Genomic DNA, 130,254 nt, shown 5'->3' on the forward strand with positions numbered 1-130,254 from the left:
GAACAGCGGAATTTCATTTCATTGCTAGATTGCGATGTTCCATGACAATTCCCAATCCATGACATTTAATGGCTGAAAAACGACACCCTCTAGCAATCATTATTCCACATATGACATTTTTTCGAGCAATTTCCTTTAAAAATATTCGTTTACACAAGAATTGATCGTCTAAACTTAATGAAACAAGAGCTAAGAGCTCATATGACACTTGTGAAGAGGCAAGAAGAGCTAAGAGCCAAGAGGTCATATGGTATGAGCTCTAACAAAATTCTAAGAATCAATAGATTGATTTAAAAAGAAAATCAGAGGATTAATGCCTGTCAGGATTTAAAATAACAGCTCTGAGTCACGATGTCCTTCTAAATATCAAAATTCATTAAGATCCGATCACCCACTCGTAACCCCCTAACACGCCTATCAATTTCCATCGTCCTAGCACGTCCAGAAGCACCAAACTCGCCAAATCACTGATCCCCTCCCCTCAACTCCCCCAAAGAGAGCAAATCTGGTACGGTTACGTAAATCACGGATCAAGGACATTTGCTTATTCTATCCACCAAGCTTCATCCCGATTCCTCCACTCCAAGTGTTTTCCAAGATTTCCCCCTCTAATTCCCCCAATGTCAAAAGATCTGGTCGGGATTTGAAATAAGAGCTCTGAGACGTATATTCCTTCTAAATATCAAATTTCATTAAGATCCGATCACCTATTCGTAAATAAAATACCCCAATTTTCACGTTTTCCAAGAACTCCGGTTCCCCCCTCCAACTCTCCCCAAAGTCAAAGGATCTGGTCTGAATTTAAATTTAGAGCTTTAAAGCACAAGATCCTTCTAAATATCAAATTTGATTAAGATCTGGTTACCCTTTCGGAAGTTAAAAATACCTCATTGTTCCAAATTACCCCTCCCAACTCAACCAAAGAGAGCAAATCCGGTCCTGTTATATCAGTCATGTATCTTAGACAGGTTTTTATTCTTCCCGTCCAGTTTCATCCTGATCTCTCCGCTTTTAGTATTTTCTAAGATTCCCCCCCCCCCCATTTTCCCCCCAAATGACACTGGATCAGGTTGAGATTTAAAATAAGAGATCTGTGTTACGAGGTCTTTCTAAATATGAAGTTTCATGAAGATCTGATCACTCCTTCGTAAGTTGAAAATACGTCATTTTTTCTAATTTTTCAGAATTACTCCCCCCCCCATAGAGCGGATCTGTTCCAGTTATCTAAATCACGTATCTAAGACTTCTGCTTATTTTTCCCACCAAGTTTCATCCCAATCCCTCCACTCTAAGTGTTTTCAAAGATTTTAGGTTTCCCCCTCCCAACTCCCTCCCAGTGTCACCAGATCCGGTCGGGATTTGAAATAACAGCTCTGAGACACGATATCCTTCCAAACATCAAATTTCATTAAGATCTGATCAACCGTTCGTAAGTTAAAAATACTTCATTTTTTCAATTTTTTCCGAATTAACGGGCCCCCCACTCCCTTTTAGATGGTCAAATTGGGAAAACGACTATTTCTAACTTAATCTTGTCTGGTCCCTGATATGCCTGCCAAATTTCATCGTCCTAGCTTACCTGGAAGTGCCTAAAGTAGCAAAACCGGGACCAACAGACAGACCGACAGAATTTGCAATTGCTATGTGTCACTTGGTTAATACCAAGTGCCATAAAAACCCACGTTAGCGTTCCTTTGACGGCTCCTAACATTTGAGGCCAGTGTGGCACAATGTACCACTCCTGATGACACCCTTCAAGCGCACATTATCACACATAAGGGCTTTTCTAGCATTTACCCTCAAAATAATCTATAAACTAAAGAAGATCATTGTATTTATTTGAACAAAATTTGCTATTTCATTGCTGGATTGCGATGTTCCATGACAATTCCCATCCTATTACGCTCAATGGCTGACACACAGCATCCTCTAGCAAGCATAATCACAAATGAGACATTTTCCGAGTATTTTCCTGCAAAAATATTCGTTTACATTAGAATCGATCATTTAAATCTAATGAAAAAGTGTTTCTTCTGATGACTCCTGTAAATTGAGGCTAGCATGGAAAAAACTAATTCGTCTTTTTTTGCTCCAAAGTTCGAGAATACTTTGCTTTTTTTTCAGCATTTTGACATTTGTTAACGACCTGTAAATAAAGAACCATGGGTGTCAATAGTAATGGAAAATCTAAAGAAACAAAAATTAAGCATGTATGGTGGCAACACATACATCCTAGAATATTTACTTTACGGTGATTCTAACACTGTCAAATTTATTAAGCTTAATGGTACCCGTTAAAAGTTAGCAGAATATGTAAACTTTTATTATTTTATAAGAAATGCCCCCTGCCCAACCGAAATCGACCTGATCTTAGTGGAAACTGCACTGTCTAATTCTGGACTCCTAATATTCTCTAAGCAGAATTTCCAAGTCCCTAACTAAGAAATGCAAAATTTCTGATGTTACATGGTTTTTTAATATTATTTTTTTTTTGCTAGTGTATCAAACAAGCAATCGTAAAAATTCTGGAGGAATCTCATTTCAACATGTGTTCTGAGCTCTCTTATAAGAGCGATATGATCTGGGAAATGGTGGGCGTGGGAGGAAGGTTAGCTGCTTTCCAACTACTTTGAACTATTAAAAAGGAAATTAGCCAATTCAATTTCCGATCGGATGAGGCCTTTTCGAAATGTATTCCACAAATCCTTCGATACGAAGTACCCGGGTCGAAAACCGAAAAAGAAAATTAAATAATACATTATGCCCACATCGCTCTTAACTTAGGCAGCGCTTTTTCGTTGTCTATAAAACCCTAAATGCCCCCAGGGCATAATTTAAAACCCTTGAAAATACGATCGGAATCGTTAAAATACGAGGATGTGGGGGTGGGTATCCCCCCTTCGATCACTTTTAACTTTAAAAGGACACTAGAACTTTTAATTACCTTGAAGTTTGTACGATCACCCTTTCCATATAAACCTTATATTCCCCAGGGCATAATTTACATCCCTTGCCCTGAGGGCTGAGGGAGGGGGGGGGGGGGTGATATCATCCTCAAATACATAATTTATAGACCTTTCAATTACGTTGAACAAATTAGCTATCTCAAAATTTTGGTTGGATGTTTTTGGGGAAATGTGGGCGTGGGAGGGGGGCTCATTGCCCTTCAAACACTTTCGACTATTAAAAAGGGCATTAGCCTTTTCAGTTTCTAGGTGAATGACCTCTTTTCGACGTTTCTTCTGCAACAAAAGACCATATCAAAATTTCTCTCAGATGCATTTCGAGGAACTAAGAAGTGTGGAGGGGTATCCATCCCCCGATCAGTTTGAATCTTAAACGGGGCACTAGAATGTCTGATTACTAATCCACTGTGCCCCCTCTAAAGTTTATACGATCACCCTATCTCTCTTTCTCTCTCTCTCTCTCTCTCTCTCTCTCTCTCTCTCTCTATATATATATATATATATATATATATATATATATATATATATATATATATATATATATATATATATATATATATATATATATATATATGTATATATATATATATATATATATATATATATATATATATATATATATATATATATATATATATATATATATATATATATAATATCCCCCCAGGGCATAGCTTACAACCCTTGCCCTGAAGGGTCTTGGGGGAGGGGCTGTCATACTCAAAGATATAATTTCCGGAGCTTTGAATTATGTTGAGTGAAATGGCTATCTCAAAATTTCAATTGGGAGTGTCTGGGGAAACGAAGGGCGGGGGAGAGGGGTTAGTTGTCCTTTAATCACCTTTAACTATTGAAAAGGGCACTAGCCCTTTCAATTTCCAATCGAATGAGCCTTTTTCAAAGTTTCCATCCGAAAATAATATCCAACTGTTCGTGGTAACGAACAGTTGGTAACAGTTGTAATAACAGTTGTAACGTGGTAACAGTTATTGTGGTATCAGATAAGTATGGAGCGACTCGGCTCAGTACTAACCAAAACTTTAAAACGGAATTTTGACATCAGTAGATGCACCAAAAGAATTGGTTTTTTATGCAGTTTCCAAATAAAGTTTGCCCGAGAAAATTTGCTTGAATTTCAAAAAAGGGGAAAAACATTCCCTAAATGTTAAGGACTGTTAATGAAAATCACACCATCAGTTTCAGCGTATTATTCGAATTATTCCTACAAGGTTCGAATTACCTTGTAGGAGCCTAACAGCGGAAACTGTAGAGATTCGACAGAATTCCTATACGAAATTATTTTTAATCGTATCCTTCTCTTTGCCAACTCAATTTTACAGGTGGAGATATTTCGAGGAATTATCCGAGGGCTATCCTGGAACAGTTTTCTATGAGGGGGAAATGGGATTTTTCATGTAAGGTGAGCCAGATTTTTGAAAAAGGGTCAAAATTAAATATAATTTTTTTTTAACTGAAAGTAAGAAGCAGCATTAAAACTCTAAACGAAGAAAAATTATTCCGTATGTGAAGGAGTTGCCTCCTTCTCAGTACCTTGTTCTTTACGCTAAAGTTTGAATGTTTGTCTCAATTCTGTAAGAGCCACTTTTGAAACACAAGGGCCGTTTAATTAGAATAGGAAGCTTTTTCAAAGTGACAAAAGCTTTAGCGTAAAGAGCAAGGTATTGAAGAGGGTGGCAATCTCGTTCATATACGGAGTAATGTCTTTTGGTTTTGGATTTCTAATGTTGCTCCTTACTTTCAGTTAAAAACGCTTGTTCTTTCATTTAATGAAATTTAAAATTTAGCTCGCCATCTTACTTTCAAGCTTGTCATCGAAAAATAAAGGCTTTTGACGGTCTAAAACAAATTTTAAATGTCCATATAATAAAATATTTTCTATCTTTGTTAAATATGTCTCTCTTATGAAAGATAATTTGAAACCGGCATGAAACTCCTTTGAGATTTGTCGCGGTGCCATTTTTGGTCACAACGTGCTTCAAGCCGAAAACGAAAAGAAAGAGGGTTCAGTTGGCTTTGGATCAATTTTAGCTCTTACAAAGATCACTAAAACTGATGATTTCTGTTCGAGTGAGACTCCCCAAATTCCGTACACAACTATCTTGTCTCTGCATCTTTTTTCAGATCCATCATACAGATGGTCCTGGCTGAGTGGTTGGCGCGCTGGCGTGGGAATTCTGTGTCCAAGGGCTTCGGGTTCAATCCCAGTTGTGACCAGTTATTTAGTTTGGGACGGGGGTCAGTGGCGTGACTTTGTAAGCTCAGCCAGAGTCGACCCAGCTCTAAATGGGTGCCTGGAGAAATCTGGGGAAGGTAAGCAGGAAGGGTGTGTGAAAGCACAGGATATTTGGCCCCCAGCCCCCGTTCGACTTCCTGGCTTAAGGGCCTTGAAACGGAGATCAGCACCGCCGGTTTGGACCTTAAGGGTCTAGTGCCGTCTAACTTAATTTTTTTTTACATCACACAGATGAGCCAACTGCAGCTCCAAGCTTTCAGTCTTTTTTTATTAAGAAAGCTGTGTCTTCAATCTTCACTCGGCTTGGTTAGTCATCAAAATTTTCTACATTTTGAAGATGAACAAAACCCAATCAAGCAATCTAGATGTGAGCAGCACAAAAGATACTATGATTACAGTGTTTCCACTATTGTAATGAATAATTTGCGGACCAGCGTATCCTAGTATTAAATAAAAATAAAAGTTTTTTTTAAATGAAAGTAAGGAGCGACATTAAAACTTAAAACGAACAGAAATTACTCCGTATATGAAAGGGGCTTTTCCTTCTCAACCCCCGCTCTTTACGCTACAGTTTGACTCTTTCTCTTAACTCTACATTTTAAAACAGTAAAAAACTTTTCTCAACCCCTGCCTCCAACCAAAAAATCCTCCTGAAAAACGCCTGTACACTTCCCAATAACCATTACTATATGTAAGCACTGGTCAAAGTTTTGAACTTGTAACCCCTCCCATAGGGACTGTGGGGGAGTAAGTCGTCCCCAAAGACAAAGTTATAAGGTTTTTCGACTATGCTGAATAAAATGGCTATCTCAGAATTTCGATCCGTTGACTTTGGGAAAATAATGAGTGTGGGAGGGGGCCTAGGTGCCCTCCATTTTTTTTGTCACTTAAAAAGGGCACTAGAACTTTTCATTTCCGTTAGAATGAGCCCTCAAGCAACATTCTAGGACAACTGGGTCGATACGATCACCCCTGGAAAAAAAAAACAACAAACAAATAAATAAACACGCATCCGTGATCTGCCTTCTGGCAAAAAATATAAAATTCCACATTTTTGTAGATAGGAGCTTGAAACTACTACATTAGGGTTCTCTGATACGCTGAATCTGATGGTGTGATTTTCGTTAAAATTCTATGACTTTTAGGGGGTGTTTCCCCCTAATTTTTAAATAACGCAATTTTTTTCAGGCTCGTAACTTTTGATAGGTAAGACTAAACTTGCTGAAACTTATATATTTAAACTCAGCATTAAAATGCGATTCTTTTGATGTAGCTATTGGTACCAAATTTTTATTTTTTAGAGTTTTGGTTACTATTGAGCCGGGTCGCTCCTTACTACAGTTCGTTACCGCGACCTGTTTGATACATCCTGCATAACTCTACAACGGCAAAATGTTTAAATAAAAACGCACAAGTCTAAACTATAAGCTGGACTTGATTAGACAAAATAACTGTTGAGTAATTGGCTGCCTCATAAAATTTTTAGTAAGGATTTATTCAATTAGCATAGTTATGTGAATGGAAGTATTATGTCAGTCATATCCATGCTGGAGGGTTGATTTTTCATGAACTTCGAAATTTTGCTTGGTAAAATAGCCATATGTGCTTTGTATAATCAAAAAGGTTAAAAAAAGGGGTAATTGCATCAGTTCAACTACCACAGAAAGGACATTTTGATAAAATTTTTTTTGGTAGAATCCAAGAATGAAGACTGTTGAGAAGGAAAATTTTTAAGAAAGCAATGGTAAAATTCTAGTTTAGCCACTTTTTGCAATCTTGGGAACAGGTTAGGAAAATGAAACTTTCAGGGATTGGTCTACTGACTAAAGTATGTCCTGGGAAGGTATTTTGAACCACCTACCTTTATTCTTTATCCCTCTAGAGGGCAGTGACCTTTGATGACCTTTAGAAACCTTTGTGTTATAAAAGTGAAACCTTGCAAAATAGATCTTCTGCTTAAATGAAGGGTAAAATTCTAGTTAATTGACTTCTTGCTATCTTGGAAAGGGTTTAGTTTAGGAAAGTGAAACTTTCAGGGATGGGTCTACAGGCTAAAGTATGTACTGGGAAGGTATTTTAAAGTACCTACCTCCACCCCTTCTCCCTCTAGAGGGCCCTGAAATTTGCCTACATGACAGGTCTATATCTATTGAAATTTTGACAAAAAAACATTTCACCTTAATTTTCAGTTACTAGTTGCTTCTGTCTGCCTTTACTTCTGAAAATGCAATTCCTGTTATTTGAGTAGAATTTTGAGCCATATTAATTTTTTTTTCAAAATTTAGGAAATGTATTTGCATATCTTTAAAACCATATAAAATGGGATTGAGCAAAGTTATGAAGCTGAAAACAATTTTGTTATACTTCAATTAAGCAGAAGATCTATCTTGCAAGGTTTCAGTTTTATAATACACATATTTTAAAGGTCATCAAAGGTCAGGGCCCTCTAAAGAGAGAAGGAGTGGAGGTAGGTACTTGAAAATACCATCCCAGGACATACTGTAGCCTGTAGACCCATCCCTGAAAGTTTCATTTTCCTAACTTAAACCCTTTCCAAGACAGCAAGAAGTCAATTAACTAGAATTTTACCAAATGAAGTACAACAAAACTGTATTCATCTTCACAACTTTGCTCAATCCCAATTTATGAGGTTTCAAAGATCTGCAGATACATTTCCTGATTTTAGAATACTTTTGGCCCTGGATGCATTACTGAAAGTTTCATTTTCCTAACCTATCCCTTTCCATGATACCAAAAAGTAGCTAAACCAGGATTTTACCAAAGCAATTCTTACTTTGTAATATGCAGAATAATTGGAGTTAACACATTTTGACTGCAATTCCTCTATACTTCACTCCTTCCTCTCAAATTTGCAAATATATAGCCTAAATTTTATATTTCCTATGCATTTTGTCATGCATCACTCTTGTTTCAACTCATCTAGGCCTGAATTAACACTAATGAAATCAAAAAATTGAAAATGCATAGGGAATATATAATTTAAGCTATATGTGTGCATGTTATATGGGGTTAACAATAGAGTATAGCAGAACTAAAGTCAAAACATGTGAACTACTATTATTCTGTATATTATGAAGTAAGAATTGTTTTTATAACAGGTGTCCTTCTCAACAACCCCAACTCTTGGCTTTGACCAAAATATGGAATATAAGAACAACCTTATGTGAAACATTTTAATATTAATTATATTACACTGTTGAAACACAAGCACAATTCACATTCATTTTGAGAATGAACACAACAGGTTTTTGTAGTCTATTGTTTTTAAATAGGACAAAAAAAAAAAAAAAAATCAATTCTGCCTATTAAGTGGTAGTAGTTCAGGGTGACAACCATTTTTTGTGGGTCCAACAACTTCCACTAAAAAAAAAAAAAAAAACAGCCATCTTTCACATATGACAGGAATAGTGCCTACTAAGAAAAAACAAGAGCTCATATGGCACTTGGACAAGCCTGGAGGAGCCAAAAGCTCATATGGCATAAGCTCTAGCAAAATTCTAAGAATCATTGGATTGATTTAAAAGGGAAATCAGAGGCTTAATGCTAGTCTAGATAGATTTAAAATAAGAGCTCTGAGAAATGAGGTCCCTCTAAATATCAAAACTCATTAAAATCTGATCACCCACTTGTAAGTTAAAATACCTCATTTTTTCTAATTTTACTCTCTGTTCAGCCCCCCAGATGGTTGAATTGAGAAAGCAACTTTATCAAGTCAATTTGTGGAGGTCCCTGACATGCCTACAAATTTTCATTGTCCTAGCACATCCAGAAGCACCAAACTTGCCAAAGCACTGAACCCCCCTAACTTCCCCAAAGAGAGTGGATCCAGTCTGGTTACGTCAATCACATATCTTTGACATTTGCTCATTCTACCCACCAAGTTTCATCCTGATCTCTCCACTCTAAGCATTTTCCAAGATTTCCAGTTCCCCCCCCAACTCCCCCCAAAGTCACCAGATCTGGTAGGGGTTTAAAATAAGAGCTGTGAGACATGAGTTCATTCTAAATATCAAATTTTAGTAAGATCTGGTCACCCATTTCTAAGTTAAAAATACCTCAATTTTTCTATTTTTTCTGAATTAATGACCCCCAACTCCCCCAATGTGAGCAGATTTGTTCCAATTATGTCAATCACATGTCTAGAGCTTGTGCTTATTCCAAGTTTCCAAGATTTCTGTTGCCCCACTCCAACCCCCTATGTCCACAGATCTGATCTGAATTGAAAATGGAGCATCTCAGACATAAAATCTTTCCATATATCAAGTTTCATTAAGATCCAATCACCCATTTGTAAGATAAAGATACCTCAATTTTCATGTTTTCCAAGACTTCTGGCTCCCCCTCCAACTCCTCCCAATATCACCAGATCTGGTTGGGATTTAGAATAAGAGCTCTGAAGCACAAGATCCTTCTAAATATCAAATTTCATTAAGACCTGATCACTTGTTTGTAAGTTACAAATGCCTCATTTTTTTTCTAATTTTTCCAAATAGATCCAGTCAGGATTTAAAATAAGGGATCTGAGTTATGAGATCCTTCTAAATATGAAATTTTACTAAGATTGGATCACTCCTTTGTAAGTTAAAATACCTCATTTTTTCTAATTTTTCAGAATTAACCCTCCCCCAACTCCCCCAAAGAAAGCAGATCTGTTCTGGTTATGTCAATCATGTATCTAGGACTTGTGCTTATTTTTCCCACCAAGTTTCATCCCAATCCCTCCACCCTAAGCTTTTTCCAAGATTTTATGTTTCCCCCTCCAACTCCCTCCAGTGTCACCGTATCCGGTCAGGATTTAAAATAACAGCTCTGAGACTTGATACTCTTCTAAATATCAAATTTCATTAAGATCCAATCACCCGTTTGTAAGTTAAAAATACCTAATTTTTTCTAATTTTTCCAAATTAACCATTCCCCATTCCCCCCCCCCCCAGATGGTCGAATTGGGGAATCAACTATTTCTAATTTAATCTGGTCTGGTCCCTGATTCGCCTGCCAAATCTCATTGTCCTTGCTTATGTTGAAGTGCCTAAACTAGCAAAACCAGGACAGACAGAATGACCGACAGACCAACAGAATTTGCAGTTGCTATATGTTACTTGGTTAATACCAAGTGCCATAATTAAACAAGTTCAAGAAGTAAATACCCATGTCTGTTGGATTGTATTGCAGTTATTTGAACTCCAACACTGGAAAATTAGAACAGACTCAAACATTGTTATGTGCTTTTGATGACAGCTTTTCAAGTATTTTCTGAAGACTTGCCTCATGTCTAGGAAAGATGATTATGATGCCAGAATAATCTAGTTTAGAAGCAATTTAGTAGGCATATTGAGGATTAGGGAATCCTGAAGTGGCATTCTTTATGTTTCTGACTTGAATATAAAATGGGTTGTCATCCCTGATTTTTTGATAGAATGTTTGCTCTTGGCTCTCACCCCCTTCATGATTCATGTGCTACACAACATATGGATATAGGCAAAGGCTTGAAACAGAAAAAGCTTAATAGAAGAATTGACAAAAGGAAAACATTTGGGATTTTACAATAACTTTTGTAAATCTATATGTTTATGGTAATAAATTAGATTGTATTTTTTTAATTGATTAAAGCCTTTGGAATATATTACTTTAGGTAAAATTCTAGTTGATTGACTTTTTGCTATCTCAGAAATGGGTTAGGTTAAGAAATGAAACTTTCAGGGATGGGTCTACAGGCTAAAGTGTGTCCCGGGAAGGTATTTTGAAGTACCTACCTCCACTCCTTCTCCCTCTAGAGGGCCCTGACCTTTGGTGACCTTCAAAAATATGCGTGTTATAAAAGTGAAACTTTGCAAAATATATCTTCTGCTTGAATGAAGTACAACAAAATTGTTTTCAGCTTCACAACTTTGTTCAATTCCAATTTATAAGGTTTTAAAGATATGCAAATACATTTCCTAAATTTTGAAAAAAAAACATTGATATGGCTCAGAATTCTACTCAAATAACAGGAATTGCATTTTCAGAACTAAAGGCAGAGAAAAAGCAACTGGTAACTGAAAATTAAGGTAAAATGTTGTTTTGTCAAAATTTCAATAGGTATAGACCTGTCATGTAGGCTAATTTCAGGGCCCTCTAGAGGGAGAAGGAGTGGATTTGGGTACTTTAAAATACCTTTCCGGGACATACTTTAGCCTGTAGACCCATCCTGAAAGTTTCATTTTCCTAACCTAACCCCTTTCTGAGATAGCAAGAAGTCACTCAACTAGAATTTTACCTTACTTTAAAATAATAGGTTTAATAATTGAATTGTGAGCTTTTAGCTAATTTTTCAGCCTGAAACCATAGTCTAAAAACTATGGACAAGGTAATAAGTTACCTTTTAGGGCCCCTTAAAGGGTTCGATATAGTATTTACCCTTGAACCAATTATTACATTTGAAAAGAACATAAAAAAGGCATTAAGTGGTGTGTTTGCTTGCTTCCTAGCTAAACTGAAGAAAAAAGAAAAATTGACTGAGACATGCTTTGCTAGTACCCAGCTGTACCATATCTCAAGACAGGGTCTTATCCTGGCTGGACATTTTTCTTTCAGATTCCATCTTGCTCTGTCAGCCACTGTCTTGCACCCAAAATTAGATATGTTATAATAAATAAATGTATTAAGTTCAAACTATGAGGGCATGTTGAGGAGACCTTTTTTGAAATAACAAACTATCCAAAGAAGAGATATAATAAATAAATACATAGAGTTAGTACCAATAAATTTCTTATTCTATATTATTTCTAGATATCAGGGTCACTATTCTGTCTGACAATATGACCAGCAGGTTTTAGCAGCTTCAACTGGGTGAAATGTAGTTTTGCCTGAGTGAGAGGTATAGAATTGTAAATCTAAGAATTATTTGAAATACATTTTAAAAAGTAGATAAAAATGTAAGGAAACATGATAATGTACCTGCTTTATATTATACCTGCTTTATAATAGAAACCTTCTTTATATTATGAAGTACAAATTGCATTGTTTCAGTGTCTTATTTTAGGCTAGTTTTGTTTAAGTTCTCAGGGCTATATCTGAGACCATCAGGAGGGATTGGGTGCATTGTCTCAAAAGCAACCATGATATTTGGAAATTGGGCCAACCACTAAGTGTGTACTGAAAGCCCTAGTCTAACCTATAATACCAAAAGACCAGTTTTGTACCTTTCCCCTGTTCAGCGCTCTTTTCAAATATAATCCCACAAACTGAAAATTCCCCCCTAAATGGGGCCAAATATAGCCTTTACACAGATCCTTCCAAGAAAATGCTGAAATAAAACATTTCTTATTTCATCATATGCATCATATACTGTTATGAGGGAGGAGGCAGATGCCTCAAAGGGTGTTCTTTTATGCAATAGCATCCTAACTCTCTCATTGAGCCTTCAGATAAAAACATAATTTTTTTTTTTAGAGTTTTTTCTCTTGTTTTGAGTCTCTTGAATGTGTGAATGCATTATGTTGATTTTTTTTATGTATTTGTTTCATTTTTGTTTCTTCTCTTTTTTTGTCTTGGCCATAGAGCCTTAAGGGAGAGACTATGTTGAAGTATTTTCTTTTTTTTTGCAAATTCATCAATTGAATAAATTGATGGATTGATTCATACACAAAAAACACAATTTCAGTAGTAATTGCTTATTCTCTTCTTTAGGTGGTTTGTTATTAAAAAAAGGTCTCTTCAACATGCCCTCATAGTTTGAACTTAATACACCATGCTGTTCTTAGATAGTATTTGTATACCCTTTTGATAACCTGCATTGCGCATAGTGTCCTTTAATTAGTCCAACATCCCTCTCAACATTATGTGAAAGTTTCACCTTAATATCATTAGCCTTACAAATAGTATTAGTACTACTAGTAGTAGTAGTATGCACTTATTGCCCTTTGGTTAGTTCCATATCCTCTGTAGAAGGCCTTGAAAGTTCCAACTTAACACCCTAAGCCATTCCTGGAATATTGCTGATAGGCCTTTTGCTCTTTTGATACACTCCATGCTCATAATGTGTTTTAATTTAGTTTGACATCTCCCTAAACATTCCCTAGGATTTTCGCCATAATACCCTTAGCCTCAGTAGAAGTACTTGGCATAGTAGTAGGAGAAGCAACAGTAGCAGTAGTAGTAGTGGCAACATGTATGTAAAGCCTGTTGGTCTGTTCAACATCCACCTGAACATTAATAATATTCTAATACTCTAAGCCATTTATGAGGATAAATAGGATAAATCTAAGCTATTTATCTACCTTAGAAGGAATAGAATCTGGCCCAGATAAGGACGAGTTTTTCAAGCAATTAACAATTTAGTAATTTCACTTACTGTTACTGGCTCTAGGAACATAGACTTAACACAAGGCAGCCCAAGGTAAGATCCAGAGTCCAATTTAGGCTGAGACAAAGTAACTGTGCAAGCAATATTTTTACCAATACTAGCAAAGAATGAAGTGAATGCCTTTTGTACATTAAGCCTACCCGTTTTAACTTAGTTTGACATCTCCCTAAATATAATACCCTTAGCCTCAGTAGTAGTGGTGGCAACACGTATATAAAGCCTGTTGGTTTGTTCAATATCCACCTGAAGATGCCCAGCATTAACAATGTTCTAATACTCTAACCTATTTATGAGATATTGTTAATATGCCCTTTAATAACCTGCTTGCATGTAGCGTGTTTTTATTTAGTCAAAACCAATGGAAATAGACAGGAATAGAAAAAGGAAAGTTTTCAAGTACCTTTCAAAAAGCGAAGGAACAAGTCTTAAAGCTCTCAATTTTTTTTTACCTGTAATGAAATCAATCAATCTTATAACTCGATTTTTACTCTTTAAAAGACTAATGAGAGCATAGTTTTCAGTAAAGCACAAGTAATTTCCAGAATTTACAAATAAAAGACAATACCAGGAGCTGGTTTTTAATAAAAAAGTTTTCCAAAAACATGTTGAGTAGACCATGAAACAGAAGGGAGCAACATCAAAACTTAAAACAATTATTTGTCAATGAGGGGAGGCGCTATCTCCCCAAATCCTCGCTCTTTATGCTAAAGTTTTGCAGTCCCTTAAAAACCTTCTTATTCCAATTAATCAATGCTTTAATTTCATTAGTTGATCTTAATGAATTGGGACATAAAATTAAATGGGATCTTTCTTCTGGCAAAACATCCAAAATTCCACATTTTTGTAGATAGGAGCTTGAAACTTCTACGATAGGGCTCTCTAATTTGCTGAATCTCATGGTGTGATTTCAGTAAGATCCCTTGATGTTTTAGGTTATTTCCCCCTTTTTCGAGGATCAGGCAAATTTTCTCAGGATCTTAGCTTTTGATGGGTATCACTAAATTTAATAAATTTTATTTATTCGGAGTCAGCATAAAAACCGATTCTTATGATGTAGTAATTGTAATCAAAATCTCATTTTATAAAGTCTCAGTTACAAATGCACCTAGTTGACCCTTACTTACTGTTTGTTAGCACGAACTGTTTGATTGGCAATTGACTGTCAATAAGAAATAGGTACTAAAGGGGCGGGGGGTTGGACTATTGGCATTGACTAGTGGTTTCCAGTATATGAGCTGGGCTTTAAGCAGGATATGAATTATGGCACAAAGTTAGAAATGATTTCCCTATAATCTTTGAAATGGATTCTGTTTTATAAGTCCAAATGATTACAGATATAAGGTAAAAAGAAACGCTTTTATGAAGCCTTATTTAATCTATAGGTCTGTTTTATTCTCAATCAGTTTTATTTGCCTGGCCCAAAATAACATTTGCTTACAAGAAGTCAGCTTGATAGGGTAGGGGATGTCCCCTTATTTCGATTTTTAATTGCCAGTGACAATCTTTTTATTATTGTTCTGACCAAATTCTACTATAGTAGCTTTTACATATCTTAGAAATTTGTTCTTTAAAAGCCTGATTTGGTCTATAAAGCTGTTATGAAAATTCTATTCCCCTTACCCAAAATTTTTTTTGCTCACAAAAAGCCGGCATTCTAGAAGGAAAGGGATATCCCCTTTGTTTTTTTTGTATATTATTTGGATTTTTAATTGCCAGTGATGAGCTTTTTATTTTATGTTTTTATTCTAGCAAAATTCTGGTATAGCAGCTTTTACAATCTTAGAAAGTTATTCTTCAAAAGCCTGAAAGTAGAATTTGATCTATAGGTCTGTTGTGAAAATTCAATTTCTCTTGCCCAGAATTTTATTTGCTCATGAAAAGTCAGGAAAGTTAGATTATGTTAAACTGATCTCATTCAATTTATATAAAAATCCGATTATCTAAAAAAATCCATAAATAAATCAGATTTAAGTTGATCAAAACTGTCTAATCCCTTTGTGCTTAGATTAAGTTTATTCTGAGGCTTTGACTCTACAAGAATCGTAATAGAATATTGATCATAAAGAAATATGTAAATATCCAAATTCAAACAGAGAGCAAATCACAGAGAGAGCCAAAAGAATTGATCAAACATTAGTAGATTGCTAGTTCATAGTTATGTCTTTTGGTATCTATTAGCAATGAAAAATAGGCTATATTTACAGTTAAAGAATAATTTCTATCTCTCCCCCCTATCTCCTATCCTTCTATCTACTCTCTCTCTCTCTTTTTAAAACAACTGCCTTTTACGTAAAGTTTCTTAAACGTTAAGTAACGGTCAAAATACTTTTTGACAACCACTTTCATGTTTATATGTGAAGACGAATTTTTTAAAGGAAGTTTAAGCTAACTGTTTTTTACAGATCGATTGTGTCACAAAGCTGAAGAAAAATGGCTGAGTTTGTGGAATTGCGTCTAGAGGAGATGCTTGGGGAATTGGAGCAAACGGAAAGGGTTGGTTTATTTTCAACTGAAGAAGTAAGGTCCATAATAAAAAGAAGAAGAGACTTTGAGTACAAAATACAAAGATTTAAGAAAAGAAAAGAAGACTACTTGAAGTATATTCAGTATGAAATCAGTATATATAAACTTCTGAAATTGAGGCGAAAGAAAACTGGGTACTCCTTTAAAAAGGAAGAAATTGATCATGCCATTTCAAACAGAATCGGCACATTGTTCCGTTTTTGCGTTTTCCGTTTTCAGGACGATATTAAACTTTGGCTTTCGTATGTTGACTTTTGTAAGCAGGTCAATTGGACTAACAGAATCAGCAAAATCTTTGTGAAGATGCTAGCTGTTCATAACGATAAGCCTTATTTGTGGCTGATGGCTGCAAAGTGGGAATTTGAAGAGAATGTCTCAGCTGAAAATGCACGCGCAATTCTGCTTCGCGGTCTGCAATTTTTACCACAAAGTAAGGAATTATATTTAGAGAGTTTTCGTCTAGAATTGTTGTTTGTTGACAGATTGAAGAAAAGGAAACAAGTGCTTGGAGTTGAATCGAAAGAACTTAATGAAGAAACAGAAGACGATGTTCTTAAAGGCAAATTAGCTCAATTTATCTACTCTGCTGCGATTGAAAAAATCCCAGAAAGTAGATTCATTGTTCAATTTCTTGGAATTGTTAAGACTTTCACCTTCGCCAAGTGGTTAGAAGACATCATTATGAATGACTTAATAACAAACCATTCAACTGATGAACATACTTGGGACACTTTAGCCCGTCGTGAGATTGAGGGAAGGAATTATCAAGCTGAAATTGTAGCTGGGGAAGATTCAAAAGTCACTGTAGAGGAAGAGAATACATCCCAGATTAAATTGGCAAAGTTTAGTGTGCGTTTTCAAAACTGTTGCGACACTTACGAAAAAGGAACTGAAGTAATTGGAACCCCGTTAATGTATCAGTTATATTTGGGTACATTGCTTGAACTCCGGAATCAAAGTAAACATTTAAATATTGTTATCCCCAGGCTCTTTGAAGTTCTTGAAGTTGCAAATGACAAAGGCTATTTGACTGAGAGTCTGTATGAAACTTGGATCTGTTTAACTAAGGACTTAAAAAAATGGAATACTTTGGATCATATTCTTGCTAGCGCCACGAAGAATTTTCCAAAAAGTGCGAAATTTTGGCTTGAACGACTTCAGTCAGAATTTGATGTAAATTTGTTGGACAGTAGTAATGCACTTTTTATGATTGATACTGGGAGTGAGCCTATGCAGGAAGATCGCTCTGTCGTAGATACTACTGTTAAATACTCAGAAGATTCAGAAGACTCAGAGGATTCAGATACTGATGAGGTAACATACGAATTGCCAAAAGTTTTTTGGGAAGCTGTTAAGGCGCTCGGGGACACAAAAGAGTCTCTTCAAATTTGGCAGTTTTTATCCAGACATCTAATTGAGAAAGGAAAAGAAGCACGAAAGGCTGTCCAAAAGCTTTTTGATGAATCTTTAAAAAGAAAGCCTGTTATATCAAAAGTCTTGAATGTGACTTACCTTGAATGGACTTTCAAAGTGAAAGGTCTTTTAAAAGCAAGGGAGCTATACAGAAAACTGGCAATTCAGCCTCCATTTAGTCTAGAGCTTCACGAGAAAATGATCCTCTTAGAAAATAAAACAGCTGATAAAGATATGATTGTGAATGTTAGATATGGTTACGACTGTGCTTGTGATCAATTTGGCAAAGGAAATCCAAATATTTGGATGAGTTATGTCCGGTTTGAGCGTGTATCAGGCGACCCAATGAAAATACCTGCCATCTATAAAAGAGCTCAGCAAGCCTTAGAAGGTGATGTAGCCACACATTTCCAAAATGAGTTTGTGCTTTTATCAACCGGTTCTTGCAAATAAAAGTACTTGTTCTGTCTAATTTGTTTCTTTGTATATGGTATGTTTATAGATTTCATTATGTATTTAAAATAGGTTGAAAGGGTCTTTTGATAGTAAAGATAAAGACAAAACGACAAGTGCTTGCAAAAGAAAAAAATTTTTTACCATACAGTAAACAAAGTGAACCTTTCGTTTGTTCATTTCATTTGTTTTACTCTTCCTCGACTTTCTCAATTATACTGAAAACTGATTATCCTGAGAACTGGAACAACTTATAAAAACCCTTTAGATGTTAGTTTGACCAAGTTCATAAAAAGATGGAAAAAACTTTTCATTTGGACGTGAAGCCAAAATATATGGGATTTTATTAGTATATATTTCTTTTCATTATCTTAATGAAAAATCAAACTGTTATTAATATATTTTCATTTCATTTCATTTCTAAAAACAATACAAGGGTTTCTGTGATAATCAATTATTCGTCGGGTAAAAAGAAGACATGTGTTTTATTTTTCTTATGTGTCTGAAGGTGGAGAACATTGTAAATTATAATTAAGGAGATTTAAACTAAATAATTTCGTTGAATCAGATTTACTTGGCAGATTAATTTAAAAATGTCCTAACTGCCTCTGTGAACTTAAGCTAAAGAGCTTTGTGAACCTAATATGTTATTCTGGTATTTGTGTCGAAACATAAGTCTCTTAACCTCATTCCTTTTTTTAACCATTCATGTTTTTATTTACATTTTTTTCTATGATGAGTATAATTCTTCCTTTGTTAACAATAGTATAGTTTATTGTATACGGTGTTAAAAATAACGCGAATACTTGGCTGACAGTACTGGAACTAATTTGGAATGGATAAACAAACAAAAGCACCAAAAAGAGCAAAACAGCATATGTACTATAAAAATAATGCAGAATAGACCTAGCTTTTGTTCACTTCATTTTATAGCTTACTTGCTTTTCTTTTTTAGCAGTCCCTTAAAATTTTTTCGTCCTTTGGCAAATTCGTCTACGAAACTTTGTGAACATTTTAGCTTTTTTAAGACACTGGTGTTGAAGCATTTCATAACTTCATAACTTAACATTATTCTTTTCTAACCTATTTACGCCTTCATTTGTTAATTTTTATCCTTTATCGTTTTTAAATTAAAATGATAGTTTATTCCCTTGTAAACTATAATTGTACACTGTTGATATAAAAAGCTAATACTTGGATTTGCGTTAGAAGTAACTTAGTGATATATACACGCATTTGAAGCTATAAATATTGACCAAAATCCATTTGTACGGATTGTGCGAACCCGCCTCCTCCAGCAAAAAATTAAGGAGTCTTAAAATGTACCCTTATTTTTAGAAACTCGATTGGTTTTGGATATTAAGAGTTTTTCTCTAGGGTATTTATGTTAAGGGTATTTAGAGTATCTAAGTCTTGGTACTTGAGTCATATTCAAGTGAATTTTGGGAACAGCTGATATATGTTGATATAAAGTAGATACTTTGATAAAAAGAAAATCCATCAATAAAAATGTCTGAACTGAATTCCTATTATCCAGCCGTGCATAAATGTTCAAATTACACAGTGAAAGCAGGTACAAAAATCTAGATATTCCGATCACATATATAGCGACCGTCATCAGTAGAAATACTAAAGTATGATAATTAAAACTAACATATTTATACAAAACAAAATAATTAAGTCCCGGCTCATTCATTAGAATTTTTTTTTTTCTGAGGATGTAATGCCAGTCAGTAGCCCTTCTTTCCCTTCCCCCTATCCGTGTTGTTTTTGAGCTTCTAAATTGTTACTAGATAAATATACCAACAAAGCCGCTAGAATAGTGTTAAAGAAATGAGATAATCCTCCCAAGCAATTTTAATGTCAAAATGTAAAAAAAAAACAAAACAAAAAAACACACAGTTCATATTTCTAGCCTGACAAAAGGCATTATGGGCTGTATATGTGGGGGTAACACCTGCATAACTAAATCAACACACAAAAAAAACTCTTGTTAACTTCATTTCACACCTTTTTCTTATTGAAATTGCGGATAATCCCTAATCCCCGAATTTGAATTTATGACTTTAGAAATGTTAGCGGCACCACGGGTAATATAAAGCAAATTCTTAGGTTAAACCACCGAAATTAATTCTATGGGAATTAATTTGGTCCTAATATTTCTGTTCGGAAGTCAATTTCAATTTTTCAATTCATTTCCTGCAATTTCATTTTCAGTATTTATTCACCTGCTCTAGGCTTTTTAAATATTGATATACACGAGCTTCTTCAATTTATTCTTTTATGATTGACTTATGTCTTTATTTATACCTTTTCCCCAAATTTATTGATCCTTTTGACATATTGTTTTTCTAATTAAAACCTTTGTTGTTAACTTTGACTGCTGCAATATTGATATGAAGCAACTAATTTAATGGAGGACTAATTAATTAAGAACTAATTTGATTTTATCCATTCGCATTTGAAGATTCAAATGCGAATGGAAATCTTCCTTTGTCTTAGTTTATCCTGTAAAAATTTTTCACACCAAAAAGCGAGTCAACTGTCAATTTTATATTTAGAAGGTGAATACACGCGGAAAGTCAATGTGAAAATAAAACAATGAAAAAATTAAAAGATGAATGAAATTCAATAAAAGCCAAAAATTATAAGAATTAAGCCCAAGTACCTAACAACCATAAAGCGAGTCATTCTCCAATATCCACGATTTCCACAAAATCCAATAAATGGTGAGCTGCCATCGAAGGATAGTAGCGAACAACGGATAGTAGCGGTGACAATCCATAATTTTTTTGATGTTGTGCAAATCGTGGATATTGGCGAATGACTCGCTTTATGGTTGTTGGGTATTTGGTTTTAATTCTCTTAATTTTAGGCTTTTATTGAATTTTACTCATCTTTTAATTTTTCTTTTTTCCATTTTTTTTTTTTTTTTTTTCGCATTGACTTCCCGCGTTTGTTTTGTTGGTTTCTTCTTCGGCACTTTCCTTTAATATATTATTTCGTTTCACGTTGAAGAAGAAAGGCGGTTGTCCTCTCGAAATATTCGTTTTGTCTCTTTATTCAGTATTCTCGTTTGGCCTGAAAAACCACAGATTGGGTCGTTTCCTTTTTATACAGAATGTATCGATTCAGTTTTTCTCGTCTTCATAAAAATTTATCTTTTTTAAAAACGAATTTTTAGTGAATTTGGATCTTAAAACGAACAAATATTATTGCTTTGAAGATTAAGCAAGATACATCTAAAATCTAGCTTGAGTAAACCGACTCGCAATATCTTCCAATATTTGTAGAATTCTAAAATTTAGCATTTTATCTTGAGGCTTTAAATGGGCTATTAAATATCTCCGCGATCTTTCCGTGGTCTTATAGTCCTGTCAGAAAAATAATCATTCTTAAATAGTTAAATAATATAACTAATTAAATATTATCATTAAATAAATCAAATATAATAATAAATAAAAATAATTGAATAATTAAGGTGATGCATGCTGACCGTGCAAAAAAGTGATTTTCCTCGTTTTTCAAGATGGATGGCTCGAAACCTCCGGGGTAACCTTTGGCATTCCCTAGCGATATTTTTTGGGCCACAATGACAGAAATTTACATTTTACTAAGGTGCGATTTCTTTTACTGCTTGAAAATGGCACTGGGTATTCAATTTCCTTTGATGTGAACCCTATCGCAACATACCATTAGCTTGATCACATTACTCATGGGAAAAAAGTAGGCACATTAGTGTTATACGAGCAAAATTTGACTTTCCTTGATTTTCAAGGTGGGGGCCTGTAAATCTCCATTTCAAGGTTTTCGACAATGACGGCTCCAATGATGAACTTCGATGTGCCGCGATTTGGAAGTGCTCTTTTTCAAAATCACCGAAAACATGTGTTCGTTATAAGCTTTTGCTGTAATTTGTGTAATAGTTATTGTTCCTGATTCCTCTTCAAAAAAATGTCTCATTTTTAAATGTGTTCATTTTTAAATGTATTTGTTTTTTTTTAATGTATTCAATACTTTCGATTACAATGGGCTGTTGTCCACTCTATACCAGACTGCAGCTATTTTTGCGACCACGGTTGGTATTGATGAGCTTCTTAGCCTCTTATTTTGATTCTTCTGTAATTAATAGATGTCTTTAGAAATTTTTTTTTTACCATGTCCATTTATTCTTTTGGAGAATTTGTTAATTCTTGTTTTGAATTTAACATTTTATTTCCTACCTTTCTGAAGTTTGGCTGCGGCGTTGCTGATGTATAGCAACTACATGGCTGCAAACAGACGACAAGTATCAGCAAAAAAAAATAATTTTTTTTTTTTTTTTTTTTTTTGTGTTGGTGCTGTTATATTGATGATTTCTCTTTTCATTATATATACAAAACTTGCTAAGAAAAGCGATGTGAATATGTCTTTAGCTAACTTCAATCCAAATCTTTTTTTCTTTTTTGCCTTGAAATTACTATCGCAAAAAAGTATATATATATATATATATATATATATATATATATATATATATGTATATATATATATATATATATATATATATATATATATATATATATATATATATATATATATATATATATATATATATATATATATATATATATAATTTAATCCATGGCTAAGAAATCCGAGTCTTGATGAAACTATAGATGAGAATCTTACTCCTAAGGTTGTCCCCCCCCCAAAAAAAAAATTTATTAAGGAGTCTTAAAGGTCTCCATCTCTTCAGGGACCTCGCTTGTTTCTGCTGTTCTGAAAATTTTTACCTTAGGTATTTGGGTCTTGTCTTGAATATTTAAGTTTAATTGCTATGAGCATTTATAATATCTTCACGAAGTCTACCTAAAGCATTATTTATATAAAGTAAATACATAGATGAAAGAGCTGGAAGCAATTTGCGGCTATGTAGAGGGTTCAAATGCGAATGAAAATCATCCTTTGTTCTAGTTTGTTCTATAAAATTTTTCCGCATCTGAAAGCAAGTCAATTAGCAATATTGCTGTTCGTGGAACTGATGTACCTTAATTCCTGTTATGCCTGGCTAAAATCATTTCCTTGCTTTTTCATAACCTTGTTCCTTGAAGGGATGTGTAGGTAGGATAGGTTTAATGGATATGCCTCGTCAAAGATGATAAATCTGAAAATTATTGAAGAGATAATCGAGCCGTGTAGAAGGTGAATATATTGCTTCAATTTGTAGAGCTCTTTCAGTTATTGATATCGAAGGACCGCTTTGTCTCTTGGATATTTTGGATCCCTAAAATACATTTGTGGTTTAGGAGTGGCTGATACCTTAAAGCTTGACCCCCCCCCCCCAAAAAAAACATAATCAAGATGAATTGAGGCGAAACATAATTATTGTCTACCAAATGAAGTCGAGTATGCTTCTGAAAATTGCTGCTGAAGGATGTCTACCCCAAAGGCTCCAGTCCACCAAAATATTTCTGACATAATCAAGATGAAACAGCTAAATTGGTGCGGCCTTGTCAATGGGACAGAACCAAACTGCATCCTGAAAATTGCCGTTGAAGGATGGTTTCAAGGCTTTATTCACAATATAGGTCACTAAAATGATGAAGGGAGAAGTTCGTCAACGTTATAACGCACTGCATCATATAGAGCATAACTCCGAAACTTAATGCATAAACTTACAATAGGATTGGTCTCAATATATCCCATAATCATCCCTGAAAATTGTTTCCCTCTAAATATTTATTAGGACAGGGGTATGAAATATCGAACAGTCATTATAAGTTTGTAATTTCTACAGTTTTCATGGCGAATTCTTGAGGCAGATTTTTTGCATACGTATGTTCCCCCTGGGAACAGATAGAAGGGGGGGGAGGAGGGGTTTCAAAGCCTCGTCAGAAGCAAGAAGATATTACATATATATATATATATATATATATATATATATATATATATATATATATATATATATATATATATATATATATATATATATATATATATATATATATATATATATATATATATATATATATAGGAAAATGAATAAAGATCTTGTCCTGAGAATTCCCGGGAATCAAGAAAAATTAGTGATAAATTTCTATATCGTTCCTCCAAACCTTCTAAGATAACATATAACGTTCATGTTGTTATATACATCGCACCCTTGTTCCGACTTACGCGTTTTGCGGGGCTTCATTTTATCAGCCGTTTTGTCGAAAAACGCAAATCCCCGGGCTTAAAAAAATTTCCAACGCATGTGAGAAATTATGATCAATCGTTTGTTCAATTATGCTAAGGGCTGTAGATTACCATTTTTTTAATTTATTTGTCCTGATAATAGAAGCTCGGCTGCAGAAAATAGATTGGAACTCATTTTCTGTAAGATAAGGTAAAGGTTATTGCGATTTTTCCGCATTTCACGTCAGATTTTCCATCTCTTTTTATGTAATTTTTCGAATGAAACTTTTCCACACATAGCAGCATGTAGGAACGAAAAGTTTACGAACCCCGAAATCCTTGACACAAATCACTCCCACAAATAAATAATTCAACTTTACACAGAAAGAAAATTAGATCGTTAATATGCGAATATCAATAAAAGTGAATATGAGTGGATAACCACGTCAACTAGCTCCATATTCGTGGGGAAAGGCTTGATGAACCAAATTTTACCAATTTACTTTTCGCTTGATCGTGATTTGACTTCCATATTATTTGCCTTTTAAAGGAATTTTGCCCTCTCTCTCTCTCCTAAAACGCCAAGATATTTGGACTTTCTTCATATTCATGTATTTTGTTTTGGACTTCCCCCTCCCCTTTTTAAGTATTTTAATAAATTCATTCCGAATGAACATTGGTAGATTGTACTCATCATGCAGGCATGTACATATAAGCTACTGGGACCGCGAACGGTCCCGAGCTTGACAACCATCAGCGGGTTGACACCCCTAGTGAATTATCACTGTTTCTAGTGATTTTTGTATTGCAATTGCATAAACAAAAAAATCACTAAATCATTGAAGAAAATCACTAAAGATCACAAAAACCTAGTGATTTTTTTCATTGGGTGGCAACCTTGACCGTTAGTCTCATCAAGGTACAAGTCGGATATCTTTACAAATCCACTCTGTGAAAAATCAAACCCTTGCAAACTCTTAATTAGAACATTGTCAAATACTTGCGTACAATTAATGCTTTCAAAAATAATACTGGCGTAAATTAATTTTTTTCTACAATCTTGGCCTGTCTTTGGTAACTGATTTATATTTTAATAGCTTTTTGCTGTAAGGTGAGTTATGTTATTATTTGACACTTATTTAACTTCATCCTTTTAGGTAACCGTCTGGGGGAGATCACTACAGTCCTTATAGGTATTTTGATGACTTTTTTCGTATACTTTTGGATGGTGTCGAAAGGAGGTAGGCGCAGTCTCGGAAGGAAAAGTTACCAGTAAGAATAGTTGGATAGGAGTTTGAATCCTTAGCAATGTGTGTGAACGGATAGAAAAATTTACGGATTTGAATATAAATGCTTTAAAAACTTAAAATAGCGCTTTTCATTTATTTTGACCTTGTCAAAAAGGGCTTGTCATTGAACAGAGAAAAGGAGTGAAAAGAGTAAAATACGAATGTTTACGGATTTGAATATAAATGCTTTAAAAACTTAAAATAGCGCTTTTCATTTATTTTGACCTTGTCAAAAAGGGCTTGTCATTGAACAGAGAAAAGGAGTGAAAAGAGTAAAATACGAATGTTTTAAAAACTTAAAATAACGCGTGTCATTTATTTTGACCTTGTCAAAAAGAGTTTGTCATTTATTTTGGTTCATTTCGGCTATTTTGACAAAATACTCCTTGAACAAAAATACTTTTTCTTTATGTCATTGTTTGTACACAATTGGAAGATGATAAGCCACTTTGATGGTCAGCCCGGAAAAATCCCTTTTGTGTTTTTCTTACCTTTTCTAGTGATTTATCGAAGTAGAAAGAGTATTTAACGAATAGTTATATCGAACGGAAAGAATAATTTACGCATTTTACCAAGTACTGAAGAGAGTAAAATACAAATGTTTTAAAAACTTAAAATAACGCTTGTCATTTATTTTGACCTTTTCAAAAGAGCTTTTCATTCGTTTTAGTCAATTTTGCCTAATTCGACAAAACACTCCTTGAAAAAAGAAGTTTTTTTTATGTCAATGCTTGTACACAATTGGTAGATGATAAGCCACTTTGATGGTCAGCCCGGAAAATCACTTTTGTGTTTTTCTTACTTTTTCTAGTGATTTGTCGAAATTGAAAGAATAATTGAACGAATAATTTAATCGAACGGAAAGAATAATTTGCGCGTTTTACCAATTACGGAAAAGGGTAAAATACAAGTGTTTTTAAAACTTAAAAGAACACTTGTGATTTACTTGGTCCTTGTCGAAAAAGCTTGTCTTTTATTTTGGTTAATTTCACCTAATTTGACAAAAAACTCCTTAAAAAAAATGCTTTTTCTTTAAGTCAAAGCCTACAAACAATTTGAAGATGATAAGCGACTTTGATGGTCAGCTCCGAAAAATCCTTTTTGTGTTTTTCTTACCTTTTCTAGTGATTTGTCGAAGGTGAAAGAATAATTGAATCGAATGGAAAGAGTAACTTGCACATTTTACCAAGTACTGAAAAGAGTAAAATACAAATGTTTTAAAAACGTAAAATAACGATTGTCGTTTATTTTGACCTTTGTCAAAAAGAGCTTCTCATTTATTTTGATTAATTTCGCCTAATTCGACAAAACATTCCTTGAAAAAAAAAATGCTATTTCTTTATGTCAATGCTCTTACACAATTGGTAGATGATAAGCCACTTTGATGGTCAGCCCGGATAATCACTTTTGTGTTTTTCTTACTTTTTCTAGTGATTTGTCGGAAAGAATAATTGAACGAATAATTTAATCGAACGGAAAGAATAATTTACGCATTTTACCAAGCAGCCTACTGAAGAGAGTAAAATACAAATGTTTTAAAAACTTAAAATAACGCTTGTCATTTATTTTGACCTTTTCAAAAGAGCTTTTCATTCGTTTTGGTTAATTTTGTCTAATTCGACAAAACACTCCTTGAAAAAAAAAATATTTTTTTTTTATGTCAATGCTTGTACACAATTGGGGGTTATAAGCCACTTTGATGGTCAGCCCGGAAAATCACTTTTGTGTTTTTCTTACTTTTTCTAGTGATTTGTCGAAATTGAAAGAATAATTGAACGAATAATTTAATCGAACGGAAAGAATAATTTACACATTTTACCAATTACGGAAAAGGGTAAAATACAAATGTTCTAAAAACTTAAAATAACGCTTGTCATTTTTTTGGTCCTTGTCGAAAAAGCTTGTCTTTATTTTTGTTAATTTCACCTAATTTGGCAAAAAACTCATTTAAAAAAATGCTTTTTCTTTAAGTCAAAGCCTACAAACAATTTGGAGATGATAAGCCACTTTGATGGTCAGCTCGGAAAAATCCTTTTTGTGTTTTTCTTACATTTTCTAGTGATTTGTCTAAGTAGAAAGAGTATTTAACGAATAGTTAAATCGAACGGAAAGAATAATTTACGCATTTTACCAAGTACTGAAGAGAGTAAAATACAAATGTTTTAAAAACTTAAAATAACGCTTGTCATTTATTTTGACCTTTTCAAAAGAGCTTTTCATTCGTTTTAGTTAATTTTGCCTAATCCGACAAAACACTCCTTGAAAAAAGAAGTTTTTTTTATGTCAATGCTTGTACACAATTGGGAGATGATAAGCCACTTTAATGGTCAGCCCGGAAAATCACTTTTGTGTTTTTCTTACTTTTTCTAGTGATTTGTCGAAATTGAAAGAATAATTGAACGAATAATTCAATCGAACAGAAAGAATAATTTGCGCATTTTACCAATTACGGAAAAGGGTAAAATACAAATGTTTTAAAAACTTAAAATAACGCTTGTCATTTATTTTGACCTTGTCGAAAAGAGCTCGTCATTTATTTTGGTTAATTTCGCCTAATTCGATAAAACATTCCTTTGAAAAAAACTTTTTCTTTGTGTCGATGCATGTCTTTGTGTCATTGTGTTGCGAGAGCAACACTTTAATTTTGTCGTGTTTTTTTTTTCCTAGCACCCTAATTTCAGCTTATTCCTAGAAAGTAGTAAGGGTCTAACCTCTGCGGTTTTTACGGAAAATGTAGACCTAAGGCGGGATTGATGAATATGACTTTGTATTTTGGAAAGCTTCTTAGAGCTCTTGCCTGGGGCCGAAAAGGATGGTTTTTGCTTGTCCTTGAGCCAAAGCATATAGTGTGTGAAGTGACTTGGAGTTTTATAGCCTATTTGAGAGAGAACTATCTGAAGTTATGCAGTCAAACTATTGTTTCATCAAACCATGCTTCTGCTTTCGAGTGGAAAGCTGCGTTCTAGCAAGCAAGCAGGCAGGCACCAGTTTCAAATTGAAGATGGACTAAAATCTATAAGTGTTAAATATATGCGGCAGTTACCCGGTCCCATAGCCAATATATCTTCTTTGAGTGATAAATAGAAAAAATTACAGAAATAAAAAAGTGGGGACCGAAAGTACTTCCATCTATTGTTTCTACCCATTTCTGTTCGTGATTTCAGCTGAGTTTATCATTCGGTTTTCGCACTTGAGATTGCGGTAGAGAAATGTTATCAGATGTACCTCTTAAGCTGTATAAGTTCTCTCATTGCTAAAGAAATTGGAGTTTATCCTTTGCTCCTTTCTAAGTGGATGACGTTAGAAACTTGGCGTACGGCAAAAAAGTCAACTTTTGAACTGATAGATTTTTTTTTCGACGGCAATCGATAGCTCTTTATGAGCTTATCAAACTTTATGTCATCCATTTTTTGGTAGAAAAATTCCATCATGAGATATACCAGTCTGCAAGTTTTAAAGGGGTTGACAACTTACAGTTGTAAGGTACACACTGAAACCAAAAATAGGCCGATATCCAATTGTGAGACATTTAGAGGAGTTTTAAGCAACAGTCGGCTGTTAGCTCATAATCATCTTCCGCAATAAGGGGTTTGCAACTTTTCTAGTTAGTGTACCTATTATTTGTTTCCGGTGTGTTTGATGGTGAGACCAATTTGGTTCCAACGGTAAGACATGCTGGGGACCTGTAGGTAATAATTGGCTGTTAGACTACAATCATCTTCAGCGATGAGAGGTTTGCAACCTTTGCTCGTTGCAATGAGGGGTTTGCAACTTTTGCGGTTGTTCTACCTAGTATTTATTTTAAGATCCTTACAGATTAACAACTTCAGCGTTTAATCGAAGTGAGGAAACAAAACCAAAGTGTTGCTCTCGCAATACTTTACTCTGTGAACCCAAACAAAGGTTGCCGCAATACCTCACGTTGCCCTTACAACGTAGGTCTAGTTTATTTTGGTTATTTCGCCTAATTCTACAGAAACTCCTTGAAAAAAACTTTTTCTTTATGTCAATACTTGTACACAATTGGGAGATGATAAGCCACTTTGATGGTCAGCCCGGAAAAATCCCTTTTTGTGTTTTTCTTAATAGTGCTTCTATAATCCAAATTAACCAGAGAAAAAATAAAGCCTAGCCTTTGTTTGAACACAACATGTATATAATTTATATTAAGAAAAAACGATTTGTAGAAAATTTCAGCAATTCTCCTCCTAAAATTTTAAGACTTCTCGAACGAATGTGAGTTTGGTTCTGGTGATGGTATCCTGGACATTTCAAAGATTTGTCGAGCATGAATGATGCGATCAGATGCTTTGTCGAAGTTGCCATTTAACCCTAAATAGAAATGGATTGTTTTTAGCATTATGATCTAATCACATTTCCCCCCTTGTTTTTCCTTTATTGGTCAAACAAAAGCCCTAGGATATAAACAGAAAAATGTTCAAGATTAACTGTCTACCAAACAAAGGACATATATTCTATATATGTTTACCCCTTATAGGGTAGTAAATTTTGTCTGGGAGGTCAAAGACCCTAAATTTTATCAAGGAAAAATCCTTGCAAGGCTTTTGCTTGTATTTATGTAAATCTGTTTGGGAGAAACAAACAACAAGGATATAATATTCACAGCTATTGCTAAATGCACACTTTATAGGAATTCGTTCGTTACATTCTTTTTTCCCCTTAGCTTTTATGCTTTGTTTATGCACTAAATATAAACATAATAATTTATAAATAAAAAAAAATTGATAATTCATTGGTAAGTTATTTTTATTTTTATAAATGAAAAAAATAACTAGTATATGAAAAAAAAGTTACGTCAAAGAATAGCAGTTCATTGAAAATTAGCATAAAATTAACATATCACTGTAACCTAAAACAATCAGGAATAAGGTAAATGATTGTTCTATTTTTCACGTTTGTTCTGCTTTTCGTTTTGTCCCTCTTTTTATTTGAATCCTATAAGTGCTCTGACAAATATTTGTAAAGAAATAAAATTAGTAAATGCTACCTTCCGATAAAATTTAGGAAAGGTTGTAGACAAATTTGCCTTTTTGAAACCCTGACAATGGACTTGAACTCAATATCAGGCATTTAAGGTACTAAATACTCTACTAAAATCGCAGAGCACAAGGCTTTAAGTTGGGTAAGGTGTGTGGCCACAAGCTAGTTTCAAACACTTTGCGGTAACGAACTGTACGTAAGGAACTACGCGGCTCAATAGCAACCGAAACTCATAAAAACTGATACCAATAGTTATGTCAAAAGAATAAAATTATTATGCTGATTCCAAATATATAAGTTTCCTTAAGATTAGCGTTACCCATCAAAAGCCTACGAGTCTGAGAAAATTTGCCCGATTCTAATAGGGAGAAACACCCCCTAAAATTCAAAGAATTATAATGAAAATCACACCACCAGATTCAGCATATCAGAGAACCTTACTGTAGACGTTTCAAGCTCCTATCTGCTAAAATGTGGAATTTTGTATTTTTCACCAGAAGACAGATCACGGATGCGTGTTTATTTGTTGTTGTTTTTTTCTAGGGGTGATCGTATCGACCCAGCGGTCCTAAAATATTGAGAGAGGGCTCATTCAAATGAAAATTAAAAGCTCTAGTGTCATTCTTTCAGTGAAAAAAGACTGGAGGGCAACTAGGCTCCCTCCCCCGCTCCTTTTCCCATTATTGTCCGATTAAAATTTTTAGATAGTCGTTTTGTTCCGCATAGTTGAAAGGCCCGGCGGCTATGCCTTCGGCGATAACATGACCATCCGCAGCCTCTGCGGGTTCTTAAGTTATAAAGTTTAGCCATTGTTTACGTAGACTATTTGTTATTGAGAAGTATGCGTACATTTTTCGGGTTGGGGGGGAGGGAAAATTGTCTGCCGGGAAATTTTTCAAGGGGAGGGAGGTGTCCAAGGGGAGACTTTTCCAGGGAAAATATTACATTGGGGGGAATTTGCCAAAATTCCTATAAGAAATTATTTTTATATGCGTTGCTTTCTCTTTGCCGAACTCAATTTTACGCGTGGAGATATTAAGGATAATCGTTTGAGGTAAATTTTTACCGGGATTGAATTGTCTAAAGGATATTTCCGTGAGAAGGAGGATTTTTCCGTGGTGGTGGAGCCAGATTTCCTGGTATTATTTAAAGAACGATCAGAAATTCAATAAGAAAAAGTTTTTCAACTGAGAGTAAGGAATAATTTAAAACTAACAGAAATTGTTGCTTATATGAGGGGGTTTCCCCCTCCACAACACCTCGCTCTTTACGCTAAAGTTTAAATTGTGTCCCAATTCCTTAAGAACCGCTTCTGAAACACAAGGGTCGTTGAATTAGAACAATAAAAACTTGTTTTTTTTTTAAGTACTAAAAAATTTTAGCGCGAAGAGTGAGGTGTTGAGGAAGGAGAATGCCTAAAATATACGTAATTATTTCTGTGTATTTCAAGTTCTAATGGTGCTCCTTAATTTCAGTTGGAAAAACTTTTTTTTTATTTAATATCCTAAAATAACATTGAATTAAGGTTAATGATTGTTTTATCTTTAATCGGACACTTTCGTTTGTTCTGCTTTTTATTTTGTCCCTCATTTTATTTCAATGCTCTAATTAGGCCTCTAAGAGATATTAAATAAAAAAAACAAGTTTTTTCAACTGAAAGTAAGGAGCAACGTTAAAATTGAAACGAACAGAAATTATTACGTCTATGAAGGGGGTTTCCCCCTCCTCAAAAACGCGCTCTTTACGCTAAAGTTCTTTAGTATTTTTAAAAAGCGTCTTATTGTTCTAATTAACAACCCTTGTGTTTCAAGAGTTATTCTTAAAGAATTGGGTCAAAATCCGAACTTTAGCGTAAAGAGCGAGGTGTTGAGGAGGAGTAACCCTTTTTATACACGTAATAATTTCTGTTCGTTTTAAATTTTAGTATTGCTCCTTACTTTCAGTTGAAAAAACTTGTCTTTTTATTTGATTTCTGATCGTTTTTTAAATAGTGCCAAGAAATCTGTCCCTACCTCCAAGGAGAAACCCCCTCACCATGGAAATATTCTCTAGAAAATTCAATCCCAGTGAAAATTTACCCACGACAATTACTCTTAACCATTCCGCACGCAAATTGAGACGGAAAAGAGAAAGCAAGACATATAAAAAGAATTTTGTATAAGAATTCTGGGAAATTCCCGCTGCGTATAATTTCCTCTGACTAGTTCATTCCCTGAAAACTTCCCTCCCCATGGAAAATTCTCCAGTGGAAAAAACACCAGCAGAAAATTTATCCCCTCCCCCACGCGAAAATGTATGCCTGCATCCCTATAACAAATTCTATGCATAAACAATGGCCAAACTGTATAACTTAAAGGCCTTTCCCCTGTGGCTGTGGGGGAATGGGTCACGTTATACCCAAAGGCATAGTTATTGGGCCTTTTAACTGTGATGAAAAAAATGGCTATCTCAAAATTTTGATCGGCCTTTGGTAAAAAAAAGAGTGGCGTGGGAGGTGGCCTATTTGTCCTCCAATTTTTGGCACTTGAAAAGGGAACTACAACTTTTAATTTCCATTCAAATGAGCCATCTTCCGATATTCTAGGACAACAGGGTTGATACAATAAACCCCTGGGGAAAAAAAGAAAAATAAATAAATAAACACGCATCCGTGATCTTTCTTCTAGCAAAAAATTGAAAATTTCACATTTTTGCAGATAGGAAGCTGAAACTTATATATTAGGGTTCTCTGATTAGCTGAATCCGTATGGTGTGATTTTCATTAAGATCACTTGACTTTTTGGGGTTATTTCTTCATTTTTTCGAAAATCAGGAACATTTTCTCAGGCTCTTAAAAATAAAAATTTCCCCATTTTTGCAGATAGGAGCTTAAAACCTCTAAAGTAGGGTTTTCTGATATTGTGAATCTGATGATGTGACTTTCATTAAGATTCTCTGACTTTTAGAAGGTGTTTCCCCCTTTTTTCGAAAATAAGGCAAACTTTCCCAGGCTCGTAACTTTTGATGGATAAGACTAAACTTAATGAAACTTATATATTTAAAATAGACATAAAATTCTTTTTATGTATCTATTCCGTTTTTAGAGTTTCGGTTACTATTGAGCAGGGTCGCTCCTTGCTTACACTTGGTTACCACGAACTCTTTTGTTGTATAACCAAAAGCAGCAAATACAACCTTCATATAAAATTTAGGAGAGGTGTACGCATATATTCTTTTCAAAACCCCATCGACGGATTTCAAGCCAATCTTAAGCATTTAATGTACTACTTTCTTGTTAATAATCTGTTTAATTTAATTACGTTACTAATAATTTTCTTTTTGTTATAGTAATTATTTTTATGTCACTCCGTTTCATTTTGTAATTAAATAAAAAAACAAGTTTTTTTTTAAACTGAAAGTAAGGAGCGACATTACAACTTGAAACGAACAGAAATTACCCCGTATATGAAGGGGGCTGTTCCCTCCTCAACGCCTCGCTCTTTGCGCTAAAGTTCGACTCTTTCTCTCAACTCCTCTTTTTAAAACAGTTAAAACTTTACCGTAAAGAGTGGGGTGTTGAGGAGGGAACAGCCCCTTTCATATATGGGGTAATGTCTGTTTGTTTTAAGTTTTAATGTCGCTCCTTACTTTCAGTTAAAAAAAAATTGTTTTTTTATTTAATTTCTGAACTTTTCGAGTTAATCCATGTTTTGACTCAAATATAATTTTAAAACAGGGAAAAACTTTAGCGCAAAGAGTGGGGCGTTGAGGAGGGAACAACCCCCTTTCATATACGGAATAATTTCTGTTCGTTTTAAGTTTTAATGTCGCTCCTTACTTTCAGTTAAAAAAACTTGTTTTTTTAAATTTAATTTCTGAACGTTTTTGAATTAATGCATGTTTTGATTTTGGCTCTCCGCACATGAACACTTAGAACGAAATTTGCATGTTTTTTTTTTGGCTAAATGGCTTTTTCTTAGTTTTTGATCGGACGATTTTGAGAAGAAAGGAATGGGGGACGGGGCCTAAATGCCCTTCAATCTTTTGGTTACTTAAAAAGGCAACTAGAACTTTTAATTTTTTACGAACATTTTTATTAATAAAAAATATACGTAACTTCCGAATTAACTTTCGTAACGAACTTCTATATTCGTATATTTTTATTACGTATATGAGGAGGTTTTCCCCCTCTTTAATACCTTGCTCTTTACACTAAAACTTACATTTTGTCCCAATTCTTTAAGAATGACCCCTGAATCACAAAGGCCGTAGAAGAAATAGTTGAAATTACTAAACATACTTTAGCGTAAAGAGCAGGTATTTAGGAGGAGATGAACCCCTCATATGCTTAATAATTTCCGTTCGTTTTGTTTTAATGCTGCTCCTTACTTTCAATCGAAAAAACTTTTTCATATTTATCTTTTCATTGTTTTTTGTTTTGAATAATATTAGAAAATCCTGCGCCCCTTCATGGAAATTCTCTCATCCCATGAAAAATTCCTCCATTGAAAGGTCCTTCCAAGTAACCTCCTCCCCTCAACCCCCTCCGTATCCAAGGAAAAATTCCCCTGAAAACGTCTGTACACTTCCCGATAACCATTAATATATGTATTAAATAAAAAAAACAAGTTTTTTTTAAAATGAAAGTAAGGTGCGACATTAAAACTTAAAACGAACCGAAATTACTCCGTTTATGAAAGGGGCTTTTCCTCCTCAACGGTCCGCTCTTTACGCTAAAGTTTGACTCTTTCTCTTAACTCTACTTCTTAAAACAGTAAAAATCTTTTAGCGTAAAGAGCGGGGCGTTGAGGAGGAAAGGCCCCTTTCATATACGGAGTAATATCTGTTCATTTTAAGTTTTAATGTCGATCCTTACTTTCATTTAAAAAAACTTGTTTTTTAATTAAAATTTTTTTTTATAAATAATTAAAAAATTTACTCACATAAATAATTAAAACGAAATTTGCATAATAATTTTTTTTTGGCTGAATGGCTTTCTCATAGTTTTAATCGGAAGATTTTGAGAAAAAAGGAGAGAGGGAGGAAGCCTAGTTGCCCTCCAATTTTTGATTACTTAAAAAGGCAACTAGAACTTTTAATTTTTTTACGAACATTTTCATTAGTAAAAAATAGACGTAATTTACGAATTAACTTACGTAACGAACTTCTATATTCGTATGTTTTTATTGCGTATATGAGAGAGTTCACCCCTCGTCGATACCTCGCTCTTTACCCTAAAGCTTTAAATTCTGTCCCGATTCCTTAAGAATGACCTTTGAATCACAAAGGCCGTAGAATAAATAGTTGAAATTACTAAAAATACTTTAGCGTAAAGAGCGAGGTATTACGAGGAGGTAAACCCCTCCTATGCGCAATAATTTCTGCTCGTTTTAAGTTTTAGTGCTGCTCCTCACTTTCAGTAGAAAAAAACTTTTCATATATATTTTTTCATTGTTTTTTTCAAATAATGCTAAAAAATTCTGCGCCCTCTTCATTGAAAGTCTCTTCCCCCATGAGAAGTTTTTCCATGGAAAGATCCTCCCCCGTAACCCCCCACCTTAAACTCTTCCTTCCAAACCAAAAATAATTCCCCCTGAAAACGTCCGTACACTTCCCAGTAACCCTTACTATATATAAACACAGGTCAAAGTTTGTAACTTGCAACCCCTCCCACGGGGACTTCCTGGGAGTAAATCGTCCTCAAAGACATAGTTATTAGGTTTATCGACTATGGTGAATAAAATGGCTATCTCAGAATTTTGATCCGGTGACTTTGGGGAAAAAATGAGCGTGGGAGGGGGCCTAGGTGCCCTCCGATTTTTTAGCCACTTAAAAAGGGCACTAGAACTTTTAATTTCCGTGAGAATAAGCCCTCTCGCGACATTCTAGGACCACTGAGTCGATACGATCACCCCTGGGAAAAAAAAACAACAAAAAAACAAATAAACACGCATCCGTGATTTGTCTTCTGGCAAAAAATGCGAAATTCCACATTTTTGTAGATAGGAGCTTGAAACTTCTACATTAATGTTCTCCGATACGCTGAATCTGATGGTGTGATTTTCGTTAAGATTGTATGACCTTTAGGGGGTGTTTTTCCCTATTTTCTAAAATGAGGCAAATTTTCTCAAGCTCGTAACCTTTGATAGGTAAGACTAATCTTGACGAAACATATATATTTAAAATCAGCATTAAAATTCAATTCTTTTGATGTAACTATTGGTATCAAAATTCCATTTTTTAGAGTTTCGGTTACTATTGAGCCGGGTCGCTCCTTACTACAGTTTGTTACCACGAACTGTTTGAAACACTGATTAAAGTTTCTAACTTTTAGCCCCTTCCTCGGGGACTGTGATGGAGTAAGTCGTCCCCAAAGACATAGTTATTAGGTTTTTTTGACTATGCTCAACAAAATGGCTATCTCAGAATTTTGACCAGTTGACTTTTGGAAAAAATGAGCGTGGGAGGGGGTCTAGGGGCCCTACAATTTTTTTGGTCACTTAAAAAGGGCACTAGAACTTTTAATTTCTGTTAGAATGAGCCCTCTCGCAACGTTCTAAGACAAAAATACTAAATTCCACATTTTTGTAGATAGGATCTTAAACATTCTACAGTAGGGTTCTCTGATACGCTGAATGTGATGGTGTGATTTTCGTTAAGATTCTATGACTTTCAGGGGGTGTTTCCCACTGTTTTCCAAAATAAGGCAAATTTTCTCAGGCTCGTAACTTTTGATAAGTAGGACTAAATTTGATGAAACTTATATATTTTAAATCAGCATAAAAATTTTTTAAAGTTTCGTTTACTATTGAGCCGGATCGCTTCTTACCACAGTTCGTTACCACGAACTGTTTGATTTTGGCGTTCCGCAGATGAATGATTAAAACAAAATTTGCATATTTATTTTTTTGGCTAATTGGCTTTCTCATAATTTTGATCGAACGGTTTTGAGAAAAAAGGAGTGGGGGACGAGGCCCAGTTGCCCTCCAATTTTTTGGCTACTTAAAAAGGCAACTAGAACTTTTAGTTTCTTGTGAACGTTTTCATTAGGAAAAGATATACGTAAATTACGGATTAGCTTACGTAACGAACTTCTTTATCCGTATGTTCTTATTACCTATATGAGGGGGTTTGCCCACTCGTCAATACCTTGCTCTTTAAACTAAAGCTTAAATTTTGTCCTGATTCATTAAGGATTACCCCTGAATCACAAAGGCCGTAGAATAAATAGTTGAAATTACTAAAAATACTTTAGTATAAGGAGTGAGCTGTTAGGAGAAGGTGAACCCCTTATATGCGTAATATTTACTGTTCTTTTTATGTTTTAATGCTACTCCTTACTTTCAGTTGAAAATCTTTTTCATATTTATTTTTTTTGTTCTTTTTTTAAATAATGCTAGAAAATCCTATATGCAAACACTGGACAAAGTGTGTAACTAGCAGCCCCTCCCACGGGGACTCTAGGGGAGCAAGTCGTTCCCAGAGACATAGTTGTAAGGTTTTTCGACTATGTTGAACAAAATGGCTGTCTCAGAATTTTGATCCGACGACTTTGGGAAAAATGAGCGTGGGAGGGGGCCTAAGTGCCCTCCAATTTTGGGGTCACTTAAAAAGGGCACTAGAACTTTTCATTTCCGTTCAAATGAGCCGACTCGCAAAATTATAGGACCACTGAGTCGATACGATTACCCCTGGAAAAAAAACAAAAACAAATAAACATCTGTCTTCTGGCAAAAAATACAAAAATCCATATTCTTATAGATAGGAGCTTTAAAGTTGTACAGTAGAGTTCTCCGATAAGCTGAATCTGATGATGTGATTTTCGTTAAGATTCTATGACTTTTAGAGGGCCTTTCCCCCTATTTTCTAAAAGAAGGCAATTTTTCTCAGGTTCGTAACTTTTGATGGGTAAGTCTAAACTTGATGAAACTTATATATTTAAAATCAGAATTAAAATGCAATTCTTTTGATGTAACTATTAGTATCAAAATTCCGTTTTTTAGAGTCTTGGTTACTATTGAGCCGGGTCGCTCCTTACTACAGTTTGTTACCACGAACTGTTTAATTTGAAAACCCCTTTGGGGCGGGACTTGTGCCTTACAGCCTGACATGACCATCCTAATCAGAAGCTTAGCTAGGGCTAACTTAGCTAAGATGAAGATAATTTACATAGCTATAATGAAATAACTAAGGATAGAATGATAACTGATATATTTTTTTTTTTTTTTTTTTTAAGAAATAAATAGAGGCTAGATGCCAAAGTCTAGACAAAATTGAATTAGCCAAGTGAGAAGAAACAAAGATATAGATATATATCTAGTAAACATAATTGCGCATCATAGATATAAATATAGTATAATTGCGTGTAATGAACTAAATATAAAGATACAGATATAACATACAAAAATAGTGTAAAGAATTGTGGGACAACTAGAGAGATATAGCTCTTTACTGCATTGTCACACCTGTGTATGAAAAAAAATTTTTTTAGAGACTTACCATGGATAACAGCTATCAGAAGACAACAGAATATCGACATTTCTTTGTCTTTGGATAGTACGCTAAGCTCCAGGCCACATTGAGTATATTTCTTTGCTTCCTTCAACTTTCCAGCTTCTAGAAAGAAAAACAGCTTTTTTATTGTTTCAAATCGCAGAACATCCCTCAAAATACTAATTTTGTTATCTTAAAATATTTGAGGATATCATGACATTTAATATAAACTCGTACAATATCTAAGAGATCAGTAAAGAGTTATAAACTAATAAATATAGAAACTATTAATTTATAAATTATAGTTTATGAATTTATAAACTATAAATTTTTGCAGCAGAATAATATATATATATATATATATATATATATATATTAAAAAGTAATTTCAATCATGTATTTTCAACATTCAATTATAACTTTGGCAGAAAACTAGCTTTCCCTTTCATGTAGTTTCAGATTGTGGCATAATACTGAAAATAAATCAAAGATGTAACAGACGTAAGTCACGTTCAGCTGAAAGAAATTCTTCTTATTCAAGTAGTGTCTACAGTAATATTCTATAATCATCCTATTTAACTAAGTGGCTAAGTGGTTGGGGCGCTGGTTAGGAATTCTTTGTCCAAGGGGTACGGATTTAATCCCAGGCGTAGCCAGTTATTTGGTTTGGGACGGGGGTCAGTAGAAAACACAGTATGAAGATACATATAAGAATTTTTTTCGAAATGTAGAGGAAGCGAATGCCCTTTTCCAGCCTGTGTATTTTGCACCCCTTGCAATATATCTGGATAATCGATAGGTATCGATAGTATATCGATAGTATTATCGATAGTATTCAATATCGATAGTATTCGATAGGTTTTTCTGTGACACCGCATCCTATAACAGCATTTACAATTTCTGACATTCTCTATAATAGGAAAGGAATTGATAACTGCTTCTAGAGTCTTTTACAGTAAAGTAGACTAAAAAATAAATTTTATCAACTTGAAAGTTCGTACTTTTTCTAAATTAGAAAGGAAAACAAGTAAATTACGAGTTAGAATGAAGGATGAACCGATTTCTTTAACCCAATATAATACCATCTTTCTGCTATTGCAAATCAGTGCTGGATTTGTGATTAGATCTCTTCAGGACTAGGCCAGCTCAATCAGGAACATTTTAGAGCAAATGATTGGGCTCAATCCATTTAATTTTTTGCAAATTACTTTAATGTCGCAACAGGACTCTTGGGGCTAGATCAGATGCGGTAATTTGGATTTGAACCAACCTCATCCCTAAAAGGTTGGCATTCAGGGAAGAAATACCGATGGATCATTGACGATAAGTGTCCTCTGCTTAATCAAAATGGAATAGGTTCTTTTTTGACAAATAACAGCCATAGCTGAACAGATACGGAACAGATGGGGAAGGCTGGTTTATATGGTTCTGAAAGACGGGTATAAGTCAGAGGAGCTGCAGTAGTATTTTCTGTCAAAACATCAACACTACATGACTAGATCAAGCGGAAAAGATTACCAACTTTGATCCAAGAAAACATAGATGAGGCAGAGACAATGCAAAGAAGACGATGCTGATTTGCACTATCAGCTTGCAAAGAAGACGGAGCAAAACTGTCAGGTCTCAAGGCGGAAGAAGAAAGGGTTCTTGTAGAAAATCTAAAAATAATTGCCCCCTTATGAATCATGAACTAGCAACCAGTAAAGCCAAAAACTTGCGTATTTGTTCCCACCACAAACTCCCCCGTTGATCCCACAGGTTAGTCACGGAAACAAGGTGCATCAAAAGACTGGTTAATCATATTTCATAGGCAGCGTGATAGCGCTGCCTAAGTAAAGAACGATGCGGGCTCAATATATTATTTGTAAACTTATTTTTAAAGCTTCGAAAGAGGCTCAATCGATTTGAAATTTCAAGTTCAAGTGCCCTTTTTGATAGTTGAAAGAGATTGGAGGGCATCCAAGTGCCCCTCCCCAACGTCCATCATTTCCCCAAACGCATCAAATCATAGTTTTGAGGTATCCATTTTGTTCAGCGTAATTGAAAGGTCCAGTAATCAGGTCTTTGAGGATAAAACCCCCTCCATAGCCCTCAGGGCAAGGGCTGTAAGTCATTCCCAGGGGAAATACGAGGTTTTTATGAAAGGGGTGGTCGCAAAAATTTCGGAGGGGGCTCATTGGATTGGCAATCAAAAGTTTTAGTGCCCTGTTTAAGAGTCAGTGTGATTGGAGGAGAACTAGCCCCCCCCTCACGTCCTATTTTCCCCAAATGCCTCCGATAGAAATTTAAGGTAGCCGTTTGTTGAAAAGTTGTCCAAAGTTCACACAACAAGGCCTTAAGGGTTGACATGACCCCCCAGATTCTGGGGACAACGGTCGTAAGCTATACCCTGGGCATATAAAGCTTCTATGGTCGTGTGAACTTTAGAGGAAGCTAATTTGATTGTAAATACAAATTTACAGTTCTCTAATAAGAGCCAAAAGTGATAGTAGACAACTACCTTCTCTAATAAGAGCCAAAAGTGATATAGGACAACTAGCCCACCTCTCTTACTGACACTCTCTTTTCCACAACCGCATCCGATCTAAACTTTGAGATAGCCATTCTGTTCACAATTAAATAAAAAAAAACAATTTTTTTTAATTAAAAGTAAGGAGCGACATTAAAACTTAAAACGAACAGAAATTACTTCGTATATAAAAGGGGATGCTTCCTCATCAACGCCCCGCTCTTTACGCTAAAGTTTGACTCTTTCTCTCAACTCTACTTTTTAAAACAGTAAAAGACTTTAGCGAAAAGAGCGGGGCGTTGATGAGGAAGCAGCCCCTTTCATATACGAAGTAATTTCTGTTCGTTTTAAGTTTTAATGTCGCTCCTTACTTTCAGTTAAATAAAACTTGTTTTTTTTATTTAATATCTGAACGCTTTTGAATGAATGCATGTTTTACAACAACAAAAGATAGAATAATGAGGACTTTTTTCCCAAGACAGTGAACCAACAAAACCTATTTGAATATTTCGGCCCTATATCTAAGGGCCGTCTTCAGCAAAGAAAATAAAAAACAATAAAACACTTACAATAAAAGTTCTCAGTTAAAAATCCATTTTTTTTTAATACCCTTGGCATCATTACTTCTTAACGAAAAGTTCAGCCAAGACTGTCTGATAAAAGCTAACATTTTACAAGATAAAAAGGTTCATTCATTTCACTAACTGTATTTATTAAAAACTGGCATGATTTCTCATTGCAATATTTGCCTTGTCTGCAACTAATCTGATGGTTCTTTTGGATTGGGCTTGTTTTTTTTCGTTCCTATTTTTGTTTTATTTTGAATTAGATTATTTTCTATCATTAATTTTGTGTACATAGGGTTGAGTGTGGATTCACCTCTCTATTTAGGGATGTATTATTATTTACGTTTCGTTTGATTTCGATTGCCTCGCGGACAGTTTGTTTTATTCCTAGGTCATTGCTAATTAGAATTGTTTCGTCTAATAGAACATAATGGTATGAAAGATATCTTACCTACCTTATATTCCGAAAATTACTTCAAAACTGAAAAAAACTTTGTTTAAAGAACAATTTCCGTGTTGTATTCACAAGCAATTTAAGTATAATGAATCTTGTCAATTCTGGTAAGGATAAAACTCCAATTACTCGTCTACGAGGTGTGTATCAAATACCATGTAGTTGTGGAAATTATTACATTGGTCTAACCCACCAAAATTTAGGAACAAGATTACAGCAACACAAAGAAAGTATTGAAAAAGCATTAAAATCTAAAAATAACCCCATATCTTTCGATTCAGCCTTAAGTCATCATATTTTTCAAAATCCAAGCCATTATGTTCTATTTGACGAAACAATTCTAATTAGCAATGACCTAGGAATCAAACAAACTGTCCGCGAGGCAATCAAAATCAAACGAAACTTAAATAATAATTACATCCCTAAATAGAGACTCTGGTGAATACACACTCAACCCTATGTACACAAAATTAATTATAGAAAATAATCTAATTCAAAATAAAACAAAAATAGGAACGAACAAAAACAAGCCCAATCCCAAAAGAACTATCAGATAAGCTGCAGAGAAGGCAAATATCAAACAGTTCGTGGTAACGAACTGTAGTAAGGAGCGACCCGGCTCAATAGTAACCAAAATTCTAAAAAACGGAATTTTTATAACGATAGTTACATCAAAAGAATCGCATTTTAATGCTGATTTTAAATATATGAGCTTCATTAAGTTTAGACTTACCCATCAAAAGTTACGAGCCTGCGAAAATTTGCCTTATTTGAGAAATTAGGGGAAAACACCCCCTAAAGGTCATAAGAAATCACACCATCAGATTCAGCGTATCAGAGAACCCTTCAGTAGAAGTTTCAAGCTCCCATCTACAAAAATGTGGACTTCTGTAATTTTTGCCAGAAGGCAGATCACGGATGCGTGTTTATTTGTTTTTTTTTTGTTTTTTTCCCCGGGGGTGATCGTATCGACCCAGTGGTCCTATAATATTGCGCGAGGACTCATTCTAATGGAAATGAAAAGTTCTAGTGCCCTTTTTCAGTGACCAAAAAATTGGAGGGCACCTAGTCCCCCTCCCACGCCAATTATTTTCACAAAGTCCCCAAATCAAAATTCTGAGATAGTCATTTTATTCAGCGTAGTCGAAAAACCTTATAACAATGTCTTTGTGGACGACTTACTCACCCACAGTCCCCGTGGGAGGGCTACAAGTTACAAACTTTGACCAGTGCTTACATATAGTAATGGTTATTTGGAAGTGTACAGACGTTTTTCAGGGGGATTTTTTGGTTTGGGGGGGGGGGGGGTGGAAAGAGGGGGATATGTTAAGGGAGCTTTCCTTGGAGGAATTTATCATGGGGGGAAGAAAATTTCCATGAAGGGAGCGCAGGATTTTCTAGCATTATTAAAAAAATGAAAAAATAAATATGAAAAAGTTTTTTCAATTTAAAGTAAGGAGCAGAATTAAAGCCACTTAAAACGAACAGAAATTATTGCGCATATGATGGGCTCACCTCCTCCTAATACCTCGCTCTTTACGCTAAAGTATTTTTAGTAATTTCAACTATTTATTCTACGGGCTTTTGTGATTCAGGGGTCATTCTTAAGAAATTTGGACAAAATTTAAGCTTTAGTGTAAAGAGCAAGGTAATGACGAGGGGATGAACTCCCTCATATACGTAATAAAAACATGAGAATACAGAAGTTTCTTACGTAAGCTAATTTATAAGTTACGTATATCTTTTACTTATAAAAAGATTCGTAAAAAATTAAAAGTTCTAGTTGCCTTTTTAATTAACCGAAAATCGGAGGGCAACTAGGCTTCCTCCCCCGCTCTTCGTTTCTCAAAATCATTCGATCAAAATTACGAGAAAGCCATTTAGCCAAAAAAAAATATACGAATTTCGTTTTAATTATTCCTCTGCGGAGAGCCAAAATCAAAACATGCATTGATTCAAAAACGTTCAGAAATTAAATAAAAAAAACAAGTTTTTTTAAGGGAAAGTAAGGAGCGACATTAAAACTTAAAACGAACAGAACTTACTTCGCATATGAAAGGGGCTGCTTCTTCATCAACGCCCCGCTCTTTACGCTAAAGTTTTTTACTGTTTTAAAAAGTAGAGTTGAGAGAAAGAGTCAAAATTTAGCGTAAAGAGCGGGGCGTTGAGGAGGAAAAGACCCTTTCATATACGAAGTAATTTCTGTTCGTTTTAAGTTTTAATGTCGCTCCTTACTTTCCCTTAAAAAAACTTGTTTTTTTTATTTAATCGCAATAAGAAATCATTCCAATTTTTAATAAATACAGTTAGTGAAATGAATGAACCTTTTTATCTTGTAAAATGTTAGCTTTTATCTGACAGTCTTGGCTGAACTATTCGTTAAGAAGTAATGATGCCAAGGCTATTTTTAAAAAAATAATGGATTTTTAACTGAGAACTTTTATTGTAAGTATTTTATTGTTTTTTATTTTCTTTGCTGAAGACGGCCCTTAGATATAGGGCCGAAATATTCAAATAGGTTTTGTTGGTTCACGAAACTTAAACAATAATACATCCCTAAATAGAGACTTGGGTGAATGCACAATCAACCCTATGTACACAAAATTAATTATAGAAAATAATCTAATTCAAAATAAAACAAAAATAGGAACGAACAAAAACAAGCCCAATCCCAAAAGAACTATCAGATTAGCTGCAGAGAAGGCAAATATCGCAATAAGAAATCATTCCATTTTTTAATAAATACAGTTAGTGAAATGAATGAACCTTTTAATCTTGTAAAATATTAGCTTTTATCAGACAGTCTTGGCTGAACTTCTCGTTAAGAAGTAATGATGCCAAGGCTATTCAAAAAAATAATGGATTTTTAACTGAGAACTTTTATTGTAAGTGTTTTATTGTTTTTTATTTTCTTTGCTGAAGACGGCCCTTAGATATAGGGCCGAAATATTCAAATAGGTTTTGTTGGTTCACTGTCTTGGGAAAAAAGTCCTCATTATTCTCTCTTTTGTTGTTGTATTATGGAAAGGCAGTGTTGTCTTCGTCATTATTTATGAATGCATGTTTTGATTTTGGCTCTCCGCAGATGAATAATTAAAACGAAATTTGCATATATTTTTTTTTGTGGCTAAATGGCTTTCTTATAGTTTTGATCGAACGATCTTGAGAAAAAAAGGAGCGGGGAGGAAGCCTAGTTGCCCTCCGTTTTTTTGGTTACTTAAAAAGGCAACTAGAACTTTTTAATTTTTTAGGAATGTTTTTATTTGTAAAAGATATACTTAACTTATAAATTAGCTTATGTAACGAACTTCTGTAATCTCATGTTTTTATTACATATATGAGGGGGTTCACCCCCTCGTCAGTACCTCGCTCTTTAAACTAAAGCTTAAATTTTGTCCCAATTCATTAAGAATGACCCCTGAATCACGAAAGCCGTAGAATAAATAGTTGAAATTACTAAAAATACTTTAGCGTAAAGAGCGAGGTATTAGGAGGAGGTGAGCCCCCCATATGAGTAATAATTTCTGTTCGTTTTATGTTTTAATGCTGCTCCTTACTTCCAGTTTAAAAACTTTTTCATATTTATTTTTCATTGTTTTTTTAAATAATATTAGAAAATCCTGCGCTCCCTTCATGGAAATTCTCTTCCCCCATGGCAAATTCCTCGATGGAAAGTTCTCCCAACATATCCCTCTCTTCTCAGCCCCTCCGCCCAAACCAAAAATCCCCCTGAAAACGTCTGTACACTTCCCACTAGTCATTACTATATGTAAGCATTGGTCAAATTTTGTAACTTGTAGCCCCTACCACGGGGACTGTGGGGGGAGTAAGTCATCTCCAAAGACATAGTTATAAGGTTTTTCAGCGACGCTGAATAAAATGGCTATCTAAGAATTTTGATCCGTTGACTTTGGGAAAATAATTAGCGTGGGAGGGGGTCAAGGTGTGCTCCAGTTTTTTGGTCACTTAAAGAGGGCACTAGAACTTCTCATTTCCGTTAGAATGATTCCTCTCGCAAGATTGTAGGACCACTGGGTCGACAAGATCACCCCTGAAAAAAAAAAAAAAAAAAACAAACAAACAAACAAATAAACACGCATCCGTGATGTTGCTTCTGGCAAAAATACAAAATTCCACATTTTTATAGATAGGAGCTTGAAACTTGTGCAATAGGGTTCTCTAATACGCTGAATCTGAATTCTATGACTTTTAGGGGTGTTTCCCTCTATTTTCTAAAATAAGGCAAATTTTCTCAGGCTCGTAACTTTTGATGGGTAAGCCTAAACTTGATGAAACTTATATATTTAATATCAGCATTAAAATGCGATTCTTTTGAGGTAGCTATTGGTTACTATTGAGCCGGGTCGCTCCTTACTACAGTTCGTTACCACGAACTGTTGGATAGTTCAAAGACAGATAACAATTCCTTCAGAGTGGACTGATCAGAGTGAAAGTTTAAATTTCATAGGTAGGACGTAAACCTTTTGGCTGACCATATTTTAACCCTTTTTTTCTGAATGACGCCACACTCGTATGCATTTAAAGAGCAAAAAGATGCATGATTGCATTCCAATGACGTCATATTTGGAATTTTTTATTATTTAATTTTTTTAAACTTTTGTCACGGCTTTGTTTAAATTAAAATACGTTTCTCTTTCTGAACTTTTCTTAAATAAAAAAGGTATGTGGTCTAAAAAATTATTGAAGTGAACTATGAGCCAAGCATGAATGTAGCGCAAGACACTCTAATTCAAAGTCGAGCGCTGTACAAACAAAACCACGCCTTTAGTAATCCAATTTCATATATTAGTGTTTGTACCTTAATTGGGTAGGTTATTAAGGGGGCTTGGAGGAGAAAGATACGAGAGCTATTCTTGAAAACCTTCGGTTAAGGGTTTGGATCATAATTATTCCAACGATAATATTGTTTTATGCTTCCAAGCTTTTATATTTAAGAAGTGACATCAAAAATGTTGTTTTTAGTACTATGTCACACTTACGGAAGATAAAACTGAAAAAAATCATGTAGATATTAGTAATAGCTTTCAAATGAGCCATTAAGTGTCACTCTAAAAAGTTCTAGTTGCCCACTAGCCCCAGCTTTTCCACTTGAGACATGGCACCAAAAGTGCCGTTTTTTGTCCCTTTTGGAACTTGCTGATGAGGGAATTTATAGGAAGGACGTAGAGACGAGAAATATATTTTATATGAGCTATTAAAGTCTGTCTTGATACCTGTAATACCAATACGCCTAATAACAATACGCGATACACGTGATACCAATAAGTCTGATACCGATACAGTGTGCAGCCCTTTTCCCACGGACTATGGAGGGTCATATCATCACTAAAACTAAATATGTTTCATATTTGAACTATGTTGAACAAAATTACTATCTCAAAATTGTGATTGGATGACTTTGGGGGGAGGAGTCCATTAGGGAGGGTTGGCTAGTTGCCCTCCAATATTTTTGGTCACTTCAAAAGGCACTAGCAAATTTGATCTCTATTCGAATGAGCTATTACCATCTTCCTATGATTTTCTGGTCACCCCCTAACCCTACTAGAAATAAAAAGAAATTGGGGAGACAGATCAGTGCTACCCATGCAAAAAAATAATTTTCCTTGTTGTCCAAGGAGGGAGGCTATAATTTCCCAGAACTAGGTTTTTGACCGTGCTGATTCTAATGGTAGACTTTTCGTTTTGTCTGGTGCCATTTTCAATGAATTTTAGACTTTTTTTCGAAATCAAAATTTCTTTTCGAAATAAATTTTTACTTTTAAGACAAACCAAAATAATAGTTGGCATTCCTGAATCAGTGTCAAATGCCAATTTTTTTTCACTAAGAAGATTTTTTTTCTAAACACATTTCTTAATTATTGCTCTTTACTAAGTTGCAGCTACTGCTACAACCATGATATATTTATGCTGTGACTTCAAAGCTACTACTGTAACCACTAATTCTCGTCCACCTCTCCTGCACACAACCGATTGCCTGAAACCAACACTTTGTGACTGTCGTCTTTGAAGATAATCGATAAGTCAAAGTATAGCCTATAAATCGACATTCGGCATCTTTTTACTCCTCTTACTGAAAGACTGAAAAAGAACCTCACCCATAAGGCAAAGTCCAGCCTGGATCAATGTATATTTTTCAGTATTCTCTGAAAGTGGTAGCTGCAGTCGGGTCTTCGTTTCTTTGCAAACTTCTACCAAATGGCTGTGTGATACAAACTTAGATACAATCAGCGGACAATTAATCATCTTCAGTGTTTTTACCAAGACATCCAAGTCTTGGGCATTTACAGCTGCAACATACAAACAGAAAATCTTTAATAACAGAATCAAGTGATTTTTCCCTAATCAAGTGATAATTAAAGTGAAAACTGAAAAATGATTAATATATTACAATAAAGACAAAGATTTACTACAGAAAACTGACTTGTTTCTCTGGATACTTTGATTATGCCAGCTAATCTTAATTTTGACAAGATTTTTTGCAGAAACTAAGATTCAGCTGGGAGGCAAACTGAGGTCTGTGGGGGGCAATCTTGGATCTGGAGGGGACAGTTGTCCTCTCTACCTCATAGTAAATTACACCCCTGGAGAAGGGGAAATGACAGGTACTTTCGTTTTCACTATCAGCATTCTGAATTTAAAACCGAGTTTACAATTTTTCGTCATCTTCATGCAACAAACCAAATGTATGTCCTGTATGGACTACTAAACTGTTTATCCGTTCGCCAAAAAGCTTAAATTGGATACACTTCTGTAAGCGTTTACGCCATACCAAAAGAGCCCCGTAATACATTTTGAGCCAACTGGGATTAGAAAACCCTTAAAACAAGTGCTTGACGGATCATTTGGTCAAATTATTCACATTTTCCGTGAATTCAGTATTTTGAACCTTCAATTAAAAATATTGTCGTCTTAACTTGTGAGAAAATTTTACAGCGGAAATTATCATAGGGCGGGGGCTCTCTAAGGTGAATGTTTGTGGGGAAGAATTTTCCATATTAAACTAAATTTAATTTGCATATCTTTTCCGACTCTTTTCACATGTAATCAAAATAAAATAATCAGGTTATTTTATAAATACAATTGACTTTCCAAGGGGTACCGACTTTTTGCCTTCTAGTGCACCTCTTAGAACGCTGTAAGTGCCACACAGTTCCACAGTGGCAATTAATTTGTCACACACAGCACATTCCTCCATCCTTGGCACAGTTCGTGACCCACTCCGCATGCTTCTATCACTTTAATTCACACAACCTTGTTTACCAAACTTTGTGATTAGTTTTCACTTTTATGGGTAATGGTAATATAGTAGAGAAAGAGTTCAACCCTATCAGGCAGCAGAGTCACTGTATAACATTGCGACTGGACCCCCATGTAGTTGACCCCCAAGCAACTGAACCCCATATAACTAAACCCCCTTACAGCTGAACCTCCGTGCAACTGAACCCCGTACCACTGAACCCTCGTTTAACTTAACCCTCGTGAAACTGAACCTCCTTTTACTAAACCCCTGTGTAACTAAACCCCCTTGTAATTCAACCATCATAAAACTGAATCAAGTGCAACTGAACACCCGTGTAACTAAACCCTCATGTTAGAATCTTTATATTTTCAAACTTGTTGAAATTTTTTTTTTTCACAGTTATGATATAAATGCCTGTCAAGACAATTTATAAGAAGGCTTTGTTTTGTTGTCGACGCTGATAGACTCCAAGATAAGAATTTGATAGAAACTTTCCAGGAACAGTTAAACACTAGACTGGAGAGTTTGAAGTTTGGCAATGTAGAAGATGAACGGGATAGTTTTAGGACAATAGTTTGTATAGTTGAAAATGATGTCTTAGGGAAGAAAGAATTAAAAGCTGCTAGGATATTTGTGAAAATACGTTATGTTTATTATAGAGAGGAGAAACTGTATAAGAATTTTTGAGCATACGAAAATGAGACTAATGTAAAGAAAGTGTAGAAAGCATGAAAATGCGAATTAAGGAGATGTGAAGTGAATCCTATGGATGAAATTACTATAGATTTGACAGGTGAAGCCAGACGGGAAATTATTAATATCTTGTACTGGTATGCTTATAATTGAGAGGGAATACTCATGGCTTGTCCCTATTGAAGATAAGAAGGGGCCCAAAAAGGCCGGTCGTCGAAGTAGCAGAATTAGCTGTATATAGTGCCGTTTGGTTAGTTCTATGTCCCCATCAATACATCTGAAAGCACCGGCAGAATGCTCAAAGCCGTTCATAAGGTAATCCTGATAAGCCCTTTTACAACTTCATGCCCATAGTGTTTTGATTTAGTTCAGCTTCTCGATCAACAATCCCTCAAATTTTCAAGTAAATACCCTTAACTTTAGTAGTAGCCGTAGAAGTAGTAGCAGTAGAAGTATTATTCATAGCAGTAGTAGTAGTAGTAGTGGCAGTAGGGTGCATATTTTCCCTTTTGGTTTGTTGAACATTCTACTCATCGTTTCCTGTAAGTTTAAACTCGATACCCCAGACCATTTCTGGGATATTGCTGGCATGCCCTTTTTACAGTCTACATGAGCACAGTGTGTTTTATTTAGCTCGACATTCCCCTTAAGATTCCATGTGAGCTCCTCCGTAATACCCTTTTTGAAACCAAGAATCAAATATGCCCCCTCGCCCTTCCTAAATCGCTAATATCAATTATAAACAACGAACAAAATATATAAGCAACAGTCCTTAGCCAAGGATGGTGCGGGGTCTTGTCATCCCCAGAGGCATAGTTAGTGGAATTTTTATCTATGTTGAACTATATGTCTTTGAGGTGATGGTAGTGTAAAGGGTCGTGGGCGAGGCATGTTTGCCCTATAATCACTATGTTTTAGGTTTACCCAAATGACTGCAATAAAACTCTCCATTGATGGACCATATAAGTTAAGATCAAGCTGAGGTAATTAAAGTTTACTAACGATGTAAAACTAAACTTGTTTTTGGCTCCCATTCTAAGTTTAACTCCTCAAAACAGGCAGAAAAAAAAGTATTAAATACATGGAACAAAATTATTCCAGATGCAACGCTCTAGCGTTGCCATTTTGACATAGCCATTTTGTTCAATATATTCCAAAGACAGGTATTTGGGGGGGCTAGCTGATCTCCATCACTATTGACTTTTAAAAGACCAGAACTTCCAATGTCAACCAAATGAGCCACCTCTAAAGTTTATACAACCATCCTTTTCATAAGAACATTTAATGTCCCAGGGGCATAACTTACAAACCTCACCGTTAGGCTCTGGTTTGCTGCGCTCTGATCACTTTGACTCGTAAAAAGGGCACTAGAACTTCTGATTACCGATCCAATGAGCCCCCTCCAAATATATACGACCAAAAGACGTGTTGAAGGGAGATAGTTGCCCTCAAATCACTTTTACTCTTAAAAAGGGTACTAGAAATTCAGATTACCAATCCTATGAGTCCCCTCAGAAGTACATACGACCACTCTTTCTATATGAACTTTATATAATCCTGGGCTTAACTTGCAACCCTTGCCCTGAGAGCTTTGGGGTTGGAATTGTCTTCGCCAAAGACAGAATATCCGGACCCTTCGACTACAATGAACGAATTTGATGTTTCAAAATTTTGACTGGGCGTCTTTGGGGAAATGATGAGTGTGTGTGTGGGGAGGCTGGTTTCACTGAAATTACTTTCTACTCTTAAAAAGGGCACTATAACTTCCAATTTTAAATCAAAATGAGCCCCATCTGAAGTTTACACGACCATCCGTTTCATAAAAACCTTATATGCCCCCAGGGCTTGAGTTTATCCCCAGGGCAATGGGGGCTATGTTAACCATAGAGGCAATGTTATATGTTCTTTGGACTATTTTGAGAAAAATTGCTATCTCACAATTTTAATCAGATTCGTTTAGTGAACATAGTTGGGGGGGGGGGGGCTTACAGCCCTCCACCACCTTTGACTCTTAACAAGAACTAGAACTTCCTATTTTCAATCAAATGAGCCTCCTCTAAAGTTTATAAAGCCACCTCTACCATAAAAATCTTGAATGCCCCAGGGGCATAACTTATAACCCTTGCCCCCAGGCTCCGGGGGTTTGTTTCAACCTCAAAAGCCTTGTTATGCTCAAAATTTCGATTATAGTACTCTTAGAAGTGATAGGCGTGGTAGGGGTAGGCATCTGCCCCCTGATCACTTTCAACTGATAACAAAGGCACTAGTCATCTCAATTTCCAATCGAATTAGCCCTTTTTATTATATACGACAACACTTTCTATAAGAACCTTATATGCCCCAATGGCATAACTTGCAACTCTTGTCCTGAAGGCTGTGGGGGGTTGTCATCTTAAAAGACATAATTTCCAGACTTTTCAACTATGTTGAACAAAATGGCTATATCAAAATTTTTATCAGAAGTGTTTAGAGAAATGATGGGTGTAGGGGCGGGGGCATTCACCCTCCGATTACTTTTGAATATGAAAAGGGGCACTGGCGCTCTTAATTCTCAATTGAATGTGCCGTTTTGTTTCTACGACATGACTTTCTATAAAAACCTTTTCTGCCCCAGGGCAAAACTTATAACCTTCGCCAGGAGGGGTGTGTGTGTGTGGGGGGGGTTTGTCACCTTCAATGACAGAATACCCAGACCTTTCAACTATGTTGAACAAAATGGTGATGTCAAAATTTTGATTGGATATGCTTGGGGAAAGGGCGAGCGTGGGAGGAGGGTTAATTACCCTCCAATGACTTTTGATTATTGAAAAGGATGCTAGCCTTTTCAATTTCCAATCGAATAAGCCCTTTTGGAACTTTCAACGATAGTGCTTTCAATAAACATCTTAAGTGCCCCTAGGGCATAAACTACAACCCTTGCCCTGAGGACTGGGGGGGATTTTAATTGAATATATTTGGGAAAAGTATGGGTATGGGAGGGGGTCAGATGCTTTATCACTTTCAACTATTAAAAAGGGAACTAGCCGTTTAAATTTCCAATCAAATGAGTCCTTTTCAAACAGTTCGTCGTAACGAACTGTAGCAAGGAGCGACCGGGCTCAATAGTAACCAAAACTCTAAAAAACGGAATTTTGATACCAATAGATGGATCAAAAGAATCGCATTTTAATCCTGATTTTAAATATATAAGTTTCATCGAGTTTAGTCCTATCCATCAAAAGTTACGAGTCTGAGAAAATTTTCCTTATTTTAGAAAATAAGGGGGAAAACCCTTAAAAGTCATAGAATCTTAACGAAAATCATATCATCAGATTTAGCGTATCAAAGAACCCTACTGTACATGTTTCAAGCTCCTATCTACAAAAATGTGGAATTTTGTATTTTTTTGCCAGAAGACAGATCACGGATGCGACCCAGTGGTCCAAGAATTTTGCAAGAGGGCTTATTCAAACGGAAATGAAAAGTTTTAGTGCCCTTTTTAAGTGACCAAAAAGTTGGAGGGCACCTGGGCCCCCTCCCACGCTCATTTTTTCGCAAAGTCGTAGGATTAAAACTCTGGGATAGCCATTTTATTCAGCATAGTCGAAAAACCTTGTACCTATGTCTTTTGGGACATCTTACTTCCCAACAGTCCCCGTGGGAGGGGCTGCAAATTACAAACTTTGACCAGTGTTTGCATATAGTAATGATTATTGCGAAGTGTTTGGACGTTTTCAGGGGGATTTTTCGGTTGGGAAGAGGGGTTGAGAAGAGGGGTTTATGTGGGGGAAACTTTACCTGGAGGAATGTGTCATTGGGGAAGAAAATTTCCATGAAGGGGGCGCAGGATTTTCTAGCATTACTTAAAAAACAATTAAAAAATAAATATGAAAAAGTTTTTTTCAACTGAAAGTAAGGAGCAGCATTAAAACTAAACAAACAGAAAATTTTGCGCATATAAGGGGTTCATCTCCTTCTAATGTGTTTTGGGTCTATTTCTTGACTTTTCAAAGGCCTTTGATATGGTTGACTACAATGTTCTTCTGTCTAAACTATCCTTATTTGGTGTGCATGGAGTCCCACTAGATTGGTTTAGGTCCTACCTCTCAGATAGATCTCAGTATGTTTTGGTTAACCGTACTTCTTCCACTACTTTGCCTGTATTGAAAGGTGTCCCACAAGGCTCTGTGCTTGGACCACTTTTGTTTCTAATCTACATTAATGATCTTGTTGAAGGTCTTCATCCCCATGTTCACCCTGTTCTTTTTGCTGATGACAGTAATTTTTTCATTGCTGCGGTGGACCTGCCATCTGCCACTTCTATAGCTCAAGGTCTTCTTGATAAAGTAAAGGATTGGTGCTGGTCAAATGGTATGGCTCTTAACAGCCGAAAGAGTGCCATTGTCAACTTTAGGACCCCTTACCGCATGAGAGACGTACGGGAGCCAATCACCCTGACTTTTGGGAATGATATTATACCACAAGCTACTATGGTGAAACTTCTTGGTGTGTATCTTGACTGTTTTCTTTCTTTTAAACCGCATATAACTCACACCCGTTCCTTAATCCTCCGCCAGTCTTCAATGTTGTACCGGATTAGTTCATTTCTTCCTCCTGATATTATGGTTTCTCTTTATCATGCTTTTATTCATCCTTACCTTTCTTATTGCTGCTCTGTCTGGGGCAATACTAATAAATCTCTTCTCTGCTCACTTCAAAGAGCTCAAAATAGGGCAGTGAAGGCTACTTTTCTTCTCCCTCGGCTTTACCCTTCCTCTGATCTTTATAATGATACTGGAATAGCTCCGCTGGATCATATTATAGGTAAAAGTACTCTTTATTTAGCGCATTCTGCTTTTCTAGGTACTCTTCCACCGACCCTGCAGCAGTTTTTCTCAAGGACAGGCTCAGGTAGGTACATTTCTTCTTTGCGTAATTCTTCTCGACGATTTATTTTACCAAAACGATCCTCTACAGCAGCTCAGAGGTCTCCTCTATCCCTTTGATCCCTTTGGATGTCCCTCTTTTTCTTTCTGCAAAGGCATTATTTCGTCGGGTCTTTCCAGTTAAATAATTTTTGTCTCTCTTTTAATTCTATCCCAATTTGTATGTCACTTCTCTTCTTTTAAATTTTTTTTTGTATATATTTTATAAGTGTTTTATTTTTGTTCTCTGTGGCCCATTACAAGCATAGCTTCTTGGGCCTATTAACTGATTTACTTTTGTAATAGTTTTCTTTAGTATTAATAAATTGATTGATTGATTGAAGTGTTTTTAGTAATTTCAACTATTTATTCTACAGCCTTTGTGATTCAGGGGTCATTCTTGAGGAATCAGGACAAAATTTAAGCTTTAGTGTAAAGAGCGAGCTATTGACGAGTGTGCAAACCCCCTCACATACGTAATAAAACATACGAATATAGAAGTTCGTTACGTAAGCTAATTCGTAAGTTACGTATATATTTTACTAATTAAAACATCCATAAAAAACTAAAAGTTCTAGTTGCCTTTTTAAGTAACCAAAAAATTGGAGGACAACTGGGCCTCCTCCCCACTCCTTTATTTTCAAAATCGTTCGATCAAAACTATGAGAAAGCCCTTTAGCCAAAAAAAAAAAAAATATGCAAATTTCATTTTAATTATTCATCTGCGGAGAGTCGAAATCAAAATATGGATTAACTCAAAAACGTTCAGAAATAAATAAAAAACAAGTTTTTTTAACTGAAAGTAAGGAGCGACATTAAAACTTAAAACGAACAGAAATTACCCCGTATATGAAAGGGGCTGTTCCCTTCTCAACGCCCCGCTCTTTACACTAAAGTTTTTACTGTTTTAAAAACTAGAGTTGAGAGAAAGAGTCGAACTTTAGTGCAAAGAGTGGGGCGTTGAGGAGGGAACAGCCCCTTTCATATACGGGGTAATTTCTGTTCGTTTTAAATTTTAATATCTCTCCTTACTTTCAGTTAAAAAACTTGTTTTTTTTTATTGAATCAGAACAAAAACGAGAGTCAGTCTTTGAACCGAATCATTGTGCAGAACTGATACCAAATTAAATGAAAAATAAAATAAAATAAAGCAACAATCCTAAAATGGAATGTTGCTTTATCTTTACAGGGATTGATAATATTTTTATTATGTAAAAAGTGTCCTTAATTGATTTGTTTTTGCTGTACCAAAACTCCTATACTATTTTCTGAAATACATCGCTAGTTTTCTATAATCCTAGGAACATAGTGAAATATCCGCTAGTTTTACTGGTAAATATTAGATAGGCAGTGAAGTACTAATTTTTGTCCGTTTTAAGTTTCAACTTCGCTCTTTACTTCCCTCCGAAAAACATTGTTTTTGCGCTGCCTATGATTTCTGAGAGTTTTTCAACTAACACAGGTTCGACTTTGGCTCACCGTACATGAAAAATTAAAAAGAAACTTTTATATTAATTTTGGAAGATTGATGTCCTATATGAAGGTTTGTCTCCTCCGCAATACCTTGCTCTGTACCCTAAAACTGTTAGCACTTTTAAAAAAGCTTCCTGTTCTAATTCAACGGCCCCCTTGTTTCAGTAGCCGATGTTAGAAAATTGGGACAAACAGTCAAACCTTAGCGTAAACAGCAAGGTATTGATGAGAGGGTATGCCTTCATAGATAGAATAATTTTTGTTTGTTTTGAGTTTCAATATTGCTTGTTACTTCCAAGTCTAATTTCTCAATTCAAATCTATTTTAAATCTAATTTCTGATCGTTATTCAAATAATGCCGGTAAATCTGGTTCACTCTCCATGAAATATATCCCACCACCTCACGGAAAACTCTTCCTTGGAAATTTAATCCAACGTAAAGGGCATCCCCCCGCCAAGTAAAATTCCTTCCAGAAAGCTGTATCCTCACTAAAAAATCCATCTTCCCCATTAAACTGATTATGGATAATTAAGGCTGAAAAAATTTCCTTAACATTCTTTCATTTAAATAAGATTTTAACCGCTGATCGGTTTCTCGATAATTCTAGAAAATAGCCCCTGGGTAATTCCACTGGAATATCTCCACATGTGAAATTTGGCAAAGAGAATATAAGACAACTAACAAGAGCTTCGCATGGTAATTATGTCAACCCCCCCCCCCCCGTGTGAGATTTCCCCTGGAATATTCACCCTCCCCGGAAATCTACCTCCCCAGCTAAGATTCTTTCTGTAGAAATCATCCCAAGCCCAAGCCCATCCTGATCTTCTAGGACAACTATTCAAATACGATTACCCTGGGAAAGAAACAAACTTTTAAAAAATAATAAAATGAACATGCATTCGTGTTTTGTCTCCCGTTAAAAACAGCAAAAATATGCATTTTTGCACACAGGAGCTTGAAACTTCTACAGTATGGTTCTCTTAGAATTAAAATTCCTTGAATTTTAAGGGGTCGTCTCTTCCCTATTTAAAAAATCAGGCAAATTTTCTCTTGCTCGTAGCTTTTGATGGGTATTACTAAACTTGATGAATCTTAAATATTTGCAATCAGCATAATAATCTAATTATTCTGATGTATATACTGATATTGAAATTCCGTTTTTTAGAGATTTGCTTACTTTTGAGCCGGGTCGCTCCTTACTTACAGTCTGTTACCAAGAACTGTTTGATTTAGCTAGATTTCACGATTTTACTGCATTTTTGCGTTATTAACTTGTATGAATCCTATCTTTATTATCCTTAGAGCCCCTTGAACGTTGAAATTAAATTACTTAACACAAAAAACGCACATATAATTTGTCTTGAATTACCTTTTTGCATCTCTTCAATAGAACTTTCAATGTTCAATTCCAAATAAGTCGGATTTATGACATGGACTTCTGCCTCTACCGTCACCACAGTGACTTGTGGAGGGAGAGGATTACAGTTTTTTTCACTTGCTAAGCTTCGCACTTGGACCATAGGAGGCTGGTGGAGGCTAGGGGTTGAAGTTTCCTAAAATACAGAAACAATCAAAATGAAGGCATAGTTTCCAATTTTAAGGCTCTGTGTGGAAATAAATATGTTGAAATACTCCTAAACTCGAAATGAGTAGGACATGGGAGGGAGAGGGATGGGACAGAATTCAGGGAAGTATCGCCCGAGGGCTTTTAAGAAAATCTATAAGCACTCTCTTTTTGTATTTTTTTGGACTACTTTAGCTTTAAATATTAAGTACCAGCCCGCTCTTCAGAAAATACAAACTTCAGACCCATGAATATAATTAAGAATTAACTCATATTTCATTTTAAAGGCTAGTGTAACTAAAACTTTTAAAAGTGTTTATTAATAATAGTTTCAAATATGTTTAAATTAAAGTTTGAAACTAATTTTGTCAACTTAAAGCCAGATTTTCTTAAATATCAATGTTTAAAATAAAAAAATTTTAAATTCAAGCCATTCTGGGTTTACATCAGTGTTTTATCGACACGAGTTACTTTCCCAGAAAAAGAAAAAATATTTTGCTAATAGTTGCTAGACAAAATAATAATCAGGTCAAAATGATCTGCTAAAGGATTATTATCTAAAATGCCAGCTCCGTATTTAGAAGGTTTTGACACAAATAAAAAAAATTCTAAAGGATATTGTCTAAAACCATTATCTAGAGGTAGCTTGGTAGATGATCTGTTACACAATTTTTGGTTTTTATAACAAGTATTGGACTCATAGGGTAATTATTTTGTACTATGAAAAATGCGTTGACAATAGCCGACACAATCTCTATCTCTCAGCTCCCTCTTTAATTTAAGCTCCCTTTTTTGAGCTCCTGTTTTTAATTTAAAATAAAACAAACCTTTCTGAATTGCAATTTTCCTATTTTGAAAAAAGCTACTCACTTTCGAGGTTTCAGCCAAAACTGAAGAAACTTCTGTATTTTGATCCAATCCAAAATCTTTTTTCACAGCATCATTAATATCCAAATCTTTCAGAAGGATTTCAGCTACCTCTTTAGAATCCCCCAGATGATAAAAGCTACAGGGTTCGTCACTTTTGTCAATATCATCAAATAGGATATCTTGGCAATCAAATCGTTGCTGAGATACAAAACGGGGCTTTGTTTCTCGCCCTTCTACACTAGTCATACTGAAAGGGTCATAATCTATTTGTGGTTTTTCTGTTCCCTTGACTGCATCTTTCTGTTCTTGTGGCCCAAATTCATCATTCATTCCATGCTTAACAAATTCTTGAAAGAAACATCTTTCAGAGCTTATGTTGCTGTCATCTTTTTCTTTATGATCAATATCTTCGTGGAACCTCTTTTTATACTCTTTCTTAACAGCTTCGACGCCACTTTTCTTTATATTACTGTTTGTGGAATTATCCAGATGGGTAGGTTCTGCTGCTTTAGTAGCTTCAAGTTTATCATCTTCAATAATCTCAAATGCCTCCTGCATTATGTTTTTTTCAAATTTATTAGATAACTTGTCAACATTGTTTTCTTGTATTTCATTTTTCGTAAAGTCATCTTGTTTTATATTTTTTTCAAGTTTGAGGGGCTCAGTCTTTTCAGATCTAATGATATCTGATGGCTTATCACTCATTTGTTGTTCTTCTGTTGGTCTGAAACATTTTTCACCGTCACTCTTTTCCATGTCATTATTTTCAATGTCTTCTACTTGAACGCTATTCTCTTTATTGCTTGCTTTGATTGTTTGCGTTATGGTGGCCTCTTGTGTTTCATTTTCCATCATTTTTTCCCTGACTGTATTTGATGTCTTCATAGTTCCAATTTCCTCATGAAGATAATTTTGTGAAATACTTGAAAGTTTTAAGTTTACTTCATCAGAGCTTGTAGCGCCAAAGGAACAAACAGCGTTGTCTTTTCTACAAAGAGTTTCGGGTTGTTTCTGGGGCGAAACAGTTTCGTTATTTCTCTTCTTATTTTTCGACTTCTTGGTGACCTGGAATAAAAGATCTTTGTAGTAAAAATGAATTTTCTTTGGTATTTCATTTGCCCCCCCCCCTCTTCTTTTCAAAATCATTCAACATGAGTCTATCAGTTTATTGGGAAAAAAATTCTGACTAAGTCAAAAAGCATTCTTAGGCACCACTACACATGAGAACATTCAGTAAAGACTTTATAATTTTAGCTTGTAGGAAAATTTTCCTGCAACGCTGAAAACTTTAATTGACACTACATTCAGCTTAAGATCTGTTCTGCAGCTAGCACTGAATCATGAAGAGCAGTTTTAAAAAAAATGTTTAAGACGTGCTACTTTCGATGCCATTAAAAAAGGGTGTAGCACTTTACGAACCATGGTAGAAGTTGGAGATGAACAAAAATTTTACAAGGGAACCCTGAAAGTACGCAATCAGAATTTTTCGGTAACTGGGCTTGATTAAATTCCTTGATTGAAATAAAGAATTTTCCAAATTACTTTGTTTATGACAATTCTATTTAGTTATGAAATAGCGTTTTTCATCAGATTACTCTGAAACAAATTACTTTGTTTTTGACAATTCTATTTAGCTATGAAATAGCGTTTTTCATCAGATTTTTTTTTTTTTTTTTTAGCAAGATAAGGGGGAATCAAAGCCTACAAAAAATGTAATTTTTTTGTTAATTTTCTTGTAATTTTTTATACAATTCTATTAAGGGGGTTCTATACCAGAATTGCCTCTCACTCAATTGGACTATCTTCTACAATTTTTTCTACAAATAGCCATGACTTGATTCCCGCAACTATTAAAATATGATTTTTTTTGTTACTATCAATAATTTTTCAAGAGGGTAACCTTGAGACCAAAATGGATGAGGAACCTTCCTATATCCTTCCCCCCTCATGTGCCTTTGTAAATGCACATATGTCATGCAATCCATTGGCGAATCAATGCGATCCTTCCCCCCTCATGTGCCTTTGTAAATGCACATATGTCATACAATCCATTGGCGAATCAATGCGATCCTTCAAATGCCAAATCTTCCCAGAAAAAGGAGAATAATCAGTTTCAAGCAGATTCTACAGTTATATTCTTGTTCTTGTTCTTAATGCTAGCACAGATACAGGGATGGGGTGTGTCAATGGACGTTATCGCCCCCCAAAGCACATTTTTAAAGTCCTTCCAAGTATACTATTGAGAAATATAGTCGAGAGACAAAAAATGTTAGAAATAAGGACAATCGATCGTTTTCTGAAATAAAAACAATGAAACATATCAACGAAATACAATTTCTCAAAGACGGTATGTGTTATAAACCCAAGACTGAATCGTTTTTATGCTGTTAGGTAGAGCCCAAGGAAGTGCAGACCCAGGACAAGAATGTTGGAGGGTGACAGTCCTCTGGTCTTTATAATCATGCAACGGTTGGTATCCCTTATCACTGCTTCTCGGAGATAGAGACACAGATAAAGTTTACGTAATACATACCTCCAAATGGAATAATTTTATTTCCATAATTGGACTTGAAAAAATTCAAGGTTCCTTCACCAAAGCTGTAAATGTTTTCCTCCTTTCTAGCAGCTATATGAAGTACCCTGATCATGATGCCAATTCATCAACCAACAATCTAATGTCTGCCTCATTTGGTGGCACTGAAATAGCTACAGCTGTGATGAAGATACCGGCTCACCATCTATTATAAGGGTCAAGGTTTTATCTTTCTTTATGCCGAACGGCTTTGAATCCAACTATATAGAGATTTAAGAAGCATGTGTCACCTCGTATCAATCTGGAGTCAGAAATTTTGCTTCTCAATTTCTTCAGCCAACTCTATGTCAATTGTTAAGTGAGTATATTTCACATCTCCCATAAGATGAGACTTGGTTATACTTACTTTTTCTCACCCGTAGAACCCGTTACAGTACAACATAAGGCCAATTATTTTTCCTGATGTAACTCAACGAGGTCCTTTTCGCGGTATTATTCTTTGGGAGATACATTTCCTACTGTTTGGTCCGGGTATACTAGCACCGTCTATCACCGCCTTTAACCATTTGTCATTTTTTTATCTTGACATCGTATTCTCACCCTAAATCAGTTCTCTTCTAGCCTTACAGAGAAAAATCTTGGACAAACTGGGATCAAACTGGTTCAAGAGTTTGTTGTCAACTGCATCATAATTCACTGTTTATCATCTTCCAATGCTTTGCCGTGTCTGCTTTTCACCTTGATTGAGATAACCTTTGCAGCCTTGGCAAAACTTTTCCAGCCAACTGACTAGGCATTTTTTTATTCCTTGCCCTTTTTCTTTGCTTTTGAGCACCTTTGCCAACAGTACCGGTAACAACATTAGAAACAATCCCCCCATCCTCAAACATTGTCATTTAAACAATGGGTGCGCTGTCGGACATTGTATTTTGAAAGAGGATTTTCCTATATTTTTCTATCCCATTTCTATAGGAGTCTTTCACGTTGGTGTCAAGAGGCTTAGATTATCCATTCATCTTATATTGCAAACTTACCTCACCGTGATGGTATCAAAGAGCAATCGAATATGTTACAACTCACCAAATGCAACAGGCAATGAGTGCGTAACCTTTCCTTTGACTGGGGTTGCCTCTGATTGGCCAACGGATATCGATGTTTATGGGCAATCTCGACCTTGAAAAAGTTTCCCAATACCTTGCGCATGCGGCAAAGTGAACAAGTTGCTCTAGTGTTGTGTTACATCACGTCGGTAGTAAACCCAGCCTTAATTCAATTATTTAAAACGAAATTGTATGAGGGTGATGTTCCACTATCTCCTCTTGGCACTGCTGCCCCTCTCATTAAGCCTCTGGGTCCGTGCTCGTCTTAATGAGAAAACCTATTACTTTTAAGCTGTTAATGTGGCTACAATCTGGGATTATTAGTGTAGAAATTAGTGTAGATTAGTGTAGACTAATCGTAGAAAAGGATATCAGTGGATGTGTTTTATACTGCTACTATTCATACTACTACTATTACCACTACTACTATTAATATAACAACTGCTGTTACTACCACTACTACTACTACTACTGATGCTGCTGTTACTACTACTACTACTACTACTACTTATGTGACTAAATTAAGCAAAATTAAACTAAAAACATACCAAATTAGATTAAATTGAACCAAATTAAACTTAATTAAACAAGAAAATAAGTATTTTTAAATGAAAATGAAGAGTGACACAAAGGTTCAAAACAAACAGAAGTTATCATGTAAATGATGGAGCTTAATTAAAAAGTACTTAATTGAAAGTTTTTTAGAGTGGGGAAGTATAGCCAGGTAATAGGTTATTGCAAGTGTTTTATTCACTTATTATCTTTCAAAATATTTGGACTGAAAATGATATTGTTTAAAGGAAATGTAAATGAATATAATACCTTCGATTCTTAAGGCATTTTGAACGAATAAACTAACTTTGTCTCACATTGGTCTTGTATCAGATCATATGTTCTCAAAGTTTTAGCAAAAAAATCAAAATTTAGCATAAAGAGTAAGGTGGCAGACCCCGCCCCCTCCATATACATAGGTTTGCATTTGTTTGTTTTGTATTTTAACGTCGCTCTGTAATTTTTGTAAATTTTTAGTTAGTTTTTCATATCATTCTACATCTTTATCGTCGATCAAAACTACTTAAAAGTACAATGCTAAGGAAATAAGTAAAAACGTTGTTTTTGAAGCTTCTCATTTGATTTTTTTTTTTTTTTTTTTTTTTTTTTTTTTTTTTTTTTTTTTTTTTTTTTTTTTTTTTTTTTTTTTTAACATATCTGGTTTTCTCTAAACTCGCGAAAATCTTTCCAGAATTTACAATAAAAGAAAAGTTGCTTTGTTTTTCGACACCAAGAAATATTCTACCATCAAAATTTTAAGCATAAATAGCTCTTACTTTACATAATTGGTAAATCACATCTTGCCAATCACGTGAAGTTATGAAAAAGGTGTCTGAAACACAATAGTACTTTTATGATCAGATTCATCTGATTTTATACCTATAATCGAAGGTATTCTTTTTTTTCTCTAATAGAAAAGCTTAAGCTGAACTGGCCTACCCTAAAAAAAAAAAAAAAAACAACAAAAAAACAGAGAACTAAATTTGGAAACGAGAAACGAATATATTATGCAAATATTTCACCCGTAAACAGAAAGGCATCTTCAACGTTAAAAAAACAAGAGCTAGAAAAAAAACAAATAGAATATAAATAAGAAAAATATAGAAATAAAACAGACCTAAGTAATATATTTATAAAAGTACACCCATTACACCCATACTGAAAAAGGTGTTAATTTGGATTTTTGTGGAGTCCAACCGATTACCTTAACGCCAATTTTCTCTAAACTGTATGCGAGCTTCACAGCAAATCAAACAGTTCGTGGTAATGAACTGTGGTAAAGAGCGACCAAAGAGTTTATACCAATACTAGCTGTTGGGGTGGCGCTTCGCGCCATCCCAACACCTAGTTGGTGGGGGCGCTTCGCGCCCCCCAAACTCCCCTGCACGCGTAAGTCGTTACGCGCCATACTAGTTACGCGCCATTGTAGTTGCATCCCTGTGTCCAACCTGTGGATATAGATAGATATATATACGTTTTAACTACGTAAAACTTGCGAATATTCAACATTCTTCGATGTCCCATTGTCTGTGCATATAAATAGATTGTCAGGTTTACCAACTCTTGAACATGCAACATATAATTGTCCATGGGAAAAACAATCCGCATTCGGATCTATACCTCATTATTCTAATGATTGCCCTTGAGCTTTGTTGATGGTGATTGCTAATCGAACATTCCCTGTGTCCCCGTCGTCATTTATCCCCCTTGTCCCCGGCATCCCCGTTGTAGTTGTGTCCCTGTGTCCCGGTCGTCATTTATATTCCCTGTCTCCCGGTCGTCATTTGTGTCCCAGTGTCCCAGTCTGTAATTTCTCTTTGAGCGTCCCGGTCGTCATTTATATTCCCTGTGTCCCGGTGTCCCGGTCGTCATTTGTGCGCGCCCCCCAAGCCCCCCCGCGCGCGTAAGTCGTTACGCGCCATTGTAGTTGTGTCCCTGTGTCCCACCTGCGAATATAGAAAGATATATATATATATATATATATATATATATATATATATATATATATATATATATATATATATATATACTAGCTGTTGGGGTGGCGCTTCGCGCCACCCCAACACCTAGTTGGTGGGGCGCTTCGCGCCCCCCCAAGCCCCCCCGCGCGTGTAAGTCGTTACGCGCCATATTAGTTACGCGCCATTGTAGTTGTGTCCCTGTGTCCCACCTGTGAATAGAGATAGATATAAATATATGTTTTTAACTACGTAAAACATGCGAATATACAACATTCTTCGCTGTCCCATTGTCTGTGCATATAAATAGATTGTCAGGTTTACTGACTCTTCAACATGCAACATATAATTGTCCATGGGAAAAACAATCCGTATTCAGATCTATACCTCATTATTCTAATGATGTGTCCCTGTGTCCCGGTCGTCATTTATATTCCCTGTGTCCCGGTCGTGATTTGTGTCCGGGTGTCCCAGTCTGTAATTTCTCTTTGAGGTTCCCGGTCGTCACTTATATTCCCTCTGTCTCGGTCGTCATTTGTGTCCCGGTCTGTAATTTCTCTTTGAGTGTTTTTTCTTTTTAGTTTTTTTTTAGTTTTTTACCTTTTTTCTTTTTTCAGTTTTCTTTTTCTTCTTTATTTTTCAGCGTCACTATGACGTACATATCGACGAACCTTTGTTTTTTTAACTTAAATCTGGTAGGCATTGATGACCTTATCCAAGTCAAAATCCCAAACCCAATCATCATCGCTATCATTTTCAGTTTTGATATGTTTTGACTCTCGCTGTCCAGGTGGATTTTCATCTAACTGCGCGGTTTTGCGTTCAAATACCGTTAATGACGTCACCGTCAAAGCAAAAATTACGACAACTAATTTCATGACGTCAGTCAACACAGAAACATGACGTCACCTGATCCACAGACAGACAGACAACTTATCTATCTATCTATATATATAAAAATAAGTTGTCTGTCTGTGGATCTGTGGATCAGGTGACGTCATGTTTCTGTGTCGGCTGACGTCATGAAATTAGTTGTCAGGTGACGTCATGTTTCTGTGTCGGCTGACGTCATGAAATTAGTTGTCGTCATTTTTTCTTTGACGGTGACGTCATTCAAGTTATATAAGACATATGTTCACGTAGAAATCTATTAATGTTTAAGTTTACAATGACTGATGAAGATGCTCAAAGAGTCTATGCCAAAAAACTTGCTGCTGATAGTTCCTCGGCACGCTTTCTTTTCTGACTTTCTCTATCAGCAGCAGCAAAAATGACGGCAACTAATTTCATGACTTAATTTCAGAACTTAATTTCTGTGTTGACTGACGTCATGAAATTAGTTGTCGTCATTTTTGTTATGACGATGCTTAGTATATTGTAAAACACATTAATTTGGTTAATAATATACCATTTAAAACACCAAAATGAACATGCTGGAGTAGTCACTCGGTGAGAGAGGGTGTCAGAACGGAGAATGAAGGTCCCAGGTTCAAATCCTGGTTAGGCTAAAAAAGGTAAAAATCTAATCGATTAGCAATCACCATCAACAAAGCTCAAGGGCAATCATTAGAATCATGAGGTATAGATCTGAATACGGATTGTTTTCCCCATTATATGTTGCATGTTCAAGAGTCGGTAAACCTGACAATCTATTTATATGCACAGACAATGGGACAGCAAAGAATGTTGTATATTCGCAAGTTTTACGTAGTTAAAAACATATATATATATATATATATATATATATATATATATATATATATATATATATATCTATATTCACAGGTGGGACATAGGGACACAACTACAATGGCGCGTAACTAATATGGCGCGTAACGACTTACGCGCGCGGGGGGCTTGGGGGGGGCGCTAAGCGCCCCCACCAACTAGGTGTTGGGGTGGCGCGAAGCGCCACCCCAACAGCTAGTTTTTATATATATAGATATATGTTTTTAACTACGTAAAACTTGCGAATATACAACATTCTTCGATGTCCCATTGTCTGTGCTACCTCATTATTCTAATGAGTGCCCTTGAGCTTTGTTGATGGTGATTGCTAATCGAACATTCCCTGTGTCCCCGTCGTCATTTATATATCCCCCTGTGCCCCCGGCATCCCCGTTGTAGTTGTGTCCCTGTGTCCCGGTCGTCATTTATATTCCCAGTATCCCGGTCGTCATTTGTGTCCCATTGTCCCAGTCTGTAATTTCTCTTTGAGCGTCCCGGTCGTCATTTATATTCCCTGTGTCCCGTTCGTCATTTGTGTCCCGGTGTCCCGGTCTGTAATTTATCTCTGAGTGTCCCGGTCGTCATTTATATCTCCCGGTCGTTATTTGTGTCCCAGTGTCCCAGTCTGTAATTTCTCTTTGAGTGTCCCGGTCGTCATTTATATTCCCTGTGTCCCGGTTTTTAGTTTTCTTTTTCTCCTTTATTTTTCAGTTTTTTTTTCTTTTTTTTAGTTTTTTTTCTCTTTTTCAGTTTTTAGTTTTTTTAGTTTTTTTATTAGTTTTTAGTGTTTTTTTTCTTTTTAGTTTTTTTGTAGTTTTTACCTTTTTTTAGTTTTTTTAGTTTTTTTTTCTTTTTTAGTTTTTAGTTTTTTACCTTTTTTTAGTTTTTTTTTGTTTTTTACCTTTTTTAGTCTTTTTAGTATTTTCATTTTAGTTTTTTTGTAGTTTTTACATTTTTTAGTTTTTTTTTCTTCTTTTGTATTAATGCTAAAGCCAAGGTTCGAACCTGGAACATCTCGGACCTAGAACCTGGAACATAACGCTTTGCCAACTCAGCTACTTCGGCTTGAATACATTCGTAAAAATTTGTCTTTGAACGATTTTCTTAAATACTTATAATGACGTCATATAGTAAGCATCGTCATAACAAACATGACGAGAACTAACTTCATGACGACATACAGCTCAATCCTGTAATGACGTCACTCGACAGACAGACAGACAACTTATTTTTATATATCTACTAGCTGTTGGTGGGGGCGCTTCGCGCCCCCCTAAGCCCCCCCACCCACCGTGCGTAAGTCGTTACGCGCCATATTAGTTACGCGCCATTGTAGTTGTGTCCCTGTGTCCCACCTGTGAATATAGATAGATATATATATATTTTTAACTACGTAAAAATTACGAATATACAACATTCTTGGCTGTCCCATTGTCTGTGCATATAAATAGATTGTCAGGTTTACCGACTCTTGAACATGCAACATATAATTGTCCATGGGAAAAACAATCTGTATTCAGATCTATACCCCATTATTCTAATGATTGCCCTTGAGCTTTGTTGATGGTGATTGCTAATCGAACATTCCCTGTGTCCCCGTCGTCATTTATATATCCCCCTGTGCCCCCGGCGTCCCCGTTGTAGTAGTTTCCCTGTGTCCCGGTCGTCATTTGTGTCCCGGTGTCTCAGTCTGTAATTTTTCTTTGAGTGTCGCGGTCGTCATTTATATTCCCTATGTCCCGGTCGTCATTTGTGTCCCGATGTCCCGGTCTGTAATTTCGTTAGTCGACAAACATGACGTCAGTTGACACACAAACATGACGTCACTCGACAGACACACAGACAACTTATTTTTATATATATAGATATACATCAACAGAATCACGTTTTAATGCTTATTTTAAATATATAAGTTTCATCAAGTTTAGTCTTACCCATCGAAAGTTAAGAGCCTGAGAAAAGTTGCCTTATTTTAGAAAATAAGGGGAAACACCCCTTAAAAGTCATAGATTCTTAACGAAAATCACACCATCAGATTCAACGTATCAGAGAACCCTGTAGAAGATTCAAGCTCCTATCTACACAAATGTGGAATTTTGTATTTTTTGCCAGAAGGCAGATCACGGATGCAGGTTTATTTATTTGTTTGTTTTTTGTTGTTTTTTTTTTGTTTTTTGCTTTTTTTTTCCCAGGGGTGATGGGATCGACCCAGTGGTCCTAGAATGTTGCGAGAGGGCTCATTCTAACGGAAATGAAAGGTTATAGTGCAATTTTAAGTGACCAAAAAAATTGGAGGACACTTAGGCCCCCTCCCACGCTATTTATTTTCCCAAAGTCACCGTATTAAAATTCTGATATAGCTATTTTATTCAGCGTAGTCAAAAACCTCGTAACTATGTCTTTGGGGACGACTTATTCCGCCACAGTCCCCGTGGGAGGGGCTACTAGTTACAAACTTTGACCAGTGCTCACATATAGTAACGGTTATTGGGAAGCGTACAGACATTTTCAGGGGGATTTTTTCGTTGGGGAGGGGTTGAGAAGAGGGAGATTTGCTGGGGGAACTTTCCATGGAGGATTTTGTCATCAGGGAAGAAAATTTCCATGAAGGGAGCGCAGGATTTTCTAGTATCATATAAAAAAAAACAATGAAAAAATAGATATGAAAAAGTTTTTTCAACCGAAAGTAAGGAGCAGCATTAAACCTTAAAACGAACAGAAATTATTACGCATATGAGGGGCTCACCTCCCCCTAATACCTTGTTCTTTAGGCTAAAGTATTTTTAGTAATTTCAACTATTTATTCTGCGGCTTTTGTGATTCAGGGGTCATTTTTAAGGAATTGGGACAAAATTTTAGCTTTAGTGTAAAGAGCGAGGTACTGACGAGGGGATGAACTCCCTCATATACTTAATGAAAACATGATAATACAGAAGTTGGTTACGTAAGATAATTTGTAAGTTATGTATGTCTTTTACTAATAAAAACATTCGTAAAAAATAAAAGTTCTAGTTGCCTTTTTAAGTAACCAAAAAATTGGAGGGCAACATGGCCGCCTCCCCTGCTCCTTTTTTTCTTTAAATCATTCGATCACGAATATGAGAAAGCCATTTAGCCAAAAAAATAAATATACAAATTTCGTTTTAATTATTCATCTGCAGAGAGCCAAAACTAAAACATACATTGATTCGAAAACGTCCAGGTTTTTTAACTGAAAGTAAGGAGCGACATTAAAACTTAAAACGAACAGAAATTAGTTCGTAGATGAAAGGGGCTGCTTCCTCATCAACGCCCCGCTCTTTACGCTAAATTTTTTACTGTTTTAGAAAGTAGAGGTGAGAGAAAGAGTCGAACTTTAGTGTAAAGATCGGGGCGTTGAAGAGGAAGCAGCCCCTTTAATATACGAAGTAATTTATGTTCGTTTTAAGTTTTTATGTCGCTCCTTAATTTCAGTTAACAAAAGTTTTTTTTATTTAATTGGCTTCAAAAAGACGGTCCTTGAACTTATTGTTGAACAAGAATTTTGCAACATGAAAGGCTTATAAACGACATATTACCTGGTCAGTCTCCTAGATACTATTTATAAAGTAGTTCAAGATCCGGATACCTGTCTCAATCTCCTTTTAATTTACGTCCAAAAGGCTTGTGATCTGGTTGGTCATAAGGTTTTAGTTGAAAAATTGCTGAATGAATTTAACTGATTTCATTTTCTAGTCAACATCATTGCATTTTTTCTGTCAAATAGGAGTCAATTTGTTAAGTACAAAAATACTTATTCGGATTAGCTCCATATTTCTTGTGGAGCTCCACAGGGTAGGCGTTTAGGTCCTTTACTATTTTGGTAATGATTAACAGTCTTGGATTGATAAATGATTAACAGGCGATTAATGCAAGTTTGTGGATGACATGGCATTGCTCGAAAAGTGCAGAAAAAATATTAAGAGCAGTGCAATGGAAATTCTCAAAGACGTTGCAAGTAAAGCAGTCGAGTCAAAAATTAAAGTGAATTCCCATTTATCTCATATTATGGCCTTTATTTTTCTTAAGTCAAAGCCATCATTTCCAGCCTCAATGCCAAATGAAATAATTACTACAAAAATTAGAGTCTTAGGGGTCACACTGACTAGCGATTTGAAATTGTAGGCCAACAATTACTCTATTGTTAAGCAGGCTAGTGCATCTCTGTCTCTCCTTAATCGTTTTGCTAAATTTTCATGCACTAAAGCCCATATCCTTCACCTTTATATATCTTTTATCCTTTCATAGCTTGAATATGCTTGTCCACGGCTGATAAGTCCGATAGGCTAGAAATTATCCAGAAGAGACTGATTTTAAACATATAAGTTTCATGAAATTTAGTATTAACAATCAAAAGTGACGAGCCTGAGAAAATTTGACTTATTTTAGAAAGTAGGGAAAAACACCCCTTAAAAGTCATAGAATCTTAACGACCATCAGATCAAGCGTATCAGAGAATCCTACAGTAGACGTTTCAAGCTCCTATCTACAAAAATGTGGAATTCTGTATTTTTTTGCCGCGTGTTTATTTTTTTTTGTTATTTTTTCCAAGGGGTGATCGTATCAACCCAGTGGTCCTAGAATGTCGCGAGAGGGCTCATTCTAACGAAAATTAAAAGTTCCAGTGTTCTTTTTAAGTGACAAAAAAATTGGAGGGCACCTAGGCCCCCTCCCAAGCTCATTTTTTCCCAAAGTCACCGGATCAAATTCTGAGATAGCCATTTTATTGAACGTAGTCAAAAAACCTAAAACTATGTCTTTGGGGACTACTTACTCCCCCACAATCCCCGTGGAAGTGGCTACACATTACAAACTTTGACCAGTGTTTACACATAGTAATGGTTATTGGGAAGTGCACAGACACTTTCAGGGGGATTTTTTTTGTTGCGGGGGAGGGGTTGAGGGGAGGGGGTTATGCGGGAGGGGGCTTTCCATAGAGGAATTTGTCATTGGGGAAGAGAATTTCCATGAAGGGGGTGCAGGATTTTTTAGCATTTTTTAAAGAGCAATGAAACAATAAATATGAAAAGGTTTCATCAACTGAAACTAAGGAGCAGCATTAAAACTTAAAATGAACAGATATTATTATGCATATGAGGGGTTCACCTCACTCTTTATGCTAAAGTAATTTTATTAATTTCAACTATTTATTCTACGGCCTTTGTGATTCAGGGGCCATTCTTAAGGAATTGGGACAAAATTTATGCTTTAGTGTAAAGAGTGAGGTACTGACGAGGGGGCGAACCACCTCATATACGTAACAAAACATACAAATTTAGAGGTTTGTTACGTAAGTTAATTTGTAAGTTATGTATATTTTTACTAATAAAAACGTTAGTAAAATTAAAAGTTCTAGTTGCCCTTTTAAGCAACCAAAAAATGGACGGTAACTAGGCCTACTCCCCCACTCCTTTTTTCTCAAAATCGTTCTTCAAAGCTATGAGAGAGGCATTTAACAAAGAAATTAATATGCGAATTTCTTTTTGATTATTCATGTGCGGTGAAACAAAATCAAAACATGCATTAATTCAAAAAACTTTCAGAAATTAAATAAAAAAGCTTTTTTAAACTCCAAGTAAGGAGCGACATTAAAACTTAGAACGAACAGAAGTTATTCCGTATATGAAAGGGGTGTCCCCTCCTCAATGCCTCGCTCTTTACGCTAAATATTTTTATTGTTTCAGAAAGTTGAGTAGTGAGAAAGAGCCAAAATTTAGCGTAAACAGTGGGGCGTTGAGGAGGGGACAACCCCTTTCATATACGGAATAATTTCTGTTCGTTTTAATTTTTAACGTCGCTCCTTACTTGCAGTTAAAAAAAAAACTTGTTTTTCTTATTTAGTTAAATATAGATTTAATAGCGCGGAAAAATCCAATATGCCCAAGAATACAGCACAGAATGTATATAAAGATACACAAAATAGTAACGCGTGAAGAAATCAGTTTTGCAGCCAAAAAAGCTGATTTACAAATGTCAGTTATCACAAAATTACCCCCATAGTTAACAGTTTTTTTCTTTTTTTTTGACTAATCTAAACGGTAAATCTCCACACGCTTAAATCTATATGAATATCAGTGTATTTTACAGTAATGGAGAGACTCTGGTTAATTAAGAGTTAATAATGAATTAATGAAGAGGCCCTTCCCTCTCAGTAATGCCCTCTCAGCAATGACGCCCTGCCCGCTTGACAACAGCTTTCAGCTAAATCAATTGAAGGATATTAGTAATTAGTGCATATTCTCAGCCTATGGATTGGTGAGTGATATTAATAATATATAGCCGACCAAACAAAATTGCTAATGTCTTCGATGGTAACTCCACTGATCCCCCCTAAAAAACAAATCTTGCTATTTTTTACATAATTCACATAAAATGAATATAAATACTTGAACCTCTTCATATTGGCGATTGTAAATAATAATTTATTATATACTATTATCATTACATAATATATTCTATTCTTGGCTTTTGGACATTGAATAGAAATGGTACCTTTTTCTTCAAAATTTTTGGAGGAGGTGGCAATCGCTGTAACTTCCAGAAATTCTCCCTTGTTTTTAGGTAGTCTAAAGCTTCCTGAGTCTTTGCTACCAACTGGGTGGAAGAGGAATTCTCCCCTTGTTGATTCTCTGTAAATAAATAAGACAGTGAGAAAAAAAAACTATCTCTGGAGTTTCGATTGACTTTATAATACAGCGTAGATCATGATTATCAACGATTTAAAGATAACAGAAATATCATGAATGGAATGAAACACTTTAGCAATTCACTTAAGAAAATTTCCTGGAAAATTGACTTGAATTTTCCGCTTAGAAACTCCTCATTACAGTAAGAACAACCGTTAGATATTATAGATATCATTCATATTATTACCAGGTAAACGTCCTTTCTCCTTTTATATAAATTCACTTTTTCCCTTTTCCATTATTTTTGAAATGTCATGATTTTGAATCCTTAAATCTGTTGAAATATGTACTGTATTGTTAGATTAAAAAAGACACTTTGTTAAAGTGAAAATGAAGAGAATAAAAATTAAAACGAACAGTAATTATTCCGTTGAAGAAGTGGACTGCCCCATCCTCAATACCCTGCTCTTCAAGCTAAAGTTTCTTAGTACTTTAAAAAAAAAGCTTTCTGATTTTAATTAAACGGTCCTTTTGTTTCAGGATTCATTCTTAAAGAATTAGACAAAAGTCCAATAGCCATGCCTTTGATGATGACATGATCCCCCTTAGTGCCTCCGGAAAGGGCTGTAATTGGCGCAATTTTCCCATTGTTGACATATAGCATTTGTTTTTTGGAAACCTACAGAATCCTTTTTTTTGGGGGGGGTGGGATTTTTTGTGATGGGATTTTCCGTGGGGATAAAAATTTCCAAGCGAAGCTTCTCAGCTGAAATTTTTGCGCAAAAGGAGAGGGCATTTTCAGGCATAATTTGAAAACGGTGAGAAATTAAATTTAAAAAAAGTTGTTTTTTTCCACTGAAAGTAAGAAGCAACATTAAAACTTAAAACGAACACAAATTATTCTGAATGTGAGGTGGGCTGCCTTTCAGCAATCCTCGATTTTTACATTAAAGTTTGACTTTTTTTTAACAATTCTTTATGAAAGAGTGCTCAAACACAAGACCCGTTGAATTTTAATAAGAAGTATTTTTCTTAAGACCTTTAAGACTTTGGCATAAAGAGCGAGGGCTGAGGAAGTTTAGCCCCCCCCCCCCCTTCATATAGGGAATACATTTCTGCTCATTTTATGCTGTAATGTTGCTCATTACTTTCAGTTGAAAAAACTGATTTTGTAAATTTAATTCTAAAAAGAGGTCATATTAATATTATTCTTCAAGAACTGGTGAGCCGTTCAATTGTAAAAGCTCTTTCGGAGAATGAACTACTAAGTTCAAAATCTTTTAAAACGGTTATTTATTGGTATTTATCTGGTCCATTGATTGGACCAGAGCTGTTAGCTGATACTTGTAGCCTCTGCATCTGTATATTCGTTTATCTGTTTCTGAAGTTACACATAATAATTTCATATTCTTATTTCATAATACTAAAGAACCCAAAAATAACTTTTGCCTATTTCCTTATTATTTTTTCTTTTATTTCTTTTTTTATTTTATATTATAATACCACAATAGTTAAATTTTATTTTATTTTAATTCATCATTTCTATCATTTTAGAGAATTCACTCATGTGTCATTATGCCTAATCTTAAAAATGGTAAAAATAGGACTTACTAGACCGTCTTAATACGTTTTCTAAGTATACTCTATCTTCATCCAATTCACCTAGCCAACTTTTGCTATTTCTTACTGAGCGAGGAGGAAGCATCAAGTTCTTTGAGCTCTGGCCCCTCTTCTTTGGGGTTCTATTCGGAGCCCATGCTGCAAAAAGAGAATGGTAAAACTTTGAATTGACGAAAGAGAAGTAGTGAAATGCAAATTTGGCACTTTTGATTTCGAAAAACTTTCACATTTTCCTTTTATGTGTAGAAAAATGTAAGGATTAATATCACAAAGGCAGTTTTACTATTAGGCATAATTTTTTTTCGGAATTGTTCAGAAGCTTTGTCTTTAATTTTCACTTAGCGTATTTTGCAAAGTTACCCATGTATTTTAGGATCATCAAAGGGAGTTAGGGACTATAAAACTATTAATTGAACACGAGAACACTATATAGTTTTCTGTTTCAGTGTTGGAAATTCGGTAATCATAACTATAGATCTTTAAGGATAAAATAAAAATAAAAAATAAAAACAAGTTTTTTTAACGGAAAGTATGGAGCGATATTAAAACTTAAAACGAACAGAAATTACTTCGTATATGAAAGGGGCTACTTCCTCATCAACATCCCGCTCTTTACGCTAAAGTTTGAGTTTTTCTCTTAACTCTACTTTTTAAAACAGTAAAAAACTTTAGCGTAAAGAGCGGGGCGTTGATGAGGAAGCAGCCCCTTTCATATACGAAGTAATTTCTGTTCGTTTTAAGTTTAATGTCGCTCCTTACTTTCCGTTAAAAAAAACTTGTTTTTTATTTATTTAATTTCTGAACGTTTTTGAATCAATGCATGTTTTGATTTCGGCTCTCCGCAGATGAATAATTAAAACGAAATTTACATATTTTTTTTGGGGGGGGCTAAATGGCTTTCTCATAGTTTTTTTCGAATTATTTTGAGAAAAAAAGGAACGGGGGAGGAGGCCTAGTTGCCCTCCGATTTTTCGGTTACTTAAAAAGGCAACTAGAACTTTTAATTTTTTACAACTGTTTTTATTAGTAAAAGATATACGTAACTTACAAATTAGCTTACGTAACGAAATTCTGTATTCTCATGTTTTTATTACGTATATGAAGGGGTTCACCCCCTCGTCAGTACCTCGCTCTTTACACTAAAGCTTAAATTTTGTCCCAATGTCTTAAGTATGACTCCTAAATCACAAAAGCCATATAATAAATAGTTGAAATTACTAAAAATGCTTTAGTGTAAAGAGCGAGGTATTAGGAGAAGGTTAGCCCATCATATGCGTAATAATTTCTGTTCGTTTTAAGTTTTAATGCTTCTCCTTACTTTCAGTTGAAAAAACTTTTTCATATTTTTTTTTTCATTGTTTTTTTTTTCAAATAATGCTAGAAAATCCTGCGCTCCCTTTATGAAACTTTTCTTCCTCCGTGACAAATTCCTCCAAGGAAAGTTCCCCCGACATATCCCCCTCTTCTCAATCCACCCTCCTTAACCTAAAAATCCCCCAGAAAACGTCTGTACACTGCCAAATAACCATTACTACATGTAAGCACTGGTCAAAGTTTGTAAATTGTGGCCCCTCCCATGGGGACTGTGGAGGAGAAAGTCGTCCCCAAAGACATAGTTTTAAGTTTTTTTTTACTACGCTGAATAGAATGGCTATCTCGGAATTTTGATCCGGTGACTCTGGGAAAATAATTAGCGTGGGAGGTGGCCTAGGTGCTCTCTAATTTTTTTGGTCACTTAAAAAGGGCACTAGAACTTTTCATCTCCGTTAGAATGAGCCCTATTGCAAGATTCTAGAACCACTGGGTCGATACGATCACCCCTGGGAAAAAAACAACAAAAAAAAAAACAAATAAACACGCATCCGTGATCTGCCTTCTGGCAAAAATACAGAATTCCACATTTTTGTACAAAGGAGCTTGAAACTTCTACAATATGGTTCTCTGATACACTGAATCTGATGGTGTGATTTTCGTTATGATTCTATGACTTTTAGGGGTTGTTTCCCCCTATTTTCTAAAATAAGGCAAATTTTCTCAGGCTCGTAACTTTTGATAGGTAAGATTAAACTTGATGAAACTTATATGTTTAAAATCAGCATTAAGATGCGATTCTTTTGATGTAGCTATTGGTATCAAAATTCCATTTTTTAGAGTTTTGGTTACTATTGAGCCGGGTCGCTCGTTACTACAGTTCGTTACCACGAACTGTTTGATAAGTAGCTGACACTTTCAGAAGCTAATTGTATTGTCTCGATAAAATTGAAATCAACAAAGTTAAAAACGAAGATACATTGCTGGTTTTCAGTACAGACGTCCGGGCATGAAGATGAAGATTTTTTTTGATTGCTTACGTGTTTGAGTGCTGAGCATTTACCTTAATAGATTCTGCTTTAAATCGGCTAATTTCTTTTAAGGAGCAGAAAATTTGGCACCTTGAAACTACGTGTTACTATCTAAAAGGCCTACAAGCGAACCTGTAGCACATTTGGAGTATTATAATGTCATGTGCACACATCATTTAGCTGTTGCAGAATTGGGTTCAAAGATTATGCATGTGTAGGTCAGTTTTGCCACAGAGATAGCGGGTTCTAATTTGCGGAAATGCAGTAGGGGAACAGGGATTTTTTAAGTTCTTTTTTTAATGAAGATAAAAACCTTGTCTTTAAACAATTAGTTAAGGGGGAGGAAGCTTGCACTTCTTTGTTGATTTTTTCAGTGAAAATACCAAAAAGATATATTTCAAAATCAAGGAAGCACAATAAAATCTAGGGGTCTATTTTACTTTACCTCTGCCCACAATTATTGTCTATGGAGGTTGATTGGTGCAGTGTAGATAAATCTAAAAGATTATTGTAAAAAGATATAACCAAAATATTTGTAAATGATGTTTTTTAATTATTTATTGATATTTTAGTATTTATTGATAGTCGAAATTGATCCCAAAATTTGTATTTCTTTTTTCTTTTTCTGAGAAATCTAATCCTCGTATGGATCTCAACTCTGTATGAATTAAATAAAAAAAAACAAGTTTTTTAACTGAAAGTAAGGAGCAACATTAAAACTTAAAACGAACAGAAATTACTCCGTATATTAAAGGGACTGTTCCCTCCTTCTTGTCCCGCTCTTTACGGTAAAATTGGACTTTTTCTCTCAATTCTACTTTATAAAGAGTAAATAACTTTAACATAAAGAGAGGGACGTTGAGGAGGGAACAGCCCCTTTAATACACGGACTAATTTCTGTTCGTTTTAAGTGTTATTGTTGCTCCTTAATTTCATTTAAAAAACTTGTTTTTTTTTCATTTAATTTCTTAACGTTTTTGAATTAATGCATGTTTGATTTTGGCTCTCCGCAAATGAATAATTAAAGCGAAATTTGCGTATTAATTTTTTGTTTTTGCTAAATGATTTTTTCTTAGTTTTGATCAGACGATTTTGAGAAAAAGGGTGGGGAGGAGGCCTAGTTGCCCTACAATTTTTCGGTTACTTAAAAAGGCAACTAGAATTTTTAGTTTTAACGAACGTTTTTATTAGTAAAAAATATACGTAACTTACAAATTAACTTACATAACGAACTTCTATATTCGTATATTTTCATTATGTATATGAGGGGGTTTTCCCCCTCGTTAATACCTCGCTCTTTATGCTAAAGCTTTAATTTTTTCCCAATTCTTTAAGACTAACCCCTGAATCACACAGGCTGAAGAATAAATAGCTGAAATTACTAAAAATACTTTAGCGTAAAGAGCGAGGTATTAAGAGGAGCCAAACCTCTCATATGCGTAATAATTTCTGTTCGTTTTAAGTTTTAATGCTGCTCCATACTTTCAGTTGAAAAACTTTTCGCATTTATTTTTTCATTGTTTTTTTTAATAATGCTAGAAAATTCTGCGCCCCCTTCATTGAAATTCTCTTCCCCCATGACAAGTTTCTCCATGGAAAGATCCTCCCACGTAACCCCTTCCCACTCTTCAATTCCCCCCCCCCCCCGAAACAAAAAAATCCCCTGATAACCATTAATATATGTAAACAATGGTCAAAGTTTGTAACTTGCAGCCCCTCCTCCGGGGATTGTGGTGGATGAATTCGTCCTAAAAGACAAATTTATTAGGTTTTCGACTAAGCTGAACAGAATGGATATCTCAAAATTTTCATTCAGTGTATTTTGGAAATAGTGTGCGTGGGAGGGGGCCTAGGTGCCCTCCAAATTTTTTGGTTACTTGAAAAGGGCACTAGAACTTTTAATTTCCGTAAGAACGAGCCCTCTCGCGACATTCTAGTACCACTGGTTCTATACAATCACCCCTGGGGGAAAAACAAACAAACAAATGAAAACACATCCGTGATCTACCTTCTGGCAAAAAAAAAAAACCAATCCTATGACTTTTAGTGGGTGCTTTCCCCTATTTTTCAAAACAAGGTAAATTTTCTCAGGCTCGTAACTTTTGATGAGTAAGGATAAATTTAATGAAACTTATATAGTTAAAATTAACATAACAATCTGATTCTTTTGGTGTATCTATTAGCATCAAAATTCTGTTTTTTAGAGTTTCGTTTACTATTGAGCCGGGTCGCTCCTTACTACAGTCCGTTACCACGAACTGTTTGATATCATTTTTTCAACGCATAAGAGGTTGGAAATGGCAAGGAAAATAAACGTGTAACTGGGGATGACATTTACTATAAACACTTCTCAAATTTGGCGTAAATAGTTCAAAGAGGTTAACGATGGAACACTATTTGAATTTTTTACATTAAAACTCAGAAAAAAGCTCATTTGTTAGAAAAAACTTACGCCCAATTCCAAGTGCAGCTTCTATTGCTTGTTGAGCCTTTTTGATTCCACGAATAAAACATTCCATTTCAGGTCTGTACTGACGTCCTGTCTGGTAGTAAACCAAAGCATTTTCAAAATCTCCGTTCTCAAAAAGGGCTTCCCCCTTTTGATGCAATGCTAAAGATAAAAAGAGATTATGATTTTGGAAATTTTGATTACACCCTTGTCCACTTAGAGACCAAAAATATACAGATTCCAAACTTCTGTTATATACAGAAAAATGTACAGTATCCTATCAAAGGCAATTTTCAAATCTTCGCTACACTTTTTTGCCAAGAAAAATATGGATTTATCGCTCCATCCCCCTCTCTGGAAATAACTGTGTAAAGTCTATAGCAACAAGTATATTTGTATACTTATGTAACAATGACAACAACAACAACAAAAAAAAAAACAAAAAAAAAACACAAAAAAAAACTCTACTATTCCAGTTGTCTGTAACAACAAAAAAAACGATAGTTAGGGGGGAAAGGAAACAAAACAACCAAAGGCAAGATGAAAAATCAAGGGCAAAAGGGAGCGAAATAAAAAGCAATGAAAATGTACTGGTAAAATGTTTATAGATTTAAATGGTAGAGAGAAAAGAAATAGATGCAGCAGGGACGGCAGTTCGAGTTAGATTGAAGGAACAGAAACAGGCACATTTTATATATTACCTCAGTAACAGAAACGATGAAGGTTCACTGATTTTCCTTCATTGAATTCAGATTGCTGGTAAATTGTAAGAGTGAAAATTGGCGCTGGTTTTAAAAGAAAAACCCCAATGCCATCTACCGCTTAGCGTATTTTGTTTTTTTTTTTTCAAGCTTGATAATTCTTTTTGTTTCTTAAACTGAGATTAGACACTTGCTACAAAACAAATTTTACCAATTATGGTAATTACATTGATTTTACCCTATTTTTGCACAGAGAAAATGCAAAGAAACACCAAACGCTAGAGGCATCGTTGCAAGTTCACCATACTCTTTGGTATGAAATACCAAACGCTAGAGGCATCGTTGCAAGTTCTCCATACTCTTTGGTATGAAATACAAAACGCTAGAGGCATTGTTGCAAGTTCACCATACTCTTTGGTATGAAATACCAAACGCTAGAGGCATTGTTGCAAGTTCTCCATACTCTTTGGTATGAAATACCAAACGCTAGAGGCATTGTTGCAAGTTCTCCATACTCTTTGGTATGAAATACCAAACGCTAGAGGCATTGTTGCAAGTTCACCATACTCTTTGGTATGAAATACCAAACGCTAGAGGCATTGTTGCAAGTTCTCCATACTCTTTGGTATGAAATACCAAACGCTAGAGGCATTGTTGCAAGTTCACCATACTCTTTGGTATGAAATACCAAACGCTAGAGGCATTGTTGCAAGTTCTCCATACTCTTTGGTATGAAATACCAAACGCTAGAGGCATTGTTGCAAGTTCACCATACTCTTTGGTATGAAATACCAAACGCTAGAGGCATTGTTGCAAGTTCTCCATACTCTTTGGTATGAAATACCAAACGCTAGAGGCATTGTTGCAAGTTCACCATACTCTTTGGTATGAAATATCAAACGCTAGAGGCATTGTTGCAAGTTCTCCATACTCTTTGGTATAAAATACCAAACGCTAGAGGCATTGTTGCAAGTTCGCCATACTCTTTGGTATGGAATATCAAACGCTAGAGGCATTGTTGCAAGTTCTCCATACTCTTTGTTATGAAATACAAAACGCTAGAGGCATTGTCGCAAGTTCACCATACTCTTTGGTATGAAATACCAAACGCTAGAGGCATTGTTGCAAGTTCTCCATACTCTTTGGTATGTAATACCAAACGCTAGAGGCATTGTTGCAAGTTCTCCATACTCTTTGGTATAAAATACCAAACGCTAGAGGCATTGTTGCAAGTTCACCATACTCTTTGGTATGAAATACCAAACGCTAGAGGCATCGTTGCAAGTTCTCCATACTCTTTGGTATGAAATACAAAACGCTAGAGGCATTGTTGCAAGTTCACCATACTCTTTGGTATGAAATACCAAACGCTAGAGGCATTGTTGCAAGTTCTCCATACTCTCTGGTATGAAATACCAAACGCTAGAGGCATCGTTGCAAGTTCTCCATACTCTTTGGTATGAAATACCAAACGCTAGAGGCATTGTTGCAAGTTCTCCATACTCTTTGGTATGAAATACCAAACGCTAGAGGCATTGTTGCAAGTTCACCATACTCTTTGGTATGAAATACCAAACGCTAGAGGCATTGTTGCAAGTTCTCCATACTCTTTGGTATGAAATACAAAACGCTAGAGGCATTGTTGCAAGTTCACCATACTCTTTGGTATGAAATACCTAACGCTAGAGGCATTGTTGCAAGTTCTCCATACTCTTTGGTATGAAATACCAAACGCTAGAGGCATTGTTGCAAGTTCACTATACTCTTTGGTATGAAATAACAAACGATAGAGGCGTTGTTGCAAGTTCTCCATACTCTTTGGTATGAAATACCAAACGCTAGAGGCATTGTTGCAAGTTCACCATACTCTTTGGTATGAAATACCAAACGCTAGAGGCATTGTTGCAAGTTCTCCATACTCTTTGGTATGAAATACAAAACGCTAGAGGCATTGTTGCAAGTTCACCATACTCTTTGGTATGAAATATCAAACGCTAGAGGCATTGTTGCAAGTTCTCCATACTCTTTGGTATGAAATACCAAACGCTAGAGGCATTGTTGCAAGTTCGCCATACTCTTTGGTATGAAATACCAAACGCTAGAGGCATTGTTGCAAGTTCTCCATACTCTTTGTTATGAAATACCAAACGCTAGAGGCATTGTTGCAAGTTCACCATACACTTTGGTATGAAATACCAAACGCTAGAGGCATTGTTGCAAGTTCTCCATACTCTTTGGTATGAAATACCAAACGCTAGAGGCATTGTTGCAAGTTCTCCATACTCTTTGGTATGAAATACCAAACGCTAGAGGCATTGTTGCAAGTTCTCCATACTCTTTGGTATGAAATACCAAACTCTAGAGGCATTGTTGCAAGTTCTCCATACTCTTTGGTATGAAATACAAAACGCTAGAGGCATTGTTGCAAGTTCACCATACTCTTTGGTATTAAATATCAAACGCTAGAGGCATTGTTGCAAGTTCTCCATACTCTTTGGTATGAAATACCAAACGCTAGAGGCATTGTTGCAAGTTCTCCTTACTGTTTGGTATGAAATACCAAACGCTAGAGGCATCGTTGCAAGTTCTCCATACTCTTTGGTATGAAATACCAAACGCTAGAGGCATTGTTGCAAGTTCTCTCTAGTCTTTGGTATGAAATACCAAACGCTAGAGGCATTGTTGCAAGTTCTCCATACTCTTTGGACAAATTTATTTATGCTTTTTGGGCGTTACCCAACGGAAGCATTTTTACAAACTTGTCGCAGCTCTATAAGGTGATACTATAGAAATGGATAAACAACTTAAAAAAATTAGCTTGGAAAGATCACAGACAATGCATGAAGTACACAGATAAATAACAGAGGACGGTAAAAAATACCGGAAAAAACTGGACAGCCCACATTAAGGCTATTGAGACATGAATTACCGTTCTGGGAGTCCATGGGGTTTCCCTCTAGGTATTATCGTGAGTAAACGCTTTTGAACACATCTGATATTACCAGTGAATTTAAGTCGAAGGAAAATACAAAAAACAAGTCTCTTCATAAAAGACGATCACCAGTGAATTATTTAATTTTTTTGTTTATAAAATGTATCTTGTCCAAGTCGACTCTTACCCATCTTTTTACATTTGCCAATCAGCACTGAGGCTGTTTACATTGGCCCATAAGAGCCGATCAAAACTTTAAGAACATACCGTACCTAACAGGAACTATTAGGATAGGTCAGATAGGTCATAGAGATAGGTCATCTTTTTACGTTTGCCAATAAACACTGAGGTGGTTTCATTAGCCCATAAGACCCAATCAACACTTTAAGAGCATACCGTACCTAACAGAAACTATTAAGATAGGTCAGAGAGCTTGTAAGTAATGTCCAAGGCGAATAAGAAAGACATCTATGCATATTTTGATTTTGATCTGGAACTTGAATAAGTTTTCGTCCGATTCAAGAAACATTTTCTTTGCTTCCCTTCTTGAGTCGGTGAATCAAATCTTCAATATTTCTGACCCCATAATTTACTGAGAAAACCAATTTTCAGTATATAATGTCAGATGAAAGAACCAGCGTTAACCTTGATCTTTGGTATCAACCCAGTCAATAGTGACCTAGTTTGGTACTGACCAGTTATCTAGAGTACCTTCCTCGTCAATCTAAAATATTAAACTTTTGTCTAAGTCTTGTATGATTCTTTGCTATCTGTACCAAGTGTCACTACTGTGAATGGTACCAATGATGATCTTCCCACGGATCAAGAGTATTTCAATTAATATTTATGGCCTTATCTGAAGCACAAATCCAGCATAAATCTGTGATCGTTGTGAAAAAAATGACTGTCGAAGTGGTTGTTGATAATTATCTGGAAGTTAGATCTGTAGGAGGGTAGTCCTGTGTGTGCGTGTTTTTTTCTAACCAAATGTATTAGTATGAAGGGACTTTTGTCGGCATTTGTGTGCTATATGCAGTCCTTATTTACGGCACTAGGCATGTGCACTGTCTGTCGAGCTGGTATGGATATATTTTTGCTTAGATAAAAAATGCTCTATTTTATTCTTACTAAAGTAAATGGAGGATAGTGAAAATGACATCTTCGTATAAACTGCTTTTCTTATTTATTTCTTTTTTTTAAATTTTCTGTTCAAGCGTAAGAAGCGTATTAGGTTTTAATTATTCTTTCAGATTCAAACTGTAAAAATGAAGCTATACCTTTGATATAATACGGGTCAGCTTCCAGGGCCTTGTCAACGTCTTCCAGGGAGCCAGGAATATCTCCAAGTTGTAGTTTACATCTACTTCGAGCAACTAGCGCCACCTTATCTCCTGGTTGAATTTCTAAGGCCTAGGGTAAAGTGGTGTAATTCATATTTGGAAATTTATTTACTTTAAAAAGAACTCATTTTTTACCTTTTATAAATAATTATAAGTAATATAATTTATAAGGAAAATATTTATAAATAATGTGATTTGTGTAATATTACATATAAATAATAATTTTGTTTATTTTTTAATTAATTTCAAAATTTTTATTTTTATGAATAATATATTTTTACAAATAATATACAAATAATGTAGTTATTAAATTAATAATTTAGGCATAATATAATATATAAATAATACAATTAAACAAAGGTTGAGTAGAGGTCAAAGCTGGCTTGCAGAATAACATCCATAATAAATTTTGACACCTACACACCTTAACAAACTATCCCCTCAACCGTAAGTCTCTATGTTTAGCCTCTAGACGGAGGAGCTTACATAACTGTTTAGTACACATTCCTTTCAGACGTTTGCTCAATTACAACCCTCATCCTCAGACACTCTAATAAACCAAAATACACTCAAAATATTTCAATCAAAAATAACAAAAATCATTCAGTAAAGACAATCGCATATTCCTCCAAAACTACGTGGCCTGTGAAGGAGGGTGACCACGTAACAAAACTTTTAACATTAAAATATCAGAAAATTGAACTATTAAACATTTAAACAAGTGCTATCTAAACATTTACTCATAGAAAGGAGAAAAGAAAGGAAAGAGGCAGAAGGAGAGAGAGAGTGAGAGAGAGAGAGAGAGAGAGAGAGAGAGAGAGAGAGAGAGAGAGAGAGAGAACGAAATCATTTAAATATAACAAAAACTAACTATTCAAACCACACAATAAAAGACTGGGACATGGCAAAAAATTAATAACAGTAAACAAAAAGTATACTTATGTGACATTTTCTTATTGATTAAAATTAGCCATTAAAATTTGGTTGAAAATAACAATTGGAATCCTGTCTATTCGCTCTTGTAACTGTGTTAAAAATTCATCTTAGTCATTTTCGCGTTTATCTTCGTCATCTTAGCGTTTTCGTTTATTAACAGTATTTATGACTTGTTGTAAGTAGAAGGCTACTTTCTGTAGAAAGTTACTCTACCCTACTTTCTAGGGTAAAGAATGGAGCCCTGATTACACCGGGGTGGAAGAGGAGCATGTGCGGCCATATCGGCCTCAGGCTACTTGGCATTGCACTGATTTGTTGGAACTGATAGTAGAGTAGTTACTGTCATCAAAAGATTTATGCCATATAGCTTAGCAGATTCACACAATTTTTTTTAAAAAAAAAGGTCCTCATAGTTCATGTTAAGAATACACACTAAAAGATGAAAGCAATAATCAGAAATAAGGTCGTCAAAATTCATGCTAGAAAATGGAAAATTAATTCATCAACCTTAGCAAATAGGCAAAAAAAGTTCCTCTTAGCTGACACTTGGCTATCAAACAGTTCGTGGTGACGAACTGTAATAAGTTGCGACCCGGCTCAATATTAATCGAAACTCTAAACAACGGAATTTTGATGCCAATAGTTACATCAAAAGAATTGAATTTTAATGCTGACTTCAAGTATATAAGTTTCATCAGGTTTAGTCATACCCATCAAAAGTTACGAGCCTGAGAAAATTTACCCTATTTTAGAAAATAGGGGAAAACTCACACAAAAAGTCATAGAATCTTAATGAAAATCACATCATCAGATTCAGTGTATCTGAAAACCCTACAGTAGAAGTTTCAAGCTCCTATTTACAAAAATGTGGAATTTTGTATTTTTTGCCAGAAGACGTATCGTGAATGCGTGTTTGTTTGTTTGTTTGTTTGTTTTTATTCCCCCGGGGTGATCGTATCGACGTAGTGGTCCTAGAATGTCGCGATAGGACCCTTTCTAATGGAAATCAAAGTTCTAGTGCCCTTTTTAAGTGGCCGAAAACATCGGAGTGTACCTTAGCCCCCTCCCATGCTCATTTTTTTCCAAAGTCACCGGATCAAAATTTTTAGACAGCCTTTCTGTTCAGCGTGGTCAAAAACCTATTGACTATTTCTTTGGGGACGACTTAATCCCCCACAGTCCCAGAGGAAGGGGCTGAAAGTTAAAAACTTTGACGTTTACACATAGTAATGGTTATTATGAAGTGTACAGAAGTTTTCAGGGGGACTTTTTCGCCTTGGGTGGTTAGGGGGTTACATGGGAGGATCTTTCCATGGAGGAATTTATCATGAGGGAAGAGAATTTCCATGAAGGGGGCGCAGGATTTTCTAGCATTATTTAAAAAAACAATGAGAAAATAAAAAATTTATATCAACTGGAAGTAATGAGCAGCATTAAAACTTAAAACGAACTTAAAATATTAGGAGTATATGGGGGTCCCTCTCCTCCACAATACCTTGCTCTTTACGCTAAAGCATTTTTAGTAGTTTCAACTGTTTATTCTACGACCTTTGTGATTCAGGGGTCATTCTTAAGGATTTGGGACAAAATTCAAGCTTTAGTGTAAAGAGTGAGGCATTGACGACGGGGCGAAATCCCTCTTGTACGTAATAAAAATACACAAATATAAAAGGTTCGTTACATAAGTTAAATTTTAAGGTACGTATGTTTATTACTAACAAAAATGTTCGTAAAAAAATCTAGTTACACTTTTAAGTAACTAAAAATTGGAGGGCAGCTAGGCCTCCTCCCCCATTCCATTATTTTTATCAAAATCGTCCATTCAAAACAATGAGAATGCCATTTAGCAACAAAAAAATGCAAGTTTCGTTTTAATTATTCATGTGCGGTCAGCTAAAATGAAAAAATGCATTAATTCAAAAACGTTTTTTTTAACTGCAAGTGAAAAAAACGCTAAAGTTTTTACACTAAAGTTTTTTATTGTTTTAAAAAGTAGAGCTGTGAGAAAAGGTCAAACTTTAGTGTAAATAGCGATGCATTGAAAGGGGAACAACCCCTTTCATATACGGAATAATTTCTGTTCGTTTTAAGTTTTAATGTCGCTCCTTACTTGCAGTTGAAAAAATTTGTTTTTTATTTAATTACGTATTTGAATCGAAAATTCACTTCTGATAATTCGGAAATGAGCTCTTTTAAAGTTTTGGAGTAATGTAAAAAAGAAAACATAGAAATATTCTTTTTGTCTAAACCCCGGGGATTTGACAACATTACTGATCTTACCATCTCATTATTGATTTTTACGTGCATGCGTAATTTATCAGACCTTAGTTACTTATATAAAGTTATTAACATAAGTATATTCACATAATTCTAGAAAAAAGATTGCTTTCGCAATTTGGATTGAACATCCGGGGAAGACGGCTGGAATACAAGGTTTTTGGGTTAACAAAAATAGGTGCAGTAGGTTGACTGTTTGCCCTGTAATCACTTCTGACCCTTGTAAAGAGCTTTGGAACTTTTTAGTTCTAATCAAATGAGCCCCTCTTTAGTTTCTAAGACCGTCAGCTTTTAAACAAAGAGGCCAGGGAAAAAATAAACTGTATTAATTTAAAAAAAAAATCGCTCTTCACCAAGGCAACGCTAGAGTGCTGCTTCTGAATAGAAAACTATTAAAGTTTAGGAGGCATCTATAGTTGCTCCTTTGACAAGTCTTAAAAAAAAAAAAAAAAAAAAAAAAAAAAAAAAAAAAAAAAAAAAAAAAAAAAACAACTGACATCACAAACTGAAATTTCTTCTAGTAAATGGGAGTAACTTCCGGCCGTGAGGAGATGCTGCTTTTTATTTTCTGTAATTAAAAAATGAATTGCTTGGAGTGTCCGTTATTCACAAGTTTAAAGGTATCCCCATAAAAAAAATTCCCTTTTTCAGCATGTCGTTGGCACAAATGCACTTCAACTTAGGGAATACAGTTTTACGTACGCTTAGCCGTTTTTCAAAATTTACATGCGTGGCAGGTGTAGAGTAATGAGGAGTCAAAATTGCACAGTTGTAAATCGTGATATTAATCTTGGAAACAATTTTAGCGAAATAGCCAGAAAATGTTATGTATACCAAGCATTTAATTACTGTTGTATTTATAGATTAATTTTATCGTCTGACACCACTTATCTGACACTAAATACAAGATGACACATTCGGAATGGTAAAAGCTGCTTAATTCTAAAAAGGATGTCCAAAAGTAGAAAAAAGGATCGTAGAATAGCTATATCTGTAAAATTATGGCTTGTTTTTCCTCGTTAAACAAATCTTCTATTTATTACTATTTTAAAATTAACAAATCTTCGTTTTAAAATATATATTGCCAAAAAAAAGAAGTATACAATCTGATAATACATCTATATGACCATTCACAAGACAAATCACCTCTAGCTTTAAATCTAGATAAAAATTACCTTATCTAACAGCTGCCTTGCAGCTTCTAAGCCTCCAACACGTAGCTCATATTCAGCTTGAGAAATGTAGATGTTGAGTGGTGATTCTTGGGGCATCACATAACGCCCTTTTTCGGTTCTAAGTTGTCTAGCTATAGTTGTTTTTATGTCAGTATCACCTATAAGCACGGATGAGGCCCTGTCCTTGTCGATGAACTGCTCTCGCTCAGAGTCTGGGACAACCGGGCGCTTGGCATTAGGAAACTGCAGCTTGGAGAGATCAAGCGTTTTAGGAGGAAGTGAAAGCCCTTTCCGGCTTGCTCTGGTTGTTGAAGTACTGACTGTAATCATTGGACCTTTTGCTGCTGACCAGCTGCTCTGGTCCTCCTTTTTGAGAAAAGACTTTGCAGTGAATGGGTTCTTATTTTTAGTGCCTGTGGAAAAGCTATCATGATTATTATTACCCTTAGCAGAATTTTTGTCTTGAGATTTATTTATGGTTTGTTTTTTGTCCTCCTGTCCTTTCACATGATTATGTTTGTTCGACGTTTCTTTCACCAGAGTTCTTTCGTTACTTGTTATACCGTTAACAACCAGTTTTCTTCGCCTAATGTCGTTTTTGTTCGAATTGCATTTATTTTGGTTCTCTGATTTGTAATCATCTTCAATGCATAGAGTATCTTGTTTAAGGCCATCCGTGGGTAATGCATTACTTTTTGTTTCAATAGCCTTTTGTTCCTTGACCCTGAATTCTTGTGCTCGTGCAATATTTGACACCTTTCTTCTTCTTTTCATGGCAATTAATTTCGTATCGCATACACGTAAATTTGTAGTTCCTTCCTTATGGAAAGTTTGTTCTTTCGAGTAACCATCTAAGATGGAGCTAACGGAGCCTAGCATCGATCTAACTCGTCTGTTCAGTGCCTGTAGTTGTGGCACTAGAGGAATGGGGGACGATAGTTTTGAACTACTGCTTCCTGGAGAACCTGTGTTCCATGGACTAAGGGCTAAAATTTTTGGCAAAAGTGACGATCTCCTACTGCCTATAGAACTGGGTCGACTGTCTCTCGAGATAATTCTATCAGGGCTTGACAAATTTGAAAGTCCTTGTGGAGGAAGATCTGGATTAAATATTGGGAGATTGTCTTCATTGACAACAATTGATCCATTAGGTGACCTGGTGCCTGAATTTGTTCTTCCAGCTCTGCTTGGTGGGCGACTACTTTGTAAGCTAGCACCATCGCAAAATTCATCTTCATCACTGCTACTCCAGCTAAGACCAGCCGTGCTCTTTTCACTGACTTCGTCATTGTTGTCATGTTTGTCAGGAAGTACACCAAATTTTACTGCCCCTGTTACGGTTGTTGCCGTTTTCCGCATACACAAGAAATTCTCTGAAGTAGGTTCTACCAGGAGATTTCCAAATAATTTTGTGAACCCACTATTCCTGCGCCTAGGTGTAGATCTTCCTGAATGTTTAGGTGAGCTATCTAAGGAAGAAACAACAGAAGCTATGCTGCTAACACTGCTTCGTCTAGATAAACGCTCATTTTCAGCAAGAGAAGAAGGTCGACTTTCATTTTGTTTCTGTCTCGTTCTTTCTTTCTCTAGTTTTTCGCTCACCTTCTTTAAATATGCTTCATGATGCGATTGGGTTGCTGTCATTTTTTTTAGCGGTCCAGCTACTTTAACGATTTTTGAATGACTCCATAGTTCTTTGGATGATATGTTTTTCCCTTCTTCAGGGTCAGGGCTAAGATAAATTGCTTCCACTTGATTCTGCTTACTATCACCCATATTTTGAGTTTTCCCAAGGATCTCTCGGAGGCGTGACATTGTCTGTGCTATGCAAAAATAAATCTTGTAAGTATAAAATGCTGTTAGGTAATACAATTTGATGCAAATACTAATAGAGTTTTGATATACAACAACTTAAAAGAAATTTGTCAAAAATGTCTCTGGCCTAGTTTTCTCTGTCTGGTATTGACATGAATCTTTTATTTGGTCAGCACTTAACTATCACCTTTTTGTATTATTTTTTTCTTTTTTTAATTGAACAAGTGTCTTAGTTCCATTAGATAAAAAGACGCAAAACTTCCAAATGAAAATAAAGAACAATATTATAGATTAAAACAAACAGAAATTATCCTCTTTTTTTACAAGAGGGCTGCCATGCCCAATCAGAACCCCACAACAAATATTTTGTATAAAAACTGTTTTTTTCAAACGTCAGTTTTTGCATCTCAAAGCTCCAAGAATGGTTGTTCCGATAAAAGAGCAATGCAAAATTGTTTATTGTAAATCTTCTTATTCATCTTCTATGAGTGAATTTTTATTACAATGAGTTTATCACAAATCAGTTTCTTGTGCTCACATTTTTTTTTCTCACATTACTTCTAGAATGAAACGGCTTATTTAGATGTAGGTATTTTAAAAGTAAAGTTACCAAAACTGATAACAGGTAAATAAGCCCATAGAAATTACCGACTGATTGTACTTGCTGCATTCAAAAATACTTCCAGAAAGCACTGTTAAGACTTGCTATAAAAAATGAGGCGTTGAAGGGCCTCGAGTCTCTTCCATTAAAGGGATAATTTATGATCATTTTATAAAGTTTTGAGCTTTCTCTCTATTTGAAGCTTTTTTGTATTTATTTGCATTCATTTAATTTGTGTACATTTTTTATGTCAAACATCAGGAGAGGATGTAGTCTTTCTTAGCTCTTTATTCTTTATGCTAAAGTATAACTGCTGTGTGACATTACTTCGAGAATTATGTTTCTTAGACCTATTCGGACCTATGTCGAGGCTATTCTCTTTCTTGTACTACGATCTTCCTAAGCGTAAAAGAGACTAGCGCTCCCCTCCAGTGGCGTAATTTCGTCAAAATCTGGATGGGGGGTGGGCAAATTTGGAGCCAATTTTCCCAAATCAAGTGAAAATGACAGTAAAAACTGAAAAACGATCCATATACTACCATGAAGGCAAAGGTATACTAAAGAAAACTGATCTTTTTCTCTGGATACTTGAATTTTGTGAACTTATTTTAGTTTTGATAGTATTTTTCGTAGAAAATAAATTTCAACTGGGGGGGGGCAAACTGAGGTCTGAGGGGCACAATTAGGTTTGGAGGGGGAAGTTGCACCCCCACCCCCTGCCCTATAGCAAATTACGCTCCTGCTCCCCTCAAATCTCCAATCTTCATCCGGAAGTTCAGGCTTTCCATTACAATTCGTTGGTGTTCTAAAGCTTTAGTTTTCCACCGAGACATTGTACTGACCATATCAGAATGGAGCTGTAATAGTGTCAACGTGCCTTTGCAAGCTCAGTTGAAATATATCCAGGCAAAGGGAAGAAATCTAGGTAATAATTGCAACCCCTATTTAGATGAGAAGTACTCCTCACGAAAATTTCCAAAATGCAGGTCAAAACTTGTCGTTTTGGACTTTAGCACTTCCCTCTCCCAACCCACAAAAATCCACTTGCTTTCGTCGGTTACGTAGGAGGATCTTTAAATGGAGGATTTCCATGGGGGAAGGGAATTTTTCATGAAGGTGGCGCCAGATTTCCCAGAATTATTTGAAAAACAATCAGAAATTAAATGAAGAAAAGGAGTATTTTCAACTGAAAGTAAGGAGCAACATTAAAAATTAAAACAAACAGAAATTATTACGATATGAGTGGGTTCGCCCCCTCGTCAATACCTCGCTCTTTACATTAAAGGTTTTTTAGTACTTTCAAAAGATCTATTGACTCAAATTAGCGGCCTTTGTGATTCAGGGGTCATTCTTATAGAACTGGAACAAAATTCGAACTTTGGCGTAAAGAACGAGGTGTTGACGAGGGGTGAACTCCCTCCAGGGGTGAATAGTTTCTGTTCGTTTTAAGTTTTAATATTGCGCCTTACTATCAGTTGAAAAACTTTTTTTTATTATTTCATTGATGTCATAGAACTCTACTCAATGCTTTAAAACTGGCCAGTATTACTGTATACAGGATTTGTTATAACTCTGCACTTTGTACAGACTGCACACATGTTCAAATAAAATGCGCCACCATGGGGGAGTATGGCCTCTATAACTTGGCAATCATATAAATAGTCTTTTTTTATACTTTAAAACAATTGGCTGTCTTACAAATTTCATATCGCAGTGTTTCGGTCCTAATCGAAACAACATTTTTAATTTGCGGCACAAACTGGCATACATCGGCCTTTTTGTGTAGCGTCATATGTTTTATTACTTAGAAACAATTCAATACCTTTGAATTACAGTTTTCGTACACTCTCTCCCGATATTAAATATAAAAAAGAACTGTTTTAAGTGACAGTAAAGGGCAGAATTAAAACTTAAAACGAACAGAAATTATTCCACTAATGAGGAGTGATGGTACTTCCTCAGCCCCCTGCTTTCTGCGCTAAGGTTTTACAGTGGTTTAAGTATACTTCTTATTCCAATTCAATGTCCCTTGTGCTTGAGCAGTCGAATATTGCTGTCCAAACTCCTTTTTTTGCGCATTTATGTTGCTATTAAAACGAGTTCTCAGCACCCGCATTCGGGTTTAGTCAAAACGAAGGGCAATTAGTGAATTTCTACCTCTTCCCCCCCCCCCCAAAAAAAAAAGTGTCCCTCCATAATTTTCTGAAGGCTCATGAAGAGTTAAACAATTTGGACATAAAAAATACACTTTTGAGGCAACCCCTCCCCTGCATAAACAATGACCCAGTGGCCGTTAAAAAAATGAAACTTCAAAGTAAATATTTTATGAACCTTTTATTTTTTTGGACTACATGACTTTTTAGTCCTGCTTTTCAACTGAGTACGCCCATCATCCTTAGAAAATATGCGTTTTCTCTTCTGCTTTGTTTGTTTGAACTGCCATCTTTCACTTTTCAAAATTGTGCATCGAAAGGATTTTAGCAAAGAAGCAATGTATTAAGAACATTAATTCAAATTCTTCCATTACCTCATTGTAGCCCAATGAGTTAAACTTTGGCCAACCAGTTCTTTGATTTTGAGAGCGAAGGGTTTCATTTCTCACTGTTATCTTTTTATTTATTATATTTTTCAGCTTCAAGGTGGCTTTTATGATGTGTACAGAATCAGTTTATTCAAATGCTGACCATCAGTGTGGAGAGAAAGATTAAAATTTATTTTAATTGTAGATGACTTTGAAGACTTTTAGTTTTACTGCTGATGATGAACAATGTATATGTGTTCGAAATATCTAGTTAAATAATTTTATATCTATTCACTTTCAATAAAAAGGTATCATCCCTATTTTGAACTGTTTTACTTTCGTTATTTTAATTGATTTTAGTACGTAATATTCACTGTATTAATAATAATATCATAACACTAAATAAAATACATTTGATACTATTATCAGTCTCCAGCATTGGAAAAATGATAAATTAGTGTTTTAACCAAAGGTTCGGCTCTAATAAATGATGGTAACATTTCACTTTTATAGATGAAACAAAACATCATATACAAAAATACCTTGAGCTCCGTTTTCAGCCCACCCACATCCAACACAGAGTTCGACACGGGATGTGCAGATTATCGTTATAAGTGCCGTGTTTAACACGGGTTTGGGTCTTCACAGAACCCGTGTTCAACCATGTTATTCTGGCACGTTACAGTTTTGAAGAACCTGCTCGAAACTTTCAACCTGCTCGAAACTTTTAAGATGAAAATTCGTTAAGGTTTGGCTGGGTTAAACAACGAGATTCTGAAAACGATTTTTGTCAAACCCGCTCAAAATACGCTTCAAACTCGGTGCCTGAAAACACAACTTAGGTCTTTAATTTTAAGTAAAGTTTCAAGTAAGAATATACAGTTAAAGTAAAATTTTACATAATTTTTTTTTTTTAAACTGACCCGATTTGGACCAAATTATTAATTAGATATTCTTCACGATGCCTAGGAAATATGAAATTCACCAATCTTTTACGAACCATTAAAACTTAAAGACTATTCAATTTTTCATCCGAAATTGACACTATTAATTGTTCTCAGCATAATTACTTGATCCATATCCTGAAAACTGAGACAGCAAATACTGCTAGTTACAATAATAGTGGTACCCCTTTAATTAATAGCTAAAGCCTTAAGTTTAAGCAGCAGTTAACTTTTTTCACTACCAAATATCAAAAGTGTGTAATAACTTACCAATTTACGTAATTCAGAATATATCTACCAATAGATATGGGTGAATCAACACTCAACAGTAGTTGCTTGGCAACTCTTAAACAATTGTAGTCTTGCGCGGGAGGTCTGATAAAGACAATCAACTAGGGATATATCCACTCTTTGACATCGGGTGAACACCTTGGGGCGCTACCAGCTCCTCAGTTCATGACATATTTAACTTCGATGTGCAATGTGTGGTGCAGTTTACACAATTTTCAAAAGAGGGCTATCCCTCGCAATTAGTTAGACTGTTAAGACTACGGGGTAGAAATGGACTAAAAATTCTTTGTTAGCCATAAACTTGCACTAAAAACCCCATGACAATAAACCTGAAAACACCAAAAGGGTTTGGTATACCCTCTTGTCACATATTTTATGCAGAAAGTGAAAATTTTCTAAAAGTCATTTCTTGCCTTGTCCAATCTTGTCCAATGATTAAAAGGATGTTCAATTGATCATCATCCTTATCGTTTCCTGAAAGTTGTAAATACCTTCTGTCATGCTTGAATTATGCCCTTTTGAAAGCCCACCTTCACGTAATGTGTTTTGATTCAGTTCAATACTCCCCTCAATCCTCTCTGAAAGCTTCACCTGGAGGCCCTTATTCCTTTTTGATTGGACGCTAAGGTCAAACATGTCCACCTCTCTCAATAACAAATACCATATGCAAACAATTGGAGAAGTGCGTAACTTACTCTGGAGTTTTTCTCATCTGAGTTTTGAGCTGTTTTTAAAAATGCCTATCTCTAAATTTGTACCGGATAAATTTCGAGAAAAAAAGACTAGGGAGAGTGGCTAGTTACCCTCGGATCTCTTTTGAATCTTAAATAGTGGAGAAATAGAATAAACTCTCCGAAGTTTATACGAGCATTCCTTCCATAAAAGTCCCTTTCTGGACTTTTGAACTATTTAAAAAAAATGGCTATCTCAAATTTCTATCGGATCGGTTTGGTAAAAAAGGGTTTGGAGGGGCTAGTTGCCCTCGGATCGCCATTGACTCTTATAAATTGAACTAGGACTTTCAGTTTCCAATCAAATCAGCTCTCTCTGAAGTTTCTACGAGAATTCTTTTCATAAGAGCCATGTAAGCCCTATACACATAACTTACAATGCCTGCCCCCGGACCCTGGGGAAGGGGGGGGGGGGTGTCGACACCAGATTTTTTGTTGTCTGACTTTTGAACTATTTAAAAAAATGACTATCTCAAAATTTGTAAGGTTGTTTTGGGGAAAAAAGGGCGTGGGCTGACTAGCTGACCTCTGATCTCATTTGACTCTTAAAACTAGAACTTTCGATTTCCAATCAAATGAGCCCTCTCTGAGGTTTATCCGAGTATCCCTTTCATTAAAATCTTTAACGGGTGCCAAACAGAATCAAAACATACTATATCATCAGTCTCGTTTGAGAGTTCATGCTGAAAACACCTCTATTGGATTTAATCTCATTTTACGGTAAGAGAAAATTTGATTCCCTACGGATTTCTCATAATCGGACTTAGTTAGATTGCACAACAAGTTCAACCAGAATCTTTTCAATGGAAGCTATAACAAACCTGTATGGCAAGTTTTCTTGATTGAACTTATTTTTGCCTTTGAATAATGAATATTGACTCTTAAACAGGTACGCCTTTCTATTTTCAGTAGCTAGTAATTACTATCAAAATGACGAAAACGGCAGAAGTCCAGTTACAGATTTTAAAGAAATTAAGTGAAATGTCAATAGAGCTTAAAAAACTTGAGCCCCTGTGCGAAAAGGTATAAAAATTATCTGTGGAGTTTTCTTCAATCTCGGAATCTCTGAGCAAGGAATTTGCGAAGTGGAAGAAAGGTCGGAAAATTCAGTTGCAAAAGTTTGTGAGCTAAAAATGGAAGTTGCAAAGAATAAAAGACAATGGATAGATTTAAGGCGTATCAAAAAAGGTGTAATGTGATCCTCTACAATTTTGACCCAGAGATAAGAGGTTCTAGCCAAAAAGAGGACATTCTTAGATGCTTAAATGAAATTGTAAGAGACACCAGGTTTATGCAGACGGATATTAAAGATGTTTTTCGCTTACTGTCAAACCAGAAAGTCGGACTAGTCGTCATTAAATTAGCGTCGATGGAATTAAAAAAATCTCTATTTGCTTCAGCGGTACTTTTCAGAAGGTTCCGTTTGACACTAGCCCCAGACTACATTTCTTCAGATTTATTGGCGCGCAGTAAGTTGATACCAATTTTGGAAGCCGCCCGTACGGAAGGACATTTTTACGCAAAGCGGAGGGGTTTGAGACTTTTCGTGGTGGATAAGATTTTTGTATATGATAGTAAATACGTTTTGAGACCATACTGGTTATGCATGACGTATGAAAACAAAGAAAAGAAATGATAAATGAAAAGAGAAAAAACAAATAGGTGAAAAACGAGGATTTTATCAGCCAGTAACAAAATATGAAAAACAAGCAAATATTTCAACAAGGACCTCCGCCAAGTCGTCCTCAGTGCTCAAAAGAAAAAGAAAGAGGAAAAAAAGAAACAAAGAAGAAACAACAGCAAAATCTAACCTTTTTAAGTGAACTGCACGAGAGGAAAAAAGACACTGAATGAAACAACAAAAACCATCTTGAAATCAATGAAAGAGAAGTTACCAATTAGATTGAATAAGTATCCTTTGCCTTGCAACAGATTTCGCCTGTCTACAATTTCGGTTTTCATTAGATATGCGGAGAGGTGGTCTTAAATTAGACTGGGCGAAAATATTCATAGAGTCTTTTAATATTAAATTATTATAAATTGGGCTTAAGGAAATATCTCCCGTTTCTCTATTTATAGCCAAATTTCTATTTATATTTTTTTTATATCTCAATTGCCTCTTTAAAAGGTTGCTGTAGGCCATTTACGGTAGATATTAAAATTGCCTCTTCAAAAGGAACTAAATGGTCAGGATTTTCGTATATATGCTGGGCCAGAGCTGAATAAAAGTTGTCATTTTTATTTTCCAATCTCAGGGACTTATCTATTGAAATTTTGTGTTCTTGCATTCGTTCCCCTAGTTGTTGATGGGTCCTTCCAATGTAAAATTTTCCAAATGAACACGGGACTCTGTAGACACCACTACCTAGTATAGGGTCCGTTTTATCCTTTCCCGAGTTGAAAAAATGTTCAACTATTTGTTCGGTTTTAAAAGAAACAGAGAGACTAGGGTTTTTTTTAAATTTTTCCAAGTTTGTCGCTGAGTTTCGAGACGTATGGTAATGTAGTGAAAATTTTTTCTCAATTGCCAGTGTAACTGAATCAAGGGGGACGGGCTCCCTATTTTCCTGTTTTATCTTTTTTAATCGTCTATCTATTATATTTTCAATGAGGTTGATTCGGTAGCCATTGCAGAATAGAATATCTTTAACATAATCTAACTCGGATTTTACATGATTACGTGAACATATTTTTAGAACCCTGTCAACTAAAGAAATTACTACCCCTCTTTTTACACAAGGAGGGTGATTTGACGAGAAATGTAGATACAGATCATTATGGGTCGGCTTTCTATATATAGAAAAATCAAGGTTAGGAATATTTTTTGTAATTAAAACATCCAAGAAAGGGAGCTTTCCTGAATCTTCCAGTTCTATTGTAAATTGAAGATTCGAATCAAAAGAATTCAAATGTGCCAAAAAAATCTTTTAGAGGGTCCTGACCATGCTCCCAAACAGCAAGAATATCATCAACGAAACTAAACCAGAGAGAGTGTTTTAAGGGGAAACTATTCAAAGCAGACGGTTCTATGAAATCTATGTAGAAGTTTGCCAAAAAAGGAGACAAAACAGTGCCCATGGGTAGGCCCTTGACCTGAAGGAAAATTTTTTCTCGAAACATAAAATATAAAGAGAACTTGTTGCAAAGACGTACACGCGTCATTGTTGTGTCAATTTCCAAGGTTTTATAATCCGACCAAGTAGAATTTTCCTGTAATTTTCTTTGTAAGGCCTATACACATTTATGGACATCGCATGAAGTGTACATGGAATTTGCATCAAAACTAGATAAGATAGTTTTTTTTGTTATACTATGATTTTTCAGCTTCTCAACAAGATCTATGGAATTTTTTATTTAAGATTTCTGTGTTGTTAGAAGAGACTTGAAAATTGTAGGTAAGAATTTTCTTACTCCTGTCGCTGGAGAGCTATAACATGCTACAATAGGACGTAACGGAGTATCCTTCTTATGAATTTTGGGTAGAAAATAAAATTTTGGGGTTGAACAACCTTTTGGGTAAAATTTTCTGTACATTTGAGGGGTGATTAGTCTATTGTATTTTAAAATTTCTAATTCTTTTCTCAACTGCTTGGTGTATTTATCTGTGTGATCAGTTTTTATTTCTTTATAAGTATTTTTATCCAATAAAAAGGTATTTATTTTATTTTGATAATCTGCAGAATCCATAATCACAACTGTGTTTCCTTTGTCCGCTCTTGTAATTACTGTATTTTTATCTTTTTTCAAGTTTTGGAGGATTTTAATTTCTTCCTTTGATTGAGTTGTAAGCGACAATGACGGCTTATAATCAAGAAAACTCTTTACTATTTCTCCTCTTAGTAGGTCTGTATTTTCAACTTCACCATGAGAGCTAAAAATACCGGACTCCACACTCGTAATAATTAATGATTTATTTACGTATGTCTGAGCCATTGCAAATTTAGGTCCATTTGATAGAATACTTAGCTCTTTGGGTATGAAAACCTTGGAGGATAGATTTTCCAAAGGAGAGCCAGGACAAAATCTAGGAAGGAAAATCCGTGTTTGTTGAAAATGTTGAAATTCGAGTTTTGAAAATTTTTCTGATAAGCGAGTTTTCACTTAATTAAAAACGTGTCGGAAGGACCTTTGTGAGATATTTAAAATTTGGAGAAAATTCGGAACGGATAAAGTCTGATGTAATAAAGATTTGAAATTAGATATTTTATTACTAAGGACATATCTTTTGAGTCTATGGTCTTTTAAAATATGTGTTAGAGTTTTGAAACCCATCCTCTGGCTGAACGGGCCTTCAGATTGTGTACCTAAGTGTAAATTGTAACGTAAAAAAGAAGGAAGAATTCGATTTCTTTTGCTAGTTTCTAAGAAATTGAATCGACCAATAAGATTTGCGTGTTTTTTAACACAATTTAAAAGTCTAAAACAATATTGGTCAAATGCTCCCCGTAATCCTGACGTAAATACGTTCTGAGACCATACTGGCTATGCATGACGTATGAAAACAAAGAAAAGAAATAATAAATCTTGGCACATTTGAATTCTTTTGATTCAAATCTTCAATTTACAATAGAACTGTAAGATTCAGGAAAGCTCCCTTTCTTGGATGTTTTAATTATAAAAAATATTCCTAGCCTTGATTTTTCTATACATAGAAAGCCGACCCATAATGATCGGTGTCTACGTTTCTCGTCAAATCACCCTCCTTGTGTAAAAAGAGGGGTAGTAATTTCTTTAGTCGACAGGGTTCTAAAAATATGTTCACGTAATCATGTAAAATCCGAGTTAGATTATGTTAAAGATATTCTATTCTGCAATGGCTACCCAATTAACCTCATTGAAAATATAATAGATAGCCGATTAAAAAAGATAAAACAGGAAAATAGGGAGCCCGTCCCCCTTGATTTAGTTACACTGGCAATTGAGAAAAAAACTTTCACTACGTTACCATACGTCTCGAAACTCAGCGACAAACTTGGAAAAATTTAAAAAAACATAATCTCTCTGTTTCTTTCAAAACTGAACAAAAAGTTGAACATTTTTTCAACTCGGGAAAGGATAAAACGGACCCTATACTAGGTAGTGGTGTCTACAGAGTCCTGTGTTGAAGAATGTCGATGAAGAATGTAGGTAGAAAAGGGAGGAGGTGATTAAGGTTTTCAGGCTACTTATATCAACTGACCTTTTAAATCTGAGAAGGCTAGCTGAATATAGGAAAGTGAGGTTAGATTATAATAGGGTTAAAAGAGTTAAAAAGAGAGAGAGACAGGTAATGATTAATGAGGAAATTAAGAGAGGCTACGGTTTGAATATCCCTAGAGAGCTCTGGTCGGTAGTTAAATCTTCAATGCAGGACCCAGGAACAAGAAGAGAGGTCCCACCAGTTGAGACGTGGCCAGATTATTTTAAAAATAGGGATTCAGAATATACCAGGGCGAATAAGTCAAATGGGTCAGATGATATAGAGTTAGGTCAAGGGACGGCGACATATCCTTTAAGACAGAATGACTATAATTTAATTAGGCCTGTATCACAACAAGAAATTGGGGAACAGATAAAAAAAGATGAATGGTAATTCGTCTCCGGGAATAGATGGGATAACTACAAAGGCCCTTAGGTTAGGAAGGACAACTTTGATGCCCATGTTGGCCGCAATTTTCTCATTCATAGCGGAGAAAGCTTGTTGGCCTTGCTCATGGGACACTTCAGTAGCACTGCATCTTTTTAAAAAAGGTAATAGAAATTTACAAGAGAACTTTAGGTCTTTATAGGAAATGTGGTAAACAAATTGTTTTGTAAGATAATGGAATTTAGGCTACGAGTTTGGTTAGATAAGGAGGAAATACTTAGCCCGATGCAAGTGGGATTCAGAACAAAATTCAGTACTGTTGTCCATATTTTTACTTTAAATATTCTGAGAAGGAAATATGCTAGAGGGAAAAATATTATCGGCTATACGTAGCCTTTTTATACCTGAAAAGGGCGTTTTACTCGGTAAATAGGAGGTTGTTAATAGAAAGTCTGTTAGAAGTAGGTTTACCATCTTACTTTATAGCAATAATAGCAGATAGGTATCGGAGGGTGAAATTTGTCGTGAAAGTTACGGGAAAATCATCTAGATTGGTTACGTCTCAAGTGGGTGTGAGACAAGGATATACTTTATCTCCCAAGCTTTTATTCTTGTTTGTCAATGATTTATTAATGATTTAGATATTTTTACGAAAAATAATGGAGCCACTTATGTATCATTGAATTAGTTTAGTCTAACATGTATGTTATTCGCGGATGACAGCTCTAGTGGCGGATAGTAGAGATAATCTCCAAAAGCATTTAGATATAATAAAAAATTATTTTGAAAAGAAGAATTTAGAGTTAAACGTCAAGAAGTCAGTAGAATTAGTATTTAGGAGCAAAGGGACTGTTGATTCTGAGGTTCATTTTAATTTTGGAGGAATGAGGTTAGAGGTTGAAGAAGAATTTGTTTATTTGGCTGTTAAGTTTAGTGAATTAAGGGGGATGTCTAGGCACATAGATGATTGTAATTTAAGAGGTTATTAGGCTAATAAATATGATTTTGAGAAGTAATTTCAGTCAGCTTGCTGACATGAGGATCCAGAAAAGAGTTTTTCAAACAAAAGTAGCTTCTAGTTCATATTGGGGCTCTGAGGTTTGGGGTTTTGCAAAAGGAGCTAAGCTAGAATTAGTTCAGCTTTGATATTTTAATCTAATCCTAGGCTTGGATTCATTTAGTTCAGTGGTACTGAATGGAGATTTAGGGCTTTTCAAACAGTTCGTGGTAACGAACTGTAGTAAGGAGCGACCCGGCTCAATAGTAAACGAAACTCTAAAAAACGGAATTTCGATACTAAAAGATATATCAAAAGAATCGGATTTTTATGCTGATTTTAAATATATAAATTTCATCAAATTTAGTCTTTGTCATCAAAAGTTACGAGCCTGAGAAAATTTGCCTTATTTTGGAAAATAGGGGGTAACACCCCCTAAAAGTCATAGGATCTTAACGAAAATTACACCATCGCATTCAGCGTATCAGAGAACCCTATAGAAAAAATTCCAAGGTCCAACCTACAAAAATGTGGAATTTCGTATTTTTTGCCAGAAGACAAATCACGGGTGCGTGTTTATTTGTTTTTTTTTTGTTTTTTTTTTCCCCAGGGGTCATCGTATCGACCAAGTGGTCCTAGAGTGTTGCAAGAGGGCTCATTCTAACGGAAATGAAAAGTTCTAGTGCCCTTTTTAAGTGACCAAAAAAATTGGAGGGCACCTAGGCCCCCTCCCACGCTCATTTTTTCCCAAAGTCAACGGATCAAAATTTTGAGATAGCCATTTTGTTCCGCATAGTCGAAAACCATAATAACTATGTCTTTGGGGATGACTTACCCCCCACAGTCCCTGGGGGAGGGGCTGCAAGTTACAAACTTTGACCAATGTTTACATACAGTAATGGTTACTGGGAAGTGTACCGACGTTATCAGGGGGATTTTTTTGGTTTGGGTGTGGGGTTCAGGGGAGGGGGCTATATGGGAGGATCTTTCCTTGGAGGAGTATTTCATGGGGGAAGAGAAATTCAATGAAAAGGGCGCAGGACTTTCTAGCATTACTATAAAAAAAAACAATGAAAATATAAACATGAAAAAGTTTTTTCAATTGAAAGTAAGGAGAAGCAACTTAAAACTTAAAACGAACAGAGATTATTACGCATATGAAGGGTTCTAAAAATACTTTAGCATAAAGAGCGAGGTATTTAGGAGGAGATAAATACTTCGCTCTTTATGCTAAAATTTTTTTAAATAATTTCAACTATTTATTCTACGGCCTTTCTGATTCAGGGGTCATTCTTAATGAATTGGGATAAAACGTAACGTAAGTTACGTAAGTTATGTACGTTTGTTACGTAAGTTAATTCTTAAGTTACGTTTTTTTTTACTAATAAAAACATTCGTTAAAAATTAAAAGATCTAGTTGCCTTTTTGAGTAACCGAAAAATTGGAGGGCAACTAGACCTCCTTCCCCACCCCTTATTTCTCAAAATCGTCTGATCAAAACTAAGAGAAAGCCATTTAGCCAAAAAAAGAATTAATATACAAATTTCATTTTAGTAATTTATGTACGGAGAGCCAAAATCAGACATGCATTAATTCAAAAACTTTCAGAAATTAAATAAAAAAAAACAAATTTTTTTAAATGAAAGTAAGGAGCGACATTAAAACTTAAAACGAACAGAAATTACTCCGTATATGAAAGGGGCTTTTCCTCCTCGACACCTCGCTCCTTGCACTAAAGTTTGATTCTTTCTCGCAACTCTGCTTTTTAAAACAATAAAAAACTTAGCGTAAGGAGCGGGGTGTCGAGGAGGAAAAGCCCCTTTCATATACGGAGTAATTTCTGTTCGTTTTAAGTTTTAATGTCGCTCCTTACTTTCATTTAAAAAAATTTGTTTTTTTATTTAATAACCTTAAGGAGTCTTAAATTGGTTAGAACGGTAAAATTCTGGAGGAAAATAATCAGGCGACATAGAGTTCGGATTTTTAAGGCAGCTTATTCGGAGAGCTTGAAGGACGGTAGACGTGATTCGTGGCCAAACCAGGTCAAGAAAATACTGAGCCTTTGTGGCCTTTCAAAGGAGTGGAATGAAGGAAAAGACCCAATGGGCGAAAGCGTGTCAGTATGGAAGGAAGTCCAGTGAAACCTAAATGACCAAGAAATCCAAAAGTTTCAAGCCCATAAGGACCAATCGATGTCTTTGAGGTTTTGCTCCCGATCTAAGATTTTTGGGGGAGGAGGTTTATTTTGAATTTGGATTGAATAAAGAGGATCTGAAGAATTTCTTTTGTCGGTAAGAGGGGATAGTTTGGATTTAGGTAAGAGAAGGAAATTTTTGGGAAAGTTTAGGCCGGCAGCTGGACCCTACTTTTGCCCTATGTTTGGATATGTGAATGAAAACTTATTTCATTTTGTATCCGAGTGTCAAGAGCTGTCTGAATTGCGGAGGGAATGTTTTGGACGAAAGTTTGGGAGTGAATGTTGGCTAACTGAGTGGATGGCTGAGAGGAACGCATATGCTATTAAACAGTTGTGGAAGTTTCTTCGTTTAGGGATTAAACATAGGGAATCAAGTTTGAGGTTATAGTTTGTTAGGCGTATTGTTGTTGTATAGTTGTATTCTGTTCTTGAGTTATGTTTGTTGACTGTATTCTGTGCATTCTCTGGTTCTTTTGTTGCTCTTTTTATTGATTTGATTTGTATTACCTAAAGTTGTTTTTGTTCCTTAGCTTGTTTGTAGACTGTAATATGTGTTGCTATGGCTTATCCAAAATCTTAACTTATCCAAGATGTTTGTGGCTCAACAGCACAGCAGCAATATCTAAGTAAAGGCTGACGTATTAAGTTAAAACTGTCAATGCATGTTGAGAAGAATGTCGAAGATGAATCGGAGGGCAACAAGCCCCCTTCCCTCGTACTATTCTAGATGAAATTGTAATACAGATTAAAAGTTTTAAAAGTAAATTTATTTAAAAGAGTCAAAAGATTTAACAATTCAGCCTGCAGGGATGCCCTGCTTCGACCTCAGCTCCTAGGGCAAAAAAGCGAATTAAACAATACGTCCATTTTTTACAGGCAGGATTTGTTACTGGAAAAGGGGGAAAATGTTTAATCATGTTTGCTTGAAAAGGCTAAGGGTATTGAGATGAAGCTTCGGGAAGTTGTGAACTAAATCAAAAGACACTATGTTCATCCAAGTTATCAGAAAAAAATGTATATGGAATATCTTAAGACGGGTGAGGGTATTAACTTGACAATTTCATGGCCACTGCTGCTGTGGTTGCAGCAGCGACTACTCGTGAATACGGTTAGAAGAGTGATAATGTGATAATCACAACAAGTCCCAACAACAAGAACTGTGATAATCACAACAAGTCCCAAAAGAAGACAAACCCTATAAAAGGGATTATTCTTTGAAGCATTGACAGGAAGTAGGAACTGAATTTACGCCAAAATTTCTTAACTCAATGGAAACAGCTTATTTAACCCCAAGGGACTTAAAGATAAAGAATAATGAATATAATTACTCCATTCAAAGATACAACTGTATATTTATTTCTGTATATATGTATGCATAATTATTTTATTGAGAACGCTTTTGAAAAAATCCAAATAGCTAAAGCAAAAGGGATGGGAAAATGTCTGATGTAATGATGAATGAAGATAGATGACGGCTAGAAGACATTTGTCAACAAGCATCACTACGAATCTCAAATGGAAATAAAGGATAACAAAATCCACGGTTGGAAAAAAAAGCGACAGGGATGATCACATCGAATAGTAAATAAAATTCGCAGCTATAAGAGAAGCAACAGTAAGAATCACAATAAGTCTGAGAATAAAACGACTCCTATAAAACAAACTATTCTTTGATGCGCTAACAAGAAAGATGAATTAAATTCACGTCATGATTGCTTAGGTTACGCTAATAAACATTACAGGATTGAATATATGCAAGCCTGCTAAATACCGACTGCCCGAGCTTGGAAGAAGCCCAGGCTCCCAGTACTATTAATTACAATAGTACCTTTAAGTACTATTCATTATTTAATGAAAAAAATAGTACAAACAAGAATTTGGATGCTGTCCCTTCCCTAGCAGTAAAAGTATAAAGCCTCCTGCGTCATTGACGCTTTACTGAAACGAATTATATTCAAGTTTTTTCTTTCGTACTTCTTGCAACATTGAAAATAAAATGAAAATTTCAGAGAATTAAAATCTTGAACCAAGGATCTTTTGGCAATTAGTATCATTATATATCAAACATTCAGTTTAATTTTATTAGTTCTTTCTGTGAGTGCTCAAGACACATATAGATGTCACGACTAACTAGAGTTTGGCTACTGCCCGTTTCCCTAACTGTAAAACTCTGAAGCCTACTGCGTATTTCGCAAATAAAATGAAAATTTAAGTAAAACAAACTCTTTAGCTGATGAGCTTTAGCAACTAGTATCATTATATATCAAATCTTCAGTTTAATTCTATTAGTTCTTTCCAAGAGTGTTCAAGACACACATAGTTTCAAACAGTTCGTGGTAATGAACGGTAGTAAGGAGCGACCCGGCTCAATAGTAAACAAAACTCTAAAAAATGGAATTTTGATATCAATAGCTACATCAAAAGAATTGCATTTTAATGCTGATTTTAAATATTTAAGTTTCATCAACTTTAGTCTTACCCATCAAAAGCTACGAGCCTGAGAAAATTTGTATTATTTAAGCAAATAGGGGGAAACACCCCCTAAAAGTCGTAGAATCTTAACGAAAATGACACCATCAGATTCAGCGTATTAGAGAACACTACTGTAGAAGTTTCAAGCTCCTATCTACAAAAATGCGGAATTTCGTATTTTTTGCCAGAAGACAAATCACGGGTGCTTGTTTATTTGTTTGTTTGTTTGTTTTTCTTTGTTTTTTTTGTTTGTTTTTTCCAGGGGTCATCGTATCGACCAAGGACCCCGTATCGGTCCTAGAATGTCGCAAGAGGGCTCATTCTAATGGAAATGAAAAGTTCTAGTGCCCTTTTTAAGTGACCAAAAAAATTGGAGGGCATCCAGGCCCCCTCCCACGCTCATTTTTTTCCCAAAGTCAACGGATAAAAATTTTGAAATAGCCATTTTATTCAGCGTAGTAAAAAAAACCTTATAACTATGTCTTTGGGGATGACTTACTCCCCCACAATTCCTGGGGGAGGGGCTGCAAGTTACAAACTTTGATCAGTGTTTGCATGTAGTAATGGTTATTGGGAAGTGTACAGACGTTTTCAGGGGGATTTTATTTTGTTTGGGGGTGGGGCTGAGGGGAGGGGGCTATGTGGGAGGATCTTTCCTTGGAGAAATATGTCATGGGGGAAGAAAAATTCAATGAAAAGGGTGCAGGATTTTCTAGCATTATTATAAGAAAACAATGAAAAATAAACATGAAAACGTTTTTTCAAATGAAAGGAAGGATAAGCATTGAAACTTAAAACGAACAGAGATTATTACGCATATGAGGGGTTCTAAAAATATTTTAGCATAAAGAGCGAGGTATTTAGGAGGAGATAAATACCTCGCTCTTTATGCTAAAGTATTTTTAGTAATTTCAACTATTTATTCTACGGCCTTTCTGATTCAGGGGTCATTCTTAAAGAATTGGGACAAAACTTATGATTTAGTGTAAAGAGCGAGGTATTAACGAGGGTACAAACCCCCTCGTATACATAATAACAATATAATATTATGAAAGTTTGTTACGTAAGTTAATTCTTAAGTTACGTATATTTTTTACTAATAAACCGTTAAAAATTAAAAGTCCTAGTTGCCTTTTTAAGTAATCGAAAAATTGGAGGGCAACTAGACCTCTTTCTCCACCCCTTATTTCTCAAAATCGTCTGATCAAAACTAAGAGAAAGCCATTTAGCCCTTATATGTCCTCAGGGCAAAACTTACAACTCTTGCCCCTGGACGCTGAGGGTTTTGGTGACTCTGGAGTTTTAGTTATTTCATCTTTGAAGGATTTTTAACAAAATGGCTATCTCAAAATGTTTATCGGATAAATTTGAGAGGAAAAGGCGTGGGGGGGGGGCTGCTAGTCGCCCACCGATCACTCTTGACTTAAAAAGGGCACTAGAACTTGAGCCCTCAAATGAGCCCTCTCTGAAGTATAGCGTTGCCTTTGTTTTTGGTTTCTTGCATAGTGATTTTATTTTGCCTACTGGCGTTCTGTTGACTTTCCAAAAAAACTACTGATTCATCAGTTAAATCAGAGATTTTCTTTGAATGACAAAAATAACTTAAAAGCCGAACAAAAATGGACTTAATTGCTTAGACTCTCGCTAATCGTGGAAAATATAGGAGAGAAAAATTTATTTCTGAAAATCTAAGGGAAAATTTGTCTTTTTTTCAATTTCTTCGATAAAAATGCAAAAAAGGAGCTTTCAATCAAAATACTCCTAAGAAGTTATTTTTCAAAATTAACGTGGAGGAATCTAGGTGACACTTTTCCTCCCCTGCTCACCTTTCGCGTCCACGACCCCTGCCCATCTGGGGCCTCACTTGGGAAGTGACGCCACTGATTCCTTGATTCAAAATAAACCCAGGATACTCTGCTTGGTAATACCGTGGCCAGGGATCGATGGGCAGATACTTCCTCATTTTAATAATTATAGTTTCCGTAGGATAGCTGAACTACTCTTTGTAGTTAATTCTAATTCCGTTACCAATTTTAAGTAAATGCTAATAGCTGTGCATGTTTTTTTTCAGCTGTTTTATTCTTTACAAATAATGTTCATCTATCAATTCATTTGCCTTCTCTACACTAAAAATTGTTTTAGAAGGAATTTTGTCAAACAAGCATTAACATGAACATTCGAATCACGCGAAGATTTTAATTATTAGGTTGTCTCTCTTGACCAACTACGAGTCATATATTTGGCTTTATACTGGTATAGGTTTTTCTATTGAGTTTGAAAAATTATAGCAGGGCAGGACTATTTCCTGGATTTTCATTAGGGGGGGGGCACTTTATTTAAAAGGGGGTTTTTAAACAAAAACTTTTAACATGCATCGAAAAGATGTGTGTATGCATTTTCGTTATATTTCACGAGTCGGACAAACATTTCAAGGGTTTGAGGGGGGGTCAAACGCCCTACCCTCCTGCCTTGCATTGTAGTAGCCATAGTTTTATTTATCCCAAAATATTCAGACGAGTTTTTGGCAATATATTGCCACGGCAGTGGAGCCTAGGTAAGAAACAAAGGGAGAGAAAGAGATGGAGAGAGAGAGAAAGATTTTAATCTCATCCTCCACCACAACCTGCTCAAAGCTTTATTCTATGCTTGCTCTCGTAGTTTCAATCTCCTTCCATTTCTTTTTATGACTTCTTCAGAGCCTGTATCGGGTGATCTGCTGTTTATTTGGCTTACAAAAAAAGTAAATCTTGTCAATCTATCATCCTTCATCTAGAAATATTTCTTTCACTATAGCCATAGAAAAAAATTGAACATTATAATTATGTGCAGTTGTTCCTTGATATTCTGCACAGATTGACCCTCAACAAAACTTCTAGCCTTTCTTCTTTGACCTTTCAAAACCGCAACGTTCGAGGGAATACTTGATCAGTATTATCATCGTGGTTTCCAATATCCTAATCTAATATCTTAGACTAATTTTTTATATATAATTTATAATTAGACTGGTTACATGCTAACCAGGTTACTGAAATCAGCCACTTGATTAATTTGCTTGTTAGGTAATATTACCTCATCGTCCTCTTCTTAGCCTAAGTGACTTACTCTTCTTAACATATATCTTATCGCTTATTGTCGTACCCTGAGCGCTCAAAGCCTCTAAAATCCATTCCATTCGGCTAAGATTTATAAATAGGAAACTCATAGGATATCATCTGTATAATCTAAATCTCAGAAAATGTTTTCATTTGATATCAATTTGATGGAATATTTTAACATAACTTTTGACGCAATCCTTATGACAAAGTCAATCAAATCTAGACCTACTTTGCCTGAGCAACGTGAAGTGTTACGGTAACCTCTCTCCGGCTTCGCCGAATAAAGTGTTGCGAGAGCAACACTTTGGTTTTGTTTCTTTGCTATCGGTTAAACGCTGAAGTTGTAAGCCTATCGAAGCTTTTAAAACGTTATGTTCAAAGACGAACGCGATCAGTAACCATACGATCTAAGGGCATTCCTCAGCGTTGAAAAAACAACAATAACAAAAGAATACGAAAGAAGCGACTAAATTTACTTTGCAGCCAGTTGAACTTTATCCTTTTCAATCGTAGACATCGTGACGGATGAAAACTTGTAACAATATCTTATATAACCTAGTTGGTATTATAAAGATATCCGTAACTTTTCAGGATTAAAATACAAAAGGTGACACTAATTATTACGAAACTACTTCATTGTTTTACGTTATCGTTTGTACCTGTTGCGTAAACACTTAATTCTAGGTTACAGTGAGTATGGGTAGGCTACACCAACTAGAAAAAGTTACAAACCCCTCTTCACTGAAGATGATTGTAGCCAAACAGACGATTATTACTTACAAGTCCCCTGCATGTCTTACCACTGGAACCAAATTGGTTTTACCATCAAATAAACCGGAAACAAATAATAGGTACACCAACTAGCCAAAGTTGCAAACCCATTATTGCCGAAGATGATTATGGTCTAACAGCTGACTGTTGCTTAAAAGTCCTCTACTTGTCTCACAATTGGTATCGGCCTATTTTTGGTTTCAGTGTGTACCCTACTATTGAAGTTGTCAACCCCTTGAAACTTTCAAACTAGTATATCTAATGAAGGAATTTTTGTACCAAAAAATGGATGGTATATACTTTGATCAGGATATCAAGGACTATCGATTGCCGTCAAAAAAAAAATTCTATCTGTCTTAGTTCAAAAGTTGATTTTTTTTTTTTTTTACGTAGGCCAACTTTTTGACGTCACCCCTTAGAAAGGAGGAAAAGATAAGCTCCAATTTCTTTAGCAATGACAGAAATTTAAAGTTTAAGAGGTACATGTGATAACACTTCTCTACCTCAATCCCAAATCCGAAAAAACAAATGATAAACCCAGCCGAAATCACGGCAGCACTTTCGGACCCATGGGAAAATGCCACTTTTTTGCTTCTGTAATTTTTTTTATTTATCACTCAAAGAAGATATATTGGCTGTGGGGCCGGGTAACTGCCGCATATATTTAATACTTATATATTTTAGTCCATCTTCAATTTGAAAGTGGTGCCTGCCTGCTTGCCTGCTAGAACGGAGCTTTCCACTCGAAAGCAGAAACATGGTTTGATGAAACAAAAGTTTGGCTGCACAACTTCAGATACTCCTCTCTGACATAGGCTATATAACTCCACTTCACTTCCCACACCATAGGCTCTGGATCGTGGACAAGCAAAAACCATCCTTTTTGGCCCCAGGCAAGAGTTCTGCGGAGCTTTCCAAAATGTAATGCCATATTCATCAATCCGGTCTGAGGTCCACACTTTCCGTAAAAACTGCACAGGTTAGTCCCTTACCAGTTTCCAGGAATAAGCCGACATCGGCGGCATAGGAAAAAAAAAACGGGACAAAACCAAAGTGTTGCTCTCGCAACACAATTAACTTGAAAGCTGTAGAAGGTTCCTTCACCCCTTATATGTACACTAGAATTTCGAAACAGCTCGAGCTCAACCAGAGAGGTGGGGGTCCGAAGCACTTGTTATCAGAGTATCTACCAGAGCGTATTTCCAGATTTAGACCGAAATTGTTGAAAAGCAAGAGCTAGTGTCTTTGTAATCATACTAGAATCTGAGGATCAAAATCTGACCGTATTTCTTTCAGGGGAGTAAAGCTGATCATCTCTAATTTTTACTAACAAATTATGCAAAAGAAGAGATTATTAAATTTAAAATAAACTTCGTGGAAATTAAAGGTTGGTTTCTTAGTTGTACTTTGTGGATGTCTATGTGGATGTCTAAAAAAACTTATTAGAGTTTAATCAAACTGTGTGGGTGTTAGAGTAAACGCCCTAATTGAGCCTTGTGGTGTTGCGGGTTCAACCCACTCTCTGAGTGGGGAGAGGGAAGATCCATATTTTCATGTCATACCAGCAGCCACATCAGATAGAAAACATGGTTGTATTAAAGCCAAACTTTTTTGAAATAAGAGCTACTGTCACAGTCATGTCTGGGTTCAACCCACTCTCTGAGTAGGGAGAGGGAAGATCCATAAATTCATGTCATACCAGCAGCCACATCAGATAGGAAATATGGCTGTATTAAAGCCAAACTTTTTAGAAGTGAGAGCTACCGTCACAGCCATGTCCCCGGGAGGTGCGTATCCTATAACACATTTATGGAAGAAGAAAGGGCGGGTGGCGGGTCTCAAAGTTGTTATCATCAGGAAATATTATCAGGAGGGGCTTCTTGATCAAGGTTAAATTTGATTTGAATTAAGACCAAGTGTCACAACTATGCTTTTGTGTCATACGTTCTGAGTTTTTTTTCATTCTTCCATCTACTAGAATAGGCTGTTGCAAGATAACCTAACTTAAAAAATTAAATTATAAATCTTCTAGTTGTGCTGCTTAGGAGGTTTTACACGGTCTGGCCTATATTGGTGATTGGGTCCCAATACTCTTGTCATCAGGACATCTAATGGATGGGGTTATTAGATCTTGACCAAACCTGGTTGGAAGCAAAAACTGATTTTCTATTTATAAGTTTCAAGGATCAAGACCCAATCTGGGCTGAAGGAAAAAGCCTTCAGTTCTTGTCCACAGGACATCTAACTCAAATGAACATTAAATTTTAATAAAACTGGGCAATAGGCAAGGGCAAATGTCCAAGTTTCCTAGCTTCTAGTTTTGTAAACATTTAAATTGAGTTTTTTTTTTTGTTATTTAAAATAGCCCATAAATTAAGAACTTGAATAGTTCACTGAAGTGGCTGACTCATAATCACTTCATATGATGCTGACATTTTTTATCATAATTGATATTTAATTTTCTTCTACTATTTTTGTTTTTAGCTTTTTAAAAGAAAGCGAGTGAGCATCATTTTCTAAAGTTTCAATTGAAGAACTATTTTAAGTTAGAAACTTTTCCAGTTAAAACATATCATGTATATATATATCTATATAATCAAACATGATCATCTGTGATATGAAAAATCAGATATGAGGAAACATCTGATGTAACCTATATAGTATAGTATATTATCATGGCCAAAATCAATAGCGGTTAACAATAATTCTTCTGAAAACTTTTTAACGGCAAATATAAATTTTTACAGTTCTTGATTGGGATAAAAAGCATAAGGTCGTTTGAATAATTTTACGAAGAGTTTATATATCAAATACTACTATAAAGTCACACTAGTCACCTGCTCATATTAGTTTTCAATTATTTTGTGTCCTATAAAATCATGGAAATTTGTGATACATCCTCTGATTCTGACTTTGGGTTACCAGTTTGCTAATTCAATAACTCTTTGAAAACCAATAAACTTAATAAATGGCATAACAGCAACTCCCTTAATGCATGAACTATGATCTCAAAGGAAGGTCTCATATTTTCTAAAATAAAAAATAAAAATGCATAGGAACAATTACTTTACATCATTTTTTCTAGGAGGGAGTGTGCAAAGAGAATATTTCAGAGAAGATTCATCACTAATTACCATTTAAATATACTATTGACTTTTGTTTTTATATTATATTGGTTTTAGCCAGTAATGATCCCACTGGAAGTCTAATTGGATGAGGACACTATCATGTAATCTGCAATACTTTACTGAATTTTCTGACATCCAATATTAGCAATAGGTTTCCAGTTGTTTTCACATTTCTTGGGTACTAAAATTATCGAGGCTTGTTCTAATTAATAACTCACTCATAGATTATCTCTACCAGATATCTCACTCCCAGCAAAATACATGAAACTAAGTGTCCCTCAATTGCAATGGTTATCTAACGAAACCACCCCGCCCGTGTAATCTAGCGCAAATGTCATTGGATATCGTCAGTATTTAGGATGGTAAATCATCTAATCGGATGGCTGTTGAGCATTGCAATAATATTGAAATGAGATATCTGCGTAAGCATCAACAATCTTTGGCTCATCACCAAGACAAGGAATTTTGCCATTTTATTTGATTCTCTGTCAATACAGCATGCATTTGATTTGCAAAGAAATTATCAATATTTTGCCGTGTCTTGACGACAGATAAAAAGCGTATTCTTTTTTGACAAAAGAATTACAAATTGAATCACTAAATTCTAATTTGAACCTCAAATTATGACAACTTTTGTATTTAAGATGGCTTGTTTGTTTTCAAGAGAGATGAGGACTATTACAATCATTTAATATGCTGAATAAAAGCAAGCGATAGATTAAGTCTATATTAAAGAATGCTAAATTAACAAATTCAAAGTACTACGAAAAATACATTCAATAGGCTATTCCAAATCGAAATAAAGAGGCACAAATCAAATGCTAAGTTATAAATGTTGACATGATGTCGACTGTTTGTCGACATTGTAATTCCAACTCAAATGCGGCTCAAGCTGCGTTCTCGAGGCTTCATGGAGTAACGCAGAGCGATTAAGTTTTACTGTTTTGAGCACAATTTATCATTTAGATAAATTTAAAAAACAGAACTAAGTTTACTTTGGAGATTTTCAAGTCATGCAAGTCTAAGTGAAAAGCCAGCTATGACCTGAAATCTTAAACGACGTTAAAGACGTTGGCTCAGCCTGAGACCGAGTCCAAAAGCTCGACGTTCTTGAACTTTGATGTATCAGGTTAAAAATTCAATTAGTTTGCCAAGGTATTTGTAGTAGAGAAATGATCCTCCATTTTGATAGATGAGGATATTTTCTCCAAAACAATTGAGTCGTAAATCCGCTCTATCTATACAGTATTGAAGTTGTAAAAACAAATACGATGATTTGTTAAAAAAAAAGGCGTGTTAGCCCATTTGGGATTCATATATTAGATTGAGTCTTAAATAGGACTGAATAAAAGTTTATTTATCTGGTACTCCTAAGACGTTAAGTTTTTTTGTAACGGTAAATATAAATTTTTACACTTTTTTAATCGCGTAAATTAATGAAAAACTTCAAGAGACTTGAGCTTATTTTGAAAGATTTCAAGTTCTTCTATTGCTAGCCTTATTCAAAGAGGCGATAAGATAGTCTATCTCAAAAAGTGTTTTTACACTCGATTCAGTCTGACATCAAACTTGAAGCTCAACGTTGTTGCACTTTTGGTAAACAAGATACAAATTCAACGAGTTTTCAACAAATCAGATTCAAGAAACCAAGAAGTTTGGGGCACGGCCCGTGACCGATCCCAGCGCCTAGAATCCGCTTTAGTTCATCCAGGCTGAAAAAAAAGTTTTGGGTGTGAGTAGCATAAAGAACACCTGAGGAAGATAGCACTAGCAAAGTTCTTTTCATGGGATCAGCTTTGTTTTGTTTTCTAACTCGATAAATTTAGTCAGAGTGTGAAAACCGGTCCTGCAATTTTCTTTCGATTGTAATAGGTGACGACTTCCACTTAGAATGGGATTTTATAAGAGAGCCAACATCAGGTTTAATTTAGCTTATTGGAATCCATTCAGAGGTGGTTTAAGGGAGGATAGTGGGGAACTTGCCCTGGGCGCAGATGTTTTAGGTGCACGAAATTTCAATGAAATAAGCTAAAGATTATAATCATTTTGCAATTTTTTAAATCTTATTTTTATTTTAGATTAAGTAGAGGGTACAATAAGTATAAGCAAATTGAATCCAAAATTTTCATTTTTTCTATATCCTCATCACCATACCTAACGAGATACTTAAGAATTTTGTAGATGCTAAAATAAGAATAGTCAGATTTAAATAAACGGAAAATGGTGTTAATAGATAAATTTTTTGTTAAAGCTTGGCCTGACAATTTTTCGGAGACAGAGGGGGGAGGGGGCTAATCAAGATTTTGCCTTGGGCACAAGAGAGGCCAGAACCAGAGCTTTTTAAAAAAGAACTTAGTGATCTAGATGCTCAAAAATGATCTGGATGCTTCTTTTGTCTTTTCATTTCTTTCTGTCCACAGGATGAAAATCACCATTGTTTTCTTGGTTATTTTTTAGGGGTTACTGTTCAGCCAGCCGTATCCAAATTATCCGGCTAGGAAGTCACAAAAAATACAGTTCTAAGCTTTCACCGGGAGTAATTTATTGGTCAAATATAAAATATAAGGTGAACGCAAGCCATCCAATAAAATTCATTTTGTTTAAAGCGGCTAGATGTGACAAGTACAGTGTAAGGAGATCTCTGAGCCGACAGCTTTTGTGTTTTTCAGGAGATGGCTTTTTCCTTTAATCAGAACTTATAACTTTAGGAAACGAGAGGAAAAGATAATACACTAATTAGAAAGCCGAGTAATTAGCCACACAATACTTTCTCGTTTTTCATCCTAAACGTCATATACAGCCAGCGTGGTCTTAGAATGTAGTTAAGAGTAAATATTGCCCTGCTAATCCTTCTTTTGAAAACTGATTAGAAAACAGTTATTGGCGAAGTGTCTCTGAATACAGCCTTTTGCCATGACAACGATGATTTAAGAATCATAACTTGCATTACCCTTGTGTAGCAATCCTGGGCTCCTTTGGCATCGTACTTTTTATATTTTGCATCTCCTTGTCCTAAAATTGAAGCAAATAAAGATTTTCTATCTTCTTTGGTTTTTTTGTTCTCTTTCTTGCCACGTTCTTGAAGTGGTATTTCTGCACCAAAACTAGATGGCAGGTCAGTGAATTCGAGCTCTGGTGGGGGTGGAGCTGAAGGTTCATTATTCAATTCGTGTACCAGAGCTAAAACACAAGGTCAAAAGCCATGTTATTTTGTCTTGTGACGTTCAATCTCATAGTCATGAAAAATAAAACACGCACAAGTGATACTTATATTTTTTCCTCTATGTAATTTTTTTGTTGTTGAAAAATTAACTTTTTCAGCTTTGACAGTTTGTCGGATGACCGTATAGTGTTTTTCCCCTATTCCATATTGTTAAGCATCATCAATACAGGGTAATATACGTTCTTTCCTTTTAAAATTTGAAAACAAACCAATTAATTTCTTTTCCACAATGCCAGCCCATTTCTAATATATTTTTAACTTTGAATAATATTTTTAACTTTAGTGGAGAAGACTTTTGACTGATTTGTTTTGTCGGAAGAGAGCCATGACTCAAATCAAAAGCAAACGTTTACAGAAAGAGTGACAAATATTGCTAAAAACAATTGTTAAATTGTTAAAACAAAATCAAAAAGATTCAGCTGATACCGAGGATCAGCTTTGGCTTAAATTCGATTTTAGTTAAATGATTAAATAAAAAAAACAAGTTTTTAAATGAAAGTAAGGAGCGACATTAAAACTTAAAACGAACAGAAATTACTCCGTATATGAAAGGGGCTTTTCCTTCTCAACGACCCGCTCTTTACGCTAAAGTTTGACTCTCTCTTAACTCTACATTTAAAAACAGTAAAAAAAAACGTGTAGGGGGTGTTTCCCCCTATTTTCTAAAATAACGCAAATTTTCTCAGGCTCGTAACTTTTGATGGGTAAGAATAAACTTGATGAAACTTATATATTTACAATCAACATCAAAATGCAATTATTTTGATGTAGCTATTGGTACCAAAATTCCATTTTTTAGACTTTTGGTTACTATTGAGCCGGGTCGCTCCTTACTATAGTTCGTTACCACGAACTGTTTGATAGAGATCACAATTTTCTGCTCCCAAAGCTCGCTACTGAAACCTCGTGTATGAAACTCAAAATATAATAAGATTTTAAAGTTTAACTAAATTGAACATTTTGTGTTTTGGACCAAAAGAATATATAATTTAGTGAAAATCGGTAGACTGTGTCTCAACAGCCTGATCCGGTTTTGTATTTATGATTAGCCTAATGTAACCCTAGGGACTTCAGATCTGTGTACCTGCGATTACCACGCAGTGAGTTAATTTTGATCATGCCAAACATAAAATCGAAGTTTGGAATTCAGAGTTTTTGTCCAATGAATTATTTTATTACTACTAGAAAAATAACATTCAGAAACACATATTTCTAGTCTTCCGCTATGTTTTTTTTTTTGTCAGTAATTGGTATTTCAAAAAACAAATTTTCAGGATTTTTTCAAAAAACCGAAAAATCGGTCTATGAAAAACTGATTCAATTACAAGTCATAAGGAAAACAGTGAACCTGGTATAGCAATCGTTTTTTATTTTTATTTGGGTGTTTTATATAATCCAACATGAGTTTCTTTTTAGTAATTAAATAAAAAAAACAAGTTTTTTTAACTGAAAGTAAAGAGCGACATTAAAACTTAAAACGAACAGAAATTACCCCGTATGTGAAAGGGGCTGTTCCCTCTTCAACGCCTTGCTCTTTGCGCTGAAGTTTGACTTTAATCCTTCCGCATATAAAAGGGTTTGACCCCAACTCAACGCCTCGCTCTTTACGCTAAAGTTTGACTCTTTTTCTCAACTCTACTTTTTAAAACAACAAAAAGTTTAGCGTAAAGAGCAGGGCGTTGAAGAGGGAGCAGCCTTTTTCATATACGGGGTAATTTCTGTTCGTATTAAGTTTTAATGTCGCTCCTTACTTTCAGTTAAAAAAAACTTGTTTTTTTTTTAATTTAATTTCTGAACGTTTTTTAGTTAATCCATGTTTTAATTTCGACTCTCCGCAGAAGAATAATTAAAGCGACATTTGCATATTTTTTTATTTGGCTAAATGACTTTCCCATAGTTTTAACCGAATGATTTTGAAAAAAAGGAGGGGGGAGGAAGCACAGTTGCCCTCCAATTTTTTAGGTACTTAAAAAGGTAACAAGAACTTTCAGTTTCTTACGAACGTTTTCATTAGTAACAGATATACGTAACTTACGAATTAGCTTACGTAACAAACTTCTATATTTGTATGTTTTTATTACGTATATGACAGGGTTAGCCCACTCGTCAATACCTCGCTCTTTATGCTAAAGCTTAAATGTTGTCCCCAGAATCACAAAGGCCGTAAAATAAATAGTAGAAAAAAGGAGGGGGTAGGAAGTACAGTTGCCCTCCCATTTTTTAGGTACTTAAAAAGGTAACAAGAACTTTTAGTTTCTTACGAACGTTTTCATTAGTAACAGATATACGTAACTTACGAATTAGCTTACGTAAGAAACTTCTATATTTGTATGTTTTTATTACGTATATGACAGGGTTCGCCCACTCGTCAATACCTTGCTCTTTATGCTAAAGCTTAAATTTTGTCCTCTGAATCACAAAGGCCGTAGAATAAATAGTTGAAATTACTAAAAATACTTTAGCGTAAAGAGTGAGGTATTAGGAGGAGGTGAACCCCTTATATGCGTAGTATTTTCTGTTTGATTTAAGTTTTAATGCTATTCCTTACTTTCAGTTGAAAAAACTTTTTCATTTTTATTTTTTCATTGTTTTTTAAATAATGCTAGAAAATGCTGCCCCCTTCATGGAAATCTTCTTCCCCCGTGACAAATTCCTTTGTGGAAAGTTTTCCCCACATAACCCCCTCTTCTTAACCCCTCCTCCCAACCAAAAAATCCCCCTGAAAACATCTTTCCATTTCCCAATAACCCTTACTATATGCAAACACTGGTCAAAATTTGTAACTTCCAGTCCCTCCCACGAAGACTGTGGGGGAGTAAGTCGTCCCCAAAGACATATTTATAAGGTTTTTAGACTATGTTGAATAAAATGGCTATCTCAGAATTTTGATCCGACGACTTTGGGAAAAAATGAGCGTGGGAGGGGGCCTAGGTGCCCTCCAAAAACTTGATGAAACTTACATATTTAAAATCAGCATTAAAATGAAATTCTTTTGATGTAACTATTGGTATCAAAATTCCGTTTTTTAGAGTTTTGGTTACTATTGAGCCGGGTCGCTCCTTACTACAGTTCGTTACCACGAACTGTTTGATCAATCTTTCAAAAAAAAAAAAAATCAAAATATATTTTTATTTCAATTAATTGCAAAATCGGTCTTTCAAAAATCGATTGGATTATTGCTCATTAAAAAAAATTGTAGGGCTGGTAGAGCAATTTCTTCTGTATTTTCAGCCTTTTCTATGGTACCATTGATTAAAACTCTGATAGCGCTTATAAGCATAATTCTAGCTTCAGCTTTTCTTTTAATGAAATTAATAGAGTTTTTCTGTCCAAAACACTGAAAACACACAAATTTCTGACCATAAATTCTGTCTAAGGTGTAGCTTAAAATATTACCTAGTTTCGCTGTTGATGGAAGCTTCACACTTGTTCGTTTGATAGGATTTCGATAGAACAAATAATCAGGAAGTTTACAAAAACTGCAAACTGTTAAGGGATCCACATCCTCATCTCTTTTTCGTCTTAAAAACCTCCCATTTGAAAGCCGATTTTTTGTTTTATCTTGTTTCTTTTTTGAACCAACTGAAGAAGATGACTCTGTAGGTGATCCTTGCTCACTTTCATCAATAATAAAATATAAAGTTGAGTCTTCTCTTTCACCCCTCACGGCAAGCATACTGAAAGAACGAAAAACGAATCTATCATTTCTTCTGCTGTTGGACATAAACAATGCAATTTAGTTATTTACCAGGAAAAGCCGTTTTTGTTGAATATACCAATTAAAAACAAGGTCTAGGAACTTTAACAATTTACCAAAAGAAAAAAAGAGATAATTTTGTCTTGTAGTTTTGTGGTAAAAGTTGTGATTTAAGCTTACGGGTTTACAAAATACATCATGCTTATACCTGAAAGAGAATCTTCACTTTTTTTAAAACCCGTTCAAAATTTTAAACACATAGTAAGAACAAAAAGTTGAATTTCATATTATCGGATCTCCTGTAGAAAATTCCAAGTTAGCAGAAACAATAAAAAGTACTTGAGTCACAACATTTTTGACTAGTAGTATATCTGTTTCTCTGTGGCTTAAACTACGCTTGTTAATTTAGTTTTAGATACACCTATCAAACAGTTCGTGGTAACGAACTGTAGTAAGGAGCGACCCGGCTCAATAGAAACCAAAACTCTAAAAAATGGAATTTTGATACCAATAGCTACATCAAAAGTATCGCATTTTAATGCTGATTTTAAATATATAAGTTTCATCAAGTTTAGTCTTACGCACCAAAAGTTACCAGCCTGAGAAAAGTTGCGTGATTTTAGAAAATAGGGGAAAACACCCCCTAAAAGTCATAGAATCTTAACGAAAATTACACCATCAGATTCAGCGTATCAGAGAACCCTACTGTAAAAGTTTCAAGCTCCTATCTACAAAAATGTGGAATTTTGTATTTTTTGCCAGAAGGCAGATCACGGATGCGTGTTTTTTTTTTTTTTTTTTTTTTTCAGGGGTGATCGTATCGACCCAGTTGTCCTAGAATGTTGCGAGAGGGCTCATTCTAACGGAAATGAAAAGTTCTAGTGCCCTTTTTAAGAAACCAAAAAATTGGAGGGCACCTAGGCCCCCTCCCACGCTAATTATTTTCCCAAAGTCAACGGATCAAAATTCTGAGATAGCCATTTTATTCAGCATAGTCGAAAAACCTTATAACTATGTCTTTGCGGACGACTTACTCCTCCATAGTCCCCGTGGGAGGGGCTACAAGTTACAAACTTTGACCAGTGATTACATATAGTAATGGTTATTGGGAAGTGTACAGGTGTTTTCAGGAGGATTTTTTGGTTGGGGGGAGGGGTTGAAAAGAGGGGGATATACTGGGGGAACTTTCCATCGAGGAATTTGTCATGAGGGAAGAAAATTTCCATGAAGGGAGCGCAGGATTTACTAGCATTATTTAAAAAAAAACAATGAAAAAATAAATATGAAAAAGGTTTTTTCAGCTGGAAGTAAGGAGCAGCATTAAAACTTAAAACGAACGGAAATTTATTACACATATGAGGGGCTCACCTCCTCCTAATACCTCGCTCTTTACGCTAAAGTATTTTTAGTAATGTCAACTATTTATTCTATGGCTTTTGTGATTCAGGGGTCATTCTTAATGAATTGGGCCAAAATTTAAGATTTAGTGTAAAGAGAGAGGTACTGACGAGGGGGCGAACCCTCTCATATGTGTGATAAAAACATGAGAATAAAAAATTCTTTACGTAAGCTAGTTTATAAGTTACGTATATCTTTTACTAATAAAAAGATTCGTAAAAAATTAAAAGTTCTAGTTGCCTTTTTTATTAACCAAAAAACTGGAGGGCAACTAGGCTTCCTCCCCCGCTCTTTTTTTCTCAAAATCATTCGATCAAAATTATGAGAAAGCCATTTAGCCCCCCCCCAAAAAAATATACAAATTTCGTTATAATTATTTCTCTGCGGAGAGCCAAAATCAAATATGCATTGATTCAAAAACGTTCAGAAATTAAATAAAAAAAACTAATTTTTTTAATTGAAAGTAAGGAGCGACATTAAAACTTAAAACGAACAGAAATTACTTCATATATGAAAGGGGCTGCTTCCTCATCAACGCCGCGCTCTTTACGCTAAAGTTTTTTACTGTTTTAAAAAGAAGAGTTGAGAGAAAGAGTCAAACTTTAGCGTAAAGAGCGGGTCGCTGATGAGGAAGCAGCCCCTTTCATATACGAAGTAATTTCTGTTCGTTTTAAGTTTTAAAGTCGCTCCTTACTTTCAGTTGAAAAAACTTGTTTTTTTTTATTTAATTTCAGACATAAAACGTAGCCAAATGAAAACAGAGGCAGCTTGTAGCACACAGTCTACTACACACAAACTATATATAGTCCTTTCAGGGGATAAATAAACATTTTCAAGGTGTTCTTCTTGCAGCCGATCTTCCTCTTTTGGAAGTTTTCCCTTTATGCAGTAACAACCCAGTTTCTCTAGGACTATCTCAGGACAGGAAAAGGAAATAAAAACCTCTGAGGAAGCCAAAAAGTAAAAAACAAACCCTATTTGGATATTGTGTTATGATATATGTGTTACCATGAATGTTCAAAATTGTTGAATATCCAAAACAACTTTGTTTTTTCGTAGCATTTAGTTGGTGTTGCCATTCAACTTTTTCAGTTTTATACAAGGTTTGATGGTGACATGTTAGGTTAAGTTTTTATCCCATTTCTGAGATTTAAAACCTAACTGAGCGTAATACCCTACCTAACCTAACTTCAACTTGCTTGCATAAGACTTGCATAAGACAACAAAGCTTGCATAAGACTGAAAGATCTGATTCGCAAAGCTAATTGAATCCAAGAAGAGAAAAAAGAATTTTGGACATTCACGAGTGAATGTCGACATTAGCCAGATTTCGGACATTCACAGTAACATATGCACAACACCCTATACCTGTTCACTATTATAATACATTAAATGTTTATCCATTAAACTCTATCAGTCATCGTGAAAACAGGAGGATAATATAAAAAAAAATCACAAAAGTGACAAAAAGAAGATCTTCAACAAATGACATAACAAGAGTTCAAAGTCAATTGAAACAAATTAAGAAAAACCGCTCGTTAGGTTCTGCTAGTTAAAAGAGCCAGTTTTCCTTTTTTATAAAATTTAAATGTGATAGTGGGAAAACAGAGAAACAAAGAGTTGACTTGCACAAAATTATCGTTCTTTTTAATGACCAAGAATGTCATATAAATCAACAATTGTTTTTAACTGGCTCAAAATTTAACGTCCCAACAGCAAGTAAATGAAACAAGAAGTAAAAAAGGTGGGTTTATTTGGATGTCCTTTCTGGCATATGTTTAAAGAATGATATGATTGGCTTACTAAAATTTTGTCATAAAAATAAACCAATTGAATTGAAGCACAACGCGAAAGTATCAGCAATCTATCTTTTTATTTTTTGTTTTATGCTGCTGTTGTATCTATGCAGCACTGTATCTAAACTTTCTTTTAACACTGTATCTATGCAGCTCCAATTACGCAATCGACTTTTTGTCGGACCAACTAAGCATAGAGAAAGGAGACAAAAAAACTCCTCAGGGATAGCACCAAAGTTGAACTTTAGCTTTGTTGTTGCTATTTCCACATGAAAAGGTCAACTTGCTAATGACCACATGATAATAATAGTGTGAACTTTGAAGTTTAGGTTTTCCACTAAGTTAGTTTGCCATTAGTCACTCTTGCCTATAGAACTTACCATGAAAAGCTCTATATGTAAATGTAATATTTTTTTCTGTTTTTCTTTTTGGCTTAAGCCATGATTGTTAACAGTCATTGGCTAGCAACAACACCTTTTCTGTATATTGGTCTCTTATGGTCTTCTATTTATTGAGTAAACAACTTACTTTTGTGTTTTATGCACCTTCTTTCAATATTTTCTCTTCCCCAAACATAAAACCTGTAGGGTCAAAGATTCATCAGGCAGATATTACTCCTAGAAGAACCTCCTATTCTTTCACCTTTTTAGAGGTAAGCCTCGATTGTTACCGCTTATTTTACACTCAAAATATTTCTTAAATATGAGGGAGCGTCAACTTCTCAGCATCAACATATTAGCATTCATAGACTTAGTCCAAATCTATTTATTTAAATCAGTGGAGTCTTGGGGTACATCCTTTAATATTTATGGAGAGACCCCAGAGTTCATCATAGAGACCCAAGAGAACATATGCTTCAGACAATCCATTCTCCTACAAAAAAATCCACTGGCTTCCCCCAATATTGGCTTTTAACTATACAATGTTATACAGCCGTTAGTGGTGATGAACATATGCTCCAGATATAATCAAACAGTTCTTGGTAACGAACTGTAGTAAGGAGCGACCCAGCTCAATAGTAACCAAAACTCTAAAAAATGGAATTTTGATACCAATAGCTACATCAAAAGAATCGCATTTTAATGCTGATTTTAGATATATAAGTTTCATCAAGTTTAGTCTTGCCCATCAAAAGTTACGAGCGTGAGAAAATTTGCCTTATTTGAGAAATTAGGGGAAAACACCCCCTAAAGGTCATAAAAAATCACACCATCAGATTCAGCGTTTAATTTTAGAATTTCCCCCCCTATTTTAGAAAATAGGGGGAACACCCCCTAAGAGTCATATAATCTTAACGAAAATCACACCATCAGATTCAGCGTATCAGAGAACCCTATGTAAAATTGATAATTTTTGCTAATTGCAAAAATTTCAAGCTCCTATCTACAAAAATGTGGAATTTTGTATTTTTTGCCAGAAGGCAGATCGCGGATGCGTTTTTATTTGTTTGTTTGTTGGTTTTTTTTTCCAGGGGTGATAGTATCGAGCAAGTGGTCCTAGAATGCTGTTCCCCCAACTTATCCCCCTCTTCTCAACCCCTCCCCCAAACCGAAAAATCCCCCTGGAAACGTCTGTACACTTCCCAATAACCATTGCTATATGTAACCACTGTTCAAAGTTTGTAACTTGTAGCTTCTCCCACGGGGACTGTGGGGGAGTAAGTCGTCCCTAAAGACATAGTTATAAGGTTTTTCGACTACGCTGAATAAAATGACTATCTCAGAATTTTGATCCGTTGACTTTGGGAAAATAGGAGGGGGCCTAGGTGCCCTCTAATTTTTAGGTCACTTGAAAAGGGCACTAGAACTTTTCATTTCCGTTAGAATGAGCCCCCTTGCAACATTCTAGGACCACTGGGTCGATACGATCACCCCTGGGGAAAAAAACAAACAAACAAATAAACACGCATCCGTGATCTGCCTTCTGGCAAAAAATACAAAATTCCACATTTTGTAGATAGGAGCTTGAAACTTCTACAATAGTGTTCTCTTATACGCTGAATCTGACGGTATGATTTTCGTTAAGATTCTGTGTCTTTTAGGGGGTGTTTCCCCCTGTTTTCAAAAATAAGGCAAATTTTTCAGGCTCGTAACTTTTGACGGGTAAGACTAAACTTGATGAAACTTATATATTTAAAATCACCATTAAAATGCAATTTTCTTATGTAGCTATTGGTATCAAAATTTCATTTTTTAGAGTTTTGGTTACTATTGAGCCGGGTCGCTCCATACTACAGTTCGCTACCACGAACTGTTTGAAATAAAACTTAACATCACTCCTAAGAGATTCTATCTATACTATTTGACACCCAGGTTTACAATCTTTTTATTTTTTCAAATTGAAAAAGCATACGTAGCAATAGTAGTATCCCCAAAAGTTTCAACTTAATACTCCCAGTCGTTCTCGATATATTGCTGAGATGCCTTATTGGCAACAATAAAAACAATCTCTTTTTATTTGGTTTACAGCAGCATTCAGTTTTAAAGCATAATGGCTCAATTGCATAGTTGTGGGGGGTTGACATACCCAGTATCCCTAAGGACACAAATTCCATTTTTTAGAGTTTTGGTTACTCTATTGAGCCGGGTCGCTCCTTACTACAGTTCGTTACCACGAACTGTTTGAACATGTGTTTTTCTTCGACTATTTGATTTAATTTCATCGTTTATTACATCCTTTCTTTTCTTTGCTTCGTACGTCATATATAGCCAGTGTGGTCTTAGAATGTATTTATCACACATACAGCAACCGTCATCAGTAGAAATACAGTATTTCTACTGATGACGGTTGCTCTATATGTGATCAAATGTCTAGATTTTTATACCTGTTTTCATAGTCTAAATAAATAAATTTATCCCCATTCGAACGTATATTTGTTTATGAAAACCTTACATACCCCCAGGGGATACTTATACACCTTGGTTTAGGGCTGTTTGTGTGTGTGGGGGGGGGTGTTATCTTCAAAGACATAATTTCCAGACTTTTCAACTACGTTGAATAAAATGGCTATCTCAAAATATGATTGGTTGTGTTTGGGGAAGTGTTGGGCGTGAGAGGGGGGTTTGTTGCCCTTCAATCACTTTCGACTATTTAAAAAAGGAACTAGCCCTTTCAATTTCCCACTGAATTAGCCATTTTCGATGTTTCTGCGAAAACTACTTCGATACAAAAGTGCCCTGGTCTAAAAAACAAAAACAAAAAATAAAAAATAATAATAATACATTGTGCCCACATCGCTCTATGGAAAATTTGTCGTGGGGAGGGAGCTCTGGGTAGATTTTACAGGAAAAGGGAATGGTAGATTTCCTGGAAGTCTTTGAAAAACGATTAGAAATTAAATAAAAACTAGTTTTTCTACTGTAAGTAAGGAGTAATATTAAAAATTAAATAGAACAGAAATCATTCCGCATATTAAGGGGGTTTTCCCCTCCTCAATACCTCATTCCTTATGCTATATTATGACCTTTTGTCACAGCTCTATAAGAACAATTCCTGAAACACAAGGGCTCTTTAATTAGAATCAGAACTTAAAAAAAAAAACCTAACAATATTAGCGTTAAGAGAGGGTTATTGAGGACGGGGGAAGTTCCCTTAATAAACAAATAATTTTTTTCAGTTCTATGTTTCAATGTTGATCCCTAATTTCAGTAGAAAAAATTGATTTTTCTATTGAATCATTGTAAAGAGCAAACTCTTAGAATAGAAGCCGAAATTACGTGAACAGAATCTTATAACAATATATACCAGCGACATCATAAGAATTTGCTTTTGGTGCTGATCCTAAACCCACAATACTAGTTATATTGAAATTTACCCTTTTTTTGTGTGAATAGAGAAATTGTATTTTTAGAGAAGGAGAGGAAAAAATGTACCAGAAACAATGCAATTTTGATGAAAATTATGCCATCAAATTCAACATGTCGAAGAATCCAATACCAGAGGTTTTAGATTTCAACACACAATATTATCAGCTTTGTTTTATTATTTAGTTTTTTTTTATCAGGGTTGGTTGTACCAAACCAGTGGTCGTATAATATCAGAGGAGGGATAATTTGAGTGGAAATTAATACCTCTAAAGCACTTTATAGTAGCAACAAAGACTGAGGCACGCCTAAGCTAGGATTTTTGCCGTTTTTATGCGAATCAAAGATTTTGAACCAAATAGGGCAGAAATGCTATCGAGCCAAAATCTAGAAATAAATAATTGAGTTGGAGCTATCGGAAGCTATTTATGCAGCTTTCTGGGTTCTAAATGAGTGATTAAATAAAAAAAAATGAGGTTTTTTAACTGAAAGTAAGGAGTGACATTAAAACTTAAAACGAACAGAAATTACTTCGTATATGAAAAGGGCTGCTTCCTCGTCAACGCCCCGCTCTTTACCCTAAAGTTTGACTCTTTCTCTTAACTCTCCTTTTTAAAACTTTAGCGTAAAGAGCGGGGCGTTGATGAGGAAGCAACCCCTTTCATATACGAAGTAATTTCTGTTCGTTTTAACTTTTAATGTCGCTCCTTACTTTCAGTTAAAAAAATTCGTTTTTTTTTATTTAATTTCTGAATGTTTTTGCATCAATGCATGTTTTGATTTTGGCTCTCCGCAGAGGAATAATTAAAATGAAATTTTAGCGTAAAGAGCGAGGTACTAGGAGGTGAGCCCTCCTAATACCTCGATGGAAAGTTCCTCCAACATATCCCCCTCTTCTCAACCCCTGAGTCTCAAGCCTTCTATATTGTTCGTTTTAAGTTTTAATGTCGCTCCTTACTTTCAGTTAAAAAAAACTTGTTTTTTTATTTAATTTCAGGTTAGCTTCAGGAGTTATAGAACTAATTTAAACAATACTGTTGTTACCAGGATTAAAAATTGTTGAAAAAGTTTCTCCAACATACAGATAGCAGCCCAAACTATGGATTCTCATAGGAAAAAGCTGAAAAGATATTAAATGTCATTTTTCCCACGAAAAAGATTATGTCAATAAAAAACGAACAGAAATTAACTTTAAAAACTTTTCCCACAAAACAAGTTTTTCAAACAAAAGTAAAGAGCTCCATTAAGCCATAACGGAGCAGAAAAAAACTCAAATAATCTGTCAAGCGTAAAACTATCACAAATTACTATCAATAAATAAATAAAACTCGAAACGAAAAAATATGAACCAGCCCGTGGTAACGAACTCAGTTCATGGGCTCAATATTAATCGAAACTCTAAAAAATGGAGTTATGATATCAACATATGCATCAAAGAATTGTATTTATGTGAATGATTTCAAAAATATAAGTTTCATCAAGTTTTGTCTTGCCCATGAAAAGTTACCAGCCTGAGAAAATTTGCCTTATTTTTGAAAAAAGGGGAAAACACCCCTTAAAAGACATAGATTCTTAATGAAAATCACGCCATCAGATTCAGCATATCAGGGAGCCCTGCTGTAGAGGTTTCAAGTTCCTATCTCCAAAAATATGAAAATTTGTATTTTTCACCAGAAGAAAGATCACGAATGCGTGTTTATTGTGTTTTTGGTCCAGGGGTGATCGAGGACCCAG

At 35.3% G+C, this 130,254-nt stretch overlaps 2 protein-coding genes and 1 long non-coding RNA gene across 6 annotated transcripts; 2 read left to right on the forward strand and 1 right to left on the reverse strand.

The window, feature by feature from the left end:
- The first annotated feature begins 6,608 nt into the window (after positions 1 to 6,608).
- Positions 6,609 to 17,993, forward strand: LOC136031401 (U3 small nucleolar RNA-associated protein 6 homolog). The gene is made up of 2 exons (XM_065710943.1): positions 6,609 to 6,705; positions 15,988 to 17,993. Exon 2 carries the CDS (start codon positions 16,016 to 16,018, stop codon positions 17,972 to 17,974), a length of 1,959 nt encoding a protein of 652 aa, XP_065567015.1. The 5' UTR covers positions 6,609 to 6,705; positions 15,988 to 16,015; the 3' UTR covers positions 17,975 to 17,993.
- Positions 17,994 to 25,287: 7,294 nt separating this feature from the next.
- LOC136031403 (uncharacterized) lies at positions 25,288 to 94,723 on the forward strand. Its single transcript, XR_010618504.1, has 3 exons — positions 25,288 to 25,402; positions 55,218 to 55,265; positions 94,523 to 94,723. It is a non-coding gene; the product is annotated as an uncharacterized LOC136031403 (long non-coding RNA).
- LOC136031402 (uncharacterized) lies at positions 29,568 to 121,504 on the reverse strand. 4 transcript variants are annotated; one of them, XM_065710947.1, is made up of 11 exons: positions 121,223 to 121,504; positions 117,554 to 117,783; positions 85,024 to 85,156; positions 80,117 to 80,275; positions 75,314 to 75,460; positions 73,569 to 73,705; positions 59,188 to 60,252; positions 58,123 to 58,306; positions 48,538 to 48,729; positions 38,899 to 39,015; positions 29,568 to 29,751 (listed from the first exon to the last, which is right to left on the reverse strand). In XM_065710947.1, the coding sequence occupies exons 1-11, from the start codon at positions 121,500 to 121,502 to the stop codon at positions 29,636 to 29,638; spliced, it is 2,760 nt and encodes a 919-aa protein (XP_065567019.1). In that variant the 5' UTR covers positions 121,503 to 121,504; the 3' UTR covers positions 29,568 to 29,635. The 4 variants fall into 4 exon arrangements, with proteins under 4 accessions (XP_065567019.1, XP_065567017.1, XP_065567016.1 ...); XM_065710945.1 differs by lacking the exons at positions 117,554 to 117,783; positions 121,223 to 121,504 and adding exons at positions 89,475 to 91,297; positions 98,189 to 98,210; XM_065710944.1 differs by lacking the exons at positions 117,554 to 117,783; positions 121,223 to 121,504 and adding exons at positions 89,475 to 91,297; positions 95,626 to 95,694.
- Between the last annotated feature and the right edge of the window lie 8,750 nt (positions 121,505 to 130,254).

Source organism: Artemia franciscana, chromosome 9 (assembly GCF_032884065.1).
Source record: "Artemia franciscana chromosome 9, ASM3288406v1, whole genome shotgun sequence".
Taxonomy (NCBI): Eukaryota; Metazoa; Arthropoda; class Branchiopoda; order Anostraca; family Artemiidae; genus Artemia; species Artemia franciscana.

What these genes read in the sequence shown, in the direction of transcription:
- LOC136031401 (XM_065710943.1), top strand. Translation starts at nt 16,016, where the DNA reads ATGGCTGAGTTTGTGGAATTGCGTCTAGAGGAGATGCTTGGGGAATTG.
- LOC136031402 (XM_065710945.1), bottom strand. Translation starts at nt 91,289, where the DNA reads ATGTCACGCCTCCGAGAGATCCTTGGGAAAACTCAAAATATGGGTGAT. An exon ending in AGCTGCACTTGGAATTGGGC is followed by an intron (nt 75,461 to 80,116) that starts GTAAGTTTTTTC and finishes CTCTTTTTGCAG; the next exon opens with CATGGGCTCCGAATAGAACC. An exon ending in CAAAAATTTTGAAGAAAAAG is followed by an intron (nt 60,253 to 73,568) that starts GTACCATTTCTA and finishes CTTTTATTCCAG; the next exon opens with GTCACCAAGAAGTCGAAAAA.